The following is a 144,179-nucleotide window of genomic DNA, read 5'->3' as shown; positions in this document are numbered from 1 at the left end:
TTTTCGTAAGGGGGGGTGGTTACGCATTTTTTCAAAATTTCAAAAACCGTCAAAAAACACTTTTGGGCCAGGGAGCGCCGGGAAACGTTCCAAAAACCAGTCAGGACTCTCGGCACAGCTCAAATATGCAAAAAAAGTGGACTTTTGGGGAAAATCAATTTTTGACTTTTTCGTAAGGGGGGGTGGTTACGCATTTTTTCAAAATTTAAAAAATGTTCAAAAAACACTTTTGGGCCAGGGAGCGCCGGGAAATGTTCCAAAATCCCGTCAGGACTCTCGGCACAGCTCAAATATGCAAAAAAAAGTGGACTTTTAATGAAAGTCAATTTTTGACTTTTTCAAAAGGGGGGGTGGTTACGCATTTTTTCAAAATTTCAAAAACGGTCAAAAAACACTTTTGGGCCAGGGATCGCCGGGAAACGTTCCAAAAACCCGTCAGGACTCTCGGAACAGCTCAAATATGCAATAAAAGTGGACTTTTGGGGAAAGTCAATTTTTGACTTTTTCGTAAGGGGGGGTGGTTACGCATTTTTTCAAAATTTCAAAAACGGTCAAAAAACACTTTTGGGCCAGGGAGCGCCGGGAAACGTTCCAAAAACCCGTCAGGACTCTCGGAACAGCTCAAATATGCAATAAAAGTGGACTTTTGGGGAAAGTCAATTTTTGACTTTTTCGTAAGGGGGGGTGGTTAAGCATTTTTTCAAAATTTCAAAAACGGTCAAAAAACACTTTTGGGCCAGGGATCGCCAGGAAACGTTCCAAAAACCAGTCAGGACTCTCGGCACAGCTCAAATATGCAAAAAAAGTGGACTTTTGGGGAAAATCAATTTTTGACTTTTTCGTAAGGGGGGGTGGCTACGCATTTTTTCAAAATTTCAAAAATGGTCAAAAAACACTTTTGGGCCAGGGAGCGCCGGGAAACGTTCCAAAAACCAGTCAGGACTCTCGGCACAGCTCAAATATGCAAAAAAAAGTGGACTTTTGGGGAAAATCAATTTTTGACTTTTTCGTAAGGGGGGGTGGTTACGCATTTTTTCAAAATTTAAAAAATGTTCAAAAAACACTTTTGGGCCAGGGAGCGCCGGGAAATGTTCCAAAATCCCGTCAGTACTCTCGGCACAGCTCAAATATGCAAAAAAAATGTGGAATTTTAATGAAGTTCAATTTTTGACTTTTTCGAAAGGGGGGGTGGTTACGCATTTTTTCAAAATTTCAAAAACGGTCAAAAAACACTTTTGGGCCAGGGATCGCCGGGAAACGTTCCAAAAACCCGTCAGGACTCTCGGAACAGCTCAAATATGCAATAAAAGTGGACTTTTGGGGAAAGTCAATTTTTGACTTTTTCGTAAGGGGGGGTGGTTACGCATTTTTTCAAAATTTCAAAAAAGGTCAAAAAACACTTTTGGGCCAGGGATCGCCGGGAAACGTTCCAAAAACCCGTCAGGACTCTCGGAACAGCTCAAATATGCAATAAAAGTGGACTTTTGGGGAAAGTCAATTTTTGACTTTTTCGTAAGGGGGGGGTGGTTAAGCATTTTTTCAAAATTTCAAAAACGGTCAAAAAACACTTTTGGGCCAGGGATCGCCGGGAAACGTTCCAAAAACCCGTGAGGACTCTCGGAACAGCTCAAATATGCAATAAAAGTGGACTTTTGGGGAAAGTCAATTTTTGACTTTTTCGTAAGGGGGGGTGGTTACGCATTTTTTCAAAATTTCAAAAACGGTCAAAAAACACTTTTGGGCCAGGGATCACCGGGAAACGTTCCAAAAACTCGTCAGGACTCTCGGCACAGCCCAAATATGCAAAAAAGTGGACTTTTACGGAAAGTCTATTTTTGACTTTTTTGTAAGAGGGGGTGGTTACACATTTTTTCAAAATTTCAAAAATGGTCAAAAAACACTTTTGGGCCAGGGAGCGCCGGGAAACGTTCCAAAAACCCGTCAGGACTCTCGGAACAGCTCAAATATGCAATAAAAGTGGACTTTTGGGGAAAGTCAATTTTTGACTTTTTCGTAAGGGGGGGTGGTTAAGCATTTTTTCAAAATTTCAAAAACGGTCAAAAAACACTTTTGGGCCAGGGATCGCCGGGAAACGTTCCAAAAACCCGTGAGGACTCTCGGAACAGCTCAAATATGCAATAAAAGTGGACTTTTGGGGAAAGTCAATTTTTGACTTTTTCGTAAGGGGGGGTGGTTACGCATTTTTTCAAAATTTCAAAAACGGTCAAAAAACACTTTTGGGCCAGGGATCGCCGGGAAACGTTCCAAAAACTCGTCAGGACTCTCGGCACAGCCCAAATATGCAAAAAAGTGGACTTTTACGGAAAGTCTATTTTTGACTTTTTTGTAAGAGGGGGTGGTTACACATTTTTTCAAAATTTCAAAAACGGTCAAAAAACACTTTTGGGCCAGGGAGCGCCGGGAAACGTTCCAAAAACCCGTCAGGACTCTCGGAACAGCTCAAATATGCTATAAAAGTGGACTTTTGGGGAAAGTCATTTTTTGACTTTTTCGTAAGGGGGGGTGGTTAAGCATTTTTTCAAAATTTCAAAAACGGTCAAAAAACACTTTTGGGCCAGGGACGGCCAGGAAACGTTCCAAAAACCAGTCAGGACTCTCGGCACAGCTCAAATATGCAAAAAAAGTGGACTTTTGGGGAAAATCAATTTTTTGACTTTTTCGTAAGGGGGGGTGGTTACGCATTTTTTCAAAATTTCAAAAATGGTCAAAAAACACTTTTGGGCCAGGGAGCGCCGGGAAACGTTCCAAAAACCAGTCAGGACTCTCGGCACAGCTCAAATATGCAAAAAAAGTGGACTTTTGGGGAAAATCATTTTTTGACTTTTTCGTAAGGGGGGGTGGTTACGCATTTTTTCAAAATTTCAAAAATGGTCAAAAAACACTTTTGGGCCAGGGAGCGCCGGGAAATGTTCCAAAATCCCGTCAGGACTCTCGGCACAGCTCAAATATGCAAAAAAAAGTGGACTTTTAATGAAAGTCAATTTTTGACTTTTTCAAAAGGGGGGGTGGTTACGCATTTTTTCAAAATTTCAAAAACGGTCAAAAAACACTTTTGGGCCAGGGATCGCCGGGAAACGTTCCGAAAACCCGTCAGGTCTCTCGGAACAGCTCAAATATGCAATAAAAGTGGACTTTTGGGGAAAGTCAATTTTTGACTTTTTCGTAAGGGGGGGTGGTTACGCATTTTTTCGAAATTTCAAAAACGGTCAAAAAAACACTTTTGGGCCAGGGATCGCCGGGAAACGTTCCAAAAACCCGTCAGGACTCTCGGAACAGCTCAAATATGCAATAAAAGTGGACTTTTGGGTAAAGTCCATTTTTGACTTTTTCGTAAGGGGGGGTGGTTACGCATTTTTTCAAAATTTCAAAAACGGTCAAAAAACACTTTTGGGCCAGGGATCGCCGGGAAACGTTCCAAAAACTCGTCAGGACTCTCGGCACAGCCCAAATATGCAAAAAAGTGGACTTTTACGGAAAGTCTATTTTTGACTTTTTTGTAAGAGGGGGTGGTTACACATTTTTTCAAAATTTCAAAAACGGTCAAAAAACACTTTTGGGCCAGGGAGCGCCGGGAAACGTTCCAAAATCCCGTCAGGACTCTCGGCACAGCTCAAATATGCAAAAAAAAGTGGACTTTTGGGGAAAGTCAATTTTTGACTTTTTCGTAAGGGGGAGTGGTTACGCATTTTTTCAAAATTTCAAAAATGGTCAAAAAACACTTTTGGGCCAGGGAGCGCCGGGAAACGTTCCAAAATCCCGTCAGGACTCTCGGCACAGCTCAAATATGCAATAAAAGTGGACTTTTGGGGAAAGTCAATTTTTGACTTTTTCGTAAGGGGGGGTGGTTACGCATTTTTTCAAAATTTCAAAAACGGTCAAAAAACACTTTTGGGCCATGGATCGCCGGGAAACGTTCCAAAAACCAATCAGGACTCTCGGCACAGCCCAAATATGTAAAAAAAGTGGACTTTTGGGGAAAGTCAATTTTTGACTTTTTCGTAAGGGGGGGTGGTTACGCATTTTTTCAAAATTTCAAAAATGGTCAAAAAACACTTTTGGGCCAGGGAGCGCCGGGAAACGTTCCAAAAACCAGTCAGGACTCTCGGCACAGCTCAAATATGCAAAAAAAGTGGACTTTTGGGGAAAATCAATTTTTGACTTTTTCGTAAGGGGGGGTGGTTACGCATTTTTTCAAAATTTCAAAAATGGTCAAAAAACACTTTTGGGCCAGGGAGCGCCGGGAAACGTTCCAAAAACCAGTCAGGACTCTCGGCACAGCTCAAATATGCAAAAAAAAGTGGACTTTTGGGGAAAATCAATTTTTGACTTTTTCGTAAGGGGGGGTGGTTACGCATTTTTTCAAAATTTCAAAAATGGTCAAAAAACACTTTTGGGCCAGGGAGCGCCGGGAAATGTTCCAAAATCCCGTCAGTACTCTCGGCACAGCTCAAATATGCAAAAAAAATGTGGAATTTTAATGAAGTTCAATTTTTGACTTTTTCGAAAGGGGGGGTGGTTACGCATTTTTTCAAAATTTCAAAAACGGTCAAAAAACACTTTTGGGCCAGGGATCGCCGGGAAACGTTCCAAAAACCCGTCAGGACTCTCGGAACAGCTCAAATATGCAATAAAAGTGGACTTTTGGGGAAAGTCAATTTTTGACTTTTTCGTAAGGGGGGGTGGTTACGCATTTTTTCAAAATTTCAAAAAAGGTCAAAAAACACTTTTGGGCCAGGGATCGCCGGGAAACGTTCCAAAAACCCGTGAGGACTCTCGGAACAGCTCAAATATGCAATAAAAGTGGACTTTTGGGGAAAGTCAATTTTTGACTTTTTCGTAAGGGGGGGTGGTTACGCATTTTTTCAAAATTTCAAAAACGGTCAAAAAACACTTTTGGGCCAGGGATCACCGGGAAACGTTCCAAAAACTCGTCAGGACTCTCGGCACAGCCCAAATATGCAAAAAAGTGGACTTTTACGGAAAGTCTATTTTTGACTTTTTTGAAAGAGGGGGTGGTTACGCATTTTTTCAAAATTTCAAAAATGGTCAAAAAACACTTTTGGGCCAGGGAGCGCCGGGAAACGTTCCAAAAACCCGTCAGGACTCTCGGAACAGCTCAAATATGCAATAAAAGTGGACTTTTGGGGAAAGTCAATTTTTGACTTTTTCGTAAGGGGGGGTGGTTAAGCATTTTTTCAAAATTTCAAAAACGGTCAAAAAACACTTTTGGGCCAGGGATCGCCGGGAAACGTTCCAAAAACCCGTGAGGACTCTCGGAACAGCTCAAATATGCAATAAAAGTGGACTTTTGGGGAAAGTCAATTTTTGACTTTTTCGTAAGGGGGGGTGGTTACGCATTTTTTCAAAATTTCAAAAACGGTCAAAAAACACTTTTGGGCCAGGGATCGCCGGGAAACGTTCCAAAAACTCGTCAGGACTCTCGGCACAGCCCAAATATGCAAAAAAGTGGACTTTTACGGAAAGTCTATTTTTGACTTTTTTGTAAGAGGGGGTGGTTACACATTTTTTCAAAATTTCAAAAACGGTCAAAAAACACTTTTGGGCCAGGGAGCGCCGGGAAACGTTCCAAAAACCCGTCAGGACTCTCGGAACAGCTCAAATATGCTATAAAAGTGGACTTTTGGGGAAAGTCATTTTTTGACTTTTTCGTAAGGGGGGGTGGTTAAGCATTTTTTCAAAATTTCAAAAACGGTCAAAAAACACTTTTGGGCCAGGGACGGCCAGGAAACGTTCCAAAAACCAGTCAGGACTCTCGGCACAGCTCAAATATGCAAAAAAAGTGGACTTTTGGGGAAAATCAATTTTTTGACTTTTTCGTAAGGGGGGGTGGTTACGCATTTTTTCAAAATTTCAAAAATGGTCAAAAAACACTTTTGGGCCAGGGAGCGCCGGGAAACGTTCCAAAAACCAGTCAGGACTCTCGGCACAGCTCAAATATGCAAAAAAAGTGGACTTTTGGGGAAAATCATTTTTTGACTTTTTCGTAAGGGGGGGTGGTTACGCATTTTTTCAAAATTTCAAAAATGGTCAAAAAACACTTTTGGGCCAGGGAGCGCCGGGAAATGTTCCAAAATCCCGTCAGGACTCTCGGCACAGCTCAAATATGCAAAAAAAAGTGGACTTTTAATGAAAGTGAATTTTTGACTTTTTCAAAAGGGGGGGTGGTTACGCATTTTTTCAAAATTTCAAAAACGGTCAAAAAACACTTTTGGGCCAGGGAGCGCCGGGAAACGTTCCAAAATCCCGTCAGGACTCTCGGCACAGCTCAAATATGCAAAAAAAAGTGGACTTTTGGGGAAAGTCAATTTTTGACTTTTTCGTAAGGGGGAGTGGTTACGCATTTTTTCAAAATTTCAAAAATGGTCAAAAAACACTTTTGGGCCAGGGAGCGCCGGGAAACGTTCCAAAATCCCGTCAGGACTCTCGGCACAGCTCAAATATGCAATAAAAGTGGACTTTTGGGGAAAGTCAATTTTTGACTTTTTCGTAAGGGGGGGTGGTTACGCATTTTTTCAAAATTTCAAAAACGGTCAAAAAACACTTTTGGGCCATGGATCGCCGGGAAACGTTCCAAAAACCAGTCAGGACTCTCGGCACAGCCCAAATATGTAAAAAAGTGGACTTTTGGGGAAAGTCAATTTTTGACTTTTTCGTAAGGGGGGGTGGTTACGCATTTTTTCAAAATTTCAAAAATGGTCAAAAAACACTTTTGGGCCAGGGAGCGCCGGGAAACTTTCCAAAATCCCGTCAGGACTCTCGGCAAAACTAAAATATGCAAAAAAAAGTGGACTTTTGGGGAAAGTCAATTTTTGACTTTTTCGTAAGGGGGGGTGGTTACGCATTTTTTCAAAATTTCAAAAATGGTCAAAAAACCCTTTTGGGCCAGGGAGCGCCGGGAAACGTTCCAAAATCCCGTCAGGACTCTCGGCACAGCTCAAATATGCAAAAAAAGTGGACTGTTGCAGAAAGTCAATTTTTGACTTTTTCGTCAGGGGGGGTGGTTACAAATTTTTTCAAAATTTCAAAAACGGTCAAAAAACACTTTTGGGCCAGGGAGCGCCGGGAAACGTTCCAAAATCCCGTCAGGACTCTCGGCACAGCTCAAATATGCAAAAAAAGTGGACTTTTGGGGAAAGTCAATTTTTGACTTTTTCGTAAGTGGGGGTGGTTACGAATTTTTTCAAAATTTCAAAAATGGTCAAAAAACACTTTTGGACCAGGGAGCGCCGGGAAACGTTCCCAAATCCCGTCAGGACTCTCGGCAAAACTAAAACATAAAAAAAAAAGTGGACTTTTGGGGAAAGTCAATTTTTGACTTTTTCGTAAGGGGGGGTGGTTACGCATTTTTTCAAAATTTCAAAAATGGTCAAAAAACACTTTTGGGCCAGGGATCGCCGGGAAACGTTCCAAAAACCAGTCAGAACTCTCGGCACAGCTCAAATATGCAAAAAAAGTGGACTTTTGTTGAAGGTCAATTTTTGACTTTTTCGTAAGGGGGGGTGGTTAAGCATTTTTTCAAAATTTCAAAAATGGTCAAAAAACACTTTTGGGCCAGGGATCGCCGGGAAACGTTCCAAAAACCAGTCAGGACTCTCGGCACAGCTCAAATATGCAAAAAAAGTGGACTTTTGGGGAAAATCCATTTTTGACTTTTTCATAAGGGGGGGTGGTTACGCATTTTTTCAAAATTTCAAAAATGGTCAAAAAACACTTTTGGGCCAGGGATCGCCGGGAAACGTTCCAAAAACTCGTCAGGACTCTCGGCACAGCCCAAATATGCAAAAAAGTGGACTTTTACGGAAAGTCTATTTTTGACTTTTTTGTAAGAGGGGGTGGTTACACATTTTTTCAAAATTTCAAAAACGGTCAAAAAACACTTTTGGGCCAGGGAGCGCCGGGAAACGTTCCAAAATCCCGTCAGGACTCTCGGCACAGCTCAAATATGCAATAAAAGTGGACTTTTGGGGAAAGTCAATTTTTGACTTTTTCGTAAGGGGGGGTGGTTACGCATTTTTTCAAAATTTCAAAAACGGTCAAAAAACACTTTTGGGCCATGGATCGCCGGGAAACGTTCCAAAAACCAGTCAGGACTCTCGGCACAGCCCAAATATGTAAAAAAAGCGGACTTTTGGGGAAAGTCAATTTTTGACTTTTTCGTAAGGGGGGGTGGTTACGCATTTTTTCAAAATTTCAAAAATGGTCAAAAAACACTTTTGGGCCAGGGAGCGCCGGGAAACGTTCCAAAAACCAGTCAGGACTCTCGGCACAGCTCAAATATGCAAAAAAAGTGGACTTTTGGGGAAAATCAATTTTTGACTTTTTCGTAAGGGGGGGTGGTTACGCATTTTTTCAAAATTTCAAAAATGGTCAAAAAACACTTTTGGGCCAGGGAGCGCCGGGAAACGTTCCAAAAACCAGTCAGGACTCTCGGCACAGCTCAAATATGCAAAAAAAAGTGGACTTTTGGGGAAAATCAATTTTTGACTTTTTCGTAAGGGGGGGTGGTTACGCATTTTTTCAAAATTTCAAAAATGGTCAAAAAACACTTTTGGGCCAGGGAGCGCCGGGAAATGTTCCAAAATCCCGTCAGTACTCTCGGCACAGCTCAAATATGCAAAAAAAATGTGGAATTTTAATGAAGTTCAATTTTTGACTTTTTCGAAAGGGGGGGTGGTTACGCATTTTTTCAAAATTTCAAAAACGGTCAAAAAACACTTTTGGGCCAGGGATCGCCGGGAAACGTTCCAAAAACCCGTCAGGACTCTCGGAACAGCTCAAATATGCAATAAAAGTGGACTTTTGGGGAAAGTCAATTTTTGACTTTTTCGTAAGGGGGGGTGGTTACGCATTTTTTCAAAATTTCAAAAAAGGTCAAAAAACACTTTTGGGCCAGGGATCGCCGGGAAACGTTCCAAAAACCCGTCAGGACTCTCGGAACAGCTCAAATATGCAATAAAAGTGGACTTTTGGGGAAAGTTAATTTTTGACTTTTTCGTAAGGGGGGGGTGGTTAAGCATTTTTTCAAAATTTCAAAAACGGTCAAAAAACACTTTTGGGCCAGGGATCGCCGGGAAACGTTCCAAAAACCCGTGAGGACTCTCGGAACAGCTCAAATATGCAATAAAAGTGGACTTTTGGGGAAAGTCAATTTTTGACTTTTTCGTAAGGGGGGGTGGTTACGCATTTTTTCAAAATTTCAAAAACGGTCAAAAAACACTTTTGGGCCAGGGATCACCGGGAAACGTTCCAAAAACTCGTCAGGACTCTCGGCACAGCCCAAATATGCAAAAAAGTGGACTTTTACGGAAAGTCTATTTTTGACTTTTTTGTAAGAGGGGGTGGTTACGCATTTTTTCAAAATTTCAAAAATGGTCAAAAAACACTTTTGGGCCAGGGAGCGCCGGGAAACGTTCCAAAAACCCGTCAGGACTCTCGGAACAGCTCAAATATGCAATAAAAGTGGACTTTTGGGGAAAGTCAATTTTTGACTTTTTCGTAAGGGGGGGTGGTTAAGCATTTTTTCAAAATTTCAAAAACGGTCAAAAAACACTTTTGGGCCAGGGATCGCCGGGAAACGTTCCAAAAACCCGTGAGGACTCTCGGAACAGCTCAAATATGCAATAAAAGTGGACTTTTGGGGAAAGTCAATTTTTGACTTTTTCGTAAGGGGGGGTGGTTACGCATTTTTTCAAAATTTCAAAAACGGTCAAAAAACACTTTTGGGCCAGGGATCGCCGGGAAACGTTCCAAAAACTCGTCAGGACTCTCGGCACAGCCCAAATATGCAAAAAAGTGGACTTTTACGGAAAGTCTATTTTTGACTTTTTTGTAAGAGGGGGTGGTTACACATTTTTTCAAAATTTCAAAAACGGTCAAAAAACACTTTTGGGCCAGGGAGCGCCGGGAAACGTTCCAAAAACCCGTCAGGACTCTCGGAACAGCTCAAATATGCTATAAAAGTGGACTTTTGGGGAAAGTCATTTTTTGACTTTTTCGTAAGGGGGGGTGGTTAAGCATTTTTTCAAAATTTCAAAAACGGTCAAAAAACACTTTTGGGCCAGGGACGGCCAGGAAACGTTCCAAAAACCAGTCAGGACTCTCGGCACAGCTCAAATATGCAAAAAAAGTGGACTTTTGGGGAAAATAAATTTTTTGACTTTTTCGTAAGGGGGGGTGGTTACGCATTTTTTCAAAATTTCAAAAATGGTCAAAAAACACTTTTGGGCCAGGGAGCGCCGGGAAACGTTCCAAAAACCAGTCAGGACTCTCGGCACAGCTCAAATATGCAAAAAAAGTGGACTTTTGGGGAAAATCATTTTTTGACTTTTTCGTAAGGGGGGGTGGTTACGCATTTTTTCAAAATTTCAAAAATGGTCAAAAAACACTTTTGGGCCAGGGAGCGCCGGGAAATGTTCCAAAATCCCGTCAGGACTCTCGGCACAGCTCAAATATGCAAAAAAAAGTGGACTTTTAATGAAAGTCAATTTTTGACTTTTTCAAAAGGGGGGGTGGTTACGCATTTTTTCAAAATTTCAAAAACGGTCAAAAAACACTTTTGGGCCAGGGAGCGCCGGGAAACGTTCCAAAATCCCGTCAGGACTCTCGGCACAGCTCAAATATGCAAAAAAAAGTGGACTTTTGGGGAAAGTAAATTTTTGACTTTTTCGTAAGGGGGAGTGGTTACGCATTTTTTCAAAATTTCAAAAATGGTCAAAAAACACTTTTGGGCCAGGGAGCGCCGGGAAACGTTCCAAAATCCCGTCAGGACTCTCGGCACAGCTCAAATATGCAATAAAAGTGGACTTTTGGGGAAAGTCAATTTTTGACTTTTTCGTAAGGGGGGGTGGTTACGCATTTTTTCAAAATTTCAAAAACGGTCAAAAAACACTTTTGGGCCATGGATCGCCGGGAAACGTTCCAAAAACCAGTCAGGACTCTCGGCACAGCTCAAATATGCAAAAAAAGTGGACTTTTGGGGAAAATCATTTTTTGACTTTTTCGTAAGGGGGGGTGGTTACGCATTTTTTCAAAATTTCAAAAATGGTCAAAAAACACTTTTGGGCCAGGGAGCGCCGGGAAATGTTCCAAAATCCCGTCAGGACTCTCGGCACAGCTCAAATATGCAAAAAAAAGTGGACTTTTAATGAAAGTCAATTTTTGACTTTTTCAAAAGGGGGGGTGGTTACGCATTTTTTCAAAATTTCAAAAACGGTCAAAAAACACTTTTGGGCCAGGGAGCGCCGGGAAACGTTCCAAAATCCCGTCAGGACTCTCGGCACAGCTCAAATATGCAAAAAAAAGTGGACTTTTGGGGAAAGTAAATTTTTGACTTTTTCGTAAGGGGGAGTGGTTACGCATTTTTTCAAAATTTCAAAAATGGTCAAAAAACACTTTTGGGCCAGGGAGCGCCGGGAAACGTTCCAAAATCCCGTCAGGACTCTCGGCACAGCTCAAATATGCAATAAAAGTGGACTTTTGGGGAAAGTCAATTTTTGACTTTTTCGTAAGGGGGGGTGGTTACGCATTTTTTCAAAATTTCAAAAACGGTCAAAAAACACTTTTGGGCCATGGATCGCCGGGAAACGTTCCAAAAACCAGTCAGGACTCTCGGCACAGCCCAAATATGTAAAAAAAGCGGACTTTTGGGGAAAGTCAATTTTTGACTTTTTCGTAAGGGGGGGTGGTTACGCATTTTTTCAAAATTTCAAAAATGGTCAAAAAACACTTTTGGGCCAGGGAGCGCCGGGAAACGTTCCAAAAACCAGTCAGGACTCTCGGCACAGCTCAAATATGCAAAAAAAGTGGACTTTTGGGGAAAATCAATTTTTGACTTTTTCGTAAGGGGGGGTGGTTACGCATTTTTTCAAAATTTCAAAAATGGTCAAAAAACACTTTTGGGCCAGGGAGCGCCGGGAAACGTTCCAAAAACCAGTCAGGACTCTCGGCACAGCTCAAATATGCAAAAAAAAGTGGACTTTTGGGGAAAATCAATTTTTGACTTTTTCGTAAGGGGGGGTGGTTACGCATTTTTTCAAAATTTCAAAAATGGTCAAAAAACACTTTTGGGCCAGGGAGCGCCGGGAAATGTTCCAAAATCCCGTCAGTACTCTCGGCACAGCTCAAATATGCAAAAAAAATGTGGAATTTTAATGAAGTTCAATTTTTGACTTTTTCGAAAGGGGGGGTGGTTACGCATTTTTTCAAAATTTCAAAAACGGTCAAAAAACACTTTTGGGCCAGGGATCGCCGGGAAACGTTCCAAAAACCCGTCAGGACTCTCGGAACAGCTCAAATATGCAATAAAAGTGGACTTTTGGGGAAAGTCAATTTTTGACTTTTTCGTAAGGGGGGGTGGTTACGCATTTTTTCAAAATTTCAAAAAAGGTCAAAAAACACTTTTGGGCCAGGGATCGCCGGGAAACGTTCCAAAAACCCGTCAGGACTCTCGGAACAGCTCAAATATGCAATAAAAGTGGACTTTTGGGGAAAGTTAATTTTTGACTTTTTCGTAAGGGGGGGGTGGTTAAGCATTTTTTCAAAATTTCAAAAACGGTCAAAAAACACTTTTGGGCCAGGGATCGCCGGGAAACGTTCCAAAAACCCGTGAGGACTCTCGGAACAGCTCAAATATGCAATAAAAGTGGACTTTTGGGGAAAGTCAATTTTTGACTTTTTCGTAAGGGGGGGTGGTTACGCATTTTTTCAAAATTTCAAAAACGGTCAAAAAACACTTTTGGGCCAGGGATCACCGGGAAACGTTCCAAAAACTCGTCAGGACTCTCGGCACAGCCCAAATATGCAAAAAAGTGGACTTTTACGGAAAGTCTATTTTTGACTTTTTTGTAAGAGGGGGTGGTTACGCATTTTTTCAAAATTTCAAAAATGGTCAAAAAACACTTTTGGGCCAGGGAGCGCCGGGAAACGTTCCAAAAACCCGTCAGGACTCTCGGAACAGCTCAAATATGCAATAAAAGTGGACTTTTGGGGAAAGTCAATTTTTGACTTTTTCGTAAGGGGGGGTGGTTAAGCATTTTTTCAAAATTTCAAAAACGGTCAAAAAACACTTTTGGGCCAGGGATCGCCGGGAAACGTTCCAAAAACCCGTGAGGACTCTCGGAACAGCTCAAATATGCAATAAAAGTGGACTTTTGGGGAAAGTCAATTTTTGACTTTTTCGTAAGGGGGGGTGGTTACGCATTTTTTCAAAATTTCAAAAACGGTCAAAAAACACTTTTGGGCCAGGGATCGCCGGGAAACGTTCCAAAAACTCGTCAGGACTCTCGGCACAGCCCAAATATGCAAAAAAGTGGACTTTTACGGAAAGTCTATTTTTGACTTTTTTGTAAGAGGGGGTGGTTACACATTTTTTCAAAATTTCAAAAACGGTCAAAAAACACTTTTGGGCCAGGGAGCGCCGGGAAACGTTCCAAAAACCCGTCAGGACTCTCGGAACAGCTCAAATATGCTATAAAAGTGGACTTTTGGGGAAAGTCATTTTTTGACTTTTTCGTAAGGGGGGGTGGTTAAGCATTTTTTCAAAATTTCAAAAACGGTCAAAAAACACTTTTGGGCCAGGGACGGCCAGGAAACGTTCCAAAAACCAGTCAGGACTCTCGGCACAGCTCAAATATGCAAAAAAAGTGGACTTTTGGGGAAAATAAATTTTTTGACTTTTTCGTAAGGGGGGGTGGTTACGCATTTTTTCAAAATTTCAAAAATGGTCAAAAAACACTTTTGGGCCAGGGAGCGCCGGGAAACGTTCCAAAAACCAGTCAGGACTCTCGGCACAGCTCAAATATGCAAAAAAAGTGGACTTTTGGGGAAAATCATTTTTTGACTTTTTCGTAAGGGGGGGTGGTTACGCATTTTTTCAAAATTTCAAAAATGGTCAAAAAACACTTTTGGGCCAGGGAGCGCCGGGAAATGTTCCAAAATCCCGTCAGGACTCTCGGCACAGCTCAAATATGCAAAAAAAAGTGGACTTTTAATGAAAGTCAATTTTTGACTTTTTCAAAAGGGGGGGTGGTTACGCATTTTTTCAAAATTTCAAAAACGGTCAAAAAACACTTTTGGGCCAGGGAGCGCCGGGAAACGTTCCAAAATCCCGTCAGGACTCTCGGCACAGCTCAAATATGCAAAAAAAAGTGGACTTTTGGGGAAAGTAAATTTTTGACTTTTTCGTAAGGGGGAGTGGTTACGCATTTTTTCAAAATTTCAAAAATGGTCAAAAAACACTTTTGGGCCAGGGAGCGCCGGGAAACGTTCCAAAATCCCGTCAGGACTCTCGGCACAGCTCAAATATGCAATAAAAGTGGACTTTTGGGGAAAGTCAATTTTTGACTTTTTCGTAAGGGGGGGTGGTTACGCATTTTTTCAAAATTTCAAAAACGGTGAAAAAACACTTTTGGGCCATGGATCGCCGGGAAACGTTCCAAAAACCAGTCAGGACTCTCGGCACAGCCCAAATATGTAAAAAAAGTGGACTTTTGGGGAAAGTCAATTTTTGACTTTTTCGTAAGGGGGGGTGGTTACAAATTTTTTCAAAATTTCAAAAACGGTCAAAAAACACTTTTGGGCCAGGGAGCGCCGGGAAACGTTCCAAAATCCCGTCAGGACTCTCGGCACAGCTCAAATATGCAAAAAAAAGTGGACTTTTGGGGAAAGTCAATTTTTGACTTTTTCGTAAGGGGGGGTGGTTACGCATTTTTTCAAAATTTCAAAAACGGTCAAAAAACACTTTTGGGCCAGGGATCGCCGGGAAACGTTCCAAAAACCCGTCAGTACTCTCAGCACAGCCCAAATATGCAAAAAAGTGGACTTTTGGGGAAAGTCAATTTTTGACTTTTTCGTAAGGGGGGGTGGTTACGCATTTTTTCAAAATTTCAAAAACGGTCAAAAAACACTTTTGGGCCAGGGAGCGCCGGGAAACGTTCCAAAATCCCGTCAGGACTCTCGGCACAGCTCAAATATGCAAAAAAAGTGGACTTTTGGGGAAAGTCAATTTTTGACTTTTTCGTAAGTGGGGGTGGTTACGAATTTTTTCAAAATTTCAAAAATGGTCAAAAAACACTTTTGGACCAGGGAGCGCCGGGAAACGTTCCAAAATCCCGTCAGGACTCTCGGCAAAACTAAAACATAAAAAAAAAAGTGGACTTTTGGGGAAAGTCAATTTTTGACTTTTTCGTAAGGGGGGGTGGTTACGCATTTTTTCAAATTTCAAAAATGGACAAAAAACACTTTTGGGCCAGGGATCGCCGGGAAACGTTCCAAAAACCAGTCAGAACTCTCGGCACAGCTCAAATATGCAAAAAAAGTGGACTTTTGATGAAGGTCAATTTTTGACTTTTTCGTAAGGGGGGGTGGTTAAGCATTTTTTCAAAATTTCAAAAATGGTCAAAAAACACTTTTGGGCCAGGGATCGCCGGGAAACGTTCCAAAAACCAGTCAGGACTCTCGGCACAGCTCAAATATGCAAAAAAAGTGGACTTTTGGGGAAAATCAATTTTTTGACTTTTTCGTAAGGGGGGATGGTTACGCATTTTTTCAAAATTTCAAAAATGGTCAAAAAACACTTTTGGGCCAGGGAGCGCCGGGAAACGTTCCAAAAACCAGTCAGGACTCTCGGCACAGCTCAAATATGCAAAAAAAGTGGACTTTTGGGGAAAATCAATTTTTGACTTTTTCGTAAGGGGGGGTGGTTACGCATTTTTTCAAAATTTCAAAAATGGTCAAAAAACACTTTTGGGCCAGGGAGCGCCGGGAAATGTTCCAAAATCCCGTCAGGACTCTCGGCACAGCTCAAATATGCAAAAAAAAGTGGACTTTTAATGAAAGTCAATTTTTGACTTTTTCAAAAGGGGGGGTGGTTACGCATTTTTTCAAAATTTCAAAAACGGTCAAAAAACACTTTTGGGCCAGGGATCGCCGGGAAACGTTCCAAAAACCCGTCAGGACTCTCGGAACAGCTCAAATATGCAATAAAAGTGGACTTTTGGGGAAAGTCAATTTTTGACTTTTTCGTAAGGGGGGGTGGTTACGCATTTTTTCAAAATTTCAAAAACGGTCAAAAAACACTTTTGGGCCAGGGATCGCCGGGAAACGTTCCAAAAACCCGTCAGGACTCTCGGAACAGCTCAAATATGCAATAAAAGTGGACTTTTGGGGAAAGTCCATTTTTGACTTTTTCGTAAGGGGGGGTGGTTACGCATTTTTTCAAAATTTCAAAAACGGTCAAAAAACACTTTTGGGCCAGGGATCGCCGGGATACGTTCCAAAAACTCGTCAGGACTCTCGGCACAGCCCAAATATGCAAAAAAGTGGACTTTTACGGAAAGTCTATTTTTGACTTTTTTGTAAGAGGGGGTGGTTACACATTTTTTCAAAATTTCAAAAACGGTCAAAAAACACTTTTGGGCCAGGGAGCGCCGGGAAACGTTCCAAAATCCCGTCAGGACTCTCGGCACAGCTCAAATATGCAAAAAAAAGTGGACTTTTGGGGAAAGTCAATTTTTGACTTTTTCGTAAGGGGGAGTGGTTACGCATTTTTTCAAAATTTCAAAAATGGTCAAAAAACACTTTTGGGCCAGGGAGCGCCGGGAAACGTTCCAAAAACCAGTCAAGACTCTAGGCACAGCCCAAATATGTAAAAAAAGTGGACTTTTGGGGAAAGTCAATTTTTGACTTTTTCGTAAGGGGGGGTGGTTACGCATTTTTTCAAAATTTCAAAAATGGTCAAAAAACACTTTTGGGCTTGGGAGCGCCGGGAAACGTTCCAAAATCCCGTCAGGACTCTCGGCAAAACTAAAATATGCAAAAAAAAGTGGACTTTTGGGGAAAGTCAATTTTTGACTTTTTCGTAAGGGGGGGTGGTTACGCATTTTTTCAAAATTTCAAAAACGGTCAAAAAACACTTTTGGGCCAGGGATCGCCGGGAAACGTTCCAAAAACCCGTCAGTACTCTCAGCACAGCCCAAATATGCAAAAAAAGTGGACTTTTGGGGAAAGTCAATTTTTGACTTTTTCGTAAGGGGGGGTGGTTACGCATTTTTTCAAAATTTCAAAAATGGTCAAAAAACCCTTTTGGGCCAGGGAGCGCCGGGAAACGTTCCAAAATCCCGTCAGGACTCTCGGCACAGCTCAAATATGCAAAAAAAGTGGACTGTTGGAGAAAGTCAATTTTTGACTTTTTCGTAAGGGGGGGTGGTTACAAATTTTTTCAAAATTTCAAAAGTGGTCAAAAAACACTTTTGGGCCAGGGAGCGCCGGGAAACGTTCCAAAATCCCGTCAGGACTCTCGGCACAGCTCAAATATGCAAAAAAAGTGGACTTTTGGGGAAAGTCAATTTTTGACTTTTTCGTAAGTGGGGGTGGTTACGAATTTTTTCAAAATTTCAAAAATGGTCAAAAAACACTTTTGGACCAGGGAGCGCCGGGAAACGTTCCAAAATCCCGTCAGGACTCTCGGCAAAACTAAAACATAAAAAAAAAAGTGGACTTTTGGGGAAAGTCAATTTTTGACTTTTTCGTAAGGGGGGGGTGGTTACGCATTTTTTCAAAATTTCAAAAATGGTCAAAAAACACTTTTGGGCCAGGGATCGCCGGGAAACGTTCCAAAAACCAGTCAGAACTCTCGGCACAGCTCAAATATGCAAAAAAAGTGGACTTTTGATGAAGGTCAATTTTTGACTTTTTCGTAAGGGGGGGTGGTTAAGCATTTTTTCAAAATTTCAAAAATGGTCAAAAAACACTTTTGGGCCAGGGATCGCCGGGAAACGTTCCAAAAACCAGTCAGGACTCTCGGCACAGCTCAAATATGCAAAAAAAGTGGACTTTTGGGGAAAATCCATTTTTGACTTTTTCGTAAGGGGGGGGTGGTTACGCATTTTTTCAAAATTTCAAAAATGGTCAAAAAACACTTTTGGGCCAGGGAGCGCCGGGAAATGTTCCAAAATCCCGTCAGGACTCTCGGAACAGCTCAAATATGCAATAAAAGTGGACTTTTGGGGAAAGTCAATTTTTGACGTTTTCGTAAGGGGGGGTGGTTACGCAATTTTTCAAAATTTCAAAAACCGTCAAAAAACACTTTTGGGCCAAGGAGCGCCGGGAAACGTTCCAAAATCCCGTCAGGACTCTCGGCACAACCCAAATATGCAAAAAAAGTGGAATTTTTGGGAAAGTCAATTTTTGACTTTTTCGTAAGGGGGGGTGGTTACGCATTTTTTCATTATTTCAAAAACGGTCAAAAAACACTTTTGGGCCAGGGATCGCTGGGAAATGCTCCAAAAACTCGTCAGGACTCTCGGCACAGCCCAAATATGCAAATAAAGTGGACTTTTGGGGAAAGTCAATTTTTGAGTTTTTTGTAAGGGAGGGGGGGTGGTTACGCATTTTTTTAAAATTTAAAACACGGTCAAAAAACACTTTCTGGCCAGGGATCGCCGGGAAACATTCCAAAAACTTGTCAGGACTCTCGGCACAGCCCAAATATGCAAAAAAAGTGGACTTTTGGGGAAAGTCAATTTTTGACTTTTTTTTAAGGGGGGGTGGTTACGCATTTTTTCAAAATTTCAAAAACGGTCAAAATACACTTTCTGGCCAGGGATTGCCGGGAAACGTTCCAAAAACCAGTCAGGACTCTCGGCACAGCTCAAATATGCAAAAAAAGTGGACTTCTGGGGAAAGACAATTTTGGACGTTTTCGTAAGGGGGGGTGGTTACGCATTTTTTCAAAATTTCAAAAACGGTCAAAAAACACTTTTGGGCTAAGGATCGCCGGGAAACATTCCAAAAACTCGACAGGACTCTCGGCACAGCCCAAATATGTAAAAAAAGTGGACTTTTGGGGAAAGTCAATTTTTGACTTTTTCGTAAGGGGGGGTGATTACGCATTTTTTCAAAATTTCAAAAATGGTCAAAAAACACTTTTGGGCCAGGGAGCGCCGGGAAACGTTCCAAAATCCCGTCAGGACTCTCGGCAAAACTAAAATATGCAAAAAAAAAGTGGACTTTTGGGGAAAGTCAATTTTTGACTTTTTCGTAAGGGGGGGTGGTTACGCATTTTTTCAAAATTTCTAAAACGGTCAAAAAACACTTTTGGGCCAGGGATCGCCGGGAAACGTTCCAAAAACCCGTCAGTACTCTCAGCACAGCCCAAATATGCAAAAAAAGTGGACTTTTGGGGAAAGTCAATTTTTGACTTTTTCGTAAGGGGGGGTGGTTACGCATTTTTTCAAAATTTCAAAAATGGTCAAAAAACACTTTTGGGCCAGGGAGCGCCGGGAAACGTTCCAAAATCCCGTCAGGACTCTCGGCACAGCTCAAATATGCAAAAAAAGTGGACTGTTGGAGAAAGTCAATTTTTGACTTTTTCGTAAGGGGGGGTGGTTACAAATTTTTTCAAAATTTCAAAAACGGTCAAAAAACACTTTTGGGCCAGGGAGCGCCGGGAAACGTTCCAAAATCCCGTCAGGACTCTCGGCACAGCTCAAATATGCAAAAAAAGTGGACTTTTGGGGAAAGTCAATTTTTGACTTTTTCGTAAGTGGGGGTGGTTACGAATTTTTTCAAAATTTCAAAAATGGTCAAAAAACACTTTTGGACCAGGGAGCGCCGGGAAACGTTCCAAAATCCCGTCAGGACTCTCGGCAAAACTAAAACATAAAAAAAAAAGTGGACTTTTGGGGAAAGTCAATTTTTGACTTTTTCGTAAGGGGGGGTGGTTACGCATATTTTAAAAATTTCAAAAACGGTCAAAAAACACATTTGGGCTAAGGATCGCCGGGAAACATTCCAAAAACTCGTCAGGACTCTCGGCACAGCCCAAATATGCAAAAAAATTGGACTTTTGGGGAAAGTCAATTTTGGACGTTTTCGTAAGGGGGGGTGGTTACGCATTTTTTCAAAATTTCAAAAATGGTCAAAAAACACTTTTGGGCCAGTGATTGCCGGGAAATGCTTCAAAAACTCGTCAGGACTCTCGGCACAGCCCAAATATGCAAAAAAAGTGGACTTTTGGGGAAAGTCAATTTTTGACTTTTTTTTTAGGGGGGGTGGTTACGCATTTTTTCTAAATTTCAAAAACGGTCAAAAAACACTTTTGGGCCAGGGATTGGCGGGAAACATTCCAAAATCCCGTCAGGACTCTCGGCACAGCCCAAATATGCAAAAAAAGTGGACTTTTGGGGAAAGTCAATTTTTGACTTTTTTGTAAGGGGGGGTGGTTATGCATTTTTTCTAAATTTCAAAAACGGTCAAAAAACACTTTTGGTTCAGGGATCGCCGGGAAACGCTCCAAAAACTCGTCAGGACTCTCGGCACAGCCCAAATATGCAAAAAAAGTGGACTTTTGGGGAAAGTCAATTTTGGACGTTTTCGTAAGGGGGGGTGGTTACGCATTTTTTCAAAATTTCAAAAATGGTCAAAAAACACTTTTGGGCCAGTGATTGCCGGGAAATGCTCCAAAAACTCGTCAGGACTCTCGGCACAGCCCAAATATGCAAAAAAAGTGGACTTTTGGGGAAAGTCAATTTTTGACTTTTTCGTAAGGGGGGGTGGTTACGCATTTTTTCATAATTTCAAAAACGGTCAAAAAACACATTTGGGCTAAGGATCGCCGGGAAACATTCCAAAAACTCGTCAGGACTCTCGGCACAGCCCAAATATGCAAAAAAAGTGGACTTTTGGGGAAAGTCAATTTTTGACTTTTTTGTAAGGGGGGGTGTTTACGCATTTTTTCAAAATTTAAAAACCGGTCAAAAAACACTTTCTGGCCAGTGATTGCCGGGAAATGCTCCAAAAACTCGTCAGGACTCTCGGCACAGCCCAAATATGCAAAAAAAGTTGAATTTTTGGGAAAGTCAATTTTTGACTTTTACGTAAGGGGGGGTGGTTACGCATTTTTTCATAATTTCAAAAACGGTCAAAAAACACATTTGGGCTAAGGATCGCCGGGAAACATTCCAAAAATTCGTCAGGACTCTCGGCACAGCCCAAATATGCAAAAAAAGTGGACTTTTGGGGAAAGTCAATTTTGGACGTTTTCGTAAGGGGGGGTGGTTACGCATTTTTTCTAAATTTCAAAAACGGTCAAAAAACACTTTTGGGCCAGGGATTGGCGGGAAACATTCCAAAATCCCGTCAGGACTCTCGGCACAGCCCAAATATGCAAAAAAAGTGGACTTTTGGGGAAAGTCAATTTTTGACTTTTTTGTAAGGGGGGGTGGTTATGCATTTTTTCTAAATTTCAAAAACGGTCAAAAAACACTTTTGGTTCAGGGATCGCCGGGAAACGCTCCAAAAACTCGTCAGGACTCTCGGCACAGCCCAAATATGCAAAAAAAGTGGACTTTTGGGGAAAGTCAATTTTGGACGTTTTCGTAAGGGGGGGTGGTTACGCATTTTTTCAAAATTTAAAAACCGGTCAAAAAACACTTTCTGGCCAGGGATTGCCGAGAAACGTTCCAAAAACCCGTCAGGACTCTCGGCACAGCCCAAAGAATGCAAAAAAAGTGGACTTTTGGGGAAAGTCAATTTTTGACTTTTTTTTAAGGGGGGGTGGTTACGCATTTTTTCAAAATTTCAAAAACGGTCAAAAAACACTTTTGGGCCAGGTATTGGCGGGAAACATTCCAAAATCCCGTCAGGACTCTCGGCACAGCCCAAATATGCAAAAAAAGTGGACTTTTGGGGAAAGTCAATTTTTGACTTTTTTGTAAGGGGGGGTGGTTACGCATTTTTTCTAAATTTCAAAAACGGTCAAAAAACACTTTTGGTTCAGGGATCGCCGGGAAACGCTCCAAAAACTCGTCAGGACTCTCGGCACAGCCCAAATATGCAAAAAAAGTGGACTTTTGGGGAAAGTCAATTTTTGACTTTTTTGTAAGGGGGGGTGTTTACGCATTTTTTCAAAATTTAAAAACCGGTCAAAAAACACTTTCTGGCCAGGGATTGCCGGGAAACGTTCCAAAAACCCGTCAGGACTCTCGGCACAGCCCAAATATGCAAAAAAAGTGGACTTTTGGGGAAAGTCAATTTTTGACTTTTTTGTAAGGGGGGGTGGTTACGCATTTTTTCTAAATTTCAAAAACGGTCAAAAAACACTTTTGGTTCAGGGATCGCCGGGAAACGCTCCAAAAACTCGTCAGGACTCTCGGCACAGCCCAAATATGCAAAAAAAGTGGACTTTTGGGGAAAGTCAATTTTTGACTTTTTTGTAAGGGGGGGTGTTTACGCATTTTTTCAAAATTTAAAAACCGGTCAAAAAACACTTTCTGGCCAGGGATTGCCGGGAAACGTTCCAAAAACCCGTCAGGACTCTCGGCACAGCTCAAATATGCAAAAAAAGTGGACTTCTGGGGAAAGTCAATTTTTGACTTTTTCGTAAGGGGGGGTGGTTACGCATTTTTTCAAAATTTCAAAAACGGTCAAAAAACACTTTTGGGCCAGGGAGCGCCGGGAAATGTTCCAAAAACCCGTCAGGACTCTCAGCACAGCTCAAATATGCAAAAAAAGTTGACTTTTGGGGAAAGTCCATTTTTGACTTTTACATAAGGGGGGGGGGGGGGTTACGCATTTTTTCTAAATTTCAAAAACGGTCAAAAAACACTTTTTGGCCAGGGAGCGCCGGGAAACGTTCCAAAAACCCGTCAGGACTCTCGGCACAGCCCAAATATGCAAAAAAATGGACTTTTGGGGAAAGTCAATTTTTGACTTTTTCGTAAGGGGGGGTGGTTACGCATTTTTTCAAAATTTCAAAAATGGTCAAAAAACCCTTTTGGGCCAGGGAGCGCCGGGAAACGTTCCAAAATCCCGTCAGGACTCTCGGCACAGCTCAAATATGCAAAAAAAGTGGACTGTTGGAGAAAGTCATTTTTTGACTTTTTCGTAAGGGGGGGTGGTTACAAATCTTTTCAAAATTTCAAAAACGGTCAAAAAACACTTTTGGGCCAGGGAGCGCCGGGAAACGTTCCAAAATCCCGTCAGGACTCTCGGCACAGCTCAAATATGCAAAAAAAGTGGACTTTTGGGGAAAGTCAATTTTTGACTTTTTCGTAAGTGGGGGTGGTTACGAATTTTTTCAAAATTTCAAAAATGGTCAAAAAACACTTTTGGACCAGGGAGCGCCGGGAAACGTTCCAAAATCCCGTCAGGACTCTCGGCAAAACTAAAACATAAAAAAAAAAGTGGACTTTTGGGGAAAGTCAATTTTTGACTTTTTCGTAAGGGGGGGTGGTTACGCATTTTTTCAAAATTTCAAAAATGGTCAAAAAACACTTTTGGGCCAGGGATCGCCGGGAAACGTTCCAAAAACCAGTCAGAACTCTCGGCACAGCTCAAATATGCAAAAAAAGTGGACTTTTGATGAAGGTCAATTTTTGACTTTTTCGTAAGGGGGGGTGGTTAAGCATTTTTTCAAAATTTCAAAAATGGTCAAAAAACACTTTTGGGCCAGGGATCGCCGGGAAACGTTCCAAAAACCAGTCAGGACTCTCGGCACAGCTCAAATATGCAAAAAAAGTGGACTTTTGGGGAAAATCCATTTTTGACTTTTTCATAAGGGGGGGTGGTTACGCATTTTTTCAAAATTTCAAAAATGGTCAAAAAACACTTTTGGGCCAGGGAGCGCCGGGAAATGTTCCAAAATCCCGTCAGGACTCTCGGAACAGCTCAAATATGCAATAAAAGTGGACTTTTGGGGAAAGTCAATTTTTGACGTTTTCGTAAGGGGGGGTGGTTACGCAATTTTTCAAAATTTCAAAAATCGTCCAAAAACACTTTTGGGCCAAGGAGCGCCGGGAAACGTTCCAAAATCCCGTCAGGACTCTCGGCACAGCCCAAATATGCAAAAAAAGTTGAATTTTTGGGAAAGTCAATTTTTGACTTTTTCGTAAGGGGGGGTGGTTACGCATTTTTTCATAATTTCAAAAACAGTCAAAAAACACTTTTGGGCCAGGGATCGCTGGGAAACGTTCCAAAAACCAGTCAGGACTCTCGGCACAGCTCAAATATGCAAAAAAAGTGGACTTTTGGGGAAAGTCAATTTTGGACGTTTTCGTAAGGGGGGGTGGTTACGCATTTTTTCAAAATTTCAAAAATGGTCAAAAAACACTTTTGGGCCAGTGATTGCCGGGAAATGCTCCAAAAACTCGTCAGGACTCTCGGCACAGCCCAAATATGCAAAAAAAGTGGACTTTTGGGGAAAGTCAATTTTTGACTTTTTCGTAAGGGGGGGTGGTTACGCATTTTTTCATAATTTCAAAAACGGTCAAAAAACACATTTGGGCTAAGGATCGCCGGGAAACATTCCAAAAACTCGTCAGGACTCTCGGCACAGCCCAAATATGCAAAAAAAGTGGACTTTTGGGGAAAGTCAATTTTTGACTTTTTTGTAAGGGGGGGTGTTTACGCATTTTTTCAAAATTTAAAAACCGGTCAAAAAACACTTTCTGGCCAGTGATTGCCGGGAAATGCTCCAAAAACTCGTCAGGACTCTCGGCACAGCCCAAATATGCAAAAAAAGTTGAATTTTTGGGAAAGTCAATTTTTGACTTTTTCGTAAGGGGGGGTGGTTACGCATTTTTTCATAATTTCAAAAACGGTCAAAAAACACATTTGGGCTAAGGATCGCCGGGAAACATTCCAAAAACTCGTCAGGACTCTCGGCACAGCCCAAATATGCAAAAAAAGTGGACTTTTGGGGAAAGTCAATTTTTGACTTTTTTTTTAGGGGGGGTGGTTACGCATTTTTTCTAAATTTCAAAAACGGTCAAAAAACACTTTTGGGCCAGGGATTGGCGGGAAACATTCCAAAATCCCGTCAGGACTCTCGGCACAGCCCAAATATGCAAAAAAAGTGGACTTTTGGGGAAAGTCAATTTTTGACTTTTTTGTAAGGGGGGGTGGTTATGCATTTTTTCTAAATTTCAAAAACGGTCAAAAAACACTTTTGGTTCAGGGATCGCCGGGAAACGCTCCAAAAACTCGTCAGGACTCTCGGCACAGCCCAAATATGCAAAAAAAGTGGACTTTTGGGGAAAGTCAATTTTTGACTTTTTTGTAAGGGGGGGTGTTTACGCATTTTTTCAAAATTTAAAAACCGGTCAAAAAACACTTTCTGGCCAGGGATTGCCGGGAAACGTTCCAAAAACCCGTCAGGACTCTCGGCACAGCCCAAATATGCAAAAAAAGTGGACTTTTGGGGAAAGTCAATTTTTGACTTTTTTGTAAGGGGGGGTGTTTACGCATTTTTTCAAAATTTTAAAACCGGTCAAAAAACACTTTCTGGCCAAGGATTGCCGGGAAACGTTCCAAAAACCCGTCAGGACTCTCGGCACAGCCCAAATATGCAAAAAAAGTGGACTTTTGGGGAAAGTCAATTTTTGACTTTTTTTTAAGGGGGGGTGGTTACGCATTTTTTCAAAATTTCAAAAACGGTCAAAAAACACTTTTGGGCCAGGGATTGGCGGGAAACATTCCAAAAACCCGTCAGGACTCTCGGCACAGCCCAAATATGGAAAAAAAATTGGACTTTTGGGGAAAGTCAACATTTGACTTTTTCGTAAGGGGGGGTGGTTACGCATTTTTTCTAAATTTCAAAAATGGTCAAAAAACACTTTTGGGCCAGGGAGCGCCGGGAAACGTTCCAAAATCCCGTCAGGACTGTCGGCAAAACTAAAATATGCAAAAAAAGTGGACTTTTGGGGAAAGTCAATTTTGGACGTTTTCGTAAGGGGGGGTGGTTACGCATTTTTTCAAAATTTCAAAAACGGTCAAAAAACACTTTTGGGCCAGGTATTGGCGGGAAACATTCCAAAATCCCGTCAGGACTCTCGGCACAGCCCAAATATGCAAAAAAAGTGGACTTTTGGGGAAAGTCAATTTTTGACTTTTTTGTAAGGGGGGGTGGTTACGCATTTTTTCTAAATTTCAAAAACGGTCAAAAAACACTTTTGGTTCAGGGATCGCCGGGAAACACTCCAAAAACTCGTCAGGACTCTCGGCACAGCCCAAATATGCAAAAAAAGTGGACTTTTGGGGAAAGTCAATTTTTGACTTTTTTGTAAGGGGGGGTGTTTACGCATTTTTTCAAAATTTAAAAACCGGTCAAAAAACACTTTCTGGCCAGGGATTGCCGGGAAACGTTCCAAAAACCCGTCAGGACTCTCGGCACAGCCCAAATATGCAAAAAAAGTGGACTTTTGGGGAAAGTCAATTTTTGACTTTTTTGTAAGGGGGGGTGGTTACGCATTTTTTCTAAATTTCAAAAACGGTCAAAAAACACTTTTGGTTCAGGGATCGCCGGGAAACTCTCCAAAAACTCGTCAGGACTCTCGGCACAGCCCAAATATGCAAAAAAAGTGGACTTTTGGGGAAAGTCAATTTTTGACTTTTTCGTAAGGGGGGGTGGTTACGCATTTTTTCAAAATTTCAAAAACGGTCAAAAAACACTTTTGGGCCAGGGAGCGCCGGGAAATGTTCCAAAAACCCGTCAGGACTCTCAGCACAGCTCAAATATGCAAAAAAAGTTGACTTTTGGGGAAAGTCCATTTTTGACTTTTTCATAAGGGGGGGGGGGGTTACGCATTTTTTCTAAATTTCAAAAACGGTCAAAAAACACTTTTTGGCCAGGGAGCGCCGGGAAACGTTCCAAAAACCCGTCAGGACTCTCGGCACAGCCCAAATATGCAAAAAAATGGACTTTTGGGGAAAGTCAATTTTTGACTTTTTCGTAAGGGGGGGTGGTTACGCATTTTTTCAAAATTTCAAAAATGGTCAAAAAACCCTTTTGGGCCAGGGAGCGCCGGGAAACGTTCCAAAATCCCGTCAGGACTCTCGGCACAGCTCAAATATGCAAAAAAAGTGGACTGTTGGAGAAAGTCAATTTTTGACTTTTTCGTAAGGGGGGGTGGTTACAAATTTTTTCAAAATTTCAAAAACGGTCAAAAAACACTTTTGGGCCAGGTATTGGCGGGAAACATTCCAAAATCCCGTCAGGACTCTCGGCACAGCCCAAATATGCAAAAAAAGTGGACTTTTGGGGAAAGTCAATTTTTGACTTTTTTGTAAGGGGGGGTGGTTACGCATTTTTTCTAAATTTCAAAAACGGTCAAAAAACACTTTTGGTTCAGGGATCGCCGGGAAACACTCCAAAAACTCGTCAGGACTCTCGGCACAGCCCAAATATGCAAAAAAAGTGGACTTTTGGGGAAAGTCAATTTTTGACTTTTTTGTAAGGGGGGGTGTTTACGCATTTTTTCAAAATTTAAAAACCGGTCAAAAAACACTTTCTGGCCAGGGATTGCCGGGAAACGTTCCAAAAACCCGTCAGGACTCTCGGCACAGCCCAAATATGCAAAAAAAGTGGACTTTTGGGGAAAGTCAATTTTTGACTTTTTTGTAAGGGGGGGTGGTTACGCATTTTTTCTAAATTTCAAAAACGGTCAAAAAACACTTTTGGTTCAGGGATCGCCGGGAAACTCTCCAAAAACTCGTCAGGACTCTCGGCACAGCCCAAATATGCAAAAAAAGTGGACTTTTGGGGAAAGTCAATTTTTGACTTTTTCGTAAGGGGGGGTGGTTACGCATTTTTTCAAAATTTCAAAAACGGTCAAAAAACACTTTTGGGCCAGGGAGCGCCGGGAAATGTTCCAAAAACCCGTCAGGACTCTCAGCACAGCTCAAATATGCAAAAAAAGTTGACTTTTGGGGAAAGTCCATTTTTGACTTTTTCATAAGGGGGGGGGGGGTTACGCATTTTTTCTAAATTTCAAAAACGGTCAAAAAACACTTTTTGGCCAGGGAGCGCCGGGAAACGTTCCAAAAACCCGTCAGGACTCTCGGCACAGCCCAAATATGCAAAAAAATGGACTTTTGGGGAAAGTCAATTTTTGACTTTTTCGTAAGGGGGGGTGGTTACGCATTTTTTCAAAATTTCAAAAATGGTCAAAAAACCCTTTTGGGCCAGGGAGCGCCGGGAAACGTTCCAAAATCCCGTCAGGACTCTCGGCACAGCTCAAATATGCAAAAAAAGTGGACTGTTGGAGAAAGTCAATTTTTGACTTTTTCGTAAGGGGGGGTGGTTACAAATTTTTTCAAAATTTCAAAAACGGTCAAAAAACACTTTTGGGCCAGGGAGCGCCGGGAAACGTTCCAAAATCCCGTCAGGACTCTCGGCACAGCTCAAATATGCAAAAAAAGAGGACTTTTGGGGAAAGTCAATTTTTGACTTTTTCGTAAGTGGGGGTGGTTACGAATTTTTTCAAAATTTCAAAAATGGTCAAAAAACACTTTTGGACCAGGGAGCGCCGGGAAACGTTCCAAAATCCCGTCAGGACTCTCGGCAAAACTAAAACATAAAAAAAAAAGTGGACTTTTGGGGAAAGTCAATTTTTGACTTTTTCGTAAGGGGGGGTGGTTACGCATTTTTTCAAAATTTCAAAAATGGTCAAAAAACACTTTTGGGCCAGGGATCGCCGGGAAACGTTCCAAAAACCAGTCAGAACTCTCGGCACAGCTCAAATATGCAAAAAAAGTGGACTTTTGATGAAGGTCAATTTTTGACTTTTTGGTAAGGGGGGGTGGTTAAGCATTTTTTCAAAATTTCAAAAATGGTCAAAAAACACTTTTGGGCCAGGGATCGCCGGGAAACGTTCCAAAAACCAGTCAGGACTCTCGGCACAGCTCAAATATGCAAAAAAAGTGGACTTTTGGGGAAAATCCATTTTTGACTTTTTCATAAGGGGGGGTGGTTACGCATTTTTTCAAAATTTCAAAAATGGTCAAAAAACACTTTTGGGCCAGGGAGCTCCGGGAAATGTTCCAAAATCCCGTCAGGACTCTCGGAACAGCTCAAATATGCAATAAAAGTGGACTTTTGGGGAAAGTCAATTTTTGACTTTTTCGTAAGGGGGGGTGGTTACGCATTTTTTCATAATTTCAAAAACGGTCAAAAAACACTTTTGGGCCAGGGATCGCTGGGAAACGTTCCAAAAACCAGTCAGGACTCTCGGCACAGCTCAAATATGCAAAAAAAGTGGACTTTTGGGGAAAATCAATTTTTGACTTTTTCGTAAGGGGGGGTGGTTACGCATTTTTTCAAAATTTCAAAAATGGTCAAAAAACACTTTTGGGCCAGGGAGCGCCGGGAAATGTTCCAAAATCCCGTCAGGACTCTCGGAACAGCTCAAATATGCAATAAAAGTGGACTTTTGGGGAAAGTCAATTTTTGACGTTTTCGTAAGGGGGGGTGGTTACGCAATTTTTCAAAATTTCAAAAACCGTCAAAAAACACTTTTGGGCCAAGGAGCGCCGGGAAACGTTCCAAAATCCCGTCAGGACTCTCGGCACAGCCCAAATATGCAAAAAAAGTGGAATTTTTGGGAAAGTCAATTTTTGACTTTTTCGTAAGGGGGGGTGGTTACGCATTTTTTCATTATTTCAAAAACGGTCAAAAAACACTTTTGGGCCAGGGATCGCTGGGAAATGCTCCAAAAACTCGTCAGGACTCTCGGCACAGCCCAAATATGCAAAAAAAGTGGACTTCTGGGGAAAGTCAATTTTTGAGTTTTTTGTAAGGGAGGGGGGGTGGTTACGCATTTTTTTAAAATTTAAAACACGGTCAAAAAACACTTTCTGGCCAGGGATCGCCGGGAAACATTCCAAAAACTTGTCAGGACTCTCGGCACAGCCCAAATATGCAAAAAAAGTGGACTTTTGGGGAAAGTCAATTTTTGACTTTTTCGTAAGGGGGGGTGGTTACGCATTTTTTCAAAATTTCAAAAACGGTCAAAAAACACTTTTGGGCCAGGGATCGCCGGGAAACGTTCCAAAAACCCGTCAGTACTCTCAGCACAGCCCAAAAATGCAAAAAAGTGGACTTTTGGGGAAAGTCAATTTTTGACTTTTTCGTAAGGGGGGGTGGTTACAAATTTTTTCAAAATTTCAAAAACGGTCAAAAAACACTTTTGGGCCAGGGAGCGCCGGGAAACGTTCCAAAATCCCGTCAGGACTCTCGGCACAGCTCAAATATGCAAAAAAAGTGGACTTTTGGGGAAAGTCAATTTTTGACTTTTTCGTAAGTGGGGGTGGTTACGAATTTTTTCAAAATTTCAAAAATGGTCAAAAAACACTTTTGGACCAGGGAGCGCCGGGAAACGTTCCAAAATCCCGTCAGGACTCTCGGCAAAACTAAAACATAAAAAAAAAAGTGGACTTTTGGGGAAAGTCAATTTTTGACTTTTTCGTAAGGGGGGGTGGTTACGCATATTTTAAAAATTTCAAAAACGGTCAAAAAACACATTTGGGCTAAGGATCGCCGGGAAACATTCCAAAAACTCGTCAGGACTCTCGGCACAGCCCAAATATGCAAAAAAAGTGGACTTTTGGGGAAAGTCAATTTTGGACGTTTTCGTAAGGGGGGGTGGTTACGCATTTTTTCAAAATTTCAAAAATGGTCAAAAAACACTTTTGGGCCAGTGATTGCCGGGAAATGCTCCAAAAACTCGTCAGGACTCTCGGCACAGCCCAAATATGCAAAAAAAGTGGACTTTTGGGGAAAGTCAATTTTTGACTTTTTTTTTAGGGGGGGTGGTTACGCATTTTTTCTAAATTTCAAAAACGGTCAAATAACACTTTTGGGCCAGGGATTGGCGGGAAACATTCCAAAATCCCGTCAGGACTCTCGGCACAGCCCAAATATGCAAAAAAAGTGGACTTTTGGGGAAAGTCAATTTTTGACTTTTTTGTAAGGGGGGGTGGTTATGCATTTTTTCAAAATTTCAAAAACGGTCAAAAAACACTTTTGGTTCAGGGATCGCCGGGAAACGCTCCAAAAACTCGTCAGGACTCTCGGCACAGCCCAAATATGCAAAAAAAGTGGACTTTTGGGGAAAGTCAATTTTTGACTTTTTTGTAAGGGGGGGTGTTTACGCATTTTTTCAAAATTTAAAAACCGGTCAAAAAACACTTTCTGGCCAGGGATTGCCGGGAAACGTTCCAAAAACCCGTCAGGACTCTCGGCACAGCCCAAATATGCAAAAAAAGTGGACTTTTGGGGAAAGTCAATTTTTGACTTTTTTGTAAGGGGGGGTGTTTACGCATTTTTTCAAAATTTAAAAACCGGTTAAAAAACACTTTCTGGCCAAGGATTGCCGGGAAACGTTCCAAAAACCCGTCAGGACTCTCGGCACAGCCCAAATATGCAAAAAAAGTGGACTTTTGGGGAAAGTCAATTTTTGACTTTTTTTTAAGGGGGGGTGGTTACGCATTTTTTCAAAATTTCAAAAACGGTCAAAAAACACTTTTGGGCCAGGGATTGGCGGGAAACATTCCAAAAACCCGTCAGGACTCTCGGCACAGCCCAAATATGGAAAAAAAATTGGACTTTTGGGGAAAGTCAACATTTGACTTTTTCGTAAGGGGGGGTGGTTACGCATTTTTTCTAAATTTCAAAAATGGTCAAAAAACACTTTTGGGCCAGGGAGCGCCGGGAAACGTTCCAAAATCCCGTCAGGACTGTCGGCAAAACTAAAATATGCAAAAAAAGTGGACTTTTGGGGAAAGTCAATTTTTGACTTTTTCGTAAGGGGGGGTGGTTACGCATTTTTTCAAAATTTCAAAAACGGTCAAAAAACACTTTTGGGCTAAGGATCGCCGGGAAACATTCCAAAAACTCGTCAGGACTCTCGGCACAGCCCAAATATGCAAAAAAAGTGGACTTTTGGGGAAAGTCAATTTTGGACGTTTTCGTAAGGGGGGGTGGTTACGCATTTTTTCAAAATTTAAAAACCGGTCAAAAAACATTTTCTGGCCAGGGATTGCCGGGAAACGTTCCAAAAACCCGTCAGGACTCTCGGCACAGCCCAAAGAATGCAAAAAAAGTGGACTTTTGGGGAAAGTCAATTTTTGACTTTTTTGTAAGGGGGGGTGGTTACGCATTTTTTCTAAATTTCAAAAACGGTCAAAAAACACTTTTGGTTCAGGGATCGCCGGGAAACTCTCCAAAAACTCGTCAGGACTCTCGGCACAGCCCAAATATGCAAAAAAAGTGGACTTTTGGGGAAAGTCAATTTTTGACTTTTTCGTAAGGGGGGGTGGTTACGCATTTTTTCAAAATTTCAAAAACGGTCAAAAAACACTTTTGGGCCAGGGAGCGCCGGGAAATGTTCCAAAAACCCGTCAGGACTCTCAGCACAGCTCAAATATGCAAAAAAAGTTGACTTTTGGGGAAAGTCCATTTTTGACTTTTTCATAAGGGGGGGGGGGTTACGCATTTTTTCTAAATTTCAAAAACGGTCAAAAAACACTTTTTGGCCAGGGAGCGCCGGGAAACGTCCCAAAAACCCGTCAGGACTCTCGGCACAGCCCAAATATGCAAAAAAATGGACTTTTGGGGAAAGTCAATTTTTGACTTTTTCGTAAGGGGGGGTGGTTACGCATTTTTTCAAAATTTCAAAAATGGTCAAAAAACCCTTTTGGGCCAGGGAGCGCCGGGAAACGTTCCAAAATCCCGTCAGGACTCTCGGCACAGCTCAAATATGCAAAAAAAGTGGACTGTTGGAGAAAGTCAATTTTTGACTTTTTCGTAAGGGGGGTGGTTACAAATTTTTTCAAAATTTCAAAAACGGTCAAAAAACACTTTTGGGCCAGGGAGCGCCGGGAAACGTTCCAAAATCCCGTCAGGACTCTCGGCACAGCTCAAATATGCAAAAAAAGAGGACTTTTGGGGAAAGTCAATTTTTGACTTTTTCGTAAGTGGGGGTGGTTACGAATTTTTTCAAAATTTCAAAAATGGTCAAAAAACACTTTTGGACCAGGGAGCGCCGGGAAACGTTCCAAAATCCCGTCAGGACTCTCGGCAAAACTAAAACATAAAAAAAAAAGTGGACTTTTGGGGAAAGTCAATTTTTGACTTTTTCGTAAGGGGGGGTGGTTACGCATTTTTTCAAAATTTCAAAAATGGTCAAAAAACACTTTTGGGCCAGGGATCGCCGGGAAACGTTCCAAAAACCAGTCAGAACTCTCGGCACAGCTCAAATATGCAAAAAAAGTGGACTTTTGATGAAGGTCAATTTTTGACTTTTTGGTAAGGGGGGGTGGTTAAGCATTTTTTCAAAATTTCAAAAATGGTCAAAAAACACTTTTGGGCCAGGGATCGCCGGGAAACGTTCCAAAAACCAGTCAGGACTCTCGGCACAGCTCAAATATGCAAAAAAAGTGGACTTTTGGGGAAAATCCATTTTTGACTTTTTCATAAGGGGGGGTGGTTACGCATTTTTTCAAAATTTCAAAAATGGTCAAAAAACACTTTTGGGCCAGGGAGCTCCGGGAAATGTTCCAAAATCCCGTCAGGACTCTCGGAACAGCTCAAATATGCAATAAAAGTGGACTTTTGGGGAAAGTCAATTTTTGACGTTTTCGTAAGGGGGGGTGGTTACGCAATTTTTCAAAATTTCAAAAACCGTCCAAAAACACTTTTGGGCCAAGGAGCGCCGGGAAACGTTCCAAAATCCCGTCAGGACTCTCGGCACAGCCCAAATATGCAAAAAAATTTGAATTTTTGGGAAAGTCAATTTTTGACTTTTTCGTAAGGGGGGGTGGTTACGCATTTTTTCATAATTTCAAAAACGGTCAAAAAACACTTTTGGGCCAGGGATCGCTGGGAAACGTTCCAAAAACCAGTCAGGACTCTCGGCACAGCTCAAATATGCAAAAAAAGTGGACTTTTGGGGAAAATCAATTTTTGACTTTTTCGTAAGGGGGGGTGGTTACGCATTTTTTCAAAATTTCAAAAATGGTCAAAAAACACTTTTGGGCCAGGGAGCGCCGGGAAATGTTCCAAAATCCCGTCAGGACTCTCGGAACAGCTCAAATATGCAATAAAAGTGGACTTTTGGGGAAAGTCAATTTTTGACGTTTTCGTAAGGGGGGGTGGTTACGCAATTTTTCAAAATTTCAAAAACCGTCAAAAAACACTTTTGGGCCAAGGAGCGCCGGGAAACGTTCCAAAATCCCGTCAGGACTCTCGGCACAGCCCAAATATGCAAAAAAAGTGGAATTTTTGGGAAAGTCAATTTTTGACTTTTTCGTAAGGGGGGGTGGTTACGCATTTTTTCATTATTTCAAAAACGGTCAAAAAACACTTTTGGGCCAGGGATCGCTGGGAAATGCTCCAAAAACTCGTCAGGACTCTCGGCACAGCCCAAATATGCAAAAAAAGTGGACTTTTGGGGAAAGTCAATTTTTGAGTTTTTTGTAAGGGAGGGGGGGTGGTTACGCATTTTTTTAAAATTTAAAACACGGTCAAAAAACACTTTCTGGCCAGGGATCGCCGGGAAACATTCCAAAAACTTGTCAGGACTCTCGGCACAGCCCAAATATGCAAAAAAAGTGGACTTTTGGGGAAAGTCAATTTTTGACTTTTTCGTAAGGGGGGGTGGTTACGCATTTTTTCAAAATTTCAAAAACGGTCAAAAAACACTTTTGGGCCAGGGATCGCCGGGAAACGTTCCAAAAACCCGTCAGTACTCTCAGCACAGCCCAAAAATGCAAAAAAGTGGACTTTTGGGGAAAGTCAATTTTTGACTTTTTCGTAAGGGGGGGTGGTTACAAATTTTTTCAAAATTTCAAAAACGGTCAAAAAACACTTTTGGGCCAGGGAGCGCCGGGAAACGTTCCAAAATCCCGTCAGGACTCTCGGCACAGCTCAAATATGCAAAAAAAGTGGACTTTTGGGGAAAGTCAATTTTTGACTTTTTCGTAAGTGGGGGTGGTTACGAATTTTTTCAAAATTTCAAAAATGGTCAAAAAACACTTTTGGACCAGGGAGCGCCGGGAAACGTTCCAAAATCCCGTCAGGACTCTCGGCAAAACTAAAACATAAAAAAAAAAGTGGACTTTTGGGGAAAGTCAATTTTTGACTTTTTCGTAAGGGGGGGTGGTTACGCATATTTTAAAAATTTCAAAAACGGTCAAAAAACACATTTGGGCTAAGGATCGCCGGGAAACATTCCAAAAACTCGTCAGGACTCTCGGCACAGCCCAAATATGCAAAAAAAGTGGACTTTTGGGGAAAGTCAATTTTGGACGTTTTCGTAAGGGGGGGTGGTTACGCATTTTTTCAAAATTTCAAAAATGGTCAAAAAACACTTTTGGGCCAGTGATTGCCGGGAAATGCTCCAAAAACTCGTCAGGACTCTCGGCACAGCCCAAATATGCAAAAAAAGTGGACTTTTGGGGAAAGTCAATTTTTGACTTTTTTTTTAGGGGGGGTGGTTACGCATTTTTTCTAAATTTCAAAAACGGTCAAATAACACTTTTGGGCCAGGGATTGGCGGGAAACATTCCAAAATCCCGTCAGGACTCTCGGCACAGCCCAAATATGCAAAAAAAGTGGACTTTTGGGGAAAGTCAATTTTTGACTTTTTTGTAAGGGGGGGTGGTTATGCATTTTTTCAAAATTTCAAAAACGGTCAAAAAACACTTTTGGTTCAGGGATCGCCGGGAAACGCTCCAAAAACTCGTCAGGACTCTCGGCACAGCCCAAATATGCAAAAAAAGTGGACTTTTGGGGAAAGTCAATTTTTGACTTTTTTGTAAGGGGGGGTGTTTACGCATTTTTTCAAAATTTAAAAACCGGTCAAAAAACACTTTCTGGCCAGGGATTGCCGGGAAACGTTCCAAAAACCCGTCAGGACTCTCGGCACAGCCCAAATATGCAAAAAAAGTGGACTTTTGGGGAAAGTCAATTTTTGACTTTTTTGTAAGGGGGGGTGTTTACGCATTTTTTCAAAATTTAAAAACCGGTTAAAAAACACTTTCTGGCCAAGGATTGCCGGGAAACGTTCCAAAAACCCGTCAGGACTCTCGGCACAGCCCAAATATGCAAAAAAAGTGGACTTTTGGGGAAAGTCAATTTTTGACTTTTTTTTAAGGGGGGGTGGTTACGCATTTTTTCAAAATTTCAAAAACGGTCAAAAAACACTTTTGGGCCAGGGATTGGCGGGAAACATTCCAAAAACCCGTCAGGACTCTCGGCACAGCCCAAATATGGAAAAAAAATTGGACTTTTGGGGAAAGTCAACATTTGACTTTTTCGTAAGGGGGGGTGGTTACGCATTTTTTCTAAATTTCAAAAATGGTCAAAAAACACTTTTGGGCCAGGGAGCGCCGGGAAACGTTCCAAAATCCCGTCAGGACTGTCGGCAAAACTAAAATATGCAAAAAAAGTGGACTTTTGGGGAAAGTCAATTTTTGACTTTTTCGTAAGGGGGGGTGGTTACGCATTTTTTCAAAATTTCAAAAACGGTCAAAAAACACTTTTGGGCTAAGGATCGCCGGGAAACATTCCAAAAACTCGTCAGGACTCTCGGCACAGCCCAAATATGCAAAAAAAGTGGACTTTTGGGGAAAGTCAATTTTGGACGTTTTCGTAAGGGGGGGTGGTTACGCATTTTTTCAAAATTTAAAAACCGGTCAAAAAACATTTTCTGGCCAGGGATTGCCGGGAAACGTTCCAAAAACCCGTCAGGACTCTCGGCACAGCCCAAAGAATGCAAAAAAAGTGGACTTTTGGGGAAAGTCAATTTTTGACTTTTTTGTAAGGGGGGGTGGTTACGCATTTTTTCTAAATTTCAAAAACGGTCAAAAAACACTTTTGGTTCAGGGATCGCCGGGAAACTCTCCAAAAACTCGTCAGGACTCTCGGCACAGCCCAAATATGCAAAAAAAGTGGACTTTTGGGGAAAGTCAATTTTTGACTTTTTCGTAAGGGGGGGTGGTTACGCATTTTTTCAAAATTTCAAAAACGGTCAAAAAACACTTTTGGGCCAGGGAGCGCCGGGAAATGTTCCAAAAACCCGTCAGGACTCTCAGCACAGCTCAAATATGCAAAAAAAGTTGACTTTTGGGGAAAGTCCATTTTTGACTTTTTCATAAGGGGGGGGGGGGTTACGCATTTTTTCTAAATTTCAAAAACGGTCAAAAAACAATTTTTGGCCAGGGAGCGCCGGGAAACGTCCCAAAAACCCGTCAGGACTCTCGGCACAGCCCAAATATGCAAAAAAATGGACTTTTGGGGAAAGTCAATTTTTGACTTTTTCGTAAGGGGGGGTGGTTACGCATTTTTTCAAAATTTCAAAAATGGTCAAAAAACCCTTTTGGGCCAGGGAGCGCCGGGAAACGTTCCAAAATCCCGTCAGGACTCTCGGCACAGCTCAAATATGCAAAAAAAGTGGACTGTTGGAGAAAGTCAATTTTTGACTTTTTCGTAAGGGGGGGTGGTTACAAATTTTTTCAAAATTTCAAAAACGGTCAAAAAACACTTTTGGGCCAGGGAGCGCCGGGAAACGTTCCAAAATCCCGTCAGGACTCTCGGCACAGCTCAAATATGCAAAAAAAGAGGACTTTTGGGGAAAGTCAATTTTTGACTTTTTCGTAAGTGGGGGTGGTTACGAATTTTTTCAAAATTTCAAAAATGGTCAAAAAACACTTTTGGACCAGGGAGCGCCGGGAAACGTTCCAAAATCCCGTCAGGACTCTCGGCAAAACTAAAACATAAAAAAAAAAGTGGACTTTTGGGGAAAGTCAATTTTTGACTTTTTCGTAAGGGGGGGTGGTTACGCATTTTTTCAAAATTTCAAAAATGGTCAAAAAACACTTTTGGGCCAGGGATCGCCGGGAAACGTTCCAAAAACCAGTCAGAACTCTCGGCACAGCTCAAATATGCAAAAAAAGTGGACTTTTGATGAAGGTCAATTTTTGACTTTTTGGTAAGGGGGGGTGGTTAAGCATTTTTTCAAAATTTCAAAAATGGTCAAAAAACACTTTTGGGCCAGGGATCGCCGGGAAACGTTCCAAAAACCAGTCAGGACTCTCGGCACAGCTCAAATATGCAAAAAAAGTGGACTTTTGGGGAAAATCCATTTTTGACTTTTTCATAAGGGGGGGTGGTTACGCATTTTTTCAAAATTTCAAAAATGGTCAAAAAACACTTTTGGGCCAGGGAGCTCCGGGAAATGTTCCAAAATCCCGTCAGGACTCTCGGAACAGCTCAAATATGCAATAAAAGTGGACTTTTGGGGAAAGTCAATTTTTGACGTTTTCGTAAGGGGGGGTGGTTACGCAATTTTTCAAAATTTCAAAAACCGTCCAAAAACACTTTTGGGCCAAGGAGCGCCGGGAAACGTTCCAAAATCCCGTCAGGACTCTCGGCACAGCCCAAATATGCAAAAAAATTTGAATTTTTGGGAAAGTCAATTTTTGACTTTTTCGTAAGGGGGGGTGGTTACGCATTTTTTCATAATTTCAAAAACGGTCAAAAAACACTTTTGGGCCAGGGATCGCTGGGAAACGTTCCAAAAACCAGTCAGGACTCTCGGCACAGCTCAAATATGCAAAAAAAGTGGACTTTTGGGGAAAATCAATTTTTGACTTTTTCGTAAGGGGGGGTGGTTACGCATTTTTTCAAAATTTCAAAAATGGTCAAAAAACACTTTTGGGCCAGGGAGCGCCGGGAAATGTTCCAAAATCCCGTCAGGACTCTCGGAACAGCTCAAATATGCAATAAAAGTGGACTTTTGGGGAAAGTCAATTTTTGACGTTTTCGTAAGGGGGGGTGGTTACGCAATTTTTCAAAATTTCAAAAACCGTCAAAAAACACTTTTGGGCCAAGGAGCGCCGGGAAACGTTCCAAAATCCCGTCAGGACTCTCGGCACAGCCCAAATATGCAAAAAAAGTGGAATTTTTGGGAAAGTCAATTTTTGACTTTTTCGTAAGGGGGGGTGGTTACGCATTTTTTCATTATTTCAAAAACGGTCAAAAAACACTTTTGGGCCAGGGATCGCTGGGAAATGCTCCAAAATCCCGTCAGGACTCTCGGCAAAACTAAAACATAAAAAAAAAAGTGGACTTTTGGGGAAAGTCAATTTTTGACTTTTTCGTAAGGGGGGGTGGTTACGCATTTTTTCAAAATTTCAAAAATGGTCAAAAAACACTTTTGGGCCAGGGATCGCCGGGAAACGTTCCAAAAACCAGTCAGAACTCTCGGCACAGCTCAAATATGCAAAAAAAGTGGACTTTTGATGAAGGTCAATTTTTGACTTTTTGGTAAGGGGGGGTGGTTAAGCATTTTTTCAAAATTTCAAAAATGGTCAAAAAACACTTTTGGGCCAGGGATCGCCGGGAAACGTTCCAAAAACCAGTCAGGACTCTCGGCACAGCTCAAATATGCAAAAAAAGTGGACTTTTGGGGAAAATCCATTTTTGACTTTTTCATAAGGGGGGGTGGTTACGCATTTTTTCAAAATTTCAAAAATGGTCAAAAAACACTTTTGGGCCAGGGAGCTCCGGGAAATGTTCCAAAATCCCGTCAGGACTCTCGGAACAGCTCAAATATGCAATAAAAGTGGACTTTTGGGGAAAGTCAATTTTTGACGTTTTCGTAAGGGGGGGTGGTTACGCAATTTTTCAAAATTTCAAAAACCGTCCAAAAACACTTTTGGGCCAAGGAGCGCCGGGAAACGTTCCAAAATCCCGTCAGGACTCTCGGCACAGCCCAAATATGCAAAAAAATTTGAATTTTTGGGAAAGTCAATTTTTGACTTTTTCGTAAGGGGGGGTGGTTACGCATTTTTTCATAATTTCAAAAACGGTCAAAAAACACTTTTGGGCCAGGGATCGCTGGGAAACGTTCCAAAAACCAGTCAGGACTCTCGGCACAGCTCAAATATGCAAAAAAAGTGGACTTTTGGGGAAAATCAATTTTTGACTTTTTCGTAAGGGGGGGTGGTTACGCATTTTTTCAAAATTTCAAAAATGGTCAAAAAACACTTTTGGGCCAGGGAGCGCCGGGAAATGTTCCAAAATCCCGTCAGGACTCTCGGAACAGCTCAAATATGCAATAAAAGTGGACTTTTGGGGAAAGTCAATTTTTGACGTTTTCGTAAGGGGGGGTGGTTACGCAATTTTTCAAAATTTCAAAAACCGTCAAAAAACACTTTTGGGCCAAGGAGCGCCGGGAAACGTTCCAAAATCCCGTCAGGACTCTCGGCACAGCCCAAATATGCAAAAAAAGTGGAATTTTTGGGAAAGTCAATTTTTGACTTTTTCGTAAGGGGGGGTGGTTACGCATTTTTTCATTATTTCAAAAACGGTCAAAAAACACTTTTGGGCCAGGGATCGCTGGGAAATGCTCCAAAAACTCGTCAGGACTCTCGGCACAGCCCAAATATGCAAAAAAAGTGGACTTTTGGGGAAAGTCAATTTTTGAGTTTTTTGTAAGGGAGGGGGGGTGGTTACGCATTTTTTTAAAATTTAAAACACGGTCAAAAAACACTTTCTGGCCAGGGATCGCCGGGAAACATTCCAAAAACTTGTCAGGACTCTCGGCACAGCCCAAATATGCAAAAAAAGTGGACTTTTGGGGAAAGTCAATTTTTGACTTTTTTTTAAGGGGGGGTGGTTACGCATTTTTTCAAAATTTCAAAAACGGTCAAAATACACTTTCTGGCCAGGGATTGCCGGGAAACGTTCCAAAAACCAGTCAGGACTCTCGGCACAGCTCAAATATGCAAAAAAAGTGGACTTCTGGGGAAAGACAATTTTGGACGTTTTCGTAAGGGGGGGTGGTTACGCATTTTTTCAAAATTTCAAAAACGGTCAAAAAACACTTTTGGGCTAAGGATCGCCGGGAAACATTCCAAAAACTCGACAGGACTCTCGGCACAGCCCAAATATGTAAAAAAAGTGGACTTTTGGGGAAAGTCAATTTTTGACTTTTTCGTAAGGGGGGGTGGTTACGCATTTTTTCAAAATTTCAAAAACGGTCAAAAAACACTTTTGGGCCAGGGATCGCCGGGAAACGTTCCAAAAACCCGTCAGTACTCTCAGCACAGCCCAAAAATGCAAAAAAGTGGACTTTTGGGGAAAGTCAATTTTTGACTTTTTCGTAAGGGGGGGTGGTTACAAATTTTTTCAAAATTTCAAAAACGGTCAAAAAACACTTTTGGGCCAGGGAGCGCCGGGAAACGTTCCAAAATCCCGTCAGGACTCTCGGCACAGCTCAAATATGCAAAAAAAGTGGACTTTTGGGGAAAGTCAATTTTTGACTTTTTCGTAAGTGGGGGTGGTTACGAATTTTTTCAAAATTTCAAAAATGGTCAAAAAACACTTTTGGACCAGGGAGCGCCGGGAAACGTTCCAAAATCCCGTCAGGACTCTCGGCAAAACTAAAACATAAAAAAAAAAGTGGACTTTTGGGGAAAGTCAATTTTTGACTTTTTCGTAAGGGGGGGTGGTTACGCATATTTTAAAAATTTCAAAAACGGTCAAAAAACACATTTGGGCTAAGGATCGCCGGGAAACATTCCAAAAACTCGTCAGGACTCTCGGCACAGCCCAAATATGCAAAAAAAGTGGACTTTTGGGGAAAGTCAATTTTGGACGTTTTCGTAAGGGGGGGTGGTTACGCATTTTTTCAAAATTTCAAAAATGGTCAAAAAACACTTTTGGGCCAGTGATTGCCGGGAAATGCTCCAAAAACTCGTCAGGACTCTCGGCACAGCCCAAATATGCAAAAAAAGTGGACTTTTGGGGAAAGTCAATTTTTGACTTTTTTTTTAGGGGGGGTGGTTACGCATTTTTTCTAAATTTCAAAAACGGTCAAATAACACTTTTGGGCCAGGGATTGGCGGGAAACATTCCAAAATCCCGTCAGGACTCTCGGCACAGCCCAAATATGCAAAAAAATGGACTTTTGGGGAAAGTCAATTTTTGACTTTTTCGTAAGGGGGGGTGTTTACGCATTTTTTCAAAATTTAAAAACCGGTTAAAAAACACTTTCTGGCCAAGGATTGCCGGGAAACGTTCCAAAAACCCGTCAGGACTCTCGGCACAGCCCAAATATGCAAAAAAAGTGGACTTTTGGGGAAAGTCAATTTTTGACTTTTTTTTAAGGGGGGGTGGTTACGCATTTTTTCAAAATTTCAAAAACGGTCAAAAAACACTTTTGGGCCAGGGATTGGCGGGAAACATTCCAAAAACCCGTCAGGACTCTCGGCACAGCCCAAATATGGAAAAAAAATTGGACTTTTGGGGAAAGTCAACATTTGACTTTTTCGTAAGGGGGGGTGGTTACGCATTTTTTCTAAATTTCAAAAATGGTCAAAAAACACTTTTGGGCCAGGGAGCGCCGGGAAACGTTCCAAAATCCCGTCAGGACTGTCGGCAAAACTAAAATATGCAAAAAAAGTGGACTTTTGGGGAAAGTCAATTTTTGACTTTTTCGTAAGGGGGGGTGGTTACGCATTTTTTCAAAATTTCAAAAACGGTCAAAAAACACTTTTGGGCTAAGGATCGCCGGGAAACATTCCAAAAACTCGTCAGGACTCTCGGCACAGCCCAAATATGCAAAAAAAGTGGACTTTTGGGGAAAGTCAATTTTGGACGTTTTCGTAAGGGGGGGTGGTTACGCATTTTTTCAAAATTTAAAAACCGGTCAAAAAACATTTTCTGGCCAGGGATTGCCGGGAAACGTTCCAAAAACCCGTCAGGACTCTCGGCACAGCCCAAAGAATGCAAAAAAAGTGGACTTTTGGGGAAAGTCAATTTTTGACTTTTTTGTAAGGGGGGGTGGTTACGCATTTTTTCTAAATTTCAAAAACGGTCAAAAAACACTTTTGGTTCAGGGATCGCCGGGAAACGCTCCAAAAACTCGTCAGGACTCTCGGCACAGCCCAAATATGCAAAAAAAGTGGACTTTTGGGGAAAGTCAATTTTTGACTTTTTTGTAAGGGGGGGTGTTTACGCATTTTTTCAAAATTTAAAAACCGGTCAAAAAACACTTTCTGGCCAGAGATTGCCGGGAAACGTTCCAAAAACCCGTCAGGACTCTCGGCACAGCCCAAATATGCAAAAAAAGTGGACTTTTGGGGAAAGTCAATTTTTGACTTTTTTGTAAGGGGGGGTGGTTACGCATTTTTTCTAAATTTCAAAAACGGTCAAAAAACACTTTTGGTTCAGGGATCGCCGGGAAACGCTCCAAAAACTCGTCAGGACTCTCGGCACAGCCCAAATATGCAAAAAAAGTGGACTTTTGGGGAAAGTCAATTTTTGACTTTTTTGTAAGGGGGGGTGTTTACGCATTTTTTCAAAATTTAAAAACCGGTCAAAAAACACTTTCTGGCCAGGGATTGCCGGGAAACGTTCCAAAAACCCGTCAGGACTCTCGGCACAGCTCAAATATGCAAAAAAAGTGGACTTCTGGGGAAAGTCAATTTTTGACTTTTTCGTAAGGGGGGGTGGTTACGCATTTTTTCAAAATTTCAAAAACGGTCAAAAAACACTTTTGGGCCAGGGAGCGCCGGGAAATGTTCCAAAAACCCGTCAGGACTCTCAGCACAGCTCAAATATGCAAAAAAAGTTGACTTTTGGGGAAAGTCCATTTTTGACTTTTTCATAAGGGGGGGGGGGGGTTACGCATTTTTTCTAAATTTCAAAAACGGTCAGAAAACACTTTTTGGCCAGGGAGCGCCGGGAAACGTTCCAAAAACTTGTCAGGACTCTCGGCACAGCCCAAATATGCAAAAAAATGGACTTTTGGGGAAAGTCAATTTTTGACTTTTTTGTAAGGGGGGGGTGGTTACGCTTTTTTTACAAAATTTCAAAAACGGTCAAAAAACACATTTGGGCCAGGGAGCGCCGGGAAATGTTCCAAAAACCCGTCAGGACTCTCGGCACAGCTCAAATATGCAAAAAAAGTGGACTTTTGGGGAAAGTCAATTTTTGACTGTTTCGTAAGGGGGGGTGGTTACGCATTTTTTCAAAATTTCAAAAACGGTCAAAAAACACTTTTGGGCCAGGGATTGCCGGGAAACGTTCCAAAAACTCGTCAGGACTCTCGGCACAGCTCAAATATGCAAAAAAAAGTGGACTTTTGGGGAAAGTCAATTTTTGAACTTTTTGTATGGGGGGGTGGTTACGCATTTTTTCAAAATTTCAAAAACGGCAGACTTCCATCTTAGTTCTCGGTGTGACGTAATTTCCGAAGATTGTTGAAGAAAAGCATTTTCGTTGTCAAGGGCTTTGCTATGCGTTAAACAAAGAATCTGGAAGGGTTCGGTTAAAAAAAATAACGAAAATAATCTTATAATTGTTTAGCCATTGATATTATTCAAAAACATGGTTGGCCAACCTTACTTCACATTTGGTCTTTAAAGTCAGGAAAATTTTGATGGTCGATCCTCGCTAAAAAAAAATCGTTGATTAATCACCTATCCAACAAGCCTTAAAGTCCACCATGGCACGGTGAATAACTAGTTAGAACAGGGGTGTCCAAAATACCACAGGCGTTAACTGCGACCGTATGCCTAGTTTTCATTGGCCGGTAGTAAATTATGAAAATATCATTGAATAAAGCCCACGCAATAAGCTTAAGTTCATCCTACTTCATGTTGCACTTCTCATCTTTAACACGAGCTTGAGCTAATCACTTAATCAATGCCTCCCCATTAGCGCAGGGGTCAAAACCTGACAACATGTTGAAATCAGTGTGGGAACTGTGTAGAACATGGAGTGCCCGTATCCGGTCCTCAAGAGCCTTTATCCCTTATAAATAAACTTTTTATAAATTCAACGCAGTGACTTGAACTATCTTCCTTGTTCCTCTTCCTCCCTTTTCTTCATTTTTTTTTTTTTTTTTTTTTCTGTTGCTGGACATTTTGTTTTGCAAATATTTTGTTATTCATTGTTATTGTTGTTATTTATTATTTATATTTGGCTTTTGTTATTTTGCAATAGTCTTATACCATTGGATTATTTTGTTCGAATAGAATTGAACTTTATTTACACACTAAATGTAACTCATAGCATTAGCATAGCATTCGCGTTAGCATAAAGTTAATGCTAACTCCGATTGTTCTCTTAAACTCTCAGACAACTTTTTTACATATAGTTTGTGCCGTTCAGGTAGGTATAATTAATCGATCTGTAGATGCTACTTGTGCTCATCTGTCAATGTTTCTTCGAAATAGTTGGAAACATTTATTTATTATCTTATTTAAATACACACGTGTATATATATATATATATATATATACATAAGATACATACATATATATGCGGAAAAAACAGTCAAGACTGAAAAAGCAGTTTTCTGCTTTTGCAAACCCCTTTAAAATAAACTCCTGTATTTCGAAAGAACTGTTGTGTTTGATAGAACAATATGTCTGTATGCTGCCATAGCAGATTAATAGCGCATTAAGCCACCGAACTATTGTTAATTTGTCCCTTTTACCATGAAAACCCCCGCTTACAGACGTCGCGCAACCACTTTTGTTTCAACCCAGCCATAAAAACAAGGTAAGCAATGATATTCATTAATCAAAATGTCTGTCATTTTTATCTTAGAATAATTAATTGATGTCTAATATTTTGTTAAAAAAAAAAAACGACATTAAAAAATTATTCACTCGCATATTTTAAACTTTTAAACAAATGACGTCACAATGAAAAAAATGGCGTCTGTAAAAAAGTGTCACAGATATCTACCTCATAACGATCGATTAATTGTATTTTTTTGTTACTGTCACATTTTCCCCAAAATGTTAGATGATAAATAATCGAGCCAAACAAAGAAAAATTGAAAGAAAAAAAAACGTTTAAAAGGGTAAATATATGAAAAAGAACATCTCGACCACTCCTTGATGTCTGCGATTTCTGCATCACGACCCTTGTTATATTAACATGTTTCACCCATAAAATCCCCCAAAAATCCGGCTGTGGCCATTCACATCTGTGTCTTGACACTCGATGATATATGCTACATGGAGTTTTTGGATCGAAACGAGGTAAGCACGCGATAATCTCTCGTTAAAATCATGGCGTCTTTAATTCTGCTCTCGCATGCTCTAGCCTCCAGTTAGGGTTTTGCTGTTAAATATATATATATTCTTTTTTTTTTTTTTTTTTTTTTTTTTTAAATGGCCTCCTGTTCAAAATTTTTCTTCCCCCAGAAAATAGAGATTTTAAGCTTTCCAATTATTCACACGTGCATATAGGACAATTTTGAAATTTGGTCAAATTGGGGTCTCAGAGTGGAACTTCAAGTCACCTGAGTGTTTTCCGCCATATACAGTATATGGCGGAAAACACAGACAAGACTGAAAAAGCAGTTTCTGCTCTTGCGCTCCTCTTTCAAAGACTGCTGTATTTTAAGCCAAAACAACTGTTGTGTTTGATAGTACAATATGTATATATGCTGCTATGGTTAAGGAACTATTTAATTTGCCCGTTCTACCCTGCAAACCCCCGTTTACAGACATCGCGCAACCGTTTTTGTTTCAACCCAGCCATGAAAACAAGATAATTATATTTATTATTCAAAATGTCTGTCATTTTTAGCTTAGAATCATTAATTGACGTCTAATATTTAGTTTTTTAAAAAATTACGACTTTATTATTTATATTATTCACTCGCATATTTTGAACTTTTAAACAAATTATGTCACAACGAAAAAAATGGCATCTTTAAAAAAGTTACTGATATTTACCTCATAACTATCGCTATATTGTATTTTTTGGTTACTGTCGCATTTTCCCCAATATGTTAGATGATGAATAATCGAACAAAGAAAAATTAAAAAAAAAAAAAAAAAAAAAAAAAGGTTTAAAAGGATAAATATATGAAAAAGAAGACAAATTTGGGGTCTCAGAGTGGAACTTCATGTCACCTGAGTGTTTTCCGCCATATATATATATATACATATATATATATGATATATATATATATATATATATATATATATATTAAGGCTGTCAAAATTATCGCGTTAAAGGGCGGGAATTAATTTTTTGATTTAATCACGTTAAAATATTTGACGCAATTAACGCACATGTCCCGCTCAGACAGATTTAAATGACAGTAGAGTGAAATGCCCACTTGTTAATTGTGTTTTATGGAGTTTTGCCGCCCTCTGCTGGCGCTTGGGTGGGACTGATTTTATAGGCTTCAGCACCCATGAGGATTGTGTAAGTAATTATTGACATCAACAATGGCGGGCTACTAGTTTATTTTTTGATTGAAAATTTTACAAATTTTATTAAAACGAAAACATTAAGAGGGGTTTTAATATAAAATTTCTATAACTTGTACTAACATTTATCTTTTAAGAACTACAAGTCTTTCTATCCATGGATCGCTTTAACAGAATGTTAATAATGTTAATGCCATCTTGTTGATTTATTGTTATAATAAACAAATACAGTCCTTATGTACCGTATGTTGAATGTATATATCCAGTTGCCAGCCAGTTGAAAGGCACATAGAGACAACCAACCATTCACTCACACACCACCAGTGTTGTTAATAACGGCGTTACAATATAACGGCGTTACCAACGGCGTTATTTTTTTCAGTAATTAGTAATCTAATTAATTACTTTTCTCATCTTGGCAACGCCGTTACCGTTACTGAGGCGGGAAAGGCGTGCGTTACTATGCGTTACTAAGTTGGTTGAATAAAAAAAAGTCTGAGAGAAATGGACTCACGGGGACGAGAGCAGGGCAGGAGTGGGGAAGACGCCGCTGCAACCGTGATGCTAGGTGGCTCCAATAATACCTGACTGCAGCCATAGCCGACAAACTACGCCCACATGACACGGTAGATATCATATTATAGAACTAGATGCAAATGACAGACACTGCTGCACTGCCAACATGTTTTAAGGACTACATGCGTTTGTAAACAGCCGCCATCTTAAAGCAGTAGACCTCTCAGGAAGGCCCTGATGTAGAGATCCTTCCTAGCGAACCTAAGTAATTTTTTAAAATCTAAAATGCTCCTAAATCGGCAAAATCTTAACTTAAATCTATCTTTAAATGATGAAACAGTTTTAAAACTTACACATGTTTAAAGTAGACAGAAGGGAACTAATGCAATAACGGGAGAAATTTTAACAACTTTAACGATTGATTCACAACTTGAAATGACTTCCACACATAGCAAAGGTTACTAGCTAGTTATCGCAATACCCTTGTGTCTAGTTAAGTGGAGGGTAAAGAATTGGGCTAGGGCCAATTGTCCCCCAAACACTTTAAGCTTCACATTGTGTGACCTGTGTGTGTGTGTGTGTTTTTTTTTTTTTTTTTTTTTTTTTTTTGAGAAAAAAAAAAAATATCACTAGTTACTTTGCCAAGTAACTAATTACTCTTACATTCAGGTAACTGAGTTGCTAACGCAATTACTTTTTGGGAGAAGTAATTTGTAACTGTAATTCATTACTTTTTTAAAGTAAAATTAACAACACTGCACACCACACACACACCTACGGACAATGTGGAGTATTTAATCAAGCATTGATAGAAATGCTTCGATTCCTACAGGTATATCCTCCTACTACAGAAGTGTCCAAATCGTTTCTCAAGGCTGCTGTGGTTGCAGGCTTTTGTTCCAATTGATCTAACACAAACAGTTTAACCAGTGGGGTTGCTGTTGAAACAATTAACACCTGAGTGCAATCAACTGAACACTTGTAAGACATCAGATTGGTGTAAAGGTCTCTTCTTGATCGGTTGGAATGAAAACCTGAACCCACTGCGCCCCTTTGTGAAATAGTTTGCCCACCCTATCTTCTCTCCATTGTGAACTTTCGCATTAGTAGCATGGATGTAGTAGGACAGTTGAGGATGTGCCCCGCCTCTGTTAGCCCCCCCCCTCCACCTCAGCCCCCAAAAGACACACAGACACCCCCCGTCAGGCGTTCCTGAAAGTCAACAATAAAGTTTGTTTCCAGTAAGACGGATACCTCGGCCGGTGCTGCTCATCGCCGTGGAGACCACGAGAAGCCGCAGGCCTCTGGCGGCCACCCATGCGGGGGTAGCTGGTGGGCTACGGGGGGGTCGCTGCAAGTGTAAATGCGAGACAAGCACACGGAGGAGCGCGGCAATATTTTAGCTCTTTTCATTGACTCTTTTGTGGGAGCTGACGTCAGATGCGTCCTCTTTTGTGCGGGACGTTGACCAGTGCCTCCGCCGGGCCGGGTCCTCCGGCGGCCCCTCGAGGTCCCGATCTCCTAATCTGAAGCTTTTTCATTTGCCTCGTTGACTTGCAAAACGTACAGCGAGGTCACCAGACGGCGCTCGCGCGACACGTCAGTCTGACACGTGACAACGTGTCAGGCCATGTCGAATTTTGCATCGTTAGCACATGTACAACGGCAATGTGACATTCAGACCATGGAATGCAGACGCAACATACTGTGCACTAAATAATGTACACATATACGGCAAGGCATTTTTAATAGTCGATTAATCACCGATTATTTTAGCAAAGCATCAACTAATCAGGTTAGTTAATGTTCTCTTACGCCGAGCTTAACATTTTTCCTCCAATGAAACTAAAAATGATGCAATGAGATTGTAGGCTATGAATTTAATGTAACTAACGGTATGTTAGCTGTGAATGTTTTCCAAAGGAAAAGCAAATGTTTTCAATTGTTTCATTTTGATTAATTACAATGTTAACACTGGTAAGCAAAAAAAAAAAAAATGTTGCACTGATGCAAAAACTTGCTCTTGGGGTGCTGAATCGACATTTGACTGTATTTTCTTTTTATGTTTTTGATAAATCAAGATTTCACATTTTAGTGCTGTGCAAAATTATTGTAAATATATGAAGAATCTGTACAATACGATAATATGATGAAAGAATATTTAAAAAATGACAATTGCATGAAAAAACTGATAGCAGATATGACATCAAAGACAAAAACAAAATCTTGTGTAATTATTAGTTTTTATCATGGACTACAGGAATTAGAGAATATTTATTCCCCCCTTTTTAAAAATGTAATTTAAAAATATTTAACATTTTAAAAGCAATAAAAGCAAGAATATTTACAATATTGAATTTTTTTTCATTCAAAAATATGTATCTTATTTAAAGTTTAAAAAAATAAATAAATAATAATTGAAAATAATTGAATAATGTATATCAAGAAGCTCAAAAAAGGATTTGGATATTTTTTAGATCAACAATGTCTCCTAACAATTTATTTACTTTCAAAAAAGTTGTCAATTCATTTGATAATCGATCGTCAGTTAGTCAAATAGTGGTGACCGTATTTTACACACCAATACAGTATATGCAATGTAAACAAGTAAATTTGGGGGAGGAACATGTTGACATGTTGCATATATACAGTCCCAAAAAAGATTTATCATTTAATGAAGAAATAAAGGACAAATTTTGGCAAGACAAAAGTTTTGTCGCCTACAGAAAGTAGTGTGAAAATTGAACAAAAAATGTACTTCAAATTCAAAAATATGTTACATAACATAAGCGAATTAAGCAGTGGTGCTGTGAGATTCAAATGTAATATTTTGTATGACTTCCATGGGCTTGAAGGACTGCATCCATATGGTTCAGCAAGGATTCATACAATTTATTGATGAAGTCATCAGGAACATCAAAGAAAGCAGTCTTGCATGCCTCCCAGAGTTCATCAACATTCTTGGGTTTCGTCTTCCATGCTTCCTCTTTCACCCTACCCATGTCTGGTGACTGGGCTGGCCAGTCCTGGAGGATCTTGATCTTCTTTGCCTTGAGGACTTTGAGGTAGAGATTGAAGTATGCGATGGAGCACCATCCTGCCGCAGAATTTGTCCCTTTTAATGGTTAGGAATGTAAGAGGCAGCTAAGATTTGTTGATATTTCAGACTATTTATGTTGCCTTCCACCCTGCAGATCTCTCGCACACCCCCATACTGGATGTAACCCCAGACCATGATTTTGCCACCATCAAACTTCACTTTTGTGGCAAAAGGTGGATTTTTCAGATTACCGTAATTTCCCGAATATAAGGCGCACCCGTGTATAACGCGCACCCCAAATTTACTTGTAAAATCTAGGGGAAATTATTGTACCCATTTATAACGCGCAACCTAATTTTAGCACCAATGAATAGAAGAAGGTAAACAGAGCTCATGTACAGATGCACAAATATAATTTTACTGACTGGTGAAACACAGCGCAATCATAGCACATTGGTAGTTCAAAACATTACCGTAAACTGACAATATGTACGTAATAATATGATTTGACAACTTCTCCAACTTACCAAAATCCAGGAGAAAACAAAACAGATGTGGCTTTTCTTTTAAAGGCTGTTGTATAACTTGCTCGTTTCATCATGGTGAATAAATGTTTCTTCCATGGATAGATACCGTAAAATAAAAGAGGCTAGAAGTCTGAAAACCGAAAGCGCGCATCGCTGTAGACTAACAAGAGGAAGTATTAGTATTAAGTATTGTTATTTGGGTTTGAGTTTCCTGAGGGACAGATATAGTTGACGGACACAGAAGGTCTGTGTTGTGTTACATTTGTTACGGTCCGAGTTGCGGAGCTGCAATAAACGTCGACTCAAATGAGTTCAAGAAACTAAATTCTGTGCTTTATGAAGAGCAATGTTGTTAATTTTATTTTTTTAAAAATAATTAATTACAGTTACAAATTACTTCTCCCAAAAAGTAATTGCGTTAGTGACTCAGTTACCTGAATGTAAGAGTAATTAGTTACTTGGCAAAGTAACTAGTGATCATTTTCATGTTTTTTTTCTCAAAAAAACAAAACAAAACAACAAAAAACAGGTCACACAATGTGAAGTTTAAAGAGTTTTGGGGACAATTTGTTATGATACAGGGAGTCGTATAATATGGATTAAACACAGACTTTGAAATTAGAAGTATTTATTACAAAAACGAGAACAAAGCGAGCACGCAAAAACACACGAGAGAAACAAAGGGAGCACGCAAAAACACGCGAGAGAAAAATGCAACGCAAAATGGGCACGAACCGAGTCGGCGAGAGAATTAAGGGGAAGGCAATAATGGCCAGAAAAAGCTGAATCAAATGACAGCAAAGTCCAACAAAAAATACTACTGACAGCAATGTGATAACAAAAGATACAACCGTAACAGGCAAGAGATCTCCAGAAGACGCACACAGCGGTAAGCAAGCATGTAGAATGTAATAATCCGACACTTGCAGGCGGTGACAGGCTTTCTTAAATATTGCGCTTTCCTAATCAAGCACAGGTGTGTCGCATTACCCTGCCAATCTAGCTCAATCAGGTGCAGCATAAAGAAAGAAGAACTGAGAACACACTCAAACATGACACAATTAACCCTAGCCCAATTCTTTACCCTCCACTTAACTACACACAAGGGTATTGCAAAAACTAGATAGTAACCTTTGCTATGTGTGGAAGTCATTTAAAGTTGTGAATCAACAAGTTGTTAAAATTGCTCCTGTTATTGCATTAGTTCCCTTCTGTCTACTTTCAACATGTGTAAGTTTTAAAATTGTTTCATCATTTAAAGATAGATTTAAGTCAAGATTTTGCCGATTTAGGAGCATTTTAGATTTAAAAAAAAAAGAAAAAATGTTACTCAGGCTCGCTAGGAAGGATTTCTACATCAGAGCCTTCCTGAGAGGTCTACTGCTTTAAGATGGCGGCCATTTACTAACGCATGTCATCCTTAAAACATGTTGCCAATGCAGCCGCGTCTTTCATTTGCATCTAGTTCTATAATATGTGATATCTACCGTATCATGTGGGCGTAGTTTGTAGGCTATGGCTACAGTCAGGTATGATTGGAGCCACCTAGCATCGCATTTGCAACGGAGTCTTCCCCACTCCTGCTCTGCTCTCTCGTCTCCGTGAGTCCGTCTCTCTCAGACTTTTTTTATTCAACCAACTTAGTAACGCATAGTAATGCACGCCTTTCCTGCCTCAGTAACGGTAACGGCGTTGCCAAGATGAAAAAAGTAATTAATTAGATTACTCATTACTGAAAAAAATAACGTCGTTAGTAACGCCGTTATATTCTAACGCCGTTATTAACAACACTGATGAAGAGTGAAAAAAGCAGAATTTAACACAGACGAAATCATTCGACCAATCAGAGTAATTTATTATTAATTTAATTTATTATAATTTATATATATTTATAATAATTTATAGTAATTTATTATTAATTATTATTATTATTTATTTATTAATTATTTATTATTATAAATTATTATAATTTATTAATTTATTTATTAAAGTATTACCGTGTAACGAGTTTTAACAGAATTCACCGGCGGAACTTATGTTGGCACGTTGTAAAGTTCCCGGGGGGAGGTATAGTTGTGGTCAAAAGTTTACATACACTTGTGAAGAACATAATGTCATGGCTCTCTTGAGTTTCCAGTTATTTCTACAACTCTGATTTTTCTCCGATAGAGTGATTGGAACAGATACTTCTTTGTCACAAAAAACATTCATGAAGTTTGGTTCTTTTATGACTTTATTATGGGTTAACAGAAAAAGTGATCAAATCTGCTGGGTCAAAAATATACATACAGCAACATGAATTAGCAATTTTGGCGAATCATTGACTTGAACAAGTCAGGAAAGTCACTTGGAGCCATTTCAAAGCAGCTGCAGGTCCCCAAAGCAGCTGCAGGTCCCAAGAGCAACAGTGCAAACAATTGTTTGTAAGTATAAAGTGCATGGCACTGTTTTGTCACTGCCACGATCAGGAAGAAAACGCAAGTTATCACCTGCTGCTGAGAGAAAATTGGTCAGGAGGGTGAAGATTCAACCGAGAATCACCAAAAAGCAGATCTGCCAAGAATTAGAAGCTGCTGGAACACAGGTGTCAGTGTCCACAGTAAAGCGTGTTTTGCATCTCCATGGACTGAGAGGCTGCCGTGCAAGAAGGAAGCCGTTGCTCCAAAAGCGGCACCTTAAGGCTCGACTGAAGTTTGCTGCTGATCACATGGACAAAGATAAGACCTTCTGGAGGAAAGTTCTGTGGTCAGACGAAACAAAAATCAAGCTGTTTGGCCACAATGCCCAGCAATATGTTTGGAGGAGAAAATGTGAGGCCTTTAACCCCAAGTACACCATGCCTACCGTCAAGCACAGTGGTGGTAGTATTATGCTGTGGGGCTGTTTTGCTGCCAATGGAACTGGTGCTTTACAGAGAGTAAATTGGATAATGAAGAAGGAGGATTACCTTGAAATTCTTCAAGATAACCTAACGTCATCAGCCCGAAGATTGGGTCTTGGGCACAGTTGGGTGTTCCAACAGGACAATGACCCCAAACACACATCAAAAGTGGTAATGGAATGGCTAAATCAGGCTAGAATTAAGGTTTTTGAATGGCCTTCCCAAAGTCCTGACTTAAACCCCATTGAGAACTTGTGGACAATGCTGAAGAAACAAGTCCATGTCAGAAAGCCATCAAATTTAACTGAACTGCACCAATTCTGTCAAGAGGAGTGGTCAAAGATTCAACCAGAAGCTTGCCAGAAGGTTATGGATGGCTACCAAAAGCGCCTAATTGAAGTGAAAATGGCCAAGGGACATGTTACCAAATATTAGCGCTGCTGTATGTATATTTTTGACCCAGCAGATTTGATCACTTTTTTCTGTTCACCCATAATAAAGTCATAAAAGAACCAAACTTCATTAATGTTTTTTGTGACAAAGAAGTATCTGTTCCAATCACTCTATCAGAGAAAAATCAGACATGTAGAAATAACTGGAAACTCAAGAGAGCCATGACATTATGTTCTTCACAAGTGCATGTAAACTTTTGACCACAACTGTATTTTGTTGAGGGAACACCCGGAAAGATAGTTATATTCCGCGGGTTGCATGTGAGACAGACATTGCTACAGTATTTTGTTGCAGCCTAAATGTCAATAAAGCAACGCGGATTAGCTCCGTTGTTTGATACTCCGACTCCTTCCCTAGCTCGCCACGACCGAAACAAAATGGTGACGTCACGTACCGTAATGGTCGGCAACGAATCATTGCATATGTTTCTTCAACACAACATGGCCGTGTCAATTTTTAAAAATCGGTCTTTATATACAGTATATATTAGGCCTGTCAACATTAACGCGTTAACGACCATGATTAATCTGGAAATATTAACGCATTAAAAAAAATAACGCAATTTACCGCTTACACTAAGTTTGGCCACAACTGCCTCTCGTAGTCCCACACGGTGATGTTTACATCCTCCGCGTGGCGATGCAGGACAAAATGCAACCAGCCACGATGAGTGAGGATGATGACCAAGGACTGCTTCATGGCAAATTCCGTTTTAAAAAGCTGCCTAATGGAAATCTGGATAAAACAAAAGCTGTGTGCACATACTGATGTGATGAACTGTCCTTCCACCGAAGCACAACCAGCCAAAAGTACCACCTTCGGGCAAAGCATATCTTCGCTAGTGTTAGCAATGACGCTAACACCGCAAAAACAAGCCGCAGTCATCAAGCTACACTGGCAGAGTGCGGACTCGGACTTGTAAACAAAAGGACAACAAGTAGGTTGACTACTGCTATCGCTAGATGGGTAGCCAGAGACTGTAGACCCATTAACTTAGTCGAAGACAAGGGCCTTGAAAATCTCATACAGATAGCATCGGGCGACCCAACATACAGAACACCTTCACGGACAACTATTGCCACAAAAATCCATTAACTTTTTGAAAATGAAAAGGCAACGAAGGTGGAGCAACTAGCCTGAGTTACGTTTGTTGCACTGACAGGAGACCACTGGGAAAAAAAAGGGTATGACTGGCTAACTTAAGCAGTGTTTCTAAACACCTTCACACACATTTTAGTGTAATGTTTTTCAGTTAAGTGTGTGAAAATTGACAATTTTTTTTTTTTTTTTAATCTCACACAGCTTTCAGGCCATTTAGTGTAAAACTGCAAATGCTGCATTTATTTGTGTGAAATGTTTAATTTAACAGACAAGTTGTTTACACATTTTTTGAAACACGAGCTATTGTTACTGTATTGTGCTTGTCTGCTCTTTAAGTTGGCAGTTAATTTTGGGCCATATGCCAAACGGTACTTGAGCCACATTGTTAGTCTGAGGCACTTTAATCTGTTAGGCTCTTTTCTGTATAATACTGACAATTTATGTTATTTTATTCGAGCTGAGTTGTTAAATAAAATTTTATTTGGTTAAGTATTAATTCATTCATATGTCATACATTTCATCTGAAAACAAATTTTTAGTCAATTATAGTATTTTCCTAGATTTTTTTTCCTGAAGAGCAACTTTATTCATCCCGAAGGAAATGTGATTAATCATGATTAATCACATAGTTGACATAAGATGAACTAGATTAAATTGTTTAATCATTTGACCGCACTAATATATATATATGATATATTTTTGTTTTTGTCTCCATCCCTATACCCGTTTATAATGCGCACCATGATTTTACAAGTTGATTTGGGGGGGAAAAAGTCCGTGTTATATTCGGGAAATTACGGTAAACTTCCATTGAATTACACCACAGTCGCCGCAAATATTGCAGGAGACTGGAGCCCGCATGGATCCGAGATTCACTCAGAAACAGTGAAGTTTGGTGGTGGCAAAATCATGGAGTGGCTGTGTAAAAGCATATCAAAGTTCTGGAGTGGCCTAGCCAGTCTATAGACCTCAATCCAATAGAAAATCTTTGGATGGAGCTGAAACTTCGTGTTTCTCAACGACAGCCCCGAAACCTGACAGATCTAGAAAAGATTTGTGTTGAGGAATGGACCAAAATCCCTGTTTCCATACGTATGTGAAAACCTGGTGAAGAACTACAGAAAGCGTCTGACCTCTGTAATTGCAAACAAAGGCTTCTGCACTATATATTAGCACAGATTTTCTCAGGGGTACAAATCCTTATATCGGTCTCTATGGGTGGAAATGCATCTCTGATTAAAATTTCAGACCTCTACCTATTTTTTTAAGTGGGTGAACTTGCAAAATCACAAGGGGTGAAAATACTTGTGCTCCTCACTGTATGTGTCAAGTTTAGCCATACTGTATAATGTATGTATAATGTCTTGACATTTCTGTCACCTCAAAGGTCACAGGTCAAAGGTTGTGGTTGAGTGAACGTAGAGGACGCGGAGCTTTACCAAGGACAAATACACTCGCACAAACACAAAAAGGACACAGACAAACAATCACATGGCATGGACAAATGCATTCAAAGAAACCCATAAATTCACCTCACGACACAAAACCACACTTGATTTTGACTGGAGTTTTGACTTCGTTGAAACTTCCCAAACTCTTCTGTCCTTGTGAAATTCTTGCCAGAAAATTCTGGAGGCTTCCGAGTCGTCTCCCACTGGGCAGCTGTGGGGGCGGGGATGCTACTTTTTCAGCTCACTGCTCATGTCCTGCTTCTCAGCTCTTTGGATTCCCCTCTGTTAATATGTTTGTGTCTGTGTATGTGTACTAATTGTCTCTTTTTGTGTCTCTGTACATGCTTGTGCTTGTTTATCCATGTGTGTGTCAACTGCCAACTCACCCATCAGCTGAGTGAAAAGGGAAGTGTTGCTGTTAACACGCTAATAGGAGCGAAATAGTGCAGCCCCGCCCCCTCTGCAGGTCAATGATTATTAGCATTACACTCGGGTTATTTCATCACGTATTAAAACGTCGAAAACAGCCTCGAGGAAACGTTCACGTCTGCTTCCCGCTCGTTCCACTGATTGAAAAAAAAAAATGGCCGCCATGTAATATCGCAAATCAGCCAGCTGCCAGGCAAGGTGCCCTGACGCTGCCTGATAACAACACACACACACAAAACTGTGCTCAATGTTGTGTAATGTGTGTGCGTTTGAACATCAACAAGCTACAGTAGCTTACAAAGCACTGATAGCGCAACACATGATGGCAGAAAGCACGTGCCACACACAAAAGATGGCAGGAAACTTGAGATCACGCTCATGGCAGAGGTGAATTGGTCTGAGACTTCAAGGGAAGGTCAGCTTTCCACAAAATGTCAAAAATTAATCAAATGTATACTGTTGGGTGTACATGTCATTGACTAAATATGCACTACAATAGGAGTGGGAACCTTTTGGTACCTCACGATACGATACGATTTGCGATACAAAGCTCACGATAACGATGATTTGACGATTTGGCGATACAACGATTATCGATACATTGGTGAGTAAATCATTCTAGGATATTCTACAAACAACTAAAAAACAGAAAAACAAGCTTCTGCTGTGAATTGGAATGAGTTTATCACTAGTAGACGTTCAATATGTTTGAAGTGGGAGGGTGGCAGCGGAAGAACGAATGGCTGTCAGTGGCAGCCAATGCCAGGCAATGAGGTAATTTTGGGCCATTTAAAGTCATTTACATGTTGATTTTTTAGTTATTTCCTTTTGATTTTGGGGCATTTTATGGGTCACTTCCTGTTTATTTTGAGTTACAGAACAGGAAGTGACCTGGGAATCACCCAAATAAATAGGCAGTGACTCAAACTCAAAAGGAAATGACCTGTAAATGCCCTAAAATGAACAGGAAGTAACCTGTAAATGCCCTGAAAATCAGACAGAATAACTGTGAATGCTCTGGTTTCGAATGAACGAACGTTCCCAGTCTAAATGGATTGGGCTTTGAGCACCGTCAATGGCAGCCTTAGAGTTAACTGAGACACTATTATGGTATAAGATTTTGGTAGCAACTTCTTGTTGGAAATCGCAATCATGGGCAAGACTGCCGACCTGACTGCTGTCCAGAAGGCAAGGAAAGGAGAAGGGAATGCCAAAATGCCTGAAGTCCAGTGTCAAGTACCCACAGTCAGTGATGGTCTGGGGCGCCATATCAGCTGCTGGTGTTGGTCTACTGTGTTTTATCAAGGGCAGGGTCAATGCAGCTAGCTATCAGGAGATTTTGGAGCACTTCATACTTCACTGATGAAAAGCTTTATGGAGATGAAGATTTCTTTTTTCAGCACGGCCTGGCACCTGCTCTCAGTGCCAAAACCACTGGTAAATGGTTTACTAATCATGGTATTACTGTGCTCAATTGGCCTGCCAACTCTCCTGACCTGAACCCCATAGAGAATCTGTGGGATATTGTGAGGAGGAAGTTGAGAGACACCAGACTCAACACCGACCAAGTGTTGAGTGCATAGCTGGTATAATTAATTGAAGGTTGACTTTTTTTGTATTAAAAAACACTTTTTTTGTATTGGTCAGATGAAATATGCAACTTTTTTGAGATAGGGATTTTTGTTTTTTCTTGACTTTTTTCCCAAAATCATCAATATTAAAACAATAAAAGGCTTGAACTACTTCAGTTGTGTGTAATGAATCTAAAATATATGAAAGTCTAATGTTTATCAGTATGTTACAGAAAATAATGAACTTTATCACAATATGCTTTTTTTTTTGTTTTTTTTTTTTTTTTGAGAAGGACTAGTATATAGTTAGCACACTGGCCGTATGACTTTACTGATTCTTCTGCTATCATGGGCACTCTCTGGGTGAGGGAACTATCAGCCGGAATTCTGTACTTGTCATTTACAATGTCTCTGGAATCAAAGTACTGCATCAGATCTGTGAGTGTCATCTTTAAACTATTATTGAATCATTAGTGCACTCTGCTCTCGAGTAAACGAACACGACTAAAAGATAATTTAAACGTTTTTTTCTTGACCGCCACAAGGGTCCTGCGGCCTTAAATATTTCTAACAGTCACTTTCTGTTCATTTCTCACTTCCTATAGATTTTGAGTTTTTTCAGGGCACTTCCTGTTGCTATTGGGTAATTTTTTCCCCCATTGGAAACGAATGATAATGAACTGTCAAATATTTGTTGAACTGTTATGATTGTAGTGAAAACTGCATACAAATGTTGTGTGCCTTGACTTAGTAAATTTTTAATGTGTAAATTATGTGAATTGGGAAAGAAATGTAGGACGATATAATTTTGAAATTTGAAGTTTTAAATGTTTCTGCTAGTTTTCTTTTGGGTTCAAAACCTGCGTTTTCGTCGCAAGTGTAAACGTTGAACAATGAACAGTTTTTACACTGAGCACACAGTTAACGTCGGCATATTACCATTTACAACACTCAAAAGAAGGAAACAGATCAAAAACCTTCCTACTTTTTTGAACGGCTTTTCTGGTTTTCTCATTTGATGCCACTGAAGGCGAAGAAACGTTCATTCATTCGCTGTCAACCCTCCCACTTAAAATGGAATGGAATCTAGTGATAATCTCTTGTAAATTAATTGCAGCAGGTTGAAAAAATCCACATGATTGGACGTCCATTGCTGTCAAGGGCACTGAAACATGATCATTAGCTAGTCATTCAGTGTTTGCGGTCTCCTTTACACCCGTTGCATTGTTCAAGACAACATATGACTTCATCGCCACAACAAACTTTGCAAACTTTCACAGCTCAGGCTCCGCCCCTCGCCAACCGTCCGTTGCCATGGCAGCGGGCCTTCTCGACAGGCTCTCAGTCTTCTGGTTCCGCTTGCCGTCGACTCACGGCGTTACTCATCTACTCTCAGCGCGCCCGATTGGTCGCTCGCCGCTCTCACGTGACGCGGCGGCAACCGTAAACAGTAGAAGAGTGACCGGCGGCCATGTTGAAGTTGAGGGTTAGCGTTTCAGCGGCGGGCTCGTCTTACGCGCTTCAAGTTACCGCAGGCAAACGAGCCAGATGGGCCTTCTCGAGAAGAATATTTAATGCTGCAGAAAATTGCATTTGAACAGATTAACAAAACATTCCACATTTTTCCTAATTTTTGACCTAAAATCGACCATTTTGACCAAAAACTTTCCGTTACATTTCTTTGACACATTCAACACGAGAGTGTTTCACATTATACCTTTCTGTGTTACATTTTGAATTTAAACATATTGATAAAAATTGTCATATAATTTTACATTTTTGAAAAAAAAATGGACAATTTTAACCTTGAAAAAAATTCCCATGGAATCCCATTGACGCATTCAACTTCACACATTCATATCTACGGGTGGGAACCTCTGGGTACCTCATGATTTGATATGATTTGAGAAACAAGGCTCGTGATAACGATTATCTCAAGATATGGCGATTAGGGATGTGAAAATGTATCAAAATAGTGATATATGTTGTTTGTAGCCCAAAAGGTTACCGATCTGCTAATTGACTTCTAGTGCTGTCCTGGCACTGAAACCAGCACATTCACAGCCAGTCTTCCTGGTTTGTTGGGCATTTACAGGTTACTTCCAGTTGATTTGCCAGGCCTCCTAGTCCAAATGGATTGAACACTTTAGGAAGCAACTCCACAAAAATCCCAAGCTGGTGATGATGGCGCGGGAAGCGGCGAGTGATTCCTGACGACTCATGGCTCGACGTGTCGGGTGTCCGTCACGTGTTACACGACACCATGGGTAGCGGTGACCAGGCGGGGGGTCTACTCCAGGGGGGTCTGAGCGGCTGATATATGGACGCCTTGGAACACACAAAGATGTACAAGACAAAGACCCCCCAAGGTCCACCGTTACTACCGTAAACACCAGTATATGCTGTGACACCATTATATACTTGGTTTATGTTAAGGATATTTAAAACTAATATTGAATACAATACAACTTTAAAGTGCTAATGAAAATTAGCATTGATTTGCCATAACACAAACGCCGCAATTATTGACACAGACAATATAAAAAGACAACAGGTGTTTACTCTTTGGAAATCAAGTTAGAAGGAAAATTCAAATTATATATATATATGTATATATATATTGTATAATTTATAGCATTTGTTTAGTGTTAGCAATATTTGTATCCTGTGATCTCTCGTTTTTCGCGGTTAATGGGGACTGCCCCCTCTGCGCAGGGGCGGACTGGGACTAAAAAGGAGCCCTGGACTTTGACTCAGCCCAGCCCACAAGATTCGCTGTACGAAGGGAAACACAGACCCTCTAGGGGGGTCCGGGGGCATGCTCCCCCGGGAATTTTTTTTTTTTTTACATTTTATTGTAAAATGCATCAATTTTGTGCACTTTGAAGCGGCTATGAAGAACTAAAACATGGGATGATTTATGATAAATCACAATGAAAAGAGGTTGTAATTATACATTTTAACTTGAATACTCACTGAGAAATGAACAGAATACTCTCAGGATCTCTATGTAGAACCAGAAAAAGGCAGGAGACTGTATTTCTTCTGAATTAATATTGCTGTTGCGTGTGCATATGTTGTTTTACAGCGAAAATATTTTTTCTTAGGAGAGGGATAGTAAGACTAGCATACTGTAACTTGACACGATTGCAAACGGGGACATGGACTAGCTGGCACTAACCCTTTAATCGCCATTTGTTTCATTTAAAATGTAGATACCTGGTGGATAACAATTGCCAATATACCTAGCAAGTAATCCTCTTCATCCCTACTTACTTGCCCTGCGCTTGTCTGGGGAACTTCCAGTTAACAGCAAGGTGCATTGCTGCTACCTGTCGGATTGGACGCGAACTCTAGATAATCATAGAGGATAGGGGGGATAAAAACAATGATGTATGTATGGCGGCCGCCGGCCGTCCAGAGCACTGGCCGTTCTGTGATCCTCCAGAAGCTACAGATTACCAGTCCGCCCCTGCCTCCGCGAAAATACGCGAAGTTGAGGCGGAGCTTACATTAAAAAAATTGCCTTGTAATTGTTTTTTTTTTCTCGTATTTTAAATTTATTCAGATTTAACAGCATTGGATAGAGATGAATATGAGACATGTTTTCCCCTTTTTGTTCCATTTTTTAAAGGAACAAAAAATGTATGTATATATATATATATATATATATATATATATATATATATTTTTTTTTTTTTTTTTTTTTTTTTTAAATAAAAAATCATCCATTTGTTTCATTTGTCTATACAGTGTATCACAAAAGTGAGTACACCCCTCGCATTTCTGCAGATATTTAAGTACATGTTTTCATGGGATAACACAGACAAAATGACACTTTGACACAATGAAAAGTAGTCTGTGTGCAGCTTATATAATAGAGTTAATTTACTTTCCCCTCAAAATAACTCAAAATATAGCCATTAATATCTAAACCTCTGGCAACCATAGTGAGTACACCCCTTAGAAACTACGTACATCCCAAAATGTCCAAATTGAGTACTGCTTGTCATTTTCCCTCCAAAATCTCATGTGACTCATTACAGGAGTGCTATCAGCCTGGTTCAGGAATCCATGTGCTTTGTTGACATGTCTTCAGCAAACTGTTTGCGGGCTTCAGCCATGCACACCAATTTGATGTAGAATTGGAACTACACTGCTGGCCAAAAGTACTGCCACCCATGCAATTCTGTCAGATAATGGTCAATTTCTCCCACAAAATTGCAATTACAAATGCTTTGGCAGTAAAATTTTCATTTATTTTGCCTGCAATGAAAAAACACAAAACAGAATTGGGGGGGGGGGGGGGGGGGTCATTTTACACAAAGCTAAAAATGGGTCGTACAAAACCCTATGAAAAGTCATGTGATGCTTCTCTAATTTGTGTTATTAACAGAACCTGTTACTTACCTTTGGCACATAACAGGTGGTGGCAATAACTAAATCACATTTGCAGTAAAAATGGATTAAAGTTGACTCAACATTTGTCCTGTGTCCTTGTGTGTACCACATTGAGCATGGAGAAATGAAAGACCAAAGGACTGCCTGAGGACTTGAGAAGCAAAATTGTGAGGAAGCATGGGCAATCTCAAGGCTACAAGTCCATCTCCAAAGAATACCTGAATGTTCCTGTGTCTACTGTGCGCAATGTCATCAATAAGTGTAAAGCCCATGGCACTGTGGCTAACCTCCATAGATGTGGACGGAAAAGAAAAGTTGATGAGAGATTTCAACGAAAGATTGTGGATACCTCGACTACCGTCCAAAGAAGTTCAAGCTGTCCCAGTCCGAGGATACAACAGTGTCAACCCGTACTATCCGTCGACGTCTGAATGAAAATGGACTCTAAGGTAGGGTACCCAGGAAGACCCCACTTCTAACCCAGAGACAAAAAAAACCCCGACTCGAGTTTGCCCAAACTTACCTGAGAAAGCCCAAAAAGTTTTGGAAGAATGTTCTCTGGTCAGATGAGACAAAAGTAAAGCTTTTTGTGAAAAGGCATCAACATAAGAGATTACAGGGAAAAAAACGAAGCCTTCAAATAAAAGAACACGGTCCCCACAGTCAAACATGGCGGAGGTTCCCTGATGTTCTGGGGTTGCTATGCTGCCTCTGGCACTGGACTGCTTGACTGTGTGCATAGTATTAAGAAATTTTAAGACTACCAACAAATTTTGCAGCATAATGTAGGGCCCAGTGTGAGAAAGCTGGTTCTTCCTCAGAGGTCATGGGTTTTCCATTAGGACAATGATCCCAAACACACTTCAAAAAGCACTAAAAAATGTTTTGAGAGAAAGCACTGGAGACTTCTAAAGTGGCCAGCAATGAGTCCAGACCTGAATACCATAGAACACCTTTGGAGAGATCTGAAAATGGCAGTTTGGAGATGGCACCCTTCAAATCTGGAGCAGTTGGCCAAAGAAGAATGGTATAAAATTCAAGCAGAGCATTGTAAGAAACTCATTGATGGATACCGGAAGCGGTTGTTCGCAGTTATTTGGTCTAAAGATCGAGCTACCAAGTATTAGGATGAGGGTGCCAATAGTTTTGTCCGGCCTATTTTTGGAGTTTTGTGTGAAAAGATAATGATTTAATTTTTTTTTCATTCTATTTTTTGTTTTTTCATTGCAAGCAAAATAAATGAAGATATTACTACCAAAGCATTTGTAATTGCAATCATTTTCTGGGAGAAATTGAGCAATATCTGACAGAATTGCAGGGGTGCCAATCATTTTGGCCATCATTGTACATATAACTCAGTGTGTACTATGTACAAATACTAGTTTGTTTGTTTTTTAAATAGTATTTATATTAATAGTTTTGTTATTTGGTATTTTTAAAATATAGTGTATGTGCATGTATAAATTTGTATGGTTTGTGTGTGTATGTACAGTATGTATGTATGTACAATATGTATGTATGTATGTATATAGTGTTTAATAATTTAGCATTTTAGGATACAATTTATGTACAGTGTATGTCTGTGCATGCCTGTATATGTGTGTTTCTGTATGTGCTCGTGGCCAAGAAATGAAGCTGCAGTAAAAGTCATTTTTATTGCTTGAAAAAAATCATAAAAAAGAAAGGAAAGAGCCAATCATGAGGTGTGATGTGATCGTGACTTCACAAGAAAAAACACAAGGTCAAGTGACTTCATCTCGTCTTTGGAAAGTCCTCATGGTGGACAAATGCATCATTTGGCAAACGCTAACGAATGACAAAAGGAAGTAGAGCCTGAGGAGGCGGGGCCAAAGCAGGAAGTTGGTGTTTCTTGATGTTTTTAATTTGCCTTTACGCTCATCTTGGCGGCATGATGGCCAAAAAAATTTGGCGACTCATGAGCAAACGTCCGGTACGGTTGGTGAGTGTTTCACTCATTCACTGCCAATGACTGTAACAGATGTCCAAAAGGCAGCTAATGAGTTAATTGCGATCGATTCTGATGTGATGGATTTGCAGCTGCCGAGAAAATGTTGTTGAAATGTCATGTGGTCAGCTGTTACCATGTGATGTAAACAGGAAGTCATCAAAAATTTGGGCTACAGGACTGAGGGGGACCTCAGAGCAAGGGCTCCACGGGGGAGTCGGCCAGGTCAAAGAGTTGCTCCAAGTTGACGCCGGCGCCGCACAGGAAGTCACCACGCTCTTGCTCCCCGTCTTCCGGCCAAACGCTCTCCAGGAAGGCGCAACCCAAGAAGGACTTTTGCGACTCGGACAACGTGTCGGTGGTCCCCACGGGGGCAGCGCAGTGGCCGTTCTGCTCCTCGTCTTCGACCACCGTGCCCAGGGTGTCGCCGGCGTCCAGACTGAGCTCGCCGCTGAGCGCCGAGTCCAGCAGGGCGTCCCAGTCGAAGTCGCCCTTGAGGGGGCCGCTGTCCTTCTGCTCGTCTGCGGGGAGCGGGGGGGAGCCAGAGCGGCGTGGGGACTTGCCCCATCCGTTACCGCGGCTGGACTTCCTCTTGACGCCGCCGCGGGGCGCCGGCCAGGACCCCAGCATGGTGCCCTCGGCCAGGCGGACGTCCCAGCTCTGCTCCGTGGCCTCTTCGAACTCCTGCAGGAGCCGCTGGGACTGCGGGTCCACCCGCAGGGCGGGGGGCTGCGGGGCCAGCCCCAGCCGGCTCTGCAGCGCCGGGTTGATCCTGACGGGCGGCATGCGGCGCTTCTTATAGGCGCCGCTCAAGAGGCGCTCGGCGTACTGCGGGTCGATCTTCCAGAAGCCGCCCTTTCCTGGCTCGTCCTTCTGACGGGGAACTTTGATGAAGCACTTGTTGAGTGACAGGTTGTGGCGGATGGAGTTCTGCAATGACACGCCACGGACCCACAGTTAGTTCGGGATCCTGGCTCCAGACAAACCTAAGATACCGGCAAATGGTACAGAAGCCATAGTTTGTGCCTGAGGACCAAAGAATGGTTATGTTTCAGGCCCAAAAATTTCAAACTCTTTGGCTACCATTGAATGATTGCTACCAAGCACTAAAACATGTTCACTGTTGTGCCTTCCAGTTCAAATTAATTGGACGTCTATCGTTGCCAATGGCAGGCAAATGAATTGATATTATACAAATAATGATTGTTGACGTGTGAGATACAATAAACCAGGGGTGTCCAAACATTTTGCAAAGGGGGCCAGATTTGGTGTGGTAAAAATGTGGGGGGCCGACCTTGGCTGACGTCCTTTACGTAGAACAATATATTTAAGCAAATTTTAGCAAGCCATTATGTGTGTCACATTTGCTTTATTGTGTCGCATTTGCTTTTTTTTTTTTTTTTAATTAATAATTTCAACAATCTCGCAACTAGCCTTTGTGGCGTTGTTTTTCTCGGGCTCTTGCGAAATACTGCTGCTGTAAAATTAAACTAGCTTCAAGTTGCTTCAATTTCTCGCTACGTATCTTCCCTGTAAAGTTGTCGTACATGTCAGCGTGTCTTGTCTGGTAACATCACCTCACATTGAAGTTTTTAAAACCGGCAACTGTCTCTTTGCAAATGAGGCAGACACAGTTACATATTTTAGTGACGAAACAGTGAAATTTCCACCTATCCTTGAAGCGTCGGCGTCGCAGTCAACTTTATTTTTGTTGATTGCCGCCATTTTAGAAAATTGGGAGTAAAAGGTCACACGGGGTAATGTTGCTTAGAGTGCTGCTGCCTTTTAGTGGGTAAATGAGGAGCAGCATTTAGTGTGTAAACAACTTCATATGCTGGTTGCAGTACTGCTGACCAATTTATTAAGTCTGTGTGCGGGCCAGACGTTATTGATATTATGACAGTGGCTGGGGGCCGGATGAAATTTGACCACGGGCCGCATTTGGCCCCCGGGCCAGACTTTGGACACGTCTGCAATAAACCCTTCAACGACGCAAAGCAGAGCTCCACCTCCAAATTGCACGGATGACGACGTCAGTGAAAAATGGTACAAAATACACAATGGCAAACAACCAAGAAATTTTCGAGAATTTAATCAGGTATCATATAAAAGAGAATACTGTTTCCACCCCTATTTTGTTATTACAATATTTTAAAAAAGACAGATAAATTTAAGAGTAAATAAGAGAATATTTATTATCATGATGCTTCAAAAACAGAATTTGGACAATATTGAGACATCAATGACCCTCAATGATTAATCGACTACCCAAACAATTGTTGATTTTTGATCATCAATTCGCTGTTAAATAGATCATTCAATTGCTGCCAGCCCTTCCCAGGCAAAATGGTTCCTTTGAATATTGCCATCAATGCCAGTAAATTAATTAACATTCAGACACGCCAACACACTTGGGGACGAACAAGGATAAACACAGACCATAGACTTCATAATGGTATTGACGGGACACATTCCACAGACACTGCGCCACGCCTTCAAGTAGGGGGGCGTCCCACAGTCCGCCTCAGTTATTTGCAGTCCGGCGCAGTTATTCAACACATACACCGATCCAACACCGGATTTAGGTTGAAAAAGTACGAAAGCTGTACCGTATACAAACAGGAAGGATATTCTCAGGAGTGATTTGTTTGAGGATTCAAGGTAATTATTATATTTTTTGTACCATGCATGCATTTTGAAACGTGAAAAAAATTAATTGGAGAAATTAACCGCTATGGCATTGGCGCCATAATTCGCAGTATTTAAGTAAAATAAATGTTAACTGTCTGTTTTATTTGCTTTTAACCAAAAATCAACACTGTTTTGTGTTAATATCTATAAAGAATTCAGGGATTTAAGAATTTATTCAAAATAATTTTCTATGTAAAAAGCTCTTTGTGATGATAAGGTGGCGCTACAGTGGCTTAAAGACTAGCAGCACATTCGACATAACGTAAAATAAATGCTAACTGCCAGGTTATTTGCCCTTTTAACAAAGAATCGAGACTGTTTTACGTCCATATCTATGAAGAATTCTGGGATTTAAGCATGTATTCACAAGAATTTTCAACGTAAAAAGCTCCTTGTGTTTCCACTCGGTCAGCTTTGACAGAGATACAGTGGGGCAAATAGGTACTTAGTCAACCACTAATTGTGCAAGTTCTCCCACTTGAATATATTAGAGAGGCCAGTAATTGTCAACATGGGTATACCTCAACCATGAAAGACAGAATGTGAAAAAAAATACCCAGAAAATCACATTGTTTGATTTTTAAAGAATTTATTTGCAAATCATGGTGGAAAATAAGTATTTGGTCAATACCAATAGTTAATCTCAATACTTTGTTATGTACCCTTTGCTGGCAATAACGGAGGCCAAACGTTTTCTGTAACTCTTCACAAGCTTTTCACTCACTGTTATTGGTATTTTAGCCCATTCCTCCATGAAGACCTCCTCTAGACCAGTGATGTTTTGGGGTTGTCGTTGGGCAACACGGACTTTCAACTCCCTCCTCACCCTGTGGCGTCAAAATTATAACAAAACGGGGAGCAAAAATCCCAGAACCACCCGGGGGGACCTAGAGAATTACCTACAGAGAGCTGGGACCACAGTAACAATAGCTACTATCAGTAACACAATGCACCGCTAGGGACTCAAATCCTGCACTGCCAGACGTGTCCCCCTGCTGAAGAAAGTACACGTCCAGGTCCGTCTCCGGTTCGCTAGAGAGCATTTGGATGATCCAGAAGAGGACTGGGAGTATGTGTTATTGTCAGATGAAACCAAAATAGAACTTTTTGGTAGAAACACAGATTCTCGTGTTTGAAGGAAAAAGAATACTGAATTGCACCATACCAACAGTGAAGCATGGGGGTGGAAACATCATGCTTTGGAGCTGTTTTTCTGCAAAGGGACCAGGACAACTGATCTGTGTAAAGGAAAGAATGAATGGGCCACGTATCAAGAGATTTTGAGTGAAAATCTCCTTCCATCAGCAAGGGCATTGAAGATGAGAAAGGGCTGGGTCTTTCAGCATGACAACAATTCCAAACACACAGCCAGGGCAACAAAGGAGTGGCTTCGTAAGATGCATTTTAAGGTCCTGGAGTGGCCTAGCCAGTCTCCAGATCTCAACCCCATAGAAAATCTGTGGAGGGAGTTGAAAGTCCGTGCTGCCCAACGACAGCCCCAAAACATCACTGCTCTAGATGAGATCTGCATGGAGGAATGGGCCAAAATACCAAAAACTGTGTGTGAAAAGCTTGTGAAGAGTTACAGAAAACACTTGGTCTCCATTATTGCCAACAAAGGGTACCCATAACAAAGTATTGAGATGAACTTTTGGTATTGACCAAATACTTAGTTTTCTACCATGATTTGCAAATAAATTCTTTAAAGATCAAACAATGTGATTTTCTGGGGGGGTTTTCCACATTCTGTCTCTCATGGTTGAGGTTTACCCATGTTGACAATTCCAGGCATCTCTAATATTTTCAAGTGGGAGAATTTCCTCAATTAGTGGTTGACTAAATACTTAGTTGCCCCGCTGTTTGCCCCCTATTAATTTGCCCCACACCCTGTCAATATCATTATGAAGTCTATGCACACACTCTCAAATACATTAACATTGACAAATGGGAAGAAACAGACACACAGAAAAATCAATTGAGACACATTCAAACACACCAAAGTTATAATAGTTTAGGATTTTTCATTATAGCTTAATTTTACGTCATTTTTTTTCTTGACAAACAACGGTGCTAGAACTTAATTTCAGTATGTTTTAGTTTTGTAACCACACAGATGATATAGTACAGTGATCCCTCCTTTTTCGTGGCTAATTGGGACCAGAACCTGCTGCAATAAGTAAAAAAACGCCAAGTACTTCCCCCCCTTTTTTGTGTGTGCGTGTGTATGTATTCAGATTTAGCATTGGAAAGAGATACATATAAGACATTTCTTCACTTTTTTCCCCAAAGTATAATTATAGAAAAATATTTTATGTATATATTTTAATAAATGGTTTTGAAGCACTTCAAATGCATTAGTTATGATAAGTTTAAAACATGTTACTTTCCCACCGAATTATTTTCAAATAAGAATAAAGTAGAAAAATGCTTGTCTTTATTAAATGCATCATTGAATTAGTCCACTCAAATTCCCTCAAGCTGCTCACTTACACACAATGAGTTGCCACAGCAACTGTTTAACAAGGTAAACGATGATTGAGGCATGCAGCGCTTTGAAGTAATGGCTTCCAAGCGTCTCTGGCAAGATCAAATCGTAACGTCTGTCAATCATCGTTAACTTTAATAATCTACACCAGTGCACTGCCTTACCAAGAAAAGCGGCAGGAGCGAATGAGATTACGTGATAGGATCGGGACAGTTCTATGAAATACTGCATATATTTATATTTTTTTCAATTGAGAAAAATCCGCAATGGACTGAGGGCGTGAAGTTTGAAGTGTGAAATTAATGTAAACTCATCCCTGCCATTTACAGCGATAGTTGTCAGCCCCACCCAGTCAAAATGGATTGGACATCTATCACAGTCAATGGCAACCAATATCTTAATACATCAAATACCAAAAGGAGTCACATAAGCATGAATTGTGATGATGTTTCCTTAGTTTGAGTCTTATAAGTGTTAATTTGCTAAAGGTACAGTTTAGCGAATAAAAAAACAGTTCATTAATAACTCAATGGCTGCTATCAACAGTGATAGAACGTTCATTCGCTGCCAACACTCCCACTTCCAATGCACTAGATGTCCACTAGTGCTAAACTTTCAAATATTTTTATCTTCTTCTGCATGTAATCTCCTGCTTGAGTGAGCCCAAATGTTACTTTAGAGGGAGGGGGGCTGTCTTCGAGACAAACTTTCATTTGCTACATGAATGATTGATGGAGCCGTTGGCTTGTTTTGGTAGCGCCACCATGGGGCAAATAATATTTAACAAAGGTCAACAGCTCCATCCAGACGGGGGTGGGCTGAAAAGCAATTGGCTAAATGCTAATAACATGGGCTCCATACTTCCTGCTTAGCTGCGCTTGGCTACTCCAAGAAATGTGAAGGTTCATATATGGGTTCCGAAAATGTACGCTTTAAATAAGGAATGAGAAAACCTACTGACTACTGTCGTCAATGGGTGTTTTTAATCTAAATTTTGTTGTGCTAACTACCACAGCATATACTCTGTAAATACTGCAGATAATTATTGGATGGTAGTTAAAGAGTTAATTTATTGGCAACCATAGATGTGCAATCCAGTCGGCCCCTCCCAGTTGAAATGCTTTGGACGCCTATGCCCAAAGTCAATGGCTTCCAACGAGAAACGTGTATTTACCTGCCAGGTGGGCTCGGCGTGCCTGAAGTAGCAGAAGTTGTCGGTGATCCACTTATAGATGCCAGCCAGTGTCATCTTGCTGTGCTTGCTGTGTTTCATGGCCATGCAGATCAGATGCGCGTAGGAGTACGGCGGTTTGACGCCGGCGTCTGTCTTGTAGTCCACTTCATCCGGGCAATGCCCGCGCGCCACGATGGCGGGAAGTGGCCCCAGCCGGCAGTAGGCGGCCGCCGTGGGCTTGCCCGGCGTGAGCGGCGACCCCGCCGAGGCCAGGTCGGCCGCCAGCGGCGAGGTTGGTGCTTCCGAGCCCGGTGGACCGCCTCTGCCGCGGGGGGGCCTGCCTGCTGCCACGCCGCCCCCCAGGATTGAGAAGTCCTGCAGCCACTGCAGGCTGGTCAGGCTGTCGTCCAGAGCGGCGCCCATGCCGCCGTCGCCGCCCCAGGGCTCGCACTCCTCGGCTCGGGCCTCCGCCTGGGCCGCCGCCGCCACCAGAACCTCCTCCAGGACCTGGCAATCCTCGGGACCTCCCTGGTAGCGCGACTCCATGTTCAACAGCGCCTTGACGATCACCTCCTCCTCTTGGCCTTTCTCGCCGCTTCAGCCAGTACGACACACGAAACGGTCCGATGAGTGAGCCCTTGAACAAATGAGTCATCCACTGACTTTGAGTGACCACAGTTAAGTGAGTTTGGTAAGTGACAGAGTGCCGGAGTGAATTCTGTGAAGTGGAGTGAGTGAGTGAGTGAGTGAGTGAGTGAGTGAGTGAGTGAGTGAGTGAGTGAGTGAGTGAGTGAGTGAGTGAGTGAGTGAGTGAGTGAGTGAGTGAGTGAGTGAGTGCTTGACTGACTGAACTGAAGTGAGTGAGTCATGTAAATAATGTTAAGTAACTGACTGACTGAATGAATAAATGAACGACACAATAACGGTCATTTAAATATGTTATGTAGTAAATGTAAGTGCGTAAATGACCACAGTAAATTGGATTGAATTAAGCGGAGTGAGTGAGTGAGTGAGTGAGTGAGTGAGTGAGTGAGTGAGTGAGTGAGTGAGTGAGTGAGTGAGTGAGTGAGTGAGTGAGTGAGTGAGTGAGTGAGTGAGTGAGTTTGAGTGCTTGACTGACTGAAGTCAAGTGAGTGAGTCAAGTAAATAATGTAAAGTGACTGAATGAATGAATGACAGAATAACGGTCATAAATGATATGAAAGAATGAGTGAATGAACGATTGACAATACCGGTCATGTAAATAAGTTATGTTAAGTGAGTTAATGACCACAGCAAAGTGGATTTAATTAAGTATGGTGAGTGAGTGAGTGAGTGAGTGAGTGAGTGAGTGAGTGAGTGAGTGAGTGAGTGAGTGAGTGAGTGAGTGAGTGAGTGAGTGAGTGAGTGAGTGAGTGAGTGAGTGAGTGAGTTCAATGATGTAAAGTGCCTGACTGAATGGCATAATAACGGTCATGAAAATAAGTTATGTGAAGTTACGTGAGTTAATGACCACAGTAAAGTGGATTTAATTAAGCAGAGTGAGTGAGTGAGTGAGTGAGTGAGTGAGTGAGTGAGTGAGTGAGTGAGTGAGTGAGTGAGTGAGTGAGTGAGTGAGTGAGTGAGTGAGTGAGTGAGTGAGTGAGTGAGTGAGTGAGTGAGTGAGTGAGTGAGTGAGTGAGTGAGATGTGACTGAGTCAAGTAAATGATGTAAAGGAACTGTCTGACTGAATGAATGGCTCAATAACGGTCATGAAAATAAGTTATGTAAAGTAAGTTAATGACCAAAGTAAAGTGGATTTAATTAACATGAGTGAGTGAGTGAATGTAACAGTCAAGTAAATGACTTATGTGAAATGAGCTAGTGACCACAACAAAATGGACTGAATTAAGTGGAGTGAGAGAGTGAGCGAGCGAACGATCAAAGTGAATTCTGAAAATGACTCATTTGAAGTGAGTGAACTCTATGAATCAACTGACCGACTGACTGAGAAAGTAAACACATGTAAAGTGAGTGAGGTTGTTTTTTTTTTTTTACAGTAAGTAAAGTGAATGAGTGAATTTTGTGGACAGAGTGACCAAAGTCAAGTGGAGTGAGCGAAAGAGTAAAAAAAAAAAAAGTGAACAGTCATGTCAAGACAGGTAAGAAAGACAATGAGGGATTCAATGAGTGAAAACACTGTAGTGTGAAAATTGGAGCACGCATGCAATCATTTGAGCACTTTGAATTGAGAGCGTGAGGAAGTGAGAACATGAGCGTGTGAACGTAGCCAAGTGAGAGAATGAGTGAATGAGGAGTCATTTGAACACAGTCAGTTTCTCTTCACACCTGCGCGCTTACGAGCATTCACTCATCTTCTCAATTCAACTATTGGAACCTTTCAAAATGTGAATGTTCTATTCTCAAAACAGTTACATGAAACATGACAGACTAGAGTTTTTCACGTCGAGTCACCACCATGAAACAGCACAAATAATGGAAATAATAATGCAGATAAAATTAAAATAAACCTGAAAACGGCATCTTACCTGGAGTGTAGCGTCTCTCCACAGTGTGAAATAAGTGCGCACCCGCCTGAGCGTACGTGCGTGAACGTGGGAATACGTGCGTGTGCGCTAGGGCGACCAAAGAGCCACGAAAGTCAACGAAGACGACGCGCAACCCGCAGCGACGCTTTAATACCTGAACACGTATCCCTAGTAACTGCGGCCACGCCTCCTTGTAAACAACTTGCCGCACCACCATTGGCCCGCCCGTTGCCACGGAGACCACTTCAACGCACATACCAAGCTGCACAAAATTCTCCATCTTTCTATTGTTAATAGCTCGCTGCCAGCCCTTCCCTGTTCAAATGGATCAGAATTCTATCGTCGTCAGTGGCGACCAGTGAGATATAGTTTGTCGACTTATCTATTCATAAAAGTATTGTTTTGAAATGTGCATTGTCTATGTTGCAATGAAGTCAGATAGCTTTGACGAGAGTTGAAAAAGATGACGGATTTGACATCACTATCGTTTCTGTGCTTTTGCGTAATGGATCGTAAAAATGGAAGAAAAATTGGAAGGCGACCTAGCTGTGATTATCGTTAGTGGACAAAAGAGGGCGACAAATCACCATTTTTGTCCGACGAAAACAAATTCCAGCACTTCTTTTGCAGACATCATTAGTTGCTGTTAAAGGTTATAGAGAGAATGACGAAAGCCAACGTTACCGTTCGCAGGGCCGTGCAGGGACCAGAGGAGGGGCAGGTGCTCATAGATCAAAATGGGCACATGAACAAGCATTTAATACACCTGACAACAACCAGTGGCGGACTTGGCAATTTTGGGGCCTAAGGCAAACATATCCAGGGGCCCTCTTCATAGGTCAGGGGTTAAAAAGGTGAGAAGGGTGTGGAGGAAATATGTTCCGGTACACTAGGGCTGTCCTAAACGACAAATTTTCTCCTGATTAGTTAGCCGACTAGTTTTACGATTAGTCGGCTAATCTAATAATTTCCTTTTTTTTTTTTTGACTAATTTAGCAATGAAATTTTTGTTGACGCTTATTAATTCATAAAACCATTTTGGAACACTTAAATTCTTTATTTAAGTACAAATGATCATGTAAATAACAATTATTAATCACAAGTAAACAATGAGGTTAAATGCTGATAGCATTTACTAGTGCAAAAGAATGGAAAGTAAACAGATTCAGAACACTGACTGCCTTTCCAACATTATTCAAAACAATTCTTTAAAAAAAAACTAGCATTATTATCATAGTTTACTACTATACAGTATATAATAGTAGTATAATAATTATAATAATTATTCATTGCCAATCATTTGTCATAAAGAGTGTCATTTGAAAGCTATTCTTAGTGTAGAATCTGTATTCTGTAGTATTTACTCAACATATTATAATATTAATTCTGAAATATGTGGGATTAACTCCAGAAATCGTTATTTATGTGACAAACATGGCGTGCTTTTATTTTGAAATGTTCACCGGAGGTACGTGCGCTAAACCGCTAACCGAAGGCTTTACACTCCGTAAAAACACATTCTTCGTCATTGCATGTGGTGTCACTAATAGAGTTATGTATTTTTTTGTTACCAAATGCTGTTAACCAGCTGTTTAGTTATTGTATGACTGATAGGAACTGTACTGCATTGTTTCACCACAGGGTGTGCTGTCGTTTATTTTATGTTCGGTGAGAAGAAGAAGAAGGTCAAAAGAGGCATTAGCGGCCTGTTCTCAACTTCTCCCTCACTGCACTTTGGCTTTCATGGAGAGCACGTTCGCTCATGTGTTCGATATAAACGATAGCCGACGTGCAAAGTAGCAAGTGAGCTGTAAAAATAGCGAGTTTAATGGCGTGAAAAACGCGGGAGAGCTAAGTGAAGCTAACGAATAGCTAAGAGGAGCTAATCGATGCTAAAAGGAGCTAAGCGGAGCTACGCCAGCGCCAAATGAAACTACGCGACTGATACTCAGTCTTTAGTCGTGGAACAGTCCATTGTAGTGCATGTGTGTGGGGGACAGATAATATAAATGCAGCATTCAAATGGCTCTCTTTTTTGTTTTGTTATGCTGACATAATTATACATGACGAATAGTTGGGGGTGCTGCTGGCTCCGGTGGCCCAAGCCTTTGCTCGTTGGGGCAAGGGCAGCTGGTTGGGGGGCCCCCTACTGGTTAGGGGCCTAAGGCGATCGCCTGAATAGTAGATCCGCCTATGACAACAACATAACTTACAGTTTAACCATGCAGCTTTACAGTATAATTGGCCGTGACTCAGTGGCGCCTCCAGAAATTTTTCATAGGGGTGGCCAGATGGGGCCACCTAAAGTGCATGTGACATGAAAAAGCATGTTTATTTCATAATACACGCAGTATTTTATGCCCCTGAATGATATGGACCGCTTGGATGTGTGTGGAAGCGATCGCTATAGTTTTTTTAATCCCGCGCCATGAAAATGAGTGACTTCCGGCAACAGTCTCAAGTTGAGAAAGAGGGCGCTGTGACGTGTACGGTAGTAGGAGTCGTCTCCACTTTACAGCCGTACTGTTGTATGAGAAGAACTAAGGATTCAGCTGATTTTGCGGATTAATACGTTTATTTTTCGCATCATACCAGCCAAACGGCTGCAGAAAAATCTTGCTGTATGAGGGAGGGTCGTGTGCGCCTTTTTGGAGTTTCAAAAGGTTCCCATTCACCGTGGATATTCGCCAAAACAAGCCCTACTACTGTGGGACCGTGGGACTTGAGTGAAGTGAAGTGAGTAAACATCTTGTTTTGTATCATGTCAAATACTGGGATCATTTTAACATTGAGGTGGCTTGCATTTTGTGGCTGACATGCTCCTTGTTGAACATCTCCCCGCCGGGCGAGACTATACTCGGCTTTTGCACTCTTGGTGTGCCCGATGTTCTGTCAAATTTTCCACCCGATCAGAAATTGTAACTTTGTGTTAAAATTAGCCACGAATACAGCGATTACAAATTAAACACTACAAACTTTCTTTAAAAAAAGGACTACTTACGTTTGATCATTGATAGGTATGTAAAAAGCTCTCCTCATGCACATTAGCTGCACGTTAGCTGCACAACAACTGCAGCCGCCCGCCTCCGGGGAACGAGCTGTAAATTGCTCTCCGCCGGGCGGTTTGCCGATCAGCGAAGACAATCGACAACCCAGTCGTCATGTCAACTGATCTGGGAGAGTTATGTGTGATTTTCCGCTTCGAAGACTTTGAAACATCACACGGTTCGGGTTAGCATGTCGGCTAGTTGTCACGCCTCTTGGTTTGTTTACATTCTCCGAAGCCGGGGAAGGGAAATGACATAAGCCCGATACACAGTAGGTGGCATACAATATTGTTCGGGACCATTATGGAGTAATTTTGCCATGTCGTCCTGAATAAATGAATTTTTATTATTTCATATTCCATTTAGCACAAGACTGTTATTTATCATGACCATGCCATTTATTTATCTATTGGGGAAAAATACTTGGATAAAAAGAATATCCTGTAAAAATATTGGAGTAGAGAGACAGAAACAATGACATTTTGCAGCTCTCTTCGTCACGTTTTCCTCATTGTGAATAATTCCCCCTCGACGGGCTGACTGGTCCTTCTCAAGCCATTTATTTAGCTATTGGGGAAGATACCTGGATAACAAGAATATCCTGTAAAAATATTGGAGTAGAGAGACTGAAACAATGACATTTTGCGGCTCTCATCGTCGCGTTTTGCTCGTTGAGAATAATTCCTCCTCAATGGGCTGCATACTAAATCAGATGAAATCGTGACTCCGCTGACGACATCCACCTGTTGGGGACGCTAGAGCCCTATAATGGTAGGCGTGGTTAACCGGCAGATTAAAAGACTAATTTCTTGACATCTGCGCTTTGCTAAATTGTTGTATATAGTCCAATCGTCTCAAAATATGATTCTAATTCACATAATAATGCTATTTAAGACTTTTTCTGCTGTCGTATGCTCTTTAAAATCTTGGGGTGGCACACCAAAACTAAAAGCCATAATTTCATGTTTTCATTATATTTTTGCAGTAAAAAGGTCAGGGGAAAACTATCAGAAAGACTAGAAGTGTATTACAACACCAGTGGAAATGCTAATATTCCATCATTTATCCATAAACGCATGCCTTTTGGATTCATATCATGCCACTTCGTGTAATTACACACATCCCAACACAAAGAAAATGATAGAAATTTGGATTGATTGCCAAGCTAAAACCACCAGCGCCCGAGATCTCGGAAATCTAGCATTTTGTGTGCGTAACGTCACAACCAGGAAACACTTGACTCAGTGCTTAGTACTGAATGGCGCCGATGATGACGGACAATTTTGTTTCTGGTTGCAGCGACGAATCCGACGTAATGAATGTTCTTCTAATGGTGACGAGGAGAGTCATGAACGTTTCTTTGGTGTTTTGGGTTATCATTTTGAGCCCAAACGAAAGCCAATGCAGCCTAATGAAAGGATCATTGAGGGGAGCAATCACACTGATGAAACACCGGCAACAGATCATTTGGGGAAACACCGAATGGTTTGTTTTGCATTTCTTTTTGTGAAGCTGATACACCTTGCTACAGTGCTGAACAGAAACCTAGGATTATTCTTGTTTTCATCTATTAGGGATGAGTAATATCCTGTTTTAGTCGTACGCAAGGCCTGTTTATAGGTCACTGAACTGTTTTACCAAGCAGAGAGCGTGTACTCTGTGTTGGAACGGCGCCAAAGTCTTTTTTATTTACGTGCCGATTGTTTAAGAGAATGTGTTTCAGCATTATACCAAGGAGAAGCTCGTCTCGGCTTGACAAACTTTAATTTGGGGAGAGCGACTACATCGACAATACATACAATACGTATATTTATTGTATTATTATTCAGATGTTTGGGATGTCACAAAAGCAAAAAATAGCTGTGTTAAAGTCAAAGTTATGTTTGAAATGTATGCTTTTACAAAAAGCTCAATTTCTGTTTTTTCACCAGAAATTGGAAAATTGCTCAAACTAAGCTATTTTCTAATGCTGATTTCTAAAGAATGGAAAAAGATATGGACTTTTTTTTCCCGCGGAAAAAAGAGAGTCTAGTCTTTCTTTTGGTGTTTTCCATGTTTATATAGCAATAGAAAAGAATTTTCTGTGGGCCTTGCAAAATCAGTCAAAAACCAGTAAAACGACCGGGAGCGAAGGGGGTTGCTCCGGTGAAAATGGCTGGGAGTGAATGAGTTAAAGGTTTTATATTAAGTTAGAGTTGCTAACATGCTTTTTTCCTAATATCATTTTAGTCGGGGTTCCCTTCAACTGTCCCAAAAAAATCTGAAATGACCAAAAACAGCTACTTACCCTATAAAAGATTAAAGGTCTTAAGTGTCAACTTTTGAACAGCTGTCTACTGTAGTGACCTCTGTCCCTTAAAGGGTTGTTATGGCCTTCATTCGAATTCATTTTGACTCATTTTAACCACAAAAAAATGAATATTTTCTTGTTCTAGAGCAGGGGTCCCCAACCTTTTTTGCACCACGGACCGGTGTTATTTGGGTCTTTTTTTTCACGGACCGGTGTTCTGACAAATTTTGTAACCAATCAAAAAATGCAACGATGCAGTTCTGCGCATGCGCGTAACGTTAAACATAGCCGCAAAATGCGCAAATGCAGCGATTCCAAAGTAAACACTACAAACTTTCTTGAAAGAAAGGAATATTAACTTACGTTTGATCATGGAAGGACTTGTAGAAAATTTCTCCTTAGATTCATCCTGCCATGTAAGCTGCACTCAACAACTGCACACCGTGCTCACCATTAACGACTTTGCCTTGTCGTTAAACATTAATTAAGAAGCCCGCTTCATAAAGATACGATGTTGGAAATTGTAGCAAGGTTTTAAATGCTCTTGTCGCGATGTCAGGATATTCCAGAATGACTTTAATCCAGAACCTCGGTAGAGTTGTTGTCTCAAATGTACGTTTAATAAGGTCGCCGTCATTTGCGATCTGTTTATTCACAAACGGGTCACGAATCCACTCCTTCGCAGTTCGTGGGTCTTCGAGGTTGTAGGCTCGTCAGGTCCCCTTTTCGCCGTAAAAATATCCTTTTCGCCGTAAAAATATCTCCAAAGACTTCTGTTTTCCAGTTATCTTCGCTCGTGTGGGGGCTAATTATTTCCGGGAACAAATGTGCTGCGCCCGCGGCCTAGTAATACGTTATTATCGAGGACAAACGCACATAGATATATTATATACACAAACAAGATGTACTGCTAGCAGTCCAATCAATGGACTTCTATTACAACATTGTAATCTATCCCGTAGTATTATATCTAGAGTAGACAGAGATATTGGTGTGTTTAGCAGGGGCACAGGGTTAATTCGGCCAGAATGCGGTCGTTATTAAATTATTATTTCTGTGCGGCCCGGTAGCAAATGCGCCACGGACTGGTACCGGTCCGCGGCCCGGCAGATGGGGACCCCTGTTCTAGAGTGACGTTCGCGTCACAAGGCTGCCAAACAGCCAATCAGCTCCCTGTGGTGTTTTACAACAAATCAAAGGCGTTGAATTACTTCCGGGCTGTGGAAGTAGCCAATCAACACCGGCGTATTATAGCGCCCCAAAATGCGGATCCTGCCATCAGTGGCGGTTTTATAGGTTTGGGACCACAGGGGCACTGGCCCCACCTCTAATTTGAATGCCCCCTGAATTGCCCCGTTCCCATTTTAGCACAAAGCATGGGAATCGTTGAATCTTTCTTTTCTTAGCCTACATTTCGTACCTTAACACTGGAAGTCCCTGTTTTTTTTTTTGCTATATAGAAATACCAGAAAGGCATCAAATGACACCAATACCAAACTGACTATTCGGCTTTGTCAAACAATAGACCATTCAAACAAGCAATCAAGCAGCCTAGGTGTGAAGGGGGGGGGGTTCATTCTGGATAGCTGCAATTAGCATCTTGAATATTTGCAAATCCAGTCTTGTTAACTCCTGGACTAGTGTAAAAATGATGAGAGGGCCATGTGGCATGAAACGACGACTAGCATCCAGAACTGTAGCTGAACCAGACTGTCTATTTTAGAAAATTGAACATCTGGGACAAATCCCATCAAGCACATTTACTGTGTCTTGACAAGTCCAACATTCAGTTGTCAAGGTTCACAGTTTATTATGTTGAAGCACACAATGACCAAAGCACTTTCCACAGCAGCTCAAACAGCTACTTGGTCATAGCAAACACAAGCTTCAGTGCACAGTACATACAGTAGGCTAACTGCAGCTTTTGGAATTTGTAAAAAGATTGTCCGCCCGTCTGCCTGCCTGAGCGGTCCACTGTCCAACATAGCCAAGGCAGCCCTGCCCTGCAAACGCTCAAGATGGTAATTGGAGCAATCCAACCCTGTGGTTCTGCGAGTGTGAATGGGAATGACTGACGAGGACCTCAGTGCTCACCAAAGATATGCTGATTAGGGTCAGATGACCCTTCCCTAGTTACAAAAGTGATTTGTATCAACTAATCCACCCTTGCTCGTTCTAGTGTTAAAGGGAACCTCGGATTTAAAGAGTTGTAGGCTATAATAAGCCACAATTGTTCTCTTATACTAAAAAATTTTATTAGAAACACATAATATATTGCAATTGATTTAAAAATCTATAATATTTAGTACATGATTTGACCTACGGAGGGCGCCATGTTTTATATGCGCAATGGATGCTCGGGGTGATGACGTAGTTTGTCACTGTCACTAGACGAACAGTACCGGTGTTCTGCAATTCTTTGCAATTTGGCAACGGTCCAATACATGCGCTCATCGGTTAAAAGCGGCGAGTACTTAGTATTTGTGTTTTTATTGAGTCTTTTATTATCTTTTCATTACCTCAAAATACTTTTTGCATGTGTTTCCCTCTCATACTTTTAAGCATTGTGTTTTCTTGTGGTAGCTTTAAAGCAGATTGTTGATATGTTGACCACATTAGTCACGTAGCGTATTTAAACCACCCTTATTTGATGTTACTACGTTTAAGTATTTTCTTAAGGCATCTTTAGTATTTTCTGTCTGTGTGCATCTAAACAAAACAAACTGTAAGCGCACGGTAGTACTTTGGGTGTCAATTTGGTCTCGTGTGGGATTTTTCGCAGTTTTTGGCAGTACACGGGTTTTGTCATACTCTTGTCTCATCCCGTCTCTCCTGTTCATTTTGCGTTTGCTGCTCGTTTTGTGAAATATCGATAGTGCTGTCATGCATATTAATGTTCCTCTCTGGCTCAAATTGAAAGGGCTGAACAGATGACATGTTTATTTTGCTGGAGTCATACTCTTGAAGCCCGGCAGCGTAACCCAGTCACGTCATCATCCTGCGACATCAACAACAACGGCAACCTACTAGTTAAACTAATTTTATGAATTGTATAAAAACGAAAACATCAAGAAGGGGGTTTAATATCAAATTATTTTAACTCATAATTACGATTATCTTTTAAGAACAAGTCTTTCTATCCGTGGATCCATTTAACACCTTTGACCCTTTATAGAGCAAGTCACTATTTTGGTAATTAAAAAAAATAAAATAAAATGTAAATATGAAAAATTATTCTAAAAGTATTTTTTCATTAATAGTTATTATTGAATTTTATAGATATATTTATAAAAATTAATGCAATGTTAATTTAAAAAAAATAATTAATGAAATTAAAATGAATAAAAACAGTAATGCAAACTGGTTACAGCCCCAAATAAGACTATTGATTCTTTCCCCTAGTATTTAACTCATTGCTGTCACAGGCCAGGGGACAAATAGACCCAAAAATGCAGACTCCGGGACAGAAGCACAGTTCACGATTTTATTGGCAAGAATAAGGGAACAGCAATTATAGATTCTTGCTAAGGAGCCACAGGAGGTGTTACAAGCTGGGGGTTCGAAGTGGCAGAGGTACAGGCGCGGAAAAGCTGGGTCGAGGTCCAGGGGAGGCTGAGGGTCGAAACACAAATATGACAGAGGACAGGCAGAAACACAGGCGGTACAGGCTGGGGCAAAAATCCGCTAGGTCAAAAAGGGTGTCAGGAGTCCGGTTAATCAAAGTTGGAAAACCACTCAATGCTGCTGAAGGCTAACAAACTTGCAGTGATCTGAAGACAGAGAGGGTTTAAGTAGGGGAGAGATGATGAGGATCAGGTGTGCTGGACGAGTTGTGCAGGTGGGTGAGATCAGAGTGAATGATAGGCCGGAACTAATGCAGGGGAAGTGAACACAAACCAAAATCAACAAAATAAAACCCCGTAAATACCAACTATAACTGGAAGACAGACAAAAATAGACAAAACTAGGCCATGTAAACACGTAGCAGGGTATTTAGCAAAAAGAAAAACTTTTTCTACAGTTTGGCCTATCATCCACACCAAGCCCGTCAACGAGGGGTGGGGGGGACACCAAGCCCGTCAACGTGGGGGCAACCGAGTATGTTGTCCCGGGCTTCAGGATCGTAGGGGCCCCTGAATGATCTTTAATTTATTTTACTTTACATTCACATATTTCTTTTTTATTTAAATCATTGTCTGATTAAATATTATGTTCTACTGTGTATATACTTAAAAACATTAACATATTAAATATTTCAATGATATATTTTTTCCTTTTTTTGCACACTGGCCACCCCAACCCCACCCCACCCCCTCTGTCTTAGCAGAGAATGGTTTGACTCCGCTCTGGCGCGCTCAAGGCTACAGTCTAGGGGTGCATCGGTTCAGTTAGCCCACGGTTCGGTTTGAACCTCGGTTTTGGGATCACGGTTTCGGTTCGGTTTCGGTTGCGTTATGCTTTTTTTTTTTTTTTTAAACTGCCTTTATTTTGCTTTTAAAAAAATGAAATAAACACTTCAAATGTAAACATTTTCGACTGTTAAAATGCCTCTTAGCTCTTTGGCTAGTGTAGTGACTGACTACTGAAATACACACACAGTAGTAAAAAAGTTACTTGGCAAAGTAACTGGTGATACCTTTCATGCTTTTTTTTTCATTAAAAACAAAAACAAACAAACAAACAAACCAACCCAAAAACATAGTAACCTTTGCTATGCTTGGAGGTCATTTAATGTTGTGAATCAACCGTTAAAGTTGATAAAATTGCTCCCGTTTTTTGCATTAGTTCCCTTCTGTCTACTTTCGACATGTGAAAATTTTAAAACTGTTTCATCCTTTAAAGATAGACTCAAGTCAAGATTTTGCCGATTTAGGAGTATTTTAGATAAAAAGTTGCTCAGGTTCGCTCGTAAGGTTTACGACAGCAGAGCCTTTCTGAGAAGTTTACTGCTCTAAAATGGCGGCTGTTTACTAACGCTACCGAGTCTGTCATTTCGCATGTATTTGCATTTGTATTTGTATTTGTATGTATTTGCATGTATTTCTTATGCATGAGATAACTAGGCGTAGATTGTATGCTGTCGGCTAAGTCAGGAAATATTGGAGCCACATAGCCTAGCATCGCGTTTGCTAAAGCGTCTCAACAAACACTCTTCCCTCTCCGTGTCTCTGACTTTTCTCGCGTCATTCAACCAACGTATTAACGAACATTGTCTCGTTGCAGAAACGGTGACCAAATCCGAACGGATGAAAAAAAAAAAAAGTAATGCATGACAAACGTGCAGATTTTGAACATAACGTACGGCGTTCACATTTAAAAATGAGCGCTCACTTGTACAAATTACAACGAGACCGTACAACTTGACAGGTATGAATTATAGTGGACCGTTACAGTTAGGTTGTAGCACTCTGTAGCACAGGACGTCCAACTTCCAACTATCAGTGGTCAGGGCGAAACTGTGTGCTTTAGCGAAATCATCTTCGATGGCTTTGCGTGCCATTTCATAAATGTCGGGGATTACGTTGTTGGAGAAATATGTCTGCGAGGGAACAATGTAACGCAGGTCAAGCGTTGCAAATAAATTAACGAAGCCCGCCGTGTGTTTTCACTGGTGTCATCTTCGGGGTTGTCCTAACCTGAGAAAGTGATATATGTGGGTGATGCCATTAGCATGGAGAACAAGCGCTGAGCAATGCTTGCAATTTTTTTTTTTTCAATATTTTCTCTCCCTCCGCATTGTAGTCCACGGGGAAACCAAAATGTTGCCACACCGCAGATTTGAAAGAAGTCGGTGCTTCCTCAAAATTTGGTCTCTCCACTCCTCCGCTCGCCATAGCTATTTGTTTTTTTTCTTGTTTCACTTTCACTTCGCTCGTAAGCGAGAGAGGGCGTTACTCGGCTTCTATTACACAGGTGCATTACAGCGATCCGACATTTACTTGCGGGGCGGGAATTTCTCCACAGCGGTGCTTCACGTCACACACAGGCACATAGAGCTCGATCAATTCATTCCACAAGCGTACGGAATACATTAATTGCAAAACCGAAAAGGCGCGGTTTATAAAGGTGTATTGAACCGTACAGGGCGAACCGTACGGTTCGGCTTTGAACCGCAAACCGTTGCACCGCTAGGCTACACTACGTACGTGCACTGAAGCGGGAAATTGAAATCTGTCATTCTTATAAACTCTATAAACATAGCGAGTTGTCATAAATTGGGTGCGCAGAAAAGAAAAGGAAAAAAGAGAGATGAAGATTATAGAGGCAGGGGTGAAAGTGGGCCACAATGAGCCGGAACAGAGTTCCGCCATGAGTTTTTCAGGCGGAACTTCCCGGAACACTGCTTTGATCCCGCAAATATGACGACAACTGTTCAAACACCATGTTAAAAAAATCTGCTAGTTGCCACACATGCATCTCCAAGAAAAAAAATACACCCTTGTTAACAAAAAGCCTAATAAAGTGCTTGTGTAACGTAATCCATTTCCACCGTTGTTTACTATGTAGTTGTTCACGTAGCTCCCCCCAGCGGCTCCATCCCTCTCAGTGCATCTTACGAGTCGCGTCGATTTCCATATGCGTGCAGCCAGAGCTCTGCGTGCAGCAAAGCACCATGGACTCCCTTCAGTTCGCTGATGGACTGACACATGATCAGCATGGATAGGTAGCTCTGATTGGTTGTAATTCGCATGTCTGCAAAAATATATGTTAGTCTGTGGGGAGCAGGTGCGTGAGGTTGAACAGACTCAGGTCAGGCGGCTGGATTTATCTTGGGTTAACAACCTAGCCATGCTCTCCATTGAGCGTGAGCTTGCTTAAAAAATTGGATTTCACTGATGTTATAAATGATTTTGCTGTCAAAAAATCTAGGCGTAACACTGTTTGCCTGCCCCCTCCCAGAGATGTGGAGGGGGCAGGCACAGGATGTTTAGTTATACTGTTTTGTTGCGTAGCAGGCAGGCATAGCACTCTCAGTTGTATTGTATTGTAGCCTACATGGGACAATAGATGGAAATTGTTTGTTTATATTGTGTCACATCACATTATGGTCTGTTAAATTTAACTGCCCATCTCAAATTAAATAATTTGAAAATTTACACCGTCATTGCTTGCAAAGCGTTAATTGTACTGCATATGTACCGTAATTTCCCGAATATAACGCACACTTTTTTCCCCAAAATCAATTTGTAAAATCATGGTGCGCATTATAAACGGGTACATGGATGGAGACAGAAATATATGTATATTACATATATATATAAAATCCGATTTTTTTGGGGGGGGACACGGCCACGTTGTGTTGTATGCGGCGACCCGTTGCCGACCATTACGGTACGTGACGTCACCATTTTGTTTCGGTAATACTTCACTCTAATCGGCAGAATTATTTCGTCTGTGTTAAATTCTGCTTTTTTCACTCTTCATAAAGCACAGAATTTAGTTTCTTGAACTTATTTGAATCGACGTTTATTGCAGCTCCGCGACTCGGACCATAACAAACGTAAGCACACACACTTCCTGTGTCCGTCAACTATATTGGTCCCTTGGGAAACGCAAACCCAAATAACAATAGTTCCTATTGTTACTGTCGTGTTGACAGCGATGAGCTCTCACGGATTTGCGACTTACATTCTCACTTTCATTTTACCGTATCAATCCATGGAAGAAACATTTATTCATCATGATGAAACGAGCAAGTTATACAGCAGTCTTTAAAAGAAAAGGCACATCTGTTTTGTTTTCTCCTAGATTCTGGTAAGTTGGCGAAGTTGTCAAATCATATTATTACCGTAAATATTGTCAGTTTATGGTAATGTTTTGAACTACCAATGTGCTATGCTTGTGCTGTGTTTCACCAGTCAGTAAAATGACATTTGTGTATCGTACACGAGCGCTGTTTTCTTGTATTCTTCTATTTATTGGTGCTAAAATTAGGGTGCGCGTTATAAACGGATACAATAATTTTCCCTAAATTTTACAAGTAAATTTGGGGTGCGCATTACACACGGGTGCGCCTTATATTCGGGAAATTACGGTAGTCGTGACAAGCTGGTGGCAGGGGTGGGGTGGTGGCTATAATGGTCTATTGTCTCCGGGCCCCTGGAAGTCTGTTGACAGCCCTGATCCACACGCACACGCACATTTAAACGAGGGTTCTTAAGAATGCTGGACAAAGTGAAATGTGCGCATTTGTGGGGCCATCATGTAGACACTGATAGCCAAAGATTTAACTGTGGAAAAGTCACCGGCTGCGACAAACTTTGTCCCTACGTCACACATGGGACCAATGTATACATTTGGAGTAAATTAGACAGGTGCTTTTTTGCTTCCATTTTTTTACAAACTCTTGCTGTGCATCATATTGAAGAATCTATGCAAAGGATGGACAATTATTTTTCGCACATTGTTATAAATGTACTTAAAAAGGAATGCATGCGGACGTAATCATTATTTCCCAACGTATTAGGGCAGGATCCTTGGTTTTAAAAAACCCTGCTTGGTGTTGACATGGCTCTAGACAGGTATTAGCTAGAACCCGAACAATTGCATGCCAGTCATGGTGATAGACATGCAATTCATTGAAACCGGAAAGACTGGCTGTGAGTGCTCATGTTTCAGTGGCATTGATGGCGCGAGATGTCCGATCTATCTTGACTGGAACGGGCAAATTCGTTCATTCACCCCTGCCAGTCAAAATGGAATTGGACGTCTTGCGCTGTCAATGGAACCCCAGTGAATTAAAAAAAGAAATAAAAATCATAATTTGTGCATGAAAGGGTTAATCGTTCAGACAATGTTTAACTTGGAACTGTACTAATGTTCAGGATTTCAGTCTCTCAACGGTAAATATTTACAGATTTCTTTGACCTTGAAAGCAGACTGAATATCTTTGAGGTGAATGAGAAGCAAATCATTACTTAAAAAGAAGCGCGGGAAAAACAATTTTCTGATGGGGACCAAGTCAGCAACAGTATTTTTAAAAAATCAACAGTTTGTCACTTTCAGTCAAACGTAACTGGACTTCCTGAACTTCCTTCCTAACTATCCTGTGTTCTAATAGCAGTTCAATTGTTTTAAGTTTAGGTTGTCGCATATTTTAATTGGTTTAACATATTATTCTCTATTTGGACGAGATGAAATCATGCTTGTTTTCTTTGTGTGTGCAGAATATTGTAGTCATGCACAAAGAGCATTTTGAATAGAAAATGTTAAAAAGGTTCCCGTGACGTGTTTTTTTCCATGTTAACCCCTCATAGTTACTTGCTGTTTTGGTCCCGAGTCAAACGCGCTAAGTGTTTTGGGACTGAGAAAGGCGTGTGCCAGCGCGGGTGCAAATTTGAACCAAGAGCAGCCACCTGTTGAGATGTGCAAGGGAATGTTGATCTGTGCGCGTCCATGAATGAAAAATTTTCCTTCATTCTGGAGGGTTGCAGCGATAGGTTGGAACCGCTACATGCGCGGCCGTTTCGTAGCTTTGCTGTTGCAACGGCGGGTAGTCATCGCCCCCGCTCGTCCTCGTGAAGTCGCCGACCATTGTTTACGTCATATTCATGTTGTACAATACTGTAATGCCGTGAGGTGACAAGTTAGTTTAGCATCTTTGGGGTGTGTTGTAGGGCTGCAGCTATTGATTATTTTAGTAGTCGATTAATCGATGAACTAGGTAGTTCGAATAATCAAGTAATCGGATAAGGAACATAAAAAATTAAAATACCTGTGCTGAGCCCCGGTATTAAACAAAAAAAATAAATTAATAAGGATCTAAGTACAACAAAAGAACAGTTGGCTGACTTACATAGCAAAAGTCCGCTAGCTTAAATGCTATAAAATGCTAAGGTTTTTTTTTTTTTTTTTTTTTTTTACAATGCTCTTAACAAAACTAAATTACGAATGCATTAAAAAAAACATTAGCTCAAACAAAAACTTAGCTTACGTTGGTTTTAACAGGGAGCAGCTGGATTCAGCCATGTGAAATGAGGCAGACCAGAGGGCACTGTATCCACCCTAATCAATGAAACGAAATGTAAACACTTTCAAAATAAACCATTACAGTGCCACTTTAATTAAACGAATACTCAAAGCAACAAAATTTAATTCGAATATTTTTTTCTAATCGAATACTCGAGTTAATCGATTAATCATTGCAGCACTGATGTGTTGTAAGTTCGATTGAGTGTAAAGTGCTATGTTTACCGCCACGTTTTGTCGCCAAATTGACATCGTGTGTGTATTGCGTACTTCCAGGTTGTGGGGATCCGCGCCATCCCCCACCTTTGTGTTTATTGCACTGTGCAATTCATTTGTGTGTTGTTGATTATTGTGCAGTCAATTGGCATTATTTTACATTGGCACTGATATGCTGTTATCCTTAAAGTGCCTGTGACACAAAAAAAGCATGTTTATTTCATAATTCACGCGGTATTTTATGCTTCGAATGAAATGGACCGCTTGGATGTGTGTGGAAGCGATCGCTATATTTATTTAGTTTGTTGAATCCCGCGCCATGAAAATGAGTGACTTCCAGCAACAGTCTCCAGTTGAGAAAGACGGCGCTGTGACGTGTACGGAGGAAGGAGTCATTTTCACTATACAGCCATACTGTTGTATGAGGACTAAGGATTCAGTTGATTTTGCGGATTAATACGTTTATTTTTCCCATCACGGCAGCCAAATGGCTGCAGAAAAATCTTGCTGTAGGAGGTAGAGGCGTGTGCGCCTTTTTGGGGTTTCAAAAGGTTCCCATTCACCGGTGGATATTGGCCAAAACAAGCCCCACTACTGTGGGACCATGGCACTTACGAGGAAGTGAGTAAACATCGTGTTTTGTATTATGTCAAATACTGGAATCATTTTAATATGTAGGTGGCTTGCATTTAGTCACATGCTCCCTGTCCCCTCGGCCGACGACCGGCGGCTTGTCACACATCTCTCCGCCGGGAGAGCACTACTAGTATCATCGGCTTATTCCCCTCTTCATTCAAGTGCCCGGTGTTCTGTCAAATTTTCCGACTGATCAGAAATTGCAACTTTAAGTTAAAAATACCCGCTAATACAGCAATTACAAAGTAAACACGACAAACTTTCTTTAAATAAAGGACTACTTACGTTTGATCATGGATTGGCATGTCATTGTCATTGATTGGCAGCGGTCATTGTCCAGGTGCTTCCCAGGCGACATCCGCTGTCCGTAGTGGCTAGGAACTAGCTGTAAATTGCTCTCCACCGGGCGGTTTGCCGATCATCAGGGACAATCGACAACCCAGTCGTCATGTGAAATTATCCGGGCTAGTTATGTGTGATTTTCCGCTTCGAAGACTTTGAAACATCACTCTGTTCGGGTTAGCATGTCGGCTAGCTGTCACGCCTCTTGGTTTGTCTACATTCTCCGAAGCCGGGGAAGGAAAATGACATAAGCCCGATTTAGGTGGCATAAAATATTGTTCGGGAGGTGCAACAGTAAAGGTGAAGTCGACAGTTTTGACCATTATGGAGTAATTTTGCCATGTCGTCTTGAATAAATTGATTTTTATTATTTCATATTCAATTTAGCACAAGACTGTTATTTGTCATGACCATGCATTTATTTAGATATTGGATTTGGGAAAAATACTTGGATTATAAATAATCCTGTAAAAATATTGGAGTAGAGAGACTGAAACAATGACATTTTGAGGCTTTCTTCGTTATGTTTTCCTCTTTCTGAATAATTCCCCCTCAACGGGCTGACTGGTCCTTCTCAAGCCATTTATTTAGCTATTGGGGAAAAATACTTGGATAAAAAGAATATCCTGTAAAAATATTGGAGTAGAGAGACTGAAACAATGAAATTTTGCGGCTCTCTTCGTGGCGTTTTCCTCGTTCTGAATAATTCCCCCTCAATGGGCTGAATAGTAAAACCGATGAGCCCATTCTTTCACTGACGTCATCCACCTGTTGGGGACGCTAGAGCCCTATAATGGTAGGCGTGGCTAACCGGCAGATTAAAAGACTAATTTCTCGTCATCTGCGCTTTGCAAAAATGTTGTATATAGTTGAATCGTCTCAAAATATGATTCTAATTCACATGATAATCCTATTTAAGACTTTTTGTCTCGTGTCGTACGCACTTTAACCCCTAAACCCTAACCCAAAATTCAGAATTTTTGACATTAGGCCTAATGTTCGAGTCAGTAATTAGTCAGAGGAGTTGACTTCAACAAATTCCATGCTGTTTGTCAGTTATTTGTTACTTTCAGGACTCTGGAGTGGCAAAACTAGCACGAGTCAATGGTGGTTGAAATCAACCCAATCGACTAATTAAACCCCTGCTAACTCAAAGTTTAGGCCAAATGTGAAAAATCTGATCTTCCCCTCAATTATTGGAAAGTCAATTACATGGGATGACATTTTTCTGTTGTCATTCTTATGTTGAGGAGGCAAAGGGAGAAAAAATGGTAAAAAGAAACCAATAAATTACTTTTAAAGTAACTACATTATTTTTTTGAGGCGTAATCAGTAATCAGTAATTAAATGACTTTTTCAAGTAATTTGTGACAACACTGCCAATGACCTAATGTGAAATATGGTCAGTGGTGCCAGAACTGAGACAAGCACATTGGTAACTTTTTTATTTATCAATCCATTTAAAAACCGAACAAAGTAAAACAAAAGGGATGTATAAATACATGGAAAAATAACTTAACAGTGTGACGAACAATTGTTCATGAATTGCAAAGAAAGCCCAACACATTACGTTTCTAAACCAAGATGTTGGGATGCATGAGGTAAGTTTGATGATTTGTGAAAAGACGCACGGCATGTACACTTATGTGTACGCCTGTAAATAATACTGATTGCACAAGTGTGCACACCCACTAATAACTCACCAGCCAGACCCCACCAGCCACCAAAGAAAGTTCAGATTTTCCAGTAGGACAACGCCACATGGGAGGCATGCAGCCCTACGCCGCCCACCAGAATCCAACTGAGGAGATGCAGTGCTGAGGAGGCGCTGGAGATTGACTCTGGGCCATTAGGGGAGGGTGTGCTAGGGGCAGGTGTAGGAGGGACAACAGTTGTGGAGCCTGTAGAAGTGGAGGGAGCAGTAGTGGGGGCTGTGGGTGACAAAAAGTCACCCACCTGCTCTTTCAAGAATTGTCGATAGTTGTTGAGTTTGGGAAAGCTTGTTATGTTGCTTATCCCTCGTCCCACTTGGCTACTGTTGGCCAACAGCACGGCCGTTTGGAACCAGAACCCATCCAGCTGGCACATCAAAGGACCGCCGTTGTCTTCCTGCAAGTCACAAAACGGAGAAGTTAGGAGAAGATTCTATCTTAGTTGTGAAAGGGGCTAAAGCAGTGAAGGTCACCTGGTCCAACTCTAGAGGTCCAATACAAATGCTGTCAGTGGATGCGGTGTTCCCGCAGTCAATCAGTGATGTGTTGACCTCCTGCAAGACTTGTTCCTCTAATAGTACAAAACAGGAAGAAGACAATGTTACAAAGAAGACCAACTAAATTGAGGTGTGTTCTTTTTGTACGGACCTCCTCCATTGCCCGCGTTCCACCCGGCAACCCAGCAGGAGGACCCGATGGGAAAATTCTGCCCACTTTCCATACAGATGGGCTGGATATAATTGGAAAGCGGCGGCAGGGTGGCCAGATGCAGGACCGCTATGTTCTGACCAGATAACGAGCTGGTTGTGATGTTGGTCACGCGCACTTCTCTTTCATGGCTGTTGGAGCCAATCTGCCTGAAGTGGCCCAAGAAGACTGTCCACTCAAATGGCGTGCTGGACCTGCCGGGAGGAACCCTGTTTAGCCAGATACTCTAATAAGCTCACGGATTTTTTTCACGTCTTACTGGTTCAAGCATTGTGCGCTGCTAATCACAGCGTCTTCAGACACCAGTGTGCCACTGCAGACGTGACTTCCGTTCCAGTGCAAGCTGGCTATCCATGGCCAGGAGCCCTCTTGGGCCATTGTCACCCCGGGACCTGACAGGCGCGTGTTCAAAGGAGCATTTCCGCATGATACCCCTATGGAAAACAAATGTCACCTGTTTTAACAACATTTTATTAAAAATGCTAGGGAAAAACTGCGGTCAGTAATGCTTGTTGCTCACGTGGGGGCGGCATGCTGGTGGTAATGCTGGTAGTACTGGTAGTGGTACTGGCAGAGGTGCTTGGGAGATTGGGAAGAGGAGGCACACCGGGACAGCTCACATCTAGGTCAGTGTTGATGCCCACTGACGTGAAGCGTACAAAGCCTGGCAAGTTGTCACCCGTATGGCTGCTGATCCACTCCTGGTAACGTGACACCCGCGCGTAGACGCCTGGGAACCGTGGCTCTGCGCAACCTCTTCCGAAGCTCACCACACCACTTTGGACCCACACGTCACCTTGTTTGCTTACCATTGGACCACCAGAATCACCCTGCGGAACAGCGCCGGCTTTTAATTAGTGCTTTGCTTTTGTGCCATGATGGATACACATAATAAATGAACTTCTCACTTGGCATGAGTCTCTTCCACCTTCTCTCAGGCCAGCACAAATCATGTTTTCGGTGATAATTATTGGTCTGTAATCACAGTTGCATTGGCGGTTTCCTACGACGGGAACCTCAACCTCCATCAGATTCTGCGGGCGCGGCAAAGGAACTGCACACAAACAGCACCAAATGTGGGTAACTATTTGATCATCTGGACGTGGAGTGTGACGTGGACACAACCGTACAATCTGTTTTCAAATGAGCTCCCAGACTGAAGCAATTGGAAAACACTGCCGCCTTATTGTCAGTTTTTAAACCCCTCAAACTGTAATCAAAGGTGTTTGCTGGCTTTTGATTTCCTGCAATTATTGTCACTGCGGTGACATTCACCTTACAGCGTAGCATATATACTCCATTACAGTTGAAACAAATTCTTCAAAATAATCCCGTGTGTACGCAAAGCTTTTCAAAACATACACGATAAATGTTCCGTATCCGTTTGGGTTTCTGGACTCTGCCAGTGTGTTGGTCGTGTTTCCGACTGAGCTAAGGTGACAAAATCATTTGAAGTGTCGACTGACCTCCATTGCCGATGTTTCCCCATCCGGTGACCCAGCTGTCGGTTCCTGCAAAGAAAGTGCTTGCTGCTTCGGCCAGACAGACGGGCCTGATGAAGTCGTTGAAGGTGACAGGATCAGACAGCAACAAAAGCGCCACGTCGTTGTCGTTGGTTCGCTCGTTGTAATTGGGATGGATGGCGATACCGGCAATGTTCCTGCGTACTTCATTAGGGTTGGAACCCTGCTGGCGCTGACGACCCAAAAAGGCTGTCGTGGCTGCTGCCCTGCACATACACAACATGACTGGAGTGCTAAAGACAGGAACCTGAAACTGCTATCATTCTGCGTGCTTTCATTTTTGGGCCAATGAAGTTAAAGGATTTCACTTGGCACACCCGATGGTCATGTTGATACGTGTGCGTTTCTGACCTGTTAAAGCAGTGTGCAGCCGTCAGCACCCACTGACTGTTGATGAGCGACCCGCCACAGAAGTGACCACCGTTCCTGTGCAGGCTGACCTGCCAGGGCCACGCCCCCACAGGGGCCACCTGCCCCCCTACAATGCGTGAGTTGAGAGGGGCCCGCCCACACACTGCACACACAGAAAAATGGTTCACAAAGTCTTTACTTGGACACATTTCAGCTGAAATGATGCACATAAATTGATATATGTATTGGACCGACTCATTTATGTTTTCTGTGGTTTCAGCGGAAAACACAGACAAGACTGAAAAAGCAGTTTCTGCTCTTGCACTCCTCTTTAAAAGAAACTGCTGTATTTTAAGCCAAAACAACCGTTGTGTTTGAAAGAACAATATATCTATATGCTGCCATAGCAGATTCGTGACGCAATAAGCCCCCGAACTATTTTTAAGTTGTCAGTTTTACCCTGAAAACCCCCGTTTACAGACGTCGCACAACCGCTTTTGTTTCAACCCAGCCATAAAACAAAGGTAACTAGCCCTGCAAGCAGGACTGAACGAGCCCTCGCGGTATGGCGCAACTCGGAGCTCAGGCAAAGTGGGACGGCATGCAGGTCGGGGCGGTTGCAGTCGACAACAGACAGATATCCAGGCAGATATATTGCATGTCTGAATGTTCAGAATTAGTGGCGAGACAAAATGGCGACGGTCATTATGACTTTCCTATTGGACCCCTCTGCTTTAACGTAACAAAATTGTTCTTCAGGCACCTTAACACATGTCTTAAGGCTCCCTGTGCCATGAAAAAAAAATAATAATAATAATCCTTCGAAGAACATGAGGGCCTTCGCACGTGAAGTGCTCTGGCCCTAATCAATTATATTTATTATTTAAAATGTCTGTCGTTTTTAGCTTAGAATCATAAATTGATCTCATATTTCGTTGAAAAAAAAAAACGACTTTAAAAAATTATTCACTCACATATTTTAAACTTAAATAGTGTCACAATGAAAAAATGGGGTCTGTAAAAAAGTCACAGATATCTACCTCATAACTATTGCTTGAATGTATTTTTTTTTGTCACTGTCGCATTTTCTCCGATGTGTTAGATGATAAATAATCGATCCAAACAAAGAAGAATATTTTTTAAAAATGTTTAAAAGGGTAAATATATGAAAAAGAAACTCTCGACCACTCCTTGATGTCTGCGATTTCTGCATCGCGACCCTTGTTATGTTAACATGTTTCACCCATAAAATCCCCCAAAAATCCAGCTGTGGCCATTCACAGCTGTGTCTTGACACTCAGTGATACATGCTACATGGGAGTTTTTGGATCGAAACAAGGTAAGTACGTGATAATATCTCGCTAAAGTCATAGCGTCTGTAATTCTGCTCTCGCCTCCAGATAGCGTTTTGCTGTTTAGAAAACGTTTTGTTTTGTTTTTTGTTTGTTTTTTTTAAATGCCCTCCTGTGCAAAATTTTTCTTCTCCCAGAAAATTGAAATTTAAGCTTTCTAATGATGTATCATATGCATATCGGACAATTTTGAAAGTTGGCCAAATTGGGGGTCTCAGAGCGGAACGTCAAGTCACCTGAGTGTTTTCCGCCATATACGTATATTATTATCGCTTTAAAAAATGCGAACCATTTTTATTTGCGTTCAGCCTGGTGTCTTCTTCTCATTGGTTGCCAATAATGTCAACTAGTGATAATCTCACTGCTATGGGCAACTGATTAATGTTTCCAAAAACCCTCAAGGATGTTCTGTTTTCAAAGCTCTTTGCAAAATGCCTCATTTTCTGAAGAAACTTCCCTAAAGCAATAATTGAACCAATCTAGTGATTTAGTGATCTAGTGGTGCTGCACCTATACCCTTTTTTTTTTTTGCTCCTGATACCGATTCCGACACTCAGCTGTGTGGTATAGTCTGATGCCGATACTCTACCAATACCACGTTTAATAAACATTTTTCACCTTTTAAGACTAAATTAGTGGATACTCACTTGAATGTTAAGTTATCGCTAGCTTTTTCAAATGTTATTGAACGACATCAATATCTGTTACTCATTATTGATTTTGGGCCATTATGCATGTTCCCTTCAAAGTGAATGTAGCAGCTTCCTACCTTTGCATCATAGCTGATCACCAATTAATACAGCAGTTATGCTTATTGACTATTAAATGTCTCCAAACTGAGATGCTTGGGATCTGTTGTGTGGGTGGACCATTTGAATTCATGGTACAAAAAAAAAAGAACAATGCATGACTGAAAAATAATGACTTATAAACTCATTACATATAACTAGTGCGTTACCAGATAGAAATAGTCACTAACAAAATTGAGAAAAGTAATAAAATACAAAAATCTGTGCAAAGCCCCAGCAAAATGCATCTTGGGAATTGTCATTGTATTGGCTAGTCCTATGATTTATTCTATTTTGAAAACCTTGAAATTGTTACATTTACACTTATTAAAGCATCCAGTGGGGCATCACAGTGTTATTAGCAATAACACGTTAATTGCATGACCGGGGAACATACTTTTTTGCTGTACTAGAATAAAGTGTAATTGGACATCCACTCAGTGGGCGGCAGTGGCACTGTCATTTTCAGAGTGTATGCAGTATTTCAATTCATATTTCAATTCATATATTAGTTATATGTGACATTCATTTTCTATAACTTCAGTTGAAGTTGTTCTCTTATTTTTCACAGACTTTATTCTTTTTGAAAAACTTGAAGTTGTTACATTTGCCATTATTAAAGCATCCAATGGGGTATCACAATACAATTAGCGATAACACCTTAATTGCACGACCGCATATATCGGTATTTGTTTGATATCGGTATCGGATTTTTGGAGTTGGACAAGATCGGGATATTGGTTTAAAAGTCATTATCGGAAAACTAGCAATTGCTATTATCGCTTGGTCAGAGACTGCTTAACTCATTGCTTTTGATGGCGTTAGATGTTCAATCCATTTAAAGTGGGAGGGATGCAGCCACATTTCAAATGGATTGGACGTCTACCAGTGAAAAACCCATTGAAATTCACAGTAGAATTATGACTAAACGCCACACAACTGGATGTCTGTCATGTTGGGAAGGGCCACAACCACTCCATTATTTGATCATCATTTGTCATTTTAATGCCGTATCGGTACCAATACTGATACTAGTATCGCTATAGGTGCAACACTAGTGATTAGTTTGACAATCAAATTCATGAAGGAAGGCTTCTCGACAAACCAAAGCTGTTTTCTGTTGCTAGAGCAACGTATTGGGTGGAGGGAGGAAAGTAAAGATCTTCAAGTTGGAGGTGGGAGCTTAGTGTTTGTCACATAGTAAGCCCTGGAAATCTGAAACCGCTCGTTTTAACTTCTGGTTTTAGAAAAAGAGCCAGACAACAAAATTATTGGGCCATTTTTCTTCGTGTTTTTTGGCTTCTTAAATGTTCCCTTCATTGTCAATGCCATATTTTTTAGGTTAAATAGGATGAAAAAGTATCATATGTGATAAAAGTTTTTTTACTCACCATCAAGTTGTGCTCTGCATTCTGAAGATAGAAAAAGACCAAAAAAATTTCAATACACTATTGAGACAAGTTTACATTTCAAGTCCAACTCGTGCCCATCAATGTTTATAATATCACGATAAAATGTCAAACTTAATTATGATATGTTGGCAAGCAATGTTTTAGAACGGTGGTTTTCGACTTTAGCGATGATTACAAACTGAAAGAATGCTTTTATTTTGAAAGTGTTTCTTTTCCACGCATATCAATGGTTACATAAAGTTAATCATTGTATCATCATTGTAATGTTTATACCCCACATCTAACAAAATACGTATGTATACAGAAAGACAGATGACTAACCTTTCAGTAGTAGCAGCAGTAGTGTCAATTTTAAGTTGTCCATGACCACTAATCGTGCCCCCTTCCAAAGCTGCGCCACCTTTATACCTGCAGTAGGTGCACCTTAGCCACACCCAAAACCCCTAAAAGGTGTTGCACATGGCATTTGTCGAATCAGTCGACTATTGTTCTTTTTCTCTTTTTCCTGGAACAAAGTTATGCAGCCCCTATTGAAATGTTATCTTGCCAAGATTGAAAGCTACCAGGAAGCTGAGCAAATTCCCCAACTTATCATTGTCTATATCAGTGTCCAACGGGGCGGGGCCTCATGATCATCATCATCATAACAATGTGTTCCTTTGATAACTCAAAGAAATGACAACAGCGTACACGTAATCACACAAATCCCAAACATAGGGCAACTACTTTAACCTGATGGTTGCCATTGACGGCGATAGAAATCCAATCCATTTTGACTGGAACTCTCGATGACACTGAAACATCATTTACTGCTAGCATTCCTCGTTCAAATGTGTATATTAGATGTCTGTCCTCATCATTTGCAAAAAAAAAAAAGAAAAATAGCAGCAAATGAATTATCCTAAATTGAATGCGGTAATTTGTGAGGTAAAAGATAAAATGACCATTTAAAAACTGTATTTTATGTATAATTTGAATTAGGGCTGTCAAAATTATCGCGTTAACAGGCGGTAATAAATTTTTTTTAAATTAATCACGTTAAAATATTTGACGCAATTAACACACATGCCCCGCTCAAACAGATTAAAATGACAGCCCAGTGTCATGTCCATTTGTTATTTGTGATTTTTGTCTCCCTCTGCTGGCGCTTTGGTGCGACTGATTTTATGAGTTTAAGCACCATGTGTAATTATTGACATCAACAATGGCGAGCTACTAATTTATTTTTTCATTGAAAATTTTACAAATTTTATTAAAACGAAAACATTCAGAGGGGTTTTAATATAAAATTTCTATAACTTGTACTAACATTTATCTTTTAAGAACTACAAGTCTTTCTATCCATGGATAGCTTTAACAGAATGTTAATGTTAAGGCCATCTTGTTGAATTATTGTTATAATAAACAAATACAGTACTTATGTACAGTATGTTGAATTTACAGTGGGGAGAACAAGTATTTTATACTCAGTCAGTGGGTATATCCGTTTTGTGTCTTATCTTTCCATTCCAACAATAATTTACAGAAAAATATGGCATATTTTATGGATGGTTTGAATATCGATTAATTATGATTAATTAATTTTTAAGCTGTGATTAACTCGATTAAAAATTTTAATCGTTTGACAGCATTCATTTGAATATCTTTGTCTAATATAGTGAGCAAACTAGGAAAAAAGTATTAATTGATGAAAAACCTTTTTAACATATTCAGTGTACATTAATACAACATAGTTTGATTGTTATAACTCATCAGGAACTATACAGTGATTAAAAGAAAACATGATAGTGTATTATAACTGCAATGATTAGTTTGTTTTAAAATTGTATTTCATTATTTGAGAGTCATTCTACATCAGCTATATAATGTCACTGCATTGGTATGTATGGGAATTCCACACTTGGCGCATTTGGAAAGCAGGAAGCACTTGTAGCCGTAAAAGCACGTCTAGCACGTGTTGCGGTCTACACACACACACAGGTTGAGCTTTGTTAAAAAGTGGATGAATGAGAAATTGCACAAATTCTATACAATCCAGTCAAATCCACTTCAACTGGGAGGGGCTGTCAGCGATTGAATGATCCACCTACTCCCAGTTAAAAGAGATTGGACGTCTTGTAGCAGCCAAGGAGTTAAGCTATTTGAGGTCACAAAACAAAATATACTAAAAAATAAAATTCCCATAGAAAAATACACAGGGTCCATACTTATTTGAATTTGTCTTTTTTTTTTTTTTTTTTTAATTTGTTTTTTGAAAAATCCTTTCATAAAATTATTTTATTTAGAATTATTTATATTTTTATTACAAAAAATTTAGAATTTTTTATATTTTTATTACAAATTTTATTTATTTTGATAATTGATTTTTATTCCCCCAAACGGTTCCTTCAATGTATTCATTGCATTTAACTTGGCTGTCAAACGAATAAAATTTTTAATCGAGTTAATCACAGCTTAAAAATTAATTAATCGTAATTAATCACAATTCAAACTATCTCTAAAATATGCCATATTTTCTGTAAATTACTGTTGGAATGGAAAGATAAGACATAAGACGGATATACTGGATATATTCAACATACTGCACATAAGTACTGTATTTGTTTATTATGACAATAAATCCACAAAATGGCATTAACATTATTAACATTCTTTCTGTTAGTGATTGAAATACACCACAAGGTGTCAATGGCGAGTTTTAAATTAATTTAGAAATCAAGCCAAACAGCGTGTTTTGTCCCTCGACTGACGCCGTAGTTCCCTGTTTACTGGTCCATGCATTGTACCTCAAGGTCATTTGAGTGCTGGCTTCACAACGTACGAGACCTCTGATAGTTTGTATATTGTGACTAAATATTGCCATCCAGTGTATTTGTTGGACTAAACTAAATGTTTGAATAGAGTTTGACCCAAGTCTGAGTAAGTTTTATGTGTATTTTGCATAGCTATTTTGATTGGGAATGCCAGTTCTCTTTGCGCTGTTGTTTAACTGTGTGATAATAGCGCCTCATTACTACAGATTGAAGCGCTTTTCTTTTTGTGAACATTATTTTTTTAGAGATATTTTTGTTGTGCTTTCACCGAATGATACTTATGTTTGTTGTGAAGGAGTTGCCAAAGCTTATGCCAATAAACGGCGCAGTCCAATGAACGCCTGTGTCCACTCGCCTTTTTTAATTTTCTGATATAGAATTATCCGAGGCACCCTAAATTGCACGCGGCGCCAATACTGTTTACTTACATGATGCAGGAGTGAGTCAGAGTTTCGCCCTGCCGAGAGCCGTAAGCTGGGTTAATGTTGAAGATGAATGTGCTAATAAAGAAACAAAGTGCCAACACGCCGCGTGTGGTAGACCTTTGTTAAGAAAAAGCACAAAACAAGACACCTTTCTCAGCCTCTTAGCTCTCAAGTGCGTCATTGTAATCTGTTTGAGGCAATGCATGAGTAGGTCATTGCGTTAAATGCGTCAAATATTTTAACGTGATTAATCAAAAAAAATTCATTACCGCCCGTTAACGTGATAAATTTGACAGCACTAATATATATGTGTATATGTATATGTGTGTATATATATATATATATACATATATATATATATATATATATTAGGGCTGTCAAACTATTAACATTTTTAATTGAGTTAATCACGGCTTAAAAATTAATTAATCATAATTAATCGCAATTGAAACCATCTATAAAATATGCCATATTTTTCTGTAAATTATTGTTGGAATGGAAAGATAAGACACAAGACAGAAATATACATTCAACATACTGTACATAAGTACTGTATTTGTTTATTATAACAATAAATCAACAAGATGGCATTAACATTATTAACATTCTGTTAAAGCGATCCATGGATAGAAAGACTTGTAGTTCTTAAAAGATAAATGTTAGTAAAAGTTATAGAAATTTTATTTTTAAACCCCTCTTAATGTTTTCGTTTTAATAAAATTTGTAAAACTTTCAATCAAAAAATAAACTAGTAGCTCGCCATTGTTGATGTCAATAATTACACAATGGTGCTGAAACCCATAAAATCAGTCGCACCCAAGCACCAGCAGAGGGCGACAAAACACCAAAAACACAAATAACAAGTGCACATGACACTGTGCTGTCATTTTAATCTGTTTGAGCGGGGCATGTGCGTTAAATGCGTCAAATATTTTAACGTGATTAATCTAAAAAATTAATTACCGACCGTTAACGCGAGAATTTTGACAGCCCTAATATGTGTGCGTATATATATATATATATATATATATATATATATATATATATATATATATATATATATATATATATATATATACATACATACATACATTTTTGGGGGGGATTGCCCATCAAAAATACACGCGGGTAAGGCCGGAATTGGATGTCAAATAGGGCCCGCTAAATATTGTCCTGATTATTATTTTTCTGCCAGCTCTGGCCTCTGCCAAGGACCCCGCCGAGATTGCGATGAGGCAAGTGTTTCAGGTTCATGGGTTCCCCAAGGATATCGTTTCCGATCGAGGGTCCCAGTTCGTGTCCCGATTCTGAGGGGCCTTCTGCAAGCTAATCGGAGTCAAAGCCAGCCTGACCACTGGATATCACCCAGAATCCAACGGCCAGACCGAGCGCCTGAACCAGCAGTTTAAAATCAGCCTCCGGTGCCTGGTATCTCAGAACCAGTCTACATGGAGCAACCACCTGGTCTGGGTCGAGTTTCCCCATAATACGCTGCCCACCATAGCTACTGGTATGTCGCGGTTCAAATGTGTGTTTGGCTATGACGCTCCAGTTTTCACCGCCCAGGAGCCAGAGGTCTCCGTTCCCTCCAGCCACGCCTACCTATTGTTCGCACCTGTGCCCCATTCCTCATGTGCTTAAATTGTTTGTAACTCCCTATTCTCGTGCCAAAGTGTCTTCGCCCCTCATTGTCACTACAGCCAGTATTCATAGTCCAAGATATTCTACATTATAAGTGTATTCATAGTATTCTACCACAGTTCGTTGTTGTTTTATGCCTAGTGCCAAGTCCTTTTGTTACAGTGACCTACTCCAGTGCATTTTTCCTGGCTCTCTTATTTCCCGTTTGTATCATTTTATTTAATACCTTGTTATTTCCTCCTTCTGGAGCGCCCTTAGTTTGTTTCTGCTCCTGATTGTTTGTGTTCAATAAAGACTGAATTCAGCATATGAGTCCACTCCATTAAGCTCTTCAAATGTAATAATTATGAGTTACCGTAAGTCTTAAACAAGTTAATGTCCCACCAAATTTTTAAAAACAAGAACAAAATAGTAGAAAATGCATGGCTTTATTGAATGCTTCATTGAGTGAGCCAACTCAAATCCCCACAGCAACTGTTTAACAAGTTAAACGATGACTGACGCATGCGGCACTTTAAAGTTCGTGTCTCTGGCATCATCAAACCCAAACACCTGTCAATCACCGTTAACTTTATTAAGCAACTCCAATGCACGCCTAACGAATAAAGAGCAGGGAGAGGGAGGAAGGGGGCAGAGTGAGACTACGCGATCGGCTGCGGACAGCTCATTTGTATTTGTTTTTTTTTTTAACTGAAAAAAAAATCCGCAATGGACCGAGGAGGCGGAGTTAGTAGCGCGAAGTTGCGAGGGATCACTGTATTGCCAACAATTGTCCCGCTTTGTCAGTGTTACATCAGTAAACCAGCGAGTACTGTTAGCATCATATAAGGTGGCATACCAAGTTGCTAAGTGCAAAATAACCCCACACCATAAAGCAGCTGATACTGCTTGCAGCAAGAATAAAAACTGTCCCCCTGTTGAATGACAATGTCGTTTTTGTTCTACTAATTTTTGTTGTTTCAGTCAAATTGTTTGGCATATTGTCCTCATGACTTAATGTTGCTAATCATATTGAATGTAATAATAATTATTGATTTTATTAAATTTTATTTTTCAGTATCAAATGGTCAAAACATGTACCTTGAGTGTTTTTTTACAGTTTGGATGTGACTTTTTTTGCAATTTAGTTAAATTGATGCACTTTAAATTTTTTCATTGTTAATAAATTATACCATAGACTTCATATTATTTTGACAGGACACGGGTCGCGGGGCCGATTAATAGGGGGCATATCTCCGTCAAAGCTGACCGAGTGGAAACACAGACAAAGACCTTTTGACGTTGACAATTCTTGTGGTGAATAAATACTGTACTTAAATCCCTAAATTCTTTATAGATTTGGACGTAAAACAGTCTCGATTCTTGGTTGAAAGCAAAAACAAAACAAAAAAAAACAGGCAGTTAGCATTTGTTTTATGTAAATTTGTCGAATGTGGTTCTAGTCTTTCAGCCACTGTTGCGCCGCCTTATCACCACAAAAGAGCTTTGTACGTTGAAAATTCTTGTGAAAAAATGTTTAAATCCCTGAATTCTTTATAGATATGGACGTAAAACAGTCTCAATTTTTTGGTTAAAAGCGGGAAAAAAACAGCATTGATTTTATGTAAATATGTCAAATGTGCTGCTAGTCTTTAAGCCACTGTGGTGCCGCCTTATCACCACAAAGAGCTTTTTACGTTGAAAATTCTTTTGAATAAATGTTTAAATCCCTGAATTCTTTATAGACATGAACGTAATACAGTCTCGATTCTTGGTTAAAAGCAAAAATCCGGGCAGTTAACATTTGTGATGATTTGTTCACAAGTATTGTATTTGTCAAATAATGACCTCTGGTGGCGGCTTTGGGTGTAGTTGAACTCCTGCTTTTTTATTACTATGAAGCAGACGTGTCTAACAGTGCTAAAGGACAGCTACGTTCTGGTTCGGCCCACATGAGGCTGTAAGTTGTTTCAATTAATGTATGTTGGTGTGGTATTTGTATTTAAGTGGGGAAATATTGTTTGTATAGTTATATTTAGCGTTTTACTATGAGAGAAGGGAGAAAACGTTTGCATTCTTAGCATCAAAGCTAGCGGACCTTTGTTTACAAATGGGGCAGATTTAATTTACAAAATTTACATATTGATTGAATGGAAGGGACATTTGGCTACTATTTGTTTTGTGTGAAATGTTTAGTATTGAGATGTGTGTCATTTTCAACATTTTTGTATGTGTGTTTCAGTTTTACGAATTCACCAAGTGAGAAAGTAAAAGCTTCAAAAACCCACTTTCGCCTCGTTGTGCTGTCTGTCGAGCTAAACAGGCTCACGTTTAGTGAGGACAGAACAGCATTTATTTTACGTAAATTTTGCGAACTATGACGCCAATGCCGTAGCGGTTAATTTCTCCCATTGGTTTTTTTTTTCACAACGTTTCAAAATGCATGCATGGTACGAAAAATATAATAATTACCTTGAATCCTCGAACAAATCACCCCTGAGACAATCCTTCCTGTTTGTATGCGGTACAGCTTTCGTACTTTTTCAACCTAAATCTGGCGTTTGGATCGCTGCATGTGTTTGAGAATAACTGCGACCGACTTTGACCGATTGAAGCGGCGTGTGGGACGACATGGCGCAGTGTGTGTCCCGTCAATATCATTATGAAGTCTATGGTTATACTTTATTGTAAGTTAATTTGTATTACTTTTTTTCCTTTAATACTAAACATGAATTAAACGGTTAAATACAACAAATATGATTGAAAAACTCTACATTCATTTGATGTTTGTTTTGGTGAAAAACACTTTAAATTAATTTAAAACAAAGTAATTAATAATAAAAAATGTTAATAATAGAGAAGGTACACATACTTAGCTTGTAAGGTCGGCCGAGAAACTTTCCCCTGAAAAAGAAGTCTTAAATAGCCCTAAACAGCGTATTCATAACTTCCCATGTAGTTCAAATTTCAACTTCCCGTTTCAATAGTTTTTTGTTTGTTTGTTTGTTTTTACCGTTCTTCATGATTTAATGTGACTTATGCATCATTTTATTTGTGTTTTTGTGGATTGTCATGTTATTTAAAGCACTGTGAATGACCTTGAGTTGAATTGTGCTGTACAAATAAATTTGCCTTGCCTTGCCTAAATTTCACTTGTTGAAACCTGCAAGAATCCCGCGAAACATTGTTTGCGATATCACTTTTTCACTGATTTGTTACCATTGACAACAATAGACGTGGAGTATGTTTTGTCAAAATAGACTGCCAAATAGACGCCATCAATGGGACTGAAATGTGATGACCACGTGTACACCATGTGAAGCAATTATTGAAGGAAAGTTGTTTTACTCTTCTCTCTCGTGAGCCATGTGAATTGCTTTTAGCGTCTAATTTTTTTCACTGCGACATGTCAGTGTAAAGATCAATGACCTGGAAAAAGCACCTTGGGCTCAGGTATTTCTTTGTGCTATTGTTCTAATTATGAACACACAGCTGTGTTATTTTGGAGTCAAGCGTACGTGTGTAGCAATTGTTCTTGGCACGGAACACCAGGCATACCTGAATGCAACAATTGTGTGTGTTAGGCCTGGATGACTCATATATATCTAATGATTTATTTAAATTTTTTTGTTTTACATGCATCTGGGTGGCCACAAATGATGTTTATCAAATGAATGAATTGATGTGCCAGAATTTTCTCCAGTTAAATGTGGAGAAGACAGAAGATCATTTTTGGGCCAAAAAAGGAAAGGTCAAAAATAAGCAGGCACCTTAGCACAATGTCACTTACAGCTACAAATAAAGTCAGAAACCTTGGCGTAATTATTGACTCAGACTTAAAATTTGATAGGCATCTAAAGTCCTCACTAAATCTGATTTTCACGGCCTAAAACATATAGCCAGAATTAAGGGGCTTCTGACTCATCAAGACACGGAAAAACTTATGCATGCATTAATTTTCAGCAGCTTGGACTACTGCAACGGTATATCTACAGGTCTTGATAAAAACTCAGTCAGGAAACTGCAGCTAGTACAGAATGCTGCAGCCAGAGTCATCACAAATACAAGGAAACTGGACCACATTAAACTGGATTTGAAATCATTACACTGGCTTCCAGTGAGTCAAAGGATAGACGATAAAATACTACTGCACGTCTACAAAACACTTAATGGCCTTGGACCAAAATAGTAAATACATGCTTGATTTCTATACATATGTATACATATGTATACATATATATATATATTACTTTTTGAAGAAAATAGATTTAAAAATGATTTTTAAAATAAATATTTTTGGGTCCCGTTATTAAAAAAATACATATGTATTATTTTACTAGTTTAAAAAAAATGGGTAAACAGGGTGCATCAATTAAATTTGGAATTAAATTTCAGTGTTTCTTTTTGTGTTTAAAGTTTATAGACAAAATAGTCACATACTCCAGATGAACACATACAGAAAATACAGGTAAATACCGGGTTACGACGGAAACGACTTAGGCAATTTTGACTTTAAGATGCCTGCGTTTTGTCTTTTTTTGTTTTTTGTTTTGTTTTTTAAATGTTGACTTTTGTTTTATGACGCATGCTTTTATTTTGGCGCATGTAGCGTAGAGCAGGTTGTACTTCCGCACGTGAGAGCATTTACACACCCGCCCACCCCGCACACGGCAGTGACAGCACACGAACACATGAGGAAGCAGCCGAGTGAAGAGGTGACAGCCTACGCACACATTTGTTGCTTGAGAATCCTTCAGAGGCGACGGCTGTATAGACCCTACTCACATGACGTCACAACTACGCCCCCGCGCCATATTGTCCGTCAACTCGTCACTGTTGATGCATTACCGCTACGTAAATTCCTCCTATTATGGCGTGTTTTTCTGCTCGTTAACATTAGTAATCAAAATGGTGAAGGCGTGTGTGGCGGTCGGTTGCAATAACAGAGAAGATAGACGGAGAGACTTGAAGTTCTACCGGATTCCGAGAGACCTGGAGAGGAGAGCGAGATGGGCTGCTGCAATTCAACGAGAAAACTGGGCTCCTAACGATTACCACAGATTATGTAGTAGTCATTTTATATCTGGTAAGATGCATTTAATATATATTTAGAGGGTTTTGGGCTGACAACCACAATTAAGATCATTGCTAGGCTAATCGCCGACAACATACACTCAGACGTTGTGAATGAACTACCTGAAAATATATAATTATAAGGGGATAATCAGACAGTTGTCATACAATTAATTCTCAATTTCACTATTGAGGTCAAAAGCCAAAAAATAAATTCAACTAGGGACAATCTGGAGTAGTGCTATCGCACTTCATATTTATTACATATTATATATGTATGTAGTGAGAGTGCAATCGCTAAACCATATAAACATTAAAAGCCCTAGCTCCATTGACAAATGACATGAAATACATTAGACTTGACAGTGGATGTTAGCAAGAACAAAAGATTTTGAATTGAAAATTTCGTAACTCACCTTCCCGAGCACACGAGATTCCTGCTGAATTTTCGTGGATGAGGACCTGTTTCACCCAACCAGCAACGAAGTATTTATAAGCCTCCAAGCTCTTAAAGTTTTTCAAACTTTCGTGAGAATAGGCTGATTTTGTGTGGACAAGATAGTTGTAAATATCAGGGTAGCAGATGTCAGGCAGAGACGGCGAAGACAGCGGGTCGAAAAACATCGATTTAGGCATCAAATATGGATCTGGCGAATGGATAAAATGAAGCTTTTCCACATAACGCCTTTTATGCAACGCATCCAATTAGTTTACAGCGTCAGATAACACCGGGGCTTCCATGAATTGCTCTATAAATTGCACGACTAATTGAAACCATTGAGAATAGGGCTTTAAAATGACGGACAACATGGCGGCCGGATACAGCGACACGTCATTTTGTGACGTAGGTGAGTAGGGTCTATATAACCTCTTTTGTACTGTTTATTGTGCATTTTCAATTGTAGTCGAATACTTTGGGAGAGTTTATGTGATTGTTTTTGATGATGTGCGGACGCTAACTGATACATGCTAATCATTTGTTATTGCTGTAACAGCAGCGACATGAGAACACAAATATGAATTGCTGTTATTGAAGCTGAGACTGATTTAATTTCATTTTATTTTAGTTTCACTGTGCAAGTGTTGATGTCATGAGCAGCTGAATAAAGTCAGCACACCGCACGGGCTTCTGACATCGTCATTTCGGAGCTTAGCTCACTGTCAAGCTTGGACTTTACAATGATGTATAATACATTGATTTTTGATGCTTTAAAATCTTTTAATTTTTTTATTTAGAGTGTGTTTTGAGGCATTTAAAGGGTTAATTCTGATTTACGCGGAAATCCGGTTTACAGCGCCAGCGCAGGAACGGGACTAGTTGATAAACCGGGGACTACCTGTACAGTTGATTTCAATACGAGCCTCAGACTAAGACTTTTGTGAGTCAAGACAAGACTAAGACACAAGATGAGAACAAAACCATAAAAATAGATTTTATTAACTCGTATATTTTTTTAACATTGTGAAGGAGGTAGTCAGGAATGTTAGTAACACAAACATTAAATGTATTTTTTCTTTTAGTGCCAAGTCTGTCGAAATCTCAAGTTAATAGCTGGTCTAAATAGAAACTCTCGATTCTGCCCCGCCAACAAGTCTGAGACGAGAGCAAAACATTTGGGAGTTTAGGCCAACACAAGCCCAAGAAGCCAAAATGTGTTCTCCAGACCAAGAATCTTAGTTAGAACTATAGTAAAAACTACTGTATTTTATTTCTAATAATCAATAATGAATAAATAAATTACAAGAGCAAAACAAGTGTGTTATATTAAATGAGTATTTAGTTTGGCATCAGCACTTGGGCGGCATGTAGCCCCACGCAACTCACTAGAAGCCAGCTGAGTAGATGTGGCGCTGAAGAGCCAGAAGAGACAGTGACTGCGCTAGCAGGGACAACAATGGGGCCGGTAGTGGGTGCAGCTGTTGTGGCGACTGTCGGTGACAAAAAGTCCCCAACTTCCTCCCTAAGGAAGGATTCGTAGTTGTTAAGTTTGGGGAAGACTGTCATTTCGGTCTCTCGTCCCATTTCCCTGGTGGTTCTGCTGCTGCTGGCCAAAAGCACCGCTACTTGGTACCAGAAGCCGTCCAGCTGGCACATCAACGGACCGCCGTTGTCTTCCTGAAGTCAGAAAACTGGGTTAAGTTGTTGCAGTTGTGAAAGGGGCAAAAGAAATGAAGCTCACCTGGTCCAACCCTAGAGGTCCCGTACAAATGTTCTCGGTGGATGGGCTGCTCCCGCAGTCAATCAGTGCTGTATTGACCTCATGCAAGACTTGCTCTTCTAACAGAATGAAACAAAAGGAAGACAAGGTTTCAAAGACTAACTCAACTGAGGTGCATTTTTTAGCACGGACCTCCTCCACTGCTCGCGCTCCATCCGGCAACCCAGCAGGCGGACCCAATGGCGAAGGTCTGCCCGCTTTCCATGCAGATGGGTTGGATAAAGTTGGACAGCGATGGCCGAGTCGCCAAATGCAGGATCGCTACGTTTTGACCAGACAGTGCACTCGTTGTGATGTTTTTCACATGCATTTCTGTCTCATGGATGTTGGAGCCATTCTGCTTCAAGCGACCCAAGAAGACTGTCCACTCAGACGGTGTGCTGGACCTGTGAGGATTGGGCAGCTTGAGCAATTTTTCTATTGGGCTTACATATTTAATTCACAAGCTGATTTGATGCTTTACTGGTTAAAGCACTGCGCACTGCTGAGCACGGCGGTCTCGGACACCAGAGTGCCGCCACAGATGTGACTTCCGTTCCAGTGCAAACTGGCCATCCAGGGCCAGAAGCCCTCCTGGGCTGACGCTGACCCAGGGCTTGACAGGCGAGGGTTCAAAAGTGCATTTCCGCACAATACGGCTGTGGGAAATATATGACATCCTTTTCAACAATACTCGCCTAAACGTTAGATGACCTGTTGTTTGTAACGCTTCATGCTCACTTGGGGGCGCCGTGGTGGTCATGGTGGGTCCCATGGTAGGGAGGTTGGTAGGAGCAGTGGTGGGGCTTATAGGAGGCTTGGTGGCAGTGCTAGTATGGGAGCTTGTCAGTGGGCTTGTCGCATTTGTTGTGGGGCTACGAGGGGTGCCTGTCGGTGGGCCTGAGGCAATGGTTGTGGGGCTACTAGGGGTGTTTGTCGGTGGGCCTGTGGCAATGGTGGTGGGGCTGGTTGTGGGGCTACTAGGGGTGCTTGTAGGTGGGCCTGTGGAAATGGTGGTGGGGCTGATTGTGGGGCAAATGGGGTGGGTGGGTGCAGGAGGTAGGCCAGGACAGCTCACATCTCGGTCTGGGTCGGTGCATGACGATGTGAAAGTAACGAAGCCCGGCAGGTCGTCAACACCGATTTCGTTGCTAATCCACTCCTGGTATTGTGACACCCGCGCATAAACCCCTGGCAGATTTGGCCGGGCGCATCCTATTCCAAAGCTCACCACACCGCTCTGGACCCACATCGAACCTTGTTTGCTCACCATGGGACCGCCAGAATCTCCCTGCAGAACAGCCACAATTCATTGTTAAAATTTTGCAGCAGACTTCCACTAACGCACTTTTATTGCACACAAAAAAAATCCAGCTCAACCACTATAGTTACTCGGGAGCACAACGTTTGTGCTGTAAAACATTTGTTGGTGCTGCTACTGTTTGATAGCTATTGATACGTTTTACTTTCTAGTGCCTCACCCTCTGTAAGTATTTGGTTGTGGCAGACCTCCTAGTTGCTTCCTCATGGTTCCCTCATGGTTCCCTGGTGTCTCTCTTTGGGCAGTTTTTTTTTTTTTTTTTTTTTTACATTGTATTTAGATTTTATTACTTACATAGTGTTTATTACTTACCAAAAAACAAAACATTATACAGTTGTGTTCCACCACAAGTTCTTTTGTCAGTGTGTCTTATTGGAGTTTAGGAGTGCAGTTGCATATCTCCTACAAAATCTAGATTAGTTGAGTCCTAAATTCATACAATTTACAAACAAGTCACACTGGGAGAAGGGTTCCATATTGGTAGCATCGCAGATCTATTTGGAGTAAATGGGGTGGCTTGGCGAACTTTGTATGAGCCAAAAAATAATTTGTTATCACTGCAAGTGCAAACACACACACATTTTTATGGCACAACTAAGCACAAACTATTTCCTTCAAATTTAGCAGGTCATGGATAGACACGAATGAACTTTTCACCTGGCAGGAGTCTTTTCCTCCCTCTCTCAGGCCGGCACAAATCATGCTGTCAGTGATGCGTCCTGGCCCGTAATCACAATTACATTGGCGGTTTCCTACAACAGGGACCTCCACCTCCATTAGGTTCTCCGGGAACGGCAATGAAACTGCGCACAAACAACAAACAAAGTGGCTCATTAAGCGAACAGCTACACGTAGAGTGTGAAATGGACAGAACCGGACGGACACCAGTGTTGTTAATCTTACTTTAAAAAAGTAATTAATTACAGTTACAAATTATTTCTCCCAAAAAGTAATTGCATTAGTAACTCAGTTACCTGAATGTAAGAGTGATTAGTTACCTGGCAAAGTAACTGGTGATAATTTTCATCTTTTGTTTTGTTTTTTTCTCAAAAAAAAAAAAATAAAGGTCACACAATGTGAAGTTTAAAGGGTTTTTGGGGACAATTGGCCCTAGCCCAATTCTTTACCCTAATCTTAACTAGACACAGGGGTATTGCAGATATTACGATAACTAGATAGTAACCTTTGCTATGTGTAGAAGTCATTTAATGTTGTGAATCAACCGTTAAAGTTGTTAAAATTGCTCCCATTATTGCATTAGTTCTCTTCTGTCTACTTTTGACATGTGTAAGTTTTAAAACTACTTCATCATTTAAAGATAGATTTAAGTCAAGATTTAGCCGATTTAGGAGCATTCTAGATAAAAAGTTACTTAGGTTCGCTAGGAAGGTTCTCTCTAACAAAGCCTTCCTGAGAAATCTGCTTTAAGGTGGCGGCTGTTTACTAACGCATCTAGTTCTTTATTATACATGTTGCTAATGCAGCTGTGATTGTCATTTGCATCTAGTTCTGTATATATGTGATATCTACCAAAGCGTCATGTAGGCGTAGTGTTAGGGCCTCTGCTCCTCCTTCCTGAGCCCTGGCCCACCTCTGGCAGGTGTGCGTGTTTTTATTCTGATTACAGAGTGGACGTCAGACAGGTGGAGCGGCCACAGGTGATGGCGATGATAATCAGCCCTCTTTAAAAGCAGTGGACGCCACCACCTCGTCGCCCGATCAACGAGTCTGTTTGCCAAGTCAGTTGTATCTCGCATTCTTTACTTATTGCTCTTATTACCGCCTCTTTTTTGCTCTCGTCCCAGGTCCTGTTTTTTGTGCGCCCCTTGTCGGATTTCATGCCTGCCTCCTTCCCGAGCTTCATCGCCTCACGCCCACTCGACGACCCTGATCATCGAGTTCCACTGCTTTTGTGTTGGACACAATAAAGCATTTTGGTTCATTGGCACACCGTGCCTGTGTCTGAATAAGGATCCCCTCCATTCCGGGAATCCTAACATGTAGTTTGTAGGCTATCGGCTACAGTCAGGTATTATTGGAGCCACCTAGCATAGTAGCATTGCGTTTGCAACGGCGTCACCCTCCCTCGCATCCTCCCCACTCATGCTCTGCTCTCTCGTCTGCGTGAGTCCGTCTTTCTCAGACTTTTCTCGCGTCAGTCAACCAACATAGTAACGCACGCCTTTCCCGCCTCAGTAACGGTAACGGCGTTGCCAAGATGAGAAAAGTAATTAATTAGATTACTCACTACTGAAGAAAATAACGCCGTTAGTAACGCCGTTATAGTCTAACGGCGTTATTAAAAACACTGACGGACACAGTGCACAAGTATGATCCATTTTCAAACTGGCTGACTAAATCGTATCTGTTTGCATTTGTGGGCTCAGCCGGTGTGCTGATCGGATTTTAAACTAAGCTAAAGTGACAAAGATTGTTTGAAGTTTGAACTGACCACCCTCGTTGATGTTTCCCCATCCGGTGACCCAGCTGTCTGTTCCACTGAAGAAGGTGCTTGTGGCTTCAGCCAGACAGATGGGCCTGATGTAGTGAGTGAAGTTGACAGGCGTAGAAAGGAGCAAGAGTGCCACGTCGTTGTCTTCATTATTTGGGTTGTAGTTTGGATGGACGACGGTCCTTTCGACTGATTTGCGCACTTCATTAGGATTGGAACCCTGCTGGCTCTGCCGACCTAAAATCGCTGTCACAATTTGAGACCTGCACATACACAACATGACTTGAGGGCCAAATACAAGGTACTGAAATTATGATGTCATGCTGCATGCGTTCATCGTTCTTTGGCCAATGAAATGAAGTGATTTCTCTTGAAACACCTGATGGTCTTGTTGATGTGTGTGTGCGTTTCTGACCTCTGAAAACAGTGCGCGGCTGACAGCACCCACTGACTGTTGATGAGCGACCCACCGCAGAAGTGACGCCCGGCTCTGTGTAGGCTAACCTGCCAGGGCCACGCTCCCTCAGGAGCCTCTCCCCCCCCTACAATGCGCGGGTTGAGAGGGGCCTTCCCGCACACTATGCATGCAGAAAAATTGGTCACAAAGTCATTTTATTTTTAAATTAAGGCAAATAATTTATATTCGGCTAATTTCAAATAGAAGAGGGTGCCTTCCTCTGATAATTTGCTAATAATGCAAAATCAGTGTTAAGCAGTTGAAAGAAAAGTTGCGACTCACCATCTAGTTGTGCGCCGCACTCTGAAAATAAAAAAGGCAGAAAAGCTTCATTTTTGAAAGAAAGGCTTCTACTTTATGCAAGGCGAACGTATTTGTATAGCACAATGCAACACAAGGTCATTTAACATCACTGCAAAATGAGCAAGACCAAGAGAATAAAATTATTTATAGTAGGAAATGGAAATAATACTCCAAACTAAAAGGATAAAAAGCTAAACTGAGTATTTGAAAAGTAAGCAACAGAGAACAGACTTAGGTTGAGACTCTTGATTTCCAATTGACACAAAGAATCCCTAGTTTGTCAATCCGATTTGAATCACATTGGCACTCAAAAAACTTATCCAAGCCCTTCTTTGATGTGACACATTAAGTTTTTGTTTGATTTGCTAAAACAAATCTATTAAATACGAAATATATGTACATTTAATAGTGTCAACGTAATAGTTTCATCTTCACATTCAGAACTCACAACGAATGTGTTTCATTTGAATTTGGACCGCCCATTGCGCATGTGCAATGCAACGCGCGCTCAGCCTCTGTTCATCCCGGTCTGGACTTGCTTTTTCACCGACAACTTCTTTTGGCACTGCTGCGGGGATATACTTTACTGCAGGGGTCCCCAAACTTTTTCCTGTGAGGGCCACATAACTTTTCCCTTCTCTGATGAGGGGCCGAGGTCAGTTTGTAACAGAAAAAGTAGGACGATTGCAGGGGTGCCTAAATGTAAAAAATTATTGTTTTTCAGAAAGCCACAATCAAATAACCCTTTCTGGATTCTTCACGGAACAAAAGTACATTTAAAAAATAATAATAATAATAATTAGAGATTATTGCCGATCGATTGGTCCGATCACGTCATTTTCAAAGTATCGGAATCGGCAAAAAAATATTGGACAGGCCTTTTTTAAATATATATATATATATATTTAATTAAATCGTTTTCTAATTGTACAGTGCCTTGCAAAAGTATTCGGCCCCCTTGATTCTTGCAACCTTTCGCCACATTTCAGGCTTCAAACATAAAGATATGAAATTTAATTTTTTTGTCAAGAATCAACAACAAGTGGGACACAATCGTGAAGTGGAACAACATTTATTGGATAATTTAAACTTTTTTAACAAATAAAAAACTGAAAAGTGGGGCGTGCAATATTATTCGGCCCCTTTACTTTCAGTGCAGCAAACTCACTCCAGAAGTTCAGTGAGGATCTCTGAATGATCCAATGTTGTCCTAAATGACCGATGATGATAAATAGACTCCACGTGTGTGTAATCAAGTCTCCGTATAAATGCACCTGCTCTGTGATAGTCTCAGGGTTCTGTTTAAAGTGCAGAGAGCATTATGAAAACCAAGGAACACACCAGGCAGGTCCGAGATACTGTTGTGGAGAAGTTTAAAGCTGGATTTGGATACAAAAAGATTTCCCAAGCTTTAAACATCTCAAGGAGCACTGTGCAAGCCATCATATTGAAATGGAAGGAGCATCAGACCACTGCAAATCTACCAAGACCAGGCCGTCCTTCCAAACTTTCTTCTCAAACAAGGAGAAAACTGATCAGAGATGCAGCCAAGAGGCCCATGATCACTCTGGATGAACTGCAGAGATCTACAGCTGAGGTAGGAGAGTCTGTCCATAGGACAACAATCAGTCGTACACTGCACAAATCTGGCCTTTATGGAAGAGTGGCAAGAAGAAAGCCATTTCTCAAAGATATCCATAAAAAGTCTCGTTTAAAGTTTGCCACAAGCCACCTGGGAGACACACCAAACATGTGGAAGAAGGTGCTCTGGTCAGATGAAACCAAAATTGAACTTTTTGGCCACAATGCAAAACGATATGTTTGGCGTAAAAGCAACACAGCTCCTCACCCTGAACACACCATCCCCACTGTCAAATATGGTGGTGGCAGCATCATGGTTTGGGCCTGCTTTTCTTCAGCAGGGACAGGGAAGATGGTTAAAATTGACGGGAAGATGGATGCAGCCAAATACAGGAACATTCTGGAAGAAAACCTGTTGGTATCTGCACAAGACCTGAGACTGGGACGGAGATTTATCTTCCAACAGGACAATGATCCAAAACATAAAGCCAAATCTACAATGGAATGGTTCAAAAATAAATGTATCCAGGTGTTAGAATGGCCAAGTCAAAGTCCAGACCTGAATCCAATGGAGAATCTGTGGAAAGAGCTGAAGACTGCTGTTCACAAACACTCCATCCACCCTCACTGAGCTCGAGCTGTTTTGCAAGGAAGAATGGGCAAGAATGTCAGTCTCTCGATGTGCAAAACTGATAGAAACATACCCCAAGCGACTTGCAGCTGTAATTGGAGCAAAAGGTGGCGCTACAAAGTATTAACGCAAGGGGGCCGAATAATATTGCACGCCCCACTTTTCAGTTTTTTATCTGTTAAAAAAGTTTAAATTATCCAATAAATTTTGTTCCACTTCACGATTGTGTCCCACTTGTTGTTGATTCCTGACAAAAAATTAAAATTTTATATCTTTATGTTTGAAGCCTGAAATGTGGCGAAAGGTTGCAAGGTTCAAGGGGGCCGAATACTTTTGCAAGGCACTGTATTTAACGTTACAAACATAATGTGTTACACTCTTCCAGAATCTTTAGTTTAAGCTTAAGGTAGGGGCGTGAATTAATATTTTTTACATTTATCACGTTACATGCGCTGCACGACCCACTCACGCATTGCATTGTCATTGTCGCGTTCAATCTATAATGGCGCCGTTCTACCCATACAGTATATAGAGCTAAAAGGCAGCGTAAGACGAGTAGAGTGAATTTTGGCAGACTTTGCAGCCTTTTTTTTAAATGGCTAAAGCCTTACAATCCCTCTCCCAACGATTAGAATAATCGTGGGAAGCAATGTGGGGAAGAAAGGTAGTACTTGATCTTTTTCTTCTTTTTCTACACCCTATGTTATTTCCCAACGCAGAGAAGATATATCAATTGGTACCACAACGCACAGTCATGGTTGCACTTCCCATCATGCATTTGGGCAGAAGTTAAATGGATACAGTATCATTTACTGAAAGCTCAACAAATACACTAGATGGCAATATTTAGTCACAATATACAAAGTCACATTTATCCTTTAAGAATTACAAGTCTTTCTATCCGTGGATCCCTCTCACAGAAAGAATGTTAATAATGTAAATGCCATATTGAGGATGTATTGTCATAATCCACAAATACAGTACTTATGTACTGTATGTTGAATGTATATATTCGTCCTAGTTTTATCCATTTTTTTCCTAATGCATTGCCAAAATGTATATGATCGGGAAAAATTATCGGGAATGATTGGAATTGAATCGGGGGCAAAAAAAAAGCAATAGGATCGGGAAATATCGGGATCGGCAGATACTCAAACTAAAACGATCGGATCGGGAGCAAAAAAATATGATCGGAACAACCCTACTATTAATTAAATAGATAATAACCAAATAACCCTTTCTGAGTTCTTCACAGAAAAAGGCCAGGAAATAAATAACACTATTGAGAGAAAAGGAAAAAAAATGAAAATGCTCTCTGGTATTGCTCAGGGGCCCGGACCAAATGTGGTGGCGGCCTGTATCCGGCCCGCGGGCCGTCGTTTGGGAAGCCCTGCTTTACAGAGACGCTCAAAGGTGCTGTAATCCCACTCATTGGTGAGTACTTGATTATCTCATATTTTTAAAAGCTTGCTGTGAAGAGACCGTGAGACAAATTTCACCGTCAGTGAAGTCAGACATTGCGGGCTTGCTAGCTAGCTAGCTAAACTACACGAGGGAGAGTTTATATAAATTGTGGAATGCGACAAATGGCATCGGCACTCTTGCACCTAGCATAATCTATTATATCGTGGGGCTAAATGTAACTGTGCATTTATATTTTATATATGATTTTCTGTTTGTTGTTTAGCGTTTTATTTAAATTTGTTTTCTGTGTTCAGTCATCTGCTGCTGAGGATGCAGAAAGGGACATCGCCACCACAGTCATGGGGATTTACACAATCAGAAGAGATGGACATGAGGAGCCAGAGGACGTGGGAATTGTGATTGAGGGCATATGGATCGGCTGAGTGGACTCAAATTAAAAGTTTTTCAGGTTCTGTTTTTTTACTTCGACATGTGTGTTGTACATGTATAGTTAATATGTGCTTGCAGGCGTTACATAGTGCACTTTATGGTAAGGATTCGTGTTTAATTGGAGCTGGTTATATCATGCCTTGGCCTTTGCAAATATTGTACTTGTATTATTGTTGTACTAGTGCTACTTTGTTTGAACCACTTCTGAAGTCAGCAGATTACTTTTCTAAATGTGATAGGTCATGCACTGTCTTCATCATAGAGGAAAAAAACTTAAAAGAATGTTTTTCATCATTATTTTGATGAGTTCCATGTTGATGATAGGTATCCTGTAAGCTGGGATGCATTTTTATTTGTTTTAAATAAAAACACTGACCAGATTTTGTGTTCTGTCTGATACGAGGGTCAAATGAAGTATGAAAAAAATTATTTTAGACTATATTAATTTGAGTTGAACAAATGTAAATAAGTTGAGGCCAGTTAAAGTACTAATTTTATTTTGGCTGTATTTGATAAAAATGAGTTTGACAAACTCAATTAAATCTTTTACAAGGAGGTACTTAGTTTGAGTTGGGGCTACATAAGTTTAATGGATGGAAATCCTGCCCAAAATTTATTTGTGTTCATCCAATGAGTGATTTTTTTCAGTGCATAGACAAAATTTCTTCAATCCAATTAGCGTTCAGATTTAAGTTATGATCGGATGGACTGTGTTTATGGACAGTAAAAATATTGATCTGATTAGGTCTTGCGTGTTCATGCATCAGAACGTCAGTCGGAACAAATTATTTTGACGCACGCAGATTGATGCTGCGTTCATGTGGTGTCGTAAATACGGTAGGAAGCTAAGTTTTTAAAGAATATCGTCAATTTGCACATCTTTTTTTTACGCCAGTATAACATAATAGTGTACACATTTATAAAAATCCTATTTTTTAACTATTTGAACCAAACCTACCGAATAGACTTCATAACCTATTGACCTGTCACTTCATCATTCTTTGCGTCACGCCTTACGATAGGGGGTCGAGCTTGAAGCTTCATTTAGTAATAGTCAGCCGAAGACGGCACACGGTCATGTCAAAACCGGTTTTAAGCTTGGATTTGTGAAGAACTACGAAAGCTGTACCGCAACAGGAAGGATTTTCTCAGGAGTGATTTGTTCGAGGATTCAAGGTAAATATTATATTTTTCGTTCCATGCATGCCTTTTGAAACATTGTGAGAAAAAAAAAATCAATGGGAGAATGGGAACCGCTATGGTATTGGCGTCATTCTTCGACATATATACGTAAAATAGATGCGCAACTGCCTGGTTTTTAGCTCTTTTAACAAAGAATCGAGACAGTTTTACATCCATTTCCATAAAAAATTCAGTGATTGAAGCATTAATTCACAAGAATTTGAACATGAAAAGTTCTTTGCTGTGGACTTGTAAGTCGGCACCACAGTGAACTTAAAGACAAACTGCACATTCGCCATATTTATGTAAAATACATGCTACCTGCACGGTTTCTTTTGCTTTTAACCAAGAATCGAGACTGTTTTACGTCGATATCTATATAAAATTCAGGGATCTAAGCATTTGTTCACAGGAATTTCAACGTAAAAAGCTCTTTGCTGTGGACTTGTAGAAAGGCGGCTCCACAGGGAACTTAAATATAGCGAATGTGCGGCTCGTCTTTACGTAAAATACATGCTACCTGCACGGTTTCTTTTGCTTTTAACCAAGAATCGAGACTGTTTTACATCCATATCTATAAAGAATTCAGGGATTTAAGCACTTATTCACAAGAATTTCAATGTCAAAACCTCATTGTTTTGCTACGGCGGCCATGTTGGATTTTGTATCTCTAGATTTCATTTGAGATATTTCTGCAAAGCAATCAGCTTTTACGTGTTTTATTTTTTTATGTAATATTTCAAATCTAATAACTTTCAGTGAAACACCATGGTCCTACACAAACCCCTACGCCGACGGCAACAAGCAGATCTTGGTCTACTTTGACCCCGTGCACCTTTGGAAGAACATCTACAGCAGCTTCCACAACAACAGCTACCCAGGTGTCCTGGGGCTGAAGTAAGTGGCCAGCATTATTCACGTCCTAAAAAAGATGAATCAAAACACCTATCTTTCTAAAACAAACATGTTTTTTAGGAGCTTGAGAGGATGAGGACGGCCAAATTCTCGAGCTGGAAGGTACTGGCCAGGTGGGAGAACTACAAGTCTGTCAAGGCCGGCTACAAGTTGACCCAGGAGGTGCTGGCGCGTGCTTCAATCGAGAAGCAGATCGTCGGACTCTTCATAGCGGTCGCCAACCACAACACGGTCGCACAGGCAAGGAGGAACACAGGGACACACAGGGCCGACATCCTGGAGATGTTACAGAGGACAAGGGAGACCCGGAGATGGGCCGGGCGGTCCTCAATTTACTGAATTTTTTTATGCTGCTGCTCATGGAGACTCATACAGTGGGGCAAATAAGTATTTAGTCAACCACCAATTGTGCAAGTTCCCCTACTTGAAAAGATTAGAGAGGCCTGTAATTGTCAACATGGGTAAACCTCAACCATGAGAGATAGAATGTGGGGAAAAAAACAGAAAATCACATTGTTTGATTTTTAAATAATTTATTTTCAAATTAGATTGGAAAATAAGTATTTGGTCACCTACAAACTAGCAAGATTTCTGGCTGTCAAAGAGGTTTAACTTCTTCTAACGAGATCTAACCACGTTCCGCTCGTTACCTGTATTAATGGCACCTGTTTTAACTCATTATCGGTACAAAAGACACCTGTCCACAACCTCAGTCAGTCACACTCCAAACTCCTCTATGTCGAAGGACACCAGAGACAAAATTGTAGACCTGCACAGGCTGGGAAGACTGAATCTGTAATAGGTAAAACGCTTGGTGTAAAGAAATCAACTGTGGGAGCAAATATTAGAAAATGGAAGACACATAAAAGGCAACTGATAATCTCCCTCGATCTGGGGCTCCATACAAGATCTCACCCCGTGGTGTCAAAATGATAACACGAACGGTGAGCAAAAATCCCAGAACCACACAGGGGGACCTAGTGAATGTCCTACAGAGAGCTGGGACCACAGTAACAAAGGCTACTATCAGTAACACAATGTGCCGCCAGGGACTCAAATCCTGCACTGCCAGACGTGTCCCCCTGCTGAAGACAGTACACGTCCAGGCCCGTCTGCGGTTCGCTAGAGAGCATTTGGATGATCCAGAAGAGGACTGCGAGAATGTGTGATGGTCAGATGAAACCAAAATAGAACTTTTTTGAGAAATCTGTGGAGGGAGTTGAAAGTCCGTGTTTCCCAACGAGAGCCCCAAAACATCACTGCTCTAGGGGAGATCTTGATGGAAGAATGGGCCAAAATACCAGCAACAGTGTGTGAAAAGCTTGTGAAGAGTTACAGAAAACGTTTGGCCACCGTTATTGCCAACAAAGGGTACATAACAAAGAATTGAGATGAACTTTTCGTATTGACCAAATACTTATTTTCCACCATGATTTGCAAATTCTATAAAAATCAAACAATGTGATTTTCTGTTTTTTTCCCCACATTCTGTCTCTCATGGTTGAGGTTTACCCATGTTGACAATTATAGGCTTCTCTAATACTTTCAAGTAGGAGAACTTGCACAATTAGTGGTTGACTAAATACTTATTTGCCCCACTGTATATGGCTAATAAAGGTTCCTGTTTTGTTTTTAGGTCGGGAGCAGCTTTGGTTTTGAAAATATTTGAATTTTAAGTATTTGAAATTAGGCCCCCTACGGATCGGCCCCGTTTCCGGTGTCATGTCAATAGGTTATGAAGTCTGTGCTTACTGTTTGTATTTTGATCTATTCTCTTCTTCTTGTTGTAGATGAATGAATAGGTCTAAAAGAGTTTTTTTTTTCAAGCAACAAACCAAATGAAGTTCAAGTCTGCTATGTATTTTTGCTATAACAACAAAAGCACATTAACAGGACGTACTCGTAATTACCAGTCATTTTCTCCACAGCATATGAAGGCAGCATGACCAAATATAACAGAAAAGAATAGTAGACGAAAAGGAAGCCCTACTGACTTACGTATCAAGAAAACATCGTCCTGTCCATTTAGACATTAAACGTTACATTTTCAAGATCAAGACCAAAATTTTGGAGTCAAGTGTTTTCATGAGTGCCAATCGGATTATCAATTGGCATAAACCAATCCCCTTGTTTGGAATAGAATCTTGATCGGAATGGGCTGGATCGGGTTAGAATATTCAGAATGGGGTATGTACATGAAGCATTTCTATTCCGACCAGGCTTTTAATACAAATAAAAGTGTCCGTGTAAACATACCTTTGTTGGTGAACCCTACCCACTGTTCCAGTCTGCTGAGTAGCATGTTATAATAAACCGTGTCAAATGCGACACTGAGATCCAGTAATACCAGAGTGGAGGATTTGCCTGCGTCATTGTTCCGATGGACATCATTGAAGACTTTGATAAGAACAGTTTCAGTGTATTGTTGCCGGCGAAACTCAGACCAAGATCAGTTCAAAAGAATGCTCAAAAACACTTTCAAGATTTTGCTCCAAGAACAGCGGATTTGATCTTAGCCTATTATTAATCATTACTGTAGCTTCAAAATATATATATATTTTTTTCTTACAATAAATGTTATTACTAGTTTTCAAACCCGGAACAAACTCTCCTACTTGAAGAGAATTTTTTATTTACAGTATGGGCAGATCAATGAAATTCAGCTTGGAATAGTTTTTTAAAATGTTGAAAGGCAGAATAAGAGATGCATACAAATAACTTGTTGTCATTAATTTTGACTATTGACTCTTCTGTTCAAATCTGGTATAAATGTGGTTCGGAGATCAAATTGTTGTGAATGTGGCCTTTGAGTCAAAATTAGTATCCTGTCTTACTATTTTGTTTCTAATGTGTATTTCCTTATTCTACAATATACAGCATGTAGACACAAAAAGATAACCAACCTTTCAGTAGCAACAGCAGCAGTGTCACCTTTAGCACGTCCATGACCACAAAACACAAGATGCCCCCGCCCCAAAGCCGTGCCACCTTTATGCCTGCTACAGGTGTCCCTTAGCCACGCCCACAAACGCCAGTTGATGTTTCCCCAAACATAACAGGTTTTGTTATCTAATCAAAATTATCAACTGTCAGAAAGACAAATTCCCTAACATGTTACCATCGGAACAATCATTGTCTGGGTTGTCAAAGCCTCCTTATTTTTACAGTGATTTGCTTTCACACCTCACACAAAAATGTGCTACGAACACAACTTCAACTGCAGAACACCACCTTTTTGCAGATTTGTCGACACTGTGGACATAGTTGATTCTTACCTAACGGATCTGGCTTTGAGAAGTATACAGTACATTCCGTCCGCATTGTCATTCTAAGATACCAGACTCATTTTGCTTAATTAACTCATTAGCTCCCCTTGATGTCCGAAGATGTAAAATCCATTTGGACAGGGAGTTATAAGTGATAACACCTGTGCAATCATTTACCCAGACCGATGCATCGTCACCAAACCTGCCCTCAGTCACTCCTGAGCTGTCTAACATGTCATAGAATGACTTGGCTACATTTTTCAACCGCAAATAATCACAGATAAGACTGGCAGTGTGCAGTTTTAGTTCGGGATGAAAACAAACATGCATTCCAATTCCCTGCTCAATCTAGGACAGTTGTGTTGAATGTACATGCCAGAACCATCCCGCCAGGGGGTCCAATCCAGCCCCTAGGGTTGTTATGCTTGTCGGACATGTTTGAGTTCATTCCAGTGGCGCCACCAGGGGGTGGCCAGGGGTTGGTTGGCCACTCCACTGGCCACTCCACTTGCCAGTATATCGTTAGATTGTTGTAGCATCAGTTATGCATTTCATCCCAAATGAATGCATTTATTTTGTTTTGTTAAATGTAGGGCTGTCAAATTTATCGCGTTAATGGGCGGTAATTAATTTTTTAAAATTAATCACGTGAAAATATTTATCGCAATTAACGCATTCGCGGTACGACTCATTCACGCATTGCCGCAAACAGCCTACAATAGCGCCATTGTACATATATACAGGGATAAGAGGCAGTGTCAAGTGAGTGGAGTAGATACAAGCATTCATTGGGGCCGTGCTTTTAATTGGGAAAAGCTTTGTCATCTCTCCCACAGCAACTATAAATATTGTGGGAAGCGACGTTGGGAAGAATGACAGGAGTTGATCTTTTTCTTAATACCCTGTAGTGTACCCAATGCAGAGAAGATATAGCACTTGCAGCCACCACGCACAGTCATGGTTGCACCACTTCCCATCATGCATTTGGGCAGAACAGTTAAGTGGCTACAGTATCATTTACTGAATGCTCAACAAATACACTAGATGGCAATATTTAGTCACAATATACAAACTCACATTTCTCATATAAGAATTACAAGTCTTTCTATCTGTGGATCCCTTTCACAGAAAGAATGTTAATAATGTTAATGCCATCTTGTGGATTTATTGTTATAATAAACAAATACAGTACTTATGTACAGTATGTTGAATGTATATGTCCATCTTGTCTTTCCATTCCAACAATAATTTACAGAAAAATATGGCATATTTTAGAGATGGTTTGAATTGCGATTAATTACTATTAATTTTTAAGCTGCGATTAACTCGATTAAAAATTTTAATCGTTTGACAGCCCTAGTTAAATGTAAACCTTATGCCTAATATATACATAACACAATAAAACAGAATTGGTGTGGAACTCAAAATGTTGACTGGACAGTTATGGACTATGCACATTAGTTCACTAGAAACATCAAATATTACACAACACACCAAAGTATATCAGTAGCCGTGTCCTTAAGTGTTTCTGGTAGTTTTCCCCTGACCTTTTTACTGCAATAATATAATGAAAACCTGAAATTATGGCTTTTAGTTTTGGCCACCCCAAGATTTTGAGTGGCCCCATCTGGCGACCCCTATGAAAAATTTCTGGTGGCGCCACTGGTTCATTCATACAGTACATTACTTTGAGACGAGTGGCATAAAACTGTTGCGACATGTATTAGTGTGTCATTGCGCTGAGTGCCGTTAAAAAAAAAACAAAAAAATGGAAATTTGGTTTTGGTTCCTGAGCTAGTGTGTGCACTAAGCTCTGAGAACGAAAAAGCTCTCTTTGTTTCTGCAGTCCACTACAAACCTCAGGCCAGGCCCCCCCTGGTAGCCGAAAAGTGTCATTGCATGAAATTGACTTTCCTGTATACAGTATATATATCAAAGTTGTAAAGCAATAAAACTGCAACAAAAATGAATGAAATGAACAAAAAAAAAAATCTGTTTTTTATAATGGGTCAAAATTATTTTTCAAACAGATTATGTGACTAGCACCTTAGACGGTCATTTGCTTTGCCATACTTTATAATAATAATAATTTTTTTAAAAAAATTTAAATAGGGGAGGGCAATTTTATTTTTCAAATGATTTTTTTCTTTCATTGAAATTTTTTTTTTTTTTGTTTTTGTTTTTTTGATTGAAGCAACTTTTTGGGGAATTGAATGATTCAGACACAAATATCCTACCCATAATATGGCCCAAACACAAAAAGGATTGTTTCAATCAAATAAAACTTTTTCAATGAAAAATTAAGTGTTCAAATGCAAATTTTCCAATCCCAAATATTTTTTCACATTGAAAAATGTTTTCTATGATTAAAATTTGTCTTTTTTTTTTTTTTTGATCGAAGTGATTTTTTTTTTTTTTTTTTTGAAAATACATATTTTTTGAAGCAACTTATTTTTTGATTGAATAATGAAGACAAAAACGTCCGAGCCAAAATGTGGCCCAAAGACAAATCAACATTTCGTTAATCAAAAAAGTTGCTTCAATCAAAAAAAAATTTCAAAGAAAAATAGCTTTTACATGCATTTTTTGATTTTCAATTTTTTTTTTTTTTTTTTTTTTTTGCATTCAAAAACTTTTTTTTTAAAATTGAAAATATATACTTTGTTTGATACTTTTTTGGGATTGAATAATAAAGACATAAATCTACCTCCATATGGCTACACCCAGGGGATACAGTTTTTGACTGGGATAACTACATTGGCACGACACCGGCGGGCATACCATATTTAATGGTTGACGATCTTGGCGAAAAGTACTTCCTAAGCTGCATGATTTAGAATTCCCCTCAAGAATTATGGAAAACAAAAAACGCTCATTGTCATCTTATTATTATAAATATTCTTGAAAGTTAATTTTATTGCTAACACTGCGTTTCGGGGTCATCAACATGTTGTGCCCTCCCTGCCCCAAAAGTCAAACTCCGCCTATGACTACACTATCCAAGACCAAGTCTTGACGGGAACCAGAACTAAAGCCAAGACAGAGACAAGACCAGAACAAACAGGGATGAGATCAGAGCCATAAAAACCCATTTTATTTTTCAAAAGAAATGTTACGTTATGATTACAACAGTCATTTACAGGAGTAGTGGAATGTTAGTCACACAATAATTGAATGGGTTATTTTTTTACCAAGTGTCTTTCTGTAAAATCACATGAATCAAGTTGAAGAGCTGGTCTGGACATAAAATCTGGAGTCCACCCCGCTGGCTTGTCTGAGACCAGGACAGGTCCGAAGCTTTTGGGAGTTCAGACGCAGACAAGACCAAGACCCTCATATTGTGGTTTTATATGTCAAGACCAGTCTTGAAGATTACAACACTAGTACAAATTACTGTAGCAAATATGATTAGTCAGTTACCAGGGAAAACAAGCTGGAGATGCATTACATTAAATGAGTATTTAGTTCCACCTTAAATTGAATTGAATCAAAAAGGTTGTATGCACACCTACGCCACCCACTAGAAGCCACATGAGGAGATGTGGTGCTGAGGAGCCACCAGGGACAGCAACTGTGCTAGTAGGGACCGCGAGGGGTGTGTTGGTCGCAGGTGCAGCAGGTGCAACAGTAGTGGGTGCAGCAGTAGTGGGGGCAGCAGTAGTGGGGGCTCTGGGTGACAAAAAGTCCCCCATCTCCATTCTCAAGAAAGATTCATAGTTATTAAGTTTGCGGAAAACTGTCATTTGTGCCTCTCGTCCCACTTGTCTAATGTTTCCACTGCTGTTGGACCACAGCACCGCCACTTGGTACCAGAAGCCATCTAACTGGCACATTAACGGACCGCCGTTGTCTTCCTGCAAGTCACAAAACCCGGAAGTCCGGAGACAAATTGTGTCTTGGTTGTGAAAAGGGCTAAAGCAGTGAAGCTCACCTGGTCCAGCCCAATAGGTTCAGTACAAATGTTCTCAGCGGATGAGCTGTCCCCGCAGTCAATCAGTGATGTATTGACCTCGTGCGAGACTTGCTCTTCTATCAGAATGAAACAAGAGGGAGACAAGGTTTCAAAGACTAACTCAACTGAGGTACATTATTTAGTATGGACCTCCTCCATTGCTCGCGCTCCATCCGGCGACCCAGCAGGTGGACCCAATGGCGAAGGTCTGCCCGCTTTCCATGCAGATGGGTTGGATAAAGTTGGACAGCGATGGCTGAGTAGCCAAATGCAGGACCGCTACGTTTTGACCGGACAGTGTACTTGTAGTGATGTTTGTCACGTGCATTTCTGTCACATAGCTGTTGGAGCCATTTTGCCTCAAATGACCCAAGAAGACAGTCCACTCAGATGGCGTGCTGGACCTGTGAGAACTAGCCTGGTTGAGGCAATTACTCTACTGGGCTTAAAAAAAAATTCATGAGTTGACTTGAAGCCTTACTGGTTAAAGCATTGCGCGCTGCTGAGCACGGCGGCCTCGGATACCAGAGTGCCGCTGCAGACGTGACTTCCATTCCAGTGCAAACTGGCCATCCAGGGCCAGAGGCCCTCCTGGGCTGACGCCGACCCAGGGCTTGACAGGCGTGAGTTCAAAGGAGCGTTTCCGCAAAATACCACTGTGGAAAACAAGTGACATCCTTTTCAACAATACACACCTAACCTTTAGACGAACTGTCATTTGTAACGCTTGGCGCTCACGTGGGCGCGGCGAGGTGTTGGAAGTGGTGGGACCTATAGGAGGGTTGGTGGCATTGGTGGTGGGACTAGTAGGGGGGTTTGTAGGAGGGTTGGTGGTATTGGTGGTGGGACTAGTAGGGGGGCTTGTAGGTGGGCCTGTTGCATTGGTTGTGGGGCTGGTAGGGGGGCAAATGGGGTGGGTGGGTGCAGGAGGCAGGCCAGGACAGCTCACATCTCGGTCTGGGTCGGTGCATGAAGATGTGAAAGTGACAAAGCCCGGCAAGTTGTCGACACCCGTTTGATTACTAATCCACTCCTGGTACTGGGACACCCGGGCAAAGACGGTTGGGAACTCTGGCACAGAGCAAGGTACTCCAAAGCTCACCACCCCGCTCTGGACCCACACGGACCCTTGTTTGCACACCATGGGGCCGCCGGAGTCACCCTGTGGAATAGCACCAGGTCCTTGTTAGTGTTTTACTTTTGTAACATCTTGGCGAAATACAAATTCGGTTTTCACATGGCAGCCGCCTTTTCCTCCCTCACTCAGGCCCGCACAAATCATGTTGTCGGTGATATTTATCACGCCGCTGTAGTTGCAATAACATTCACGGTTTCCTACCACTGGTACGTCAACCTCCATCAAGTCCTGTGGGGGTGGCAGAGAATCTGCAAACAAATAACACATAGGCGGAGTTTGAGGTTTTTGGAAGGAGGGGCAAATCATGTTGATAAGCCTGAACCGGACTGTCAGCAATCAAATCAACTTTGAAACTGTTGAAAGCTTAGGTTTAAAGAAATTCTAAATATCCATCTCGCCTCCTCAGGTGTCGTTTTGGCTAAGCAAAAGACCATCTCTCAGGTGCTAGTTACATGATGTGTTCGAAAAGTAATTTTGACCCATTATAAAATCCCTATGAAATACTTTGTTCTTCATGTTCATTTCATTCATTTATTTTTGTTTTTTGTTTTATTGCTTTACAACTTTTATAGACCACATTTTAATGACTAGGTGTGTATTTTAAAGGGTAAGTTCAGAATTTTTGACATTAGGCCTAATGTTCGAGTTAGCGGGGTTTTAATTAGTTGCTGGAGTTTATTTCATCAAATTCCTTGCAGTCCATCAGTTATTTGTTAGTTTCAGGGCTCTGGAGTGGCTAAGCTAGCGCGGGTCAATGGTGCCTGCTTAGCATGCAAATAAAAAACGATATTAACAGATCTAACATAGTCAAATAAATTCAAAATGCAGATTATGGTTCGAAATATCCACGCGGTCCAAAAAAAATGTCACACCAAACTGCCTTAATTAATTTCATTCTGCGCAAATTTTTTAGATGCATAATGCAACTACAATAGAGAGGAGTGCTTTAGTCACTCGTGCTCAGGCTGCTGGGGAGACAATTTCGTTCCAACAACAACAACAAAAAATCTGCGGTAAAAATTAACAATTTGATATCACTCCGCCTTGCTTGCCTAGACAGCCTGTTCCCTGCATAGCTTCTGGATTACAAATGTTGCTGGTCATACTACAATTATTGAATGAATGAAATATTTATTGTCATCATCATCGGTATCATTGACAATCATTGACAATTACAAAATGTGATATGATTTGCCCGAAGAACCGTAGAAGAAGACAAAGGCAGACGGGAGGAAGCATATGCTTATCAGTTTCCCGTCCCCCATACAACAAAGGACGCACAATCGGACATGGTACAGTTACATACATCAGATGGCCACAAACTGAACAATAACACAATCAACAATATGGGTTTACAATAACTCAGCATCCAGTCAAGCAGCTTGATTAATTTCAGGGCGTACAAGGTTATGGCTTTGTCATGTCCCAGACATTTTAGCATCTATTTGCTGTGGGCACATTTTGTTGTGGCTATGTGTGTGGCAAAAGTGATTATGTGTTATCACAGCTGGTGTGAGTAGCGACTCAAAATGATTTTCTTAAAAGGATACATTCCTAAGGTGTACATGGTGGCAACAATTGGCGCACACAAAGATCACTGTAACAGTTTCATCAGACATGAATGTATGAGGAAAATCAAACATGTTGTATATATTTTATCCCAAGATTAATGTCTCCACAACAAAAATTGACATGCAATGGTAAGTTTTAATAACATAACCAACATTATTGATTGCATTGGACATCTGGGGATTGTTATGCGTGCATATGTTGTTTTTTATTGGAACGCCAGCACCAATGCAGGCACCAATGACTCACGCTAGCTTAGCCACAAATAACTAACAAACTGCACAGAATTTGTTGAAATCAACTCCACCAACTAATTAAACCCACACTTTCTCGAAGATTAAGTCTTATGTCAAGAATTCCAAACTTACCCTTTAAAGTGCGTACGACAAGAGAGGAAAAAGTCTTAAACGGCATTATTATGTGAATTACAATCATATTTTGAGACGATTCGACTATATACAACAATTTGGCAAAGCGCAAATTACGAGAAATTAGTCTTTTAATCTGCCGGTTAGCCACGCCTACCATTACAGGGCTCTAGCTTCCCCAACAGGAGGATGCGTTGGCAGGGCCATGGTTTCATCTGAATTAGACTTCAGACCATTGAGGGGGAATTATTCAGAATGAGGAAAATGTGACGAAGAGAGCCGCAAAATGTCATTATTTCAGTCTCTCTACTCCAATATTTTTACAGGATATTCTTTTAATCCAAGTATTTTTCCCCAATAGTTAAATAAATGGTATGGTCATGACAAATAACAGTATTGTGCTAAATGGAATATGAAATAATAAAAAGGCATTTATTCAGTACGACAAGGCAAAATTACTCCATATTGGTCAAAACTGTCGACTTCACCTTTATGGTCGCACCTCTCAATGCCACCGTAGTTAGTCGGGCTTTTGTCATTTCCCTGCCCCGGCTTCGAAAAATGCAAACAAACCAAGAGGTGTGACAGCTAGCCGACATACTAACCCGAACCAAGTGATGTTTCAAAGTCTTCGAAGTGAAAAATCGCACATAACAAGCCCGGATCATTTCACATGGCGGCGGGGTTGTCGATTGTCTTCACCAATCAGCAACCCGACCGGCGGCAAGCAAGTTAGAGCTTGTCCCTCCCCTGCTGAGGGAAGAGGGCTCATTTGCAAGGAAGCAGCTGGACAATGACCGCCGGACAAACCGGCCGATGTCGTAAGAGCGCGTCGCTGCCACATGGTCAACACGAAGTTGGCGTAAAATAATGCTTTACTACACGGCGAAGACATAAACAGCGAGAGACTCATACGAGAGTGGCTGCAGTTGTTGTGCAGCTAACATGGCAGATTGTTTCTGAGGATAGCTTTTCTGCAGGTCCTTCCATGATCAAACGTAAGTAAATAGTCCTTTATTTAAAGAAAGTTTGTAGTGTTTACTTTGTAATTGCTGTATTCGCGGCCATTTTTAACACAAAGTTGCCATTTCTGATCGGTTGGAAAATTTGACAGAATACCTGGCACACGAAGAGGGCAATAAGCCGAGTATAGTGCTCTCCCGGCGGGGGGATGTGCAACAAGCCGCCGGTCGTCGGCCAAGTGGACAAGGAGCGTGTCAGCCACAAAATGCAAGCCACCTCCATATGAAAATGATCCCAGTATTGGACATAATACAAAACACGATGTTTACTCACTTCCTCGTAAGTCCAAGGTCTCACATCTGTCAAACACTTGTTTGGCCGGTCTCGGGCTGAACGGGAACTTTTTGAAACCCAGAACGGCTTACACGCCTCTCCCTGGTGCAGCCACAAAAGCCTGCAGCCGTTTGGCTGGCGCAATGCAAAAAATAAACGAATTAATCCGCAAAAAACAGCTGAATCCGCAGTCCATCTGCATGTGATAAAGCAATGCTGTATTGTGAGATGCTGACCTGCCAGACGCCACATTCGCATTCGTCCTAAACCCGAGACTGGAGCCGGAAGTCACTCATTTTCATGGGGTGGGATTCAAAATTTGAATATATAAAACGATCGCTTCCACACACATCCAAGCGCTCCATTTCACTCAGGAGCATAAAACATGAAATATGAAATAAACAGGCTTTTTGGTGTCATACACACTTTAAATTCATTCATGGGAAAGTCAATTACATGCAATGACATTTTTCAAACACCAGGGGGGCACTCCCCCCCCCCCCCCCCCCCCCCCCCAATCTCCGCATATGAAATAACACCAAAAGTAGGTCACTAACATACCAGCTGGATGTAGAGTTTGAAGTTTTTTTAACTGGACGAATGCCCAAAGTACAATCAATTTTCAAGCTGGCTCCCAAAGTGAAACAGTTGGAAAACACTTACCTCCTAGCTTTGTATATCAGTTTTTCTGCTGCCTTGTCGTTACCTGTGGTATTTTCACTATGTTGTGACATCCTGTGGCACCACTGGCTTCAGGTATGACATATCAACAGTGTTGGGCGCGTTACTTTAAAAAAGTAGTTATAGTTACTCACTACTTCTTCCAAAAAGTAACTGAGTTAGTAACTGAATTACTCTATAGGGAAAGTAACTATTTCCGTTACTTTAAAAAGAAGTTGTTGTATGTCAAAGAATTTGAAATTTTCTGAGCAGTATTCGAGTCAGTTGAACAAAGAACAGACAGGTAGTTGTGTTATAGAACCTTGTAATATTTATTGCACCTCACCAGCAACAGATTTATCCTACACTTGAAGTGCAACAAAAATAAACAGATTTGAATTGCTTACCACAGACGTCGACAAAAGCTTTGCCCCGGGACATAAATTACACTTTACATGCACATTCTTTCCTTTTCTTTCGACCAACTTGAAATAGTGTTTATATCTCTCCACCTCGTAAAGGACAAATTTTCCTCTGAATGCTCTCCCATCATATCCCTCTGCATCCGTTTTGCGTGTGTGTGTTTGCCGCACGCGCTGTTCCGGTTTGTGTGTGAAAACACCGGCTCTGAAGTTTGTTTAAAATTTTTTTTAAAAAAGATAAATAAATAAAATCTTTATTGACAACAAATACACATGCGCTATTAGGCTCGAGCGTTTGCGTCACAGAATGGGGGATCACGTGAGATTTGACAACAATGCAGCCATATTGGAAGCAGGTCTGGCTCGCGGGACATTAAACCTTAACTTGCCAGTTCAATAAAGAGACAAACTCGTTACTAAGGCGAAGAACAGATATGTAATCAAACTTAAGGATGTGAACAATGTTGACCCTTACGAGCAAGACGAAGACAAATGGAGTAAAGATGTCGACGGGCTTCCACAATTACTGTACACGAAATGGACATTCTGCTCTATTTATTGTTTGGTGTATGTTACTAAACTCATCAGCGATTCCGAAATTACAAATTGCGACAAAGCTACGAACAGTTTTGCTGCGGATGGGTGCAGGACCTGCACATTATGACCGTATCAAACGGCAACTCCATCGTTCTTGCAAAGGTAGGCTATGTGTGTTTACTATTTTCATTGCCGTGAACCTGAACACACCCAAAGTCTTGGATGACAAATAAACAGAGCAGAGTAGACTCGCTACGGCTGGTAGTTTCTTCAATTTATTCAAAGTAAGTAACGCACCGCTTGTGACCGTTAGTAACGGTACGGCGTTGTAACAGCGGAAAAAATAATTACCCGTTACTGAAAAAATAACGCCGTTACTTAATTGCATTATTTATAATGGCGTTATTCCTAACACTGTATATGAAACACACTTAGTTGTAAGAAAAAAACTTTCTCTGTTTATGCATAGCTTTTAAAACAAAAGAAACGACAAATGGATAATGTTGGTTCGCCTTTGCTGGTTTGGACAACAAGCTGGTTCATTTTTGACTGAGCGTAGGTGACAAAGATCATTTGAAGTGTCAACCAACCTCCGAATTTGACGTCTCCCCATCCGGTGATCCAGCTTTCGGTTCCGGTAAAGAAGGTGCTCGTGGCTTCAGCCAGACACACGGGCCCGATGAATTCGGTGTAGCTGACAGGCGTAGAAAGGAGCAAGAGGGCTACGTCGTTGTCGAAGGGTAAAACGTCGTAGTCAGGATGGACAACGATTCTCGCAACTTGTTTGCGCACCTCATTAGGATTGGGACCCTGCTGGCGCTGACGACCCAAAATCGCTGTTACAATTCCAGGGCTGCACATACACAACATGACTTAAGGACCAACGACAAGGTGCGGAAATTGTGATGTCACGCACTATGCTTTCATGTTTCTGTGGCCAATGAAATGAAATTATTTCCCTTGAAACACCTAATGGTCGTCTTGATGTGTGTGTGCATTTCTGACCTGCCAAAGCAGTGCGCAGCTGAAAGCACCCACTGATTGTTGATGAGCGATCCCCCGCAGAAGTGAAACCCATTCATGTGCAGACTGACCTGCCAGGGCCATGCGCCCGTGGGGGCCGCGTCCCCACCAACAATGCGCGGGTCGAGAGGGGCCTTCCCGCACACTATGCAACATTAACATTAAAGCATTAAACAATAAAGTTTTAAACATTAAAGTAAACATTAAAGAAAAATTGCCGTCTGTATCAATTGTTGCTCACGTGGGGGTGGCGTTATGGTTATTATGGGGCTGCTGCCAGGGCTTGTTGCGGTGGTAGTGTGACTGGTAGAGGAGCTGGGTTTGGCGATGGTGGGGCTTGAAGGGGGGCTAGTAGGGGTAGGGAGGCCAGGACAGCTCACATCCTGGTCTGGATCGGTGCCCACTGATGTGAAGGCAACGAAGCCCGGCAGGTCGTCGGCACCGATTCGGTCGCTGATCCACTCCTGGTACTGGGACACCCTTGCAAAGACAGTTGGGAACTTGGGCTCGGCGCATTTAACAGCAAAGCTCACCACCCCGCTCTGGACCCACACGGACTCTTGTTTGCTAACCAAGGGACCGCCTGAATCACCCTGTGAAACAACACAGTTTACTTGCTGGATTTTTGCTTATGTGACATTATTGATAGACAAAAATGAACTTTTCACCTGGCAGGAGCCTTTTCCCCCCTCATTCAGGCCGGCACAAATCATGTTGTCGGTGATTTCTACCAGTTCGCTGTACTCACAAAAACATTGGCGGTTTCCTACCACAGGTACGTCAACCTCCATCAGGTTTTGTGGGTATGGCAGAGGAACTGCACACAAATAACAGCATAAAGTGGGTCACTAACGGACCTGCTGGACATACAGTGGGGCAAACAAGTATTTAGTCAACCACTAATTGTGCAAGTTCTCCCACTTGAAAATATTAGAGAGGCCTGTAATTGTCAGCATGGGTAAACCTCAACCATGAGAGACAGAATGTGGAAAAAAAAAAAAAAGAAAATCACATTGTTTGATTTTTAAAGAATTAATTTGCAAATCATGGTGGAAAATAAGTATTTGGTCAATACCAAAGTTCATCTCAATACATTGTTATGTACACTTTGTTGGCATAACGGAGGCCAAACATTTTCTGTAACTCTTCACAATCTTTTTACACACTGTTGCTGGTATTTTGACCCATTCCTCCATGAAGATCTCCATTAGAACAGTGATATTTTGGGGCTGTCGTTGGTCAACACGAACTTTCAACTCCCTCCACAGATTTTCTATGGGGTTGAGATCTGGAGACTGGCTAGGCCACTCCAGGACCTTGAAATGCTTCTTGCGAAGCCACTCCTTTGTTGCCCTGGCTGTGTGTTTGGGATCATTGTCATGCTGAAAGACCTAGCCACATCTCATCTTCAATGCCCTTGCTGATGGAAGGAGATTTTCACTCAAAATCTCTCGATACATGGCCCCATTCATTCTTTCCTTTACACAGATCAGTCGTCCTGGTCCCTTTGCAGAAAAACAGCCCCAAAGCATGGGGTTTCCATCTCCATGCTTCACAGTGGGTATGGTGTTCTTCGGATGCAATTCAGTATTCTTTTTTCCTCCAAACATGAGAACCTGTGTTTCAACCAAAAAGTTCTATTTTGGTTTTATCTGACCATAACACATTCTCCCAGTCCTCTTCTGGATCATCCAAATGCTCTCTAGCAAACCGCAGACCGGCCTGTTCATCTACTTTCTTCAGCAGGGGGACACGTCTGGCAGTGCAGGATTTGAGTCCCTGGCGGCGCATTGTGTTACTGATAATAGCCTTTGTTACTGTGGTCCCAGCTCTCTGTAGGTCATTCACTAAGTCCCCCTATGTGGTTCTGGGATTTTTGCTCACCGTTCTTATCATTTTGACGCCACGGGGTGAGATCTTGCATGGAGGCCCAGATCGACGGAGATTATCATTGGTCTTGTATGTCTTCCATTTTCTAATAATTGCTCCCACAGTTGAATTCTTTACACCAAGCATTTTACCTTTTGCAGATTCAGTCTTCCCAGCCTGGTGAAGGTCTACAATTTTGTCTCTGGTGTCCTTCGACAGCTCTTTGGTCTTGGCCAGGGGTGTCCAAACTTTTTGCAAAAGGGGCCAGAATTGGTGTGGTAAAAATGTGGGGGGCCGACCTTGGCTGACGTCCTTTACATAGAACAATATATTTAAGCAAATTTTAGCAAGCCATTCAGTGTGTCACATTTGCTTAATTATTTTTTTTCTCTCTCGGGCTCTAGCGAAATACTGCTGCTGTGACATTAAACTAGCTTCAAGTTGCTTCAATTTCTCGCTGCATATCTTCCCTGTAATCCTGTCGTACATGTCAGCGTGTCTTGTTTGGTAATATCGCCTCACATTGAAATCTTTAAAAACAGCGACGTCTCTTTGCAAATGAGGCAGACACAGTTGTTGCGTATTTTAGTGAAGAAATAGTCTAATTTCCACCTATCCTTGAAGTGTCGGCCGTCACAGTAATCTTTCTTTTTTTTGTTGATTGTCACCATTTTAGAAAATGGAAGTAATGGGTCACACGGAGTAACGTTGCTTAGCCCTTAAATACCTCCAACATGAAGCAATTGTCAGAGAATCCCTAAATTGGAAAAATAAGGTCCTAATGAAACCTTTTTTTCAAATTTGTAAAAAGAAAAGTCAAAATGAATATGTGTAATTAGCGCTCTATATATCTATAACCCATGCTAAATCATGTGTTTTTTTTCTCATGGAACCTGCAGATACATGTGTTGACTTGCATCCATCATTTTTTTTTTCAAAAAGGAATGTCAAAATTCTAAATTAGTCTCAAAATCGTGGAATTTTAGTTGTATCAAATGTGATACATTTGGTAATAAAGGGTTAAAATGCTGCTGCCTTTTAGTGGGTAAATGAGTGGCAGCATTTTGTTTGTAAGTTACTTCATACGTATGCTGGTTGCAGTACTACTGACCAATTCATTAAGTCTGTTTGGGCCAGACGTAATTGATTTTATGACAGAGGCTGGGGGCCGGATGAAATTTGACCACGGGCCGCATTTGGCCCCCGGGCCGGACTTTGGACATGTCTGGTCTTGGCCATAGTGGAGTTTGGAGTGTGACTGACTGAGATTGTGGACAGGTGTCTTTTATACCGATAATGAGTTAAAACAGGTGCCATTAATACAGGTAACGAGTGGAGCCTCGTTAAAAGTCGTTAGAAGAAGTTAGACCTCTTTGACAGCCAGAAATCTTGTTTTCTTGCTTGTTTGTAGGTGACCAAATACCTATTTTTCACTTTAATTTGAAATAAATTCTTTAAAAATCAAGCAATGGGATTTTCTGTTTTTTTTTCCCCACATTCTGTCACTCATGGTTGAGGTTAACCCATTGACAATTACAGGCCCCTCTAATCTTTTCAAGTCGGAGAACTTGCACAATTGGTGGTTGACTAAATACTGTAGGGCGTGAAGTGGACAGGGCTGGACGGACGGTAGATGACGATCCATATTTAAACCGGCTCTCATAGAGAAAGAATTGAAAAACGCAGCCTGTTTTTGTGTCAGGTCAGTTTTTGCTGCCTTTGCATTCCCTGCAATTGTTGTGATACCCTGTGGAAGTGCTTTGTTAGCATTTTCGTCTTACCTGAGATGACAAAAAGCCTTTGAAGTGTCAACCCACCTTCGTAATATACGTTTCCCCATCCGGTGACCCAGCTTTCAGTTCCGGTAAAGAAGGTGCTCGTGGCTGCAGCCAGACAGACGGGCCTGATGAAGTCGTTGAAGGTGACGGGTGGGAAGAAGCGCAAAAGTGCCACGTCGTTGTCGAAAGATGAAATGTTGTAGTCGGGATGGATGTAGTAATTCAGGATATCTCTGCGCACCTCGTTGGGATTGAGACCTATCTGGCGCTCACGACCCAAAAACACTGTCACATATCCAAGGCTGCACACAACACAACATGGGTACAGGGCCAAAGACAGGGCAGTGAAACTGTGCTGTCTTACTGCGTGATTTCTTCATTATCAGGACAACAAAGTGAAATGTTTTCCCTTGACATACTTGTAGTGTTGATGTGTTTGCATGCATTTCTGACCTTTCAAAACAGTGCGCGGCCGTCAGCACCCACTGACTGTTGATGAGCGATCCCCCGCAGAAGTGAAACCCATTCCTGTGCAGGCTGGCCTGCCAGGGCCATGCGCCCGCTTGGGCTTTATCCCCACCTACAATGCGTGGGTTAAGAGGGGCCTTCCCGCACACTACACAGACAGAAAAATGGGTCACGAAGCCTTTAGTTAGGCAAGGCAAATTTATTTATATAGCACAATTCAACACAAGGCAATCCAAAGTGCTTTACATCACATGAAGATCATAGAAACCACATTTAAATCAATACAATGTAAAAACCAAGACAAATAAAATAGGAAATAAAATTATACATAAAAATCGCATTTAATCACAAATAGAATAAAAATAAAACAAAAACTACCACTAATAATAATAACTGAAATCAGCAATGGAGATAAGCACAAGAGGAATAGAAAGCAAGTAGATTGAAATATATAGACAGTTATGGATTTGCAGTGCTAAACAAAAGCGTTTTTAGCCCTGATTTGAAGGAGCTAACAGTTTGAGCATACTTCAGACGTTCAGGTAACTTGTTCCAGAGGTGAGGAGCATAATAACTAAATGCTGCGTCACCCTGCTTGGTTCTTGTTCTTGGAACATGCAGGTGACCGGTTCCAGACGACCTTAGGGGTCTAGATGTCTCATAAGAATCTAACAAATCAAGCATGTATTTTGGTCCAAGGCCATTAAGTGTTTTGTAGACGAGCAGCAGTATTTTATAGTCTATCCTTTGACTCACTGGAAGCCAATGTAGCGATTTCAAAACCGGTGTTAGACACAAATCAACAATGCACATCATTGAAAATATCCGGTTGATCTAGTTATCTTTTGTCATCAAGTAATCGTTTTATGATTATTTTCTGTTTAAAAAAAAGAGAAAAAAAGGCAAAACATTTTCATTGGACTTGTTACAAATGGAAGACAAAGAGGGTGACTTCCACCTATAATTTAAAATTAAATACGAAATGAATGTTTAAAAAAATGAGTTGGACACAGGAAGGAAGCGTGTGACTCACCATTCAGTTGCGCTCTGCATTCTAAAGATGAAAGAGACAAAAAAAAGAAACGTTTCCATTGTGAAAGAGGTGGTTTCTACTTTATTCCAGGCAGGCGAGGCAAATTCATTTGTGTAGCGAAATTCAACATACGGTCATTCAAGATGACTTGAAAATCAGCCAGACATGCATAAGCGGAGTTTAAGGGGGGTGAGCCCCCCCCCCGGTGGCTGAAAGGTGTCATTGCATGCAATTGACTTTCTTATATATGTATAAAAGTTGTAAAAGCATTAAAGCAAACAACAAAAATGAATGAAATGAACAAAAAAAAAAAGATTCTTATAATGGGTCAAAATTATTTTTCGAACAGGTCATGCGACTAGCACCTTAGACGTTCATTTGCTTTGCATATTATTAAAAAAAAAAAAAATTAGAGGAGGGCAATTTTATTTTTCAAATGATTTGTTTCTTTGTTTGAAAATATTTTTCGGGGATTGAAGCAACTTTTTGGGGGATTGAATGATTTAGACACAAATGTCCTTCCGATAATCTGGCCCAAAAACAAAAAGGCTTGCTAAAAAATCAAAGAAAACTTTTTAAATTAAAAATTAAGTGTTCAAATGCAAATATTTCCTATGATTTAATTTTTTTCTTTTTTGATTGAAGTGATTTTTTTGTTTGACGCAACTTATTTTTTGATTGAATAATAAAGACACAAATGTCCAAGCCAAAATGTGGCTCAAACGCAAAACAACATTACTTCCATCAAAAAAGTTGCTTCAATTAAAAAAAATAATAATTTACTTAAATCGATACAAAAATTCAAAGAAAAATAGCTTTCAAATGCATTTTTTGATCGAATAATGAAGACACAAAATCTACCTCCATTTGGCTTCGCCCAGGGAATACAATTTTTGACTGGGGTAACTACATTGGCACGATACCGGCGGGCGTACCATAGTCAATGGATGACAATCTTGGCGAACAGTACACCGTAATTTCCCGAATATAAGGCGCACCCGTGTATAATGCGCACCCCAAATTTACTTGTAAAATCTAGGGGAAATTATTGTACCCGTTTATAACGCGCACCCTAATTTTAGAAGAAAACAGAGCTTGTGTACAGATACAGAGATGATTTGACAACTTCTCCAACTTACCAGAATCTAGGAGAAAACAAAACAAATGTGACTTTTCTTTTAACGGCTGCTGTATAACTTGCTCGTTTCCTCATGATGAATAAATGTTTCTTCCATGGATTGATACGGTAAAATGAAAGTGAGAACGTAAGTCGGAAATCCGTGAGAGCTCATAGCTGTCAACACGACAGTAACAAAAGGAACTATTGTTATTTGGGTTTGAGTTTCCCGAGGGACCGATATAGTTGACGGACACAGGAAGTGTGTGTCCTTACATTTGTTATGGTCCGAATTGCGGAGCTGCAATAAACGTCGACTCAAATGAGTTCAAGAAACTAAATTCTGTGCTTTATGAAGAGTGAAAAAAGCACAATCTAACACAGACGAAATCATTCGGCCGATTAGAGTGAAGTATTACCGAAACAAAACGGTGACGTCACGTACCGTAATGGTCGGCAACGGGTCGCCGCATACGTTTCTTCAACACAACGTGGCCGTGTCAATGAAAAAAAATCGGTTTATATATATATGTAATACGTATATATTTCTGTCTCCATCCATGTACCCGTTTATAATGCGCAACATGAGTTTACAAGTTGATTTTGGGGGAAAAAAAGTGCGCGTTATAGTCGGGAAATTACGGTAGCTGTCCTAAGCAGCCTGATTTAGAATTCCCCTCAAGAGTGATGGGAAACAAAAAAACGCTCATTTTCAACTTATCATTATACATATTCATGTGAGTTAATTTTATTGCTGACACTGCGTTTTGGGGTCATCAACAGGTTGTGCCCCCCCCCGGCCAAAAAGTCAAACTCCGCCTATGCAGACACGATGACAAACAAATATCTTTAATTAAAATAGGAAATAGAAATAATAACAAATAAAACGATTAAAAAAAAAAAAAAAAGGTCAGCTATTTCGTGTGTGAAAAGTAAGCACCATAGTACAGACTGCATTTTTTCAACCATTCATCATCCTGGCTGTGATTCCCTTCCCGGAAATCCTGAATGAGTATGGGAGTACCCAAAGTGTGCGAAATATACAGTGAAAAGTGAGGAGTGCGTGAGGAATAGCAAGGCCCTACCTGTCCGAATATACAAAGGTTTCCGACTGTCACACAGTATTTTGTTAATCAGATTTACACCACTGTAGCATAATGTTGATTAGCCCTGCCAACTGTTCCGAGCTACTGAGCAGTATGTTATGTTATTTTATTTTATTTTATTTTTTTTATTAAACCTGTATATAAATAACATTGTTTTTATTCTTTTCATTATTTTTTCAGAATATACAAAATTTAAAATGCCTTGAATTATTATTTAGGGGTAACATGGGTGAACAACATGAGCAGTCATTGGAAGTGTTGCAGGCAGTAACTCGAATGCAATTATTTCTTACGGAGAAAATACATTCATGACAGGAGCACGTTCATGTTTCCAGCTTGGTTATGGAATGGATTGTGCTCATATCATAAGTGTCCACTGTATTGTTAAAATTGCACTAATTGCGAAAAGGTGGATTGTCATTAGTCATAACTTAATAGGTCAAAAACATAATGATTCAGCACACTTAAATTCAAATTTTCCCTTGAACCAAATGAGTTTGATACCCCTATATTATCATTTTGTTTTGAAATGTCTTTTCCCGTTTCTTACAATAAAAAACATTTGGAAACAAAAAATGACAGCTGACCAACCTTTTAGCAGCAGCAGCAACAGTGTAAGCTTTAACACTTCCATGACCACTAAACATAAGGATGCCCCTCTTCAAGTCACGCTACCTTCATACCTGCCTTTATACCTGCCACCGCCACGCCCAGAACTCCCGTTGATGTTTCCCCCAACAAAACATTGTTATATAACCAAGCTTGTCAGCAGTCAGAAAAGATGAACACTTTTGGGCACAAATTTCCCAAATTATTATCGAAAAGAGTTCTAATGGGGGCAAGGTCTCCCTCATAACATTACACTGATTTCCTATGACAACTCACACAAAATTGCACCACAGACACAACTGCACAAACGAATTGAATACTGAGGCCACAATTGTTTTTGTTTTTATTTTTAACTTAATGTGGATCTGAGCTTTAGAAGAATAAATTCCTTCCACATTTTCTGCCATGTCACACTGCCATACTATACTGATTTCGCGCAAAGGTGGGAAGAGTAGCCAAAATTTTTACCCAAGAGTAGCGTTACTTCAAAATAATATTACTCAAGTAAGAGTATAAGAAGTCATCCAAAAAATGTACTG

At 40.8% G+C, this 144,179-nt stretch overlaps 3 protein-coding genes across 5 annotated transcripts; all 3 read right to left on the bottom strand.

The window, feature by feature from the left end:
* Positions 1-65,219: 65,219 nt before the first annotated feature.
* foxj1a (forkhead box J1a) lies at positions 65,220-74,370 on the bottom strand. 2 transcript variants are annotated; one of them, XM_057861318.1, is made up of 3 exons: positions 74,259-74,370; positions 71,751-72,387; positions 65,220-66,330 (listed from the first exon to the last, which is right to left on the bottom strand). In XM_057861318.1, exons 2-3 carry the CDS (start codon positions 72,294-72,296, stop codon positions 65,593-65,595), a joined length of 1,284 nt encoding a protein of 427 aa, XP_057717301.1. In that variant the 5' UTR covers positions 72,297-72,387; positions 74,259-74,370; the 3' UTR covers positions 65,220-65,592. The 2 variants fall into 2 exon arrangements, with proteins under 2 accessions (XP_057717301.1, XP_057717300.1); XM_057861317.1 differs by lacking the exon at positions 74,259-74,370 and having other exon boundaries at positions 71,751-72,420.
* A 17,846-nt stretch (positions 74,371-92,216) lies between these two features.
* Positions 92,217-124,407, bottom strand: LOC130931704 (transmembrane protease serine 9-like). The gene is made up of 20 exons (XM_057860680.1): positions 124,333-124,407; positions 115,246-115,266; positions 114,922-115,084; positions 114,507-114,769; positions 112,712-112,857; positions 111,475-112,024; positions 111,218-111,392; positions 110,887-111,140; positions 110,716-110,813; positions 110,323-110,651; positions 103,195-103,286; positions 98,584-98,604; positions 95,053-95,215; positions 94,645-94,907; positions 94,087-94,232; positions 93,699-94,008; positions 93,438-93,612; positions 93,119-93,372; positions 92,944-93,041; positions 92,217-92,867 (listed from the first exon to the last, which is right to left on the bottom strand). Exons 1-20 carry the CDS (start codon positions 124,373-124,375, stop codon positions 92,493-92,495), a joined length of 3,939 nt encoding a protein of 1,312 aa, XP_057716663.1. The 5' UTR covers positions 124,376-124,407; the 3' UTR covers positions 92,217-92,492.
* A 3,369-nt stretch (positions 124,408-127,776) lies between these two features.
* Positions 127,777-143,704, bottom strand: LOC130931989 (transmembrane protease serine 9-like). 2 transcript variants are annotated; one of them, XM_057861313.1, is made up of 14 exons: positions 143,623-143,704; positions 140,809-140,829; positions 139,761-139,923; positions 139,347-139,609; positions 136,329-136,477; positions 135,902-136,253; positions 135,643-135,805; positions 135,228-135,490; positions 129,885-130,033; positions 129,386-129,809; positions 129,129-129,303; positions 128,798-129,060; positions 128,627-128,724; positions 127,777-128,549 (listed from the first exon to the last, which is right to left on the bottom strand). In XM_057861313.1, exons 1-14 carry the CDS (start codon positions 143,663-143,665, stop codon positions 128,157-128,159), a joined length of 2,919 nt encoding a protein of 972 aa, XP_057717296.1. In that variant the 5' UTR covers positions 143,666-143,704; the 3' UTR covers positions 127,777-128,156. The 2 variants fall into 2 exon arrangements, with proteins under 2 accessions (XP_057717296.1, XP_057717297.1); XM_057861314.1 differs by having other exon boundaries at positions 128,798-129,051.
* Positions 143,705-144,179: the final 475 nt, after the last annotated feature.

Source organism: Corythoichthys intestinalis, chromosome 16 (genome assembly GCF_030265065.1).
Source record: "Corythoichthys intestinalis isolate RoL2023-P3 chromosome 16, ASM3026506v1, whole genome shotgun sequence".
In the NCBI taxonomy this organism is placed as follows: Eukaryota; Metazoa; Chordata; class Actinopteri; order Syngnathiformes; family Syngnathidae; genus Corythoichthys; species Corythoichthys intestinalis.
The sequence above is the reverse complement of the archived record's forward strand: the minus strand, read 5'-3'. Positions and strand labels throughout refer to the sequence as shown.

Bases quoted from the DNA above. Each gene is read 5' to 3' on its own strand.
- foxj1a (XM_057861318.1), bottom strand. From the start codon at position 72,296: ATGGAGTCGCGCTACCAGGGAGGTCCCGAGGATTGCCAGGTCCTGGAG. The intron at 66,331-71,750 runs GTAAATACACGT...GTGTCATTGCAG, and splicing joins ACGCCGAGCCCACCTGGCAG to AACTCCATCCGCCACAACCT.
- LOC130931989 (XM_057861313.1), bottom strand. From the start codon at position 143,665: ATGGAAGTGTTAAAGCTTACACTGTTGCTGCTGCTGCTAAAAG. The intron at 139,924-140,808 runs GTGAGTCACACG...CTGTCTGTGTAG, and splicing joins ATGCAGAGCGCAACTGAATG to TGTGCGGGAAGGCCCCTCTT. The intron at 136,478-139,346 runs GTGGGTTGACAC...ATTTGTGTGCAG, and splicing joins GGGAAACGTATATTACGAAG to TTCCTCTGCCATACCCACAA.
- LOC130931704 (XM_057860680.1), bottom strand. From the start codon at position 124,375: ATGGACGTGCTAAAGGTGACACTGCTGCTGTTGCTACTGAAAG. The intron at 111,393-111,474 runs GTGAGCATGAAG...TATTTCCCACAG, and splicing joins GACCACCACGGCGCCCCCAA to CCGTATTGTGCGGAAATGCA. The intron at 94,009-94,086 runs GTGAGAAGTTCA...GCTGTTCCGCAG, and splicing joins GTGGAAGAGACTCATGCCAA to GGTGATTCTGGTGGTCCAAT.